Raw genomic sequence first — 144,179 nt, forward strand, 5'->3', positions numbered from 1 at the left:
ACACAGCTCACGCCCAGGAGCCTGGCTTTGGATTCCCACCATTACAGGAGCCAGGTTTCGTCAAGAGTTGAGACAGGTCCCTTAAGCTGCCAAAAAGCCAGGTCGTTCAGAATAAGGGGTGAAGGGCCAGGAGAGGCAGCAGAGCCATCCTCACCCTGCGCACCCTCAGCGACACACAGAGCCACTGACCCACGGACACACCATATACAACTCACACACGCTCTCTTTCTCTGGCTCAGCGGGAAGGCTCTGCCTCGGTTCCCTGCAGCCTCTCTGTTCCTAGGGATCCGTGCCAGTCAGACGTGAGAGACCAGGGAGCCGGGATGAGAGGAGCCGCCTTCAGCAGAAGGCTATTGCTGTGCAGCGGGAGCCCCTGGGAGTAGCTGAGTGCGTGTGGGGGTGACTGTCAGCCAGATGCTGATGGCCCTGCAGTCTCCCCAGGGTTGGCTCTGTGTCTCCTCAGCTCCCCTCCCATGTGCTTAAACCATAGAACAACAGGCTGTAGGAGAGCCAGAGGGATTCCCCTTCTGAGGCCCCTGGGAATCGAGCCGTGTCCAGTAAGAGGCTTTCTCTGTGTCATCTCTCTCCAACACCACTGACAGCGCCTGGGCGCATGTGATGGACGCCTGCGGCCCTCTCTGACCTTTGCGTGCTGGGTTATGAGGGGAGCCAGGCACACTGCCCAGCTTTCTCCCAGCCAGCCTGCTTCTGTGACTAGACACCCACAGGGCAGCTCTCCTGCACACTGTCACAGTCACTGCCTCCGCGTGGCTACTTCAGGACACTAGTGGGGGAACTGAAAGAGAAAGAAGAGAGAGGACGGTGGAGGGGAGGGTATAAGGGGCGGGGAAGAACTCTTGTGCCCATTGTCTGCCTTTTCCAGCTGGAACTTGGGGAGTTTGCTGCCCTGGAAGGAGACCCCATGTGTCACGTGGTAGGAAGCACAGATGGGTCATCTGAGAGCAGGCTCATTGCACCCAGCAGGTGCCTCTGGGAGGTGGTATGGTGCTGCGCTGCGAGGGTTTGGGAATCAGGTAGCCCGGGCTTTGAATGCCAGCTGCACTCACATCGCTCTACAACACCAGGCTGGTTAAGTTCCCCGGCCTCAGTTAGGTCCTCTGAGCCACGGAGATAATTGCACCACTTCACCAGCCTCATACGCTTGTTGAGGATGAAATAAGATCATGCAACATATTTTACACATGCTTAGGACATAGGTATTCAGGAAATAGTAACTGTCACTGTTAAGCCCAGAAAAGTCTGTCTGGGAGAGATGGGATGAAAGACACTACTAAGAGATAACAATTATGAAATGCTTGCAGTGTGCCAGGCATTCTTCTGAGAGTTACATATCTCAACTAATGTAACTCTAACAACCGTGTGAGGCTGCTACTATTCTTCGCTCCATTTTACAGCTGGAGAAGTTTAAAAAACTGCCCAACCACATACAAGGGAAGATTATCCCGCCTTGGAAAGGAAGAAGAGACCATACAAGCTGCAGCATGGATGAGCTTTGAAAGCATTGGGCACACTCACAGAGACAGAGAGCAGGATAGAGGCTCCCGGGGGCTGAGAGGACGGAAGGTACAGAGTTTGTTCTGTGGGGGGAAGGCCCGGGGGCGAGGGGGGCGGGTTGCACAGCGATGTGAGTGGACTTAATGCTCCTGAACATCACACTTTAAATGGTTCAGATGGTACGTCTTGTTACTGCATTTACCAACAGCATAAAAATAGACGTGTCATCCACGTTACAAGTGTGACTGCGTTCAGCTCTGGGCTGTGGGCCTTCATACGCACACGGAACACACAGCTACACACGAACACACAGAACACACAGCTACACACGAAACACAGAGCTGCACCCGCTCACTCCGGCGGTGGTGCGGCTGCCGGCGCTGGAATTGGGCGAGAGCTTTTTGTGTCCAAGTTGTCCACGTTTTCTACAGGAGCTCACAGTATTTTGACATAAAAAGTTATAGAAAATGAGAGGTTAAAAAAATAAAGTTAATAATACTTTAAAAAGGGAAAGTTTTATTGAAAAATAACCTCCCCCCCAAAAAAAGTCCTGTACAAGGACCCAGCCAATGACCAGGACTCCACCCCAAACTCCTAGGAAGAAACATAAATGGTAGTTTGCTCACATATACAAGGTGACCCCCAAAATGCATACACACACTTTGAATAATTAAAAAGGTGGTGTTTATTAAAGTGCATTTCATTTTCAGCATTGAGCTATCAGCTGTGAAAGTGTGCATATGTTTTGGGGACATCCTATAAGTCTTCTCGTTAAGTCCCCATCACTGTTCTGTGACCTCGTGTTGAGATTTTCTTTTGGGTGAGGAAACTGAGTGTGAGAGAGAACGACTTTTGACAATGCCGTGGGGTCCAGGACAGCTGGAGTCGCCCACTGGCCGGGAGCAGGAGAGGATGACTCTAGAAGAGAGGGCAGTGGGCCAGAGGAGGAAGTCGGGATTGAGAGGGAAGCCATCCGTCAGAAAGGGAGGGAGGGAGATTGACCAGCCCCCACAGGAGGGCAGGCCAGGTTCCCGGGGCAGCAGCAGGCAGGCTGAACCAGGAGGGTGGGGGGGATCCCTGGGGCAACTGACCCGCAGGCGGGGCTGGGAGCCAGAGCAGGCTCTCCAGGGCCAGGAGACTAGGGCCAGGGGGATGTGAGGAGCCGGGGTCGGTGTAGGAGTGGAGACCTGTGTCTGTACCACTGAGCACCGGCAGCTGGGCGCCTCCGTCTTAGAACGCAGACCCTCCAAGGTGATGGCTCAGCCTCATCCGTGCTTCCTCGCTCCCACCTGCTGTGCTACAAGCACCCAGATGCTGTGGGGGAGGGGGGGTATGCTGGCCTGGAGGGGTGCTGGCCCAGAGGCCTTGCAAGATCACAACTACCCCCAGTCACGCACCTGAACAGGCCGGTGCCAACAGCTGGGCGAGGCCTGCTCTGCGCCCACTCCAGGGGAAGGGCGGCCTTCACAGCATGGAAGCCTATGTGGGCAGGACGATGGACAGAGGGACCACACAGAACCATCGCCTCTCTCCTTCCCTGCCATGCGGGAGGCTCAGTTCACGCCCCTCTCCCCCTCTCCCCTGCCTTCTGAGGACTGGCACTGCCACTCCATCCTCCCTTTGCAGGAAACAAGGCAGGAGCAAGTGCAGGCGACACCCAGTGCAGCTCCCAGCGCCCCCAACGCCTGCTGCTGCCTGCTGGCAAGGATGGCCGGCCGGGCAGCCACATAGCAGCAGACAGCGCCCTGGGCAGGAGGTCCTGGTAGCCCAGATGAGCTAAGAGAGCCTCACAGAGGGAGCGGGGGAAGCGGACCCCGCCAGCAGCCAGAGCTGGGCTCACCGCCACCAGGGAGAAGCGCAGAGCCCTCGCGGGGGACAGGTGTGCCGCGTCCCAGTGAAGGTGGCCTTGCCTGCCTGCAGAGGTAAGAGGAGCGAGGCGGTGCCGGCGGCTGGGCTCGGTGTTGGAGGCACCAGGTTAAAGGAGCTGGCTTTGCCCCTTCATGGCCCACCCTGGGGCTGCCCATTGGGAAGAAGGGGAGATAAATGGAGTCCCCAAGCAGTGCTCGCCTGCCTACAGGAATGAATGGTGGCGCTCTTGATTACTTCCAGGTGGTGTTTACTTGCCTGGTGTTTCTGGCCTTATGCCCAGAAAAGCTTGATGAGGGGACGGTAGGGACAGTGATGGACAAAGGGAGGACAGAGGTGGCAAGAAGGAGAGAGCGCTGCGGGCAGGGGGCAGGAGAGGGAGCGGCGGGCAGCTCTGAGTGCAAACCACCCACAGACGCTTCTTCGCTGTCTGGTTGCCAGCTCTGTGCCGGGCACTGGGGCGTGTGGGGAGTAACAGTGCCTGCCTTCAGTCATTAAGCAGACATTACAGCGCCATGCGCGGTGCTGTCCGAGGCTTTGCTGGGTGTCCAGGGAGCAGAGGAAGGGAGGAGGGGGTGGGTGGAGGAGCCACAGAGAGCAGGGGACACACAGGGGACACTTTAAAGGCAGCTGGGGTGAGTTGGAGTGGAGGCATCGAGGCAATGTTGGAATGGGGGAGGTTAACGGAGGACGTTGCAGGAGAGGATGTTGCAAGAGGAGAAGACGATTCAAGGAGTAAAGGGGACCGTGCCCTCAGGGCTGAGCGGGCTCCCCAGGGGCCAGAGCAGGAAGACGTGGTCAACACCCTAGAGGCAGAGCCTTGGTTCAGGGGCCGCGGTTACTAAGCCGAGGTTTGGGATGAGCCCTGCTGAATGGCGTTGTCACCCCGGCCGGGCCACACGGCACCATGGGGAGCAGCAGCACTGGGCGTTTACAAGGGGCTGCTCACCTCGTAGCACCCCCTCTTCTCCACTCCTCAGCCTCACGCTGCCGCCAAGACACAGCACAGGGACCTCTGCTCGGCAGATGGAGGCACGACGCACACGGCGTCCAGGGACGCGGCCTCGGGGCTCGGGTCGGTGTGAGTGCCGCTTCCTGCCGGGCCCCTAACAGACTCAGCTGGGAAGACCTCTCCCCACGGCCCCAGCCGAGGCCGAAAGCATGGAGTGGGGATGACAGCCAACAACCACAGCTCGCCACGCCCGACATTTGACCAACGCTCACCACACACTGCAAAGTGGGTGTTAGTTTCCCGAGAGAAAACAGGCTCCGAGAGGTTAAGTAATCCGCCATCATCACCAGTGAGAGGCTGAGCTGGCCCAGAAGCCAGGTCTACTGACCCCACAGCCTGGGTTCTGTCTCCATCGCCTCTCAGAACAGCGAGGCTCTGGTGAGAGTCAGGGGAACGACTGGGCCTGGGAACCGGTGGAGACGGCGCCTCAGAATCCACCTGGTGCCAAGACTTGAATCCCAGTGACTTCCGCCCTGTGATTTATTAGTTGGAGCAAGGGGGTGAGGAGGGCAGCACTGTTGTCTTGGTTTTGTCTTGTGATTTTTTAATCTCTGAGATGTCCCAAAATGTTTACCTGGTGAATTTGTTCAGCCGAGAGGTGGGTAAACACATGCATCAGAACATGCACTGCGCGTCCAGCCAGGACGCCCGAGGCTCGCAGGGCAGATGCAAACCCTGCAAACAGCGTGGGAGCGGTGAGCCCGAGCAGGAAGCACAGCCTGGGCTTGCAGCTCCCGTCCCCACCAGCACACAGCAAACTGCGGGGGACGGGGCTCCCGGCAGGCCATCCGGAGGCCCCCGGGGCAAGGCCATGTGGTTCACAACTCACACCTTCTGGGCCTCACCGCCTTCTGTGAGATGCCATCTCCACCGGCCGGCCTTTTATGCCACACCAGCCCTGTGCCCCTGCAGAGCGGTCGCCGGGGTCCTGCCTCAACCGAGCGTGCCGAGGTCATCCTGGGTGGCCACGGGCAGAATGTGTGTCACGGACCTGGGAGGAGGTCTCGTGACGGTGCAGCGGGGACCCCAGGAGGTAGTGAGCACCTCACTCCGGAGCATCCCAGCAGACCCCAGATAGGCATGCGCCTGGAGAGGGGACTTGCCGCCGGGAGAACCGATTCTGGAGTCACACTGGTCTAAGTGGGAATTCTGGCTGGCTCCCCCACTTGTTGACTTCACTTCCTCTAGCCTTAGATTACCCCTGAGAAGTGGAGGGTCAGTGGTGTCCACCTCCCGGGGTGGCTGTGAAAAGATAATGCGTGAGAGGACCACGCACAGTGCCTGGCACTTAGCAAAGTGCGCAATAAAGATAATAATAATAATGATGAAGGGGAGGTTGATGGAAATGGCGGTGGTGAGAGGAGGAGGACCCTAAAGGGGAGCTGTGTCAGCAATCTGCACAAGAGCACACACTGCCCCCGCCCCCTTCATAGCCTTGGCCTGTGTGGGGCCCTGAATGGAAGGCTCTCAGGAAGCTCTCCCACCAGCCCGCAGGAAAGCCCACCCACCCCTCCTGCCTCCGTTGTGAGTCAGACACTAACCGCCTCTCAGAACTTGTGGGCGGCGGGATGCAATTCAGCCCATCGCAGCTCTGCCTAATTGTCAGCATTTTGCAAGCGGACTAATCGGCTGTAAGGACAGTGGCATCAGAAAGCCTCCTGGTGACTTCACAGCTGGGAAAAAGAAATACCCCTAAGTCATACCCTCAGCCCTGGGCTGGGTATCAAACCTGCTCTTCCCTTGGGAAATTCCTTCTTTCATTTGCTGCAAAGGGACTTCTGCTGAAGTGTGTGTGTTTGAAGTGGAAAATTGATGGTGCGTGATTCATTCCAAAAGAAATCCGTTCGTTCACAGCTGAGCAATCACTCGGCTATTGGTCCAAAAGGGTTACTGAGAAGGTTTGAGGGGGTAAATATGTAGCAGCTCTTTCTCCCGCTGAGTCCAGAACCACTTCAAAGATCCACCAAGAGCCAGAGAAAAGGAGATCCGACATCCTCTTCATCACTGATGATGTTACATGACAGGGCGTGGCTTGGACTGGTGGAAATAACTTGCCATCATACCCGTAAACTAATCTGACCCCCCCAAAATGTTAGGTTCTCCTGATGGGGTCCGAGCCTATCCCACTGATCTTGCCACATGGCTGACAGCAGGGACGATGTGCCCCCTGAAGGCAGACATGTCCCAAAGAGCCGTGAGAGGGAGAAAGAGGGTAGGCAGCCCAGTCTTGCCGGGTGAGGACGGGGCAGCGCGGAGCCAGGAGTGCGAATGCAGGCAGTCCCTCCACTGGAACCTAGAGAGGCGGGACTAAGGACTCCAGCTGTTTGTTTTCCTAACCAGTTGGACTGAACGTTAAGCCTCTGGTCAACCAGGTGTGTGGGCCGGCCAGCTCCCTGCAGCTGCTCGCCAGCACCGGCCTCGCTCCTTCTGGCACGTTCCTTGGCCATTTCAGACGGTGTTCATTCTGTTCGCAGGAGGCCCTGAAGTGGATCAGAACAGTCCATCCAGGAAGCCAGCTCCGAGTCTACGCTGCACCCAAGGCTGAACGTTCAGAGCTTACTCTCTTTTCCATCCAGATTCATGTCCAGCCCCACGGCCCAGTACACTCCTCAGAGGTTCTGCAATGAGATTTAACAGCAGCGTGAAGATACTTCAGTAATAAAATGCATAAAGATTCTTCAAAAATAAATGCCAAAGTAAGATGGCACAAATTTGGATAGATACCCTTCCCGTCATCAAAATCCTAAACAAAATGTACAGGTTAGAATCCCAAAGAGATTAATGTCCAAAATCAAAGTATTTAGCCCCTGTAAATTAAAACCCAAATTGCACATTAAATTCAGGTGCAGAGAAACGGGGGTCCTCCCCTTTTCTCGCTCAGCTCAGTCTCGGCCAGAGTGGGAGCTCCCAGGAGCTGGATTCTGAGTTGTCTTTCCCTGGAGCGTGCGTGTGCTTCCTCACTTCCTCAGAGATGAGATAGTTCAACCCCAAGTCTCTCGTGCATCCCCCTTGTTAAAGGCCCAAAGAACTAATAAGCACATTAAAGATCATCAAAGCTCTGGCTCCACACCAAGAACATTTAGAAGACATGACAACTTACCATCCTGAGTACAGTTGTCCCAGGCAGAATCACGTCCCCCGCACCAGAGCTCAGTTTGGCCCCAGCCCATAGCAGAGGATCCTGGTACCCAAGGGGAGAAGGACAGCTGGAGGTGGCCTTCGTTCAGCATCCACAGCATCCCCGTGTGCGCACCGGCAGCCTGGGGTCCACACCTCTGCCCTCCGATGCACAGGGTTCATTGTGGCCCTCGTCCAGTGACACTCTGCTTCTCTCTCCACGTGGAAGTCCCCACATCCCCATTTTTTGCATCCCTGAGTCTCCCCAGCCAGAGTTACCCTCCCCCTGCTCTAACTTCCCACACCAGGTCCAAACCCAGAGACGGCAGAGTCTGTGTGCTCAGCTGGGCCATGGCAGGACCATCAAGGAAGACTTGCCTGCTCCACTCACCTCTTTCCTCCCACTCCTACCCAATCCTAGGGGGTCATGGACAGAGGACTGAGAGTGGGGGAGGAGGGCAGCAGAGAAGCCCACCACTTTACCTCTTTGCAGACAACAGCAGGCAGGGGACACACGGTGGCAGGCCCTGGCCACAGAGAGGGGAAGTAGCTGCCGCTCTCAATGGAGTTGGAAGCTTTGAGCATTACATGGGATTGTGCAGGTCCAGTATCAGTTGAGTCTAAATGTCATTTAACATGTCATTGGACTCTTTACTACTGAAACGTGCCTTCATCCAAGTCATGGATCCGTCCAAGTATACACCCAGGGTGGAAGAATCACGCCCCTTGAGTAAATGTAAATGGCAGTGGGAAACAAAGCACATTGCCTGTGATTTCACAGCACACATCCAGCTTGTTCACCGTACAGGTTCCTGTTCCATGGCACTTGCTGTGTGTCTCCTACTGATTCTTCTCTGTCTAACTGGCATTTCATCTCTGGCCAGTAGGCTGTAGGCCTCTGCAGGCAGGTGTCTTCGTCATCTAGCTCTTTGTCCTATCTGAGTGTCTGGAACATGGCAGGTAGTCAGCAAATCTCTGAGGATAAGAAGAAGGAAGAAAGAGCAAGATAGAGTGAGGGAAGTGAGAGCATTCAGAGCATCCACGGACGCATGTGCAGCAAAGACCATCCATCTTCAGTGGGACAGGAGAGCAGGAGGCTGAAATGGAAAGGCAGCCTTCCACACTCTGAAATGTGTTTCTGGTCTTTGACTACTTTGCCACAGATTACCCTTTGGTCTAGACCTGCACACAGCTAACCTGTCTCCGGCCAATGAGACAAGCAGAAATGCTATTGGGCCAGAGGAGAGATGGTTGGCTAGGAGTCTGGAGTTCCTGGCACTAGGCCCGGGGATGCATGCCTGGAACACTCAGTTGTCTCATCTGGTAAGTGGGGATGGCCGTGTTCTCCCTGCCAAGCTCTCAGGGTTGTTATGAAGAGTATTTGGAAAGAACAGGTTTCAAAAGTGAAAGCCAGGTGCAGGCGCCTGTCCAAGGTTTCAGCTGCCCTTTGAAAGGCTGTCAGCCCAGAGAGGCCGGCTCTTTGTGTTGGCTCTGGACACTTCCCTAGCAGCCGCGATGAGGAGACCACATGTGGACAGCAGGAGATCCTGGCCTGCCCGCCCTTCCCTCATAACTGCAGCCTTCCCCCATCCCATCTACTCTCCTACGGAGAGCAAGGTAAATTAGTAGACACAGAAAAATGGGATTTCAGTGCCTCACCTTTCAGAATTCCACTCTTTGGCCTCCTGACCCTCTGCCTTCACACTCCTTTCTATCAGATGGGCTCAGGGTGTGCACTGAGAGGCACCCTGCTTTCATGTTATTCCAGCCATTCTGCAGTGCTATGAAGCGGTACCAAACCTCTCTTGATGCTACTTATCAAATCTAGTGTGCTTGCGCACCTATGTGTGTTTGTGTGTGTATGTGTGTGTGTGTGTGTGTGTGTGTGAGAGAGAGAGAGAGAGAGAGAGAGAGAGAGAGAGAGAGAGAGAGAGATGGAGGTGGAGGGAAGAGGTAGAAAGAGGGAGAGAACAAGAGGAAAATAAAAGAGGGAGACTTGTCTTCTATAGGGTGTCCCCAAAATCTGTATACACACACATTGAATAATTATAAAGGCAGTGTTTATTAAATACATTTCACTTTCAAAATTGAGCTATCAGCTGTTAAAGTGTGTATACATTTTTGGGACACCCTGTATATATGTATTTAATTATGTAGATAACTAGGGGCCCAGTGCATGAATTTGTGCACCTTGAAAGGAACTGTGGGCCGTGAGGCTGCAGTGGGCACAGGGGCGGGCCTTGGCCCATCCTCTATGCCCCTGCCCGGCCCCTCTCACCGCCACCCTCAGTCCCTGTCTGCCAGCAGCCCCACTCCCACCACTACCACTCCCATGCGCTGATGGCGCCAGCCCTGCTGGCACCCACTGATGGCGCAGAGCAATTGGGGCCAGCACCAGCAGTGGGTGTGAGCAGTGGCTGCTGCCCCAACCACCCCTCAGGAGCAGGATAGATGGAGAAGCCCTCAGAGGCGATCAGGGCCAGCAGCCACCACTCGCACCTGCTGATGCCCTTGAGTGATTGGGGCCAGCAACAGGTGCCAGCAGCAGGTGTGAGCGGTGGCTCTGGTGACAGCAGCAGGTGCAAGCAGGGCCAGCACTGGCAACAGGTATGAGTGCCAGGCGGGACCACAGCACACAGGAGCAAAGAATTCTCAGTAACCACCAGAGGCTCGCCCAGATGACAGCAACTGGTGCCCCACCTTGGTCTGGTGTCCCCGCTCACCTGCTCCACCATCCCACCACAGCCAATACCCACCATGTTCCGTGCATGCCCCCAGGTGGTCAGTGCACGTCATAGTGACCGGTTGTTCTGTTGTTCCACCGTTTGGTCTATTTGCATATTAGGGTTTTATATATATATACTAGAGGCTCAGTGCATGAAATTTGTGCACTGGGAGGGGGTGTTCCTCAGCCCAGCCTGCACCCTCTCCAATATGGGACCCCTCGGGGGATGTCCAACTGCTGGTCAGACATCCCTCTCACAATCTGGGACTGCTGGCTCCCAACTGCTCGCCTGCCTGCCAGCCTGATCACCCCCTAACCACTCCCCTGCCAGCCTGATCAATGCCTAACTGCTCCCCTGCTGGCCTGATTACCCCTAACTGCCCTCCCCTACTGGCTCTGTCACCCCCAACTGCCCTCCCCTGCTGGCCTGGTTGCTCCCAACTGCCCTCCCCTGCTAGCCTGGTCACCCCTAACTGCCCTCCCCTGTTGGTCTGATCACCTACAACTACCCTCCCCTGCCTGCCATCTGTGGTGGCCATCTTTGACCACATGGGGGCAGCCATCTTGTGCGAGGGCATGAGGGTCAATTTGCATATTACCTCTTTATTATATATGACTAGTGGCCCAGTGCATGAAATTCGTGCATTGGGGGGGGGGGGGGGCGGGTGTCCCTCAGCCCAGCCTGCACCCTCTCCAATCTGGGATCGGGCCTAAACCGGCAGTCGGACATCGCTCTGCAATCTGGGACCACTGGTTCCTAACCACTCACCTGCCTGCCTGCTAGGTTGCCCCTAACCACTCTGCCTGCCGGCCTTCTCACCCCCAGCTGCCCCCCCCCCACTGGCCTGATCACCCCCAACTGCCCCCCCTTGCCGGCCTGATCGCCCCCAATTGCCCCCCCTCACTGACCTGATTGCCCCCAACTGCACCCCCTACTGGCCTGCTTGCCCCCAACTGCCCCCCCTGCCCCCGCCAGCCTGATCACCCCCAACTGCTCTCCCTTCCTGGCCTGATCTCCTCTAACCGCCTCTGCCTCGGCCCCACCACCATGGCTTTGTCCAGAAGGACGTCCAGAAGGTCTCCCGGAAGGTCTCCTGGTCTAATTAGCATATTAGTATAGATAGATACATGCTCATTGTAACAAGTCAAATAATAATTTTTTTTAAATGTTTTTATTGATTTCAGAGAGGAAGGGAGAGGGAGAGAGAGATAGACACATCAATGAAGACAGAGAATCATTGATCAGCTACCTCCTGGAGGCCCCACACTGGGGATGGAGCCCGCAACCCGGGCATGTGCCCTGACTGGGAATCAAACCATGATCTTCTGGTTCATAGATTGATGCTCAACCACTGAGCCATGCCAGCCGGGCCAAATGCAGTTTTAGTCTCACCTTCCCTTTGGAATAGTCTCACCTTCCCTTTGGAACCCCAGGATATTTGACCTTCGGCCCTCACAAATCCTCTGCATCTCACCTAGCCCCTCATCCCTACCATGAACTCCAATCTACACACACACACACACACACACACACACACACACACACACACACACCATGTGCTCATCTCCCCATTTCTGCTGCCCCACTGATCTCTCCCGGACACATTTGTTCTACGCTCTCTGAAAGGCAAAGCCTAGCTCATCTCCACTGCTACTCCAGCCTAGAATCCACTGAACTGTTTACTGGGTCCTTCACTTTGGAGAATCCTGAAATAGCCATAGTAACATGCCCTTGGCAGCCACATCTCCTTTATATGACAGAGAATCCCATCCCCAAAAGGAGTTCCCTCCCACAGGCACTGTTAGGACGGTGGAGAGCTGACTGGGGAAGGTGCCACCATGAGACTAACATCGCTGAAATGCATCTGAGCATTTCCATGGATGCACGAACTATATGTCTTTATAATGTGATTGTGCCCTGGTCCCAGAGGCATCCCCAGCTCAATTGAACACTGATAGAGTTATTTAGGATCATAAATAATATTATCAGAGAGGGTCCACTGGGTAAACAGAGTCAGTGTGATTGTGGGAATGTGATATTGATTGTTCTTCACTGACTAATGAATTATTCTGTTTAAGAGCCCGCAGAAATGGTGTGCAGCATTTCAAAGCAATGCGGTCTTAGAAGGATTTCCTTGAAGAGCAGCATCTGCCTAACGGGCTGGCTGCCATCGCCCAAGGAGAGGGCTTCTTCGGGTGAGCCTACCCTGGGGACCCCAGAAGGAGCCATGGGGTCAAGCGAGGCTGATGAATAGAGGCAACTGATAAATCCTGCAAACCCAACCCTTTCTGCTTCAGGCTTCTTACACTATCTCCACAAAGGCCGGGGGCTGCCGGTTTGCTCCAGAAGGTGACCGCGATGCAGGTTCCTAAGTAGGGGCTTCCTGGCTAATAATTTGGGGTATTGTCTACAAGCTATTCTTTTTCAGCTTCTTAGGCGACCTTCCGGTGACAGCATGCTTTTCATGCAAGACCATTGGAAGGAGTTTCCAAAGGCAGCTGTTGTTGCAAATCTCTGCAGCTGCTCTGCCTCTTAGAAGTAGAGTCTCCAGACACATGTCCATGCCTCGGCCCCTGTCCCTCCCACGCCCCAACCTGTGTCCACCCAGTTCTCTTGCCTTTTCATATAATCGCCCCCTCCCGGCCATTTAACTGTTAGATTGTCCATCTTTTCCTTAACAATTTTCTGAAGGCTTTGAATTTTGGATGCTAATCCTTTACTGAATCTATTTGTTGCAAATATATTCCTCCCATCTGTGGTTTGTCTCTTTCACTTTCTTTATGCCATTGTTTTAGTGAACATACATTCTTAATTTTAATGTAGCTAAATTTATCAGTCCTTTAATTCATTATTAATGTTTTTTGTGTTTTGCTTAAAAAAATCTTCCACACCTCATAGTCACGGAGGTAGTCTCTTTTATTTATATCTAAAAACATTCAAGTTTGACCTTTCACATTTAAGTCTCTAGTTTATGAGGACATTATTTTTATGATTTGTGCATCTAATTCCACTTGTTTCTCATAAGCATGGACGATCGGCCCAGCCCAATGTTAAGTTGCCCTTCCTCTCCCCAGCCATCTGCAAGGCGGAACCTGGGTCCATTCTGAAGCCCAGGGAGCAAGGCTCGACGTCAGGAAACTGAAGTCCTTGACCTGGCTGCCCCACACCAGCTTACACACCGCCTCTGTCTTCCTCTTCAATCTCCTCTTTAGCCCTGGAAGGGGACAGCTGAGAAGGGACTCTGAGGAGTGGACTGGACGCAATCCAGTCTTGCAAAGCCCCGTCAGAGAAAGAAAGTTCTTGGACTAGCGAATGCCAAGGTGCTGTAATATAGGTTCCAACCAGGTGAGGGAAGCAGAGGTTTGGACTGATGTCAAATGTACAGGGAAAGGAAGGGAGAAGCAGACGGAATGGAGACCATACTTGGTGGTTGAGAAAGGACTTACTGCACCTCATCATTCACTCTACAAATATTTTTAAAGGACCTGCTAGGAGATTTGGGGCCTCTGCTAAGGGTTTGCGTCTTCAGGTGGAGCAGAGGTATCCCTGTTGGCATTCCTGCACAGAGCCACCACAGAGTGGCAGCGGGCATAGGGCTGTAGAATACACTCCTCAGCCCCTACGCATTCGTCTTTGTTTCCTGAGTTTAGTCTCTAAGTTAATTCAGAGCAGAAGACAGTTACTTAAATGCAGATATTTTATCTTAATGTGGGTAATTCCCATAATATCATACATTAAGATGTCTGATTTCAGCTGCCACCCGACAGGCGGCAGGGTGTCGTTGCAGATCTGTTTCATCGCCGCGTGTGCATATGTTTCTATTTTGTTTATGGCCATGAGAGGCTGTCATCAAATTGGTCTCACATTCAGTGTGGGAAGCAGAAGCAGTGAGATCCTCACCTTTATGTAAGAAAGGAGCTCTGTGTACGGAGTGTGTGGGCTTATGTATGTATGTGCTTCCATGTGCATGTGTGTGTGTGCTTGTGTACTTGCATGAGTGTGTTTATAGCCAAAAGGAGGACGGAGGCAGAGAAGAGGATAAAATTTCCGACTCCACCAAGGACCCATGCGGTTCATCTGTAACAACAGCACCTGGAAAAGCGGATCCTGAGGAACTGATGGCCCATCGCTTCTCAAAACGCCCAGAGAGGTTAGCCAGTGGCTCTCTGCAGGCCCAGTTAGTCATTAGTAAGAAGGTAAATGGCAAGGAGGGTGCTTTTCTGCGCTCAGCCCTCCTCGCCCCACCCCGTCATCTCAGCTGAATTAGCAAGGCTTCATGGGCCGTTGGTTTAGGGCTTACTCTGCTGCCTCCACTCTGTTGTTCTCCAAGATAGGCTGGGAAGCTGCCAGGCGATTAAGTGGCGGTGGTTAGCCTGTTACTTGAGCTGCTTTCTTCTGGAATATTAAAAGTTTTACAGCCTCAAGCAGTGCACTTTGGCTCCTAGTAATTAATACCAACTTTGCCATAATATCTTATTTTTATGGGCATTATCTTGTTTTTCATGGGCTGCAAAAAATCACTGAAGCTTATGAAACACGTTATTATATCTCGTTTTGCATGATCACATTTATGTCATTATGTGGCCCCTGGAGCAGCTAATTTAACCCACACAATGCAGAGCAATATTTATTTTCCTACTGATTAGTTGAGGGGCACTTTCCCTATGAAGATGCACATATGAGCAGGTCAAATACTGGTCACAAACGTGTCCTTCAAAAGAGGCCCCTCTTTGGACCTTGCCTGATAGCAAACTTGGGTCCTCCATCCCCCTGATTTAAAACTATTTCCACTAAAACTTTTAATACATAATATTATATTTGTGTGTTTGTCTCCCCACAATACCATGAGCCCCTTGAGGACAGAATCTATACCTTGTTCCCTCTGTGGTTTGGTTCCTATTTCAGAGCTTGATAAGTTGTATCTTCTTAATAAATAGTGATGGCATGATCGACAGAACCTTGTCTGACTATTAAATAAGTTTATATAGGCAAACAACTTAGCAGAGGACTTTACACAGAGCAGGCATCCAATATGTATTGGTTGTTATGATTACAGTAATTAATGTGAAGCTAAATCCTTCTCCCTGTAATTTCTACCTATTGGTCCTACTTGTGTCCCTTGGGTTATGAGCCAGCATTGGAAACCCTAAGAATTCTGCTCTCAGCTGTAACCTGGCTGAGCTCCTGGTCATCCTCCGCCAGTGGCTGGGGGAGGGTGGTAGTTGAGAACAACTCATTATTCCCTTCTGCCCCAGGAACAATACTCACGCCTGTGCCGCATCTGAGAGTATCTAAGTATTTACAAGGACTTTCCCGAATGCGCTTTTATCCTCTTTAAGAAGCAGCGATGTAGATGGGGTGCACCGTTTACCTGCATTGTACAGATACTTCCTGGTGTCCTGCCCAAGACCGCGAAGCTAAAAGTGGAGAAGTGGAACCGAAAGCCAGGATTTCTGACTCCACTGCAAAGCCTCCGGGCATGTGTCCCTAATGTCCTTGGAGGGCGCCCTTCAGAGCAGTGGCTTCAAAAGATAAATGGTACAAATAGACCAGGCTGTCCCGCAGGAACTCAGCCCGGCATGATGTAGAGCAGCAGAGCTGCAGGTGGCACCCAGGTAGCGAGGCGGAGAGCTCATCGCCAATCACATCCCCTCCTTCAATGCACATCTTGTCCTGGCTGTGGCCCAAGGTCCCCTGGGCTGTCTTCTCTTGATGCCTTTATCCATTCACCGAGTTGACAAGCAGAAGGATGGAGCCCCTCTCCTCCAGCTGTCAGCTGATTGGACTGTTGGGACCCAGTGGTCCATGCCACACTAGTGATCAGGATGAATGTCTAGGGCTGGCACTGAAGAGCCTCTTGGGGAATGGGGATGGCATTATTTTCTACCCCATCTTTGGGCAAAGGGAACTTTGCTGTGCAGAGAGAGGTCTCTTGGTTCTCCCTCAGAGTCATAGTGTCTAACGCGATAGGCTTCCTGGTGTAGAAGAATGAGCATGTTCCAGTTCTACCACAGATTAATCAGGGCGCCTGAAGCAAATGACATTCCCACTTAAGGACTCAGTGGTCTGTCTCTTCAATAAAATAGATGGAGAGAGAAAGAACCAATGAGATGATGTATGACAAAGCACTTTAGAAACAAAGGTCTATACAAATGGAAGGAGTCGTTCTGCCTGGAGGTATCTCCTATGAGTTGTGGAGTGTCACCTGTCACCCTCCCCAAGTTTAGCCTCACTATGAATTGTACACACCCTGCCCATGTTTTAGCGTTAGAACCACAATGACTTGGCAGAGGTAAGGTACATAGAGGGCAATGTGTCCTTCAGGACTACCCACGGGGGCCAAAGCCATCTGGATTGGGGCTGCCTGTAGGACCACTGTGTGTAGAAATAGGCTGAGTACAATTTAAATAGATTGTTCAGTTTTTAATATTAGCCATAGAACTGGTTAATATGTTAGTAATTTCATGAAGCATTTTCTATATTCTAATTTATTTTGAGAAATTTTGTGGGCTTTTTAGAAAGAAGTTATTGATGAGAGAGTGAGAGGGAGAGAGAGAGAGAGAGAGAGAGAGAGAGAGAGAGAGAGAGAGAGAGAGAGAGAGAGAGAGAGAGAGGAAAAACATTGATGGCTGCCCCCTGCACACTCCCCATTGGGGATCGAGCCCACACCCAGGCATGTTCCCTGATCAAGAATAGAAGCAGAGACTTTTGGTAACTGAGCCATACTGTCCAGGGCTTGTGTTGTTTTTTGTTTTGTTTTGTTTTTAAATTGTGTCTTACAGCTCAAGTTTTTAGAATTTAATAAGTAACCTTTTTTTAAGGATGCAGTAATCTTCCAACAAATATTTATTCACCTTTTCTGTCCCTACAAACTGTATCTTTAAATCTATAAATAAGTTTCCTTATGTGTCATACCTTTCCAGTCTTTCAAGCTTAATGATAAGAGGCAAGCACAAGAAAAGTTTCCACTGACCTCTTCACCTGTGAATGTGGCCATGGGTCTCCTAAAACCATCCTTTTCCCACATAGATAGCCACTTAATAGATGAAGGAGCTATTTCTGTTTCTTCCTAAAATAACTGCTTGTTTTAATATAGAAAAACTACCTAGAAATCAAGTATTAAACTCGCTATACATTGAAGAAGAAAAAATGCAGAAAGCAGCATCTGACCCAATGACCTGGAGGCTATTCAGCTCAACAAATTAGCTTCCAAATAGAAATCCACTTACTAGTAAAAGATAACCTTCATAAAGCCTTGCCTTGAAGGGTGTTTAATTTCAAATCTTCATAACTTCAGGTTGTATGTATCATAGGAACTATCTGAAATCAACACGTAAAACATTAAATCATAGAACCTCAGAATTAAGGAAACCTGAGAGATCATCTTTCTTTTTCTTTTTTTAAATATTTCTTTATTGATTTCAGAGAGAAAGGGAGAGGAAGAGAGATAGAAACATCAATGATGAGAGAGAATCATTGACCAGCTGCCTCCTGCATGCCCCCCACTGGGGATCGAGGACATAACCTTGGCATGTGCCCTGACATGGAATTGAACTGTGACCTCCTGGTTCATAGGTCAATGCTCAACCAGTGAGCCACATGGACTGGGCGAGATCATCTTTCTAATTCAACCCTTATCCAATTGCTATATTTGGTCTTGCATCTCTCCAGGACACAAACATAATTATAACTTCTCTAATGGTGGAAAATGTTTCTTGTCCATCTTTGTGTCTCCCATAATGTGACTTTGTGTCTCCCATCACAGTGACTTGAACATAGTCAATGAAAATAGTTGTTTTTTGAATGAACCCTATATAATAAAAGCCTAATATGCTAAGTGTCCAGTCCTCTGGTCAGCTGTTCAACCTATCAAAGCATAATATGCTAAATGATATGCTAAGGCCACTCAACCGCTCACTATGACGTGCACTGACCACCAGGGGGCAGACGCTCCGACCATTAGGTTAGCTTGCTGCTCCCTCCCTCTTGTAATCTGGGACCCCTCGGGGGATTTCAGAGAGCTGGTTTTGGCCCAACAGGGGAACAACCAGTTACTATGATGCTCACTGATCACCAGGGGGAGGACGCTCAATGCAGAATCTGTCCCCTCGTGGTCAGTGCACTCCCAGAGGGGGAGCACTGCTCAGCCAGAAGCCGGGCTCATGGCTGGTGAGCACAGCGGGGGTGGCAGGATCCTCTCCTGTCTCTGTGGGAGTTGGACATCCCCCGAGGGCTCCCAGACTGCGAGAGGGCGCAGGCCTAGTTGAGGAACCCTCCACCCCACCCTCCCGCCCCAAGTGCATGAATTTTGTGCACTGGGCCTCTAGTAAATAAATAAGTACATACATGAAGAATAAATGAATAAAGGAATAAACTTTCTTTGCATAGCTAATATGCATTTCAGTTCAACTAGTAAAAAGCTGCCTTACTTGTTAACAGCAACTTGAAGTCAATTTCTTTATTCAACCATTCACTGAATAAATATTCATTGATTGCATACTGTATGCCAAACGCTGTTCCAGGCACTCAGAATACATCACTGGATAAACCAGAAAACATCTACTTTCATGAACTAACCTTCTAATGAAAGAAAACAAATAGCCCATCCAATCTCTAATAATAAAAGCATAATATGCTAATTAGACCAGGCATCCTTCCGGGAAACCTTCCGGATGAAGCCAGGGCTGTGAGGGAAGCCTGGGTCCCGGGTGCCAGAGGGAAGCAGGTGCTGGCAGCCGGGGGAAGGAAGGCCTACTCTTGCATGAATTTTGTGCATTGGGTCTCTAGTTAATTGATATTTAACTAAACAAGAGGGCTGAATATTTCACTACTGATTTAGCTAGCTTTTAGCAATATTTAGGTACAATATTACAAAATTAATTTTGTATGCTTACTATTTTTAGATACTCTTCTAGGCATTTTGGGGAGTACAAGATTGAAAAAACACATAAAAGAATCAAATTTTTTTAAGGAATCAAAATTTTTGCAATGTGAATGAATGGTACAATTGCCACAAACTTTAGTCCATTTGTTTTAAAACACCACTTACAGACTTTTCCTACCATACCTGTGACCTGGGTTATTAAATTTTTATATTCCACAAGGACTTTATGAAGATAATATGTCTATGTGTGTGCTGCCCAGACGTATATTCATTTGTCGTTTATTCTAGAGAATGGTGTTACTGACAATAACTGCTATCTGTGTGTGCGGCCATGGCAGAAAGACTGTCCTGGGACCGGCTGTCCTTCCCGCACTGTGCACACACAGAGATTGCTCTTTGGTTTGGGAAGAATGCACTGTTTGCAAAGTCAATGATTGTTTACCGCTCAAGTTGGACTCTCAGCTCCAAGCGTTCATTTCCTCCACACAGGTCCTCATGGTGCCCCTGTTCCCTACCCTCCCTCACCACAGCCTTCTGTGGCTGTGTCAGGGGGTTCATCCACCACAGCACACCTCAGTCACAGTGGTTTTGTCACAGGGGTGGAGTTGGGTCTGGGGTGTCACTTGAGCTGTCCGCTGACCTCTTCACCTCTGAACGTGGCCGAGGGTCTCCTGGAACCATCCTTTCCCCACATGGATAGCCACTTGGTAAATGAAGGAGCTATTTCTGTTTCTTCCTAAAATAACTGCTTATTTTACTATAGAAAAATACCTACAAACCAAGTTGATTTGTTTTACAAGGTAAGGAATCAAAAATTGTTATGGGGAATTTGACTACCTAAGTACATGTTTGCAGAATTAATGCAAGTTGAATATAACGCATAATAATAATTGATAAAATCTATAATAATAAAAGCATAATATGCTAATTAGACTGGACGTACTTCTGGATGACCTTCTGGATGAGGCCAGGGCTGCGAGGGAAGTCAGAAAGAAGCTGGTGCTGGCAGCCGGAGGAAGGAAGGCCTACTCTCGCACGAATTTCATGCATCAGGCCTCTAGTATAACATAATATATCATATATACTGTCAGCCCTCCTTATCTGCGGGTTTCATATCTGCTAATTCAGCTAACAGCAAATCAAAAATATTTGAAAAAAATAACGCCAGAGAGTTCCAAAAAGCAAAACTTGAATTTGTCATGCTCCAAGCACCATGCTGAATCTACATGAATGAAGTGACATGCAACCTATATGCAAATACAGACAAATACTACAATATTTTATACCAGGGACTTGAGCATCGGTGGCACAGATACTGAGGGATAACTGTCCCTGTAATAAATAACATATATTATATATCTCATCCCTTACATAGAGAAGCGTTCATTTCTTCCGCTAGTTGCCTGCCAACCTTAACTCCCTCACTGATATAAAACCCTGGAGGGCACGAGCCATGGCTTAGATTTATCCTTTTATTCTTAACAGGTAGCACAATACTGTACATATGGTGGGTACTCACTGTATGTTTATTGAATAATGAATACATTTAAAAGTATAAATTATTATAAATATTGTAAAAACAAAACAAAACCTGAGGCCCAGAGAGGTGTCTAAAAATCTAACCTAAATCCCATGCGCTTATAAACAAAAATTGTAATTTGACCGGCAACCAAAGGCATTCATTTAAGCTTTTGACCTTTGCCACATCTATGTTACAAAATATCAAGGCTGGCTTCTCTAACCCTCCTGACAAGTAAAGAAACTGAGGCCATGAGGGTGAACTCATTGTTGGAAGTCACCTAGCCAGCAGGAAGCAGAAGGGCCAGCCTGTGGCCCGGGGGCGGGCGACCCCTACTTCCCATGCCATGTCTCACTGAGAATGCACTCCCTACATACTTGCTGAACACGAGCACCTGTTTTATATTCAACAACATACAAGGAGCTTGGGAGCAGTAGAAGTACAGGACACGGTCCCTGCTCTCACAAAGCCCACCGCCGGGCTGGGGAGCTCCGGGATCCACAGCAAACACTGAAGCCCTCACGAGAAAGGGCCCACTAAGCAGGAAAGACCTGAGTGTGCTGAAGTTCCGAGAAGAGACAGACCAGGCCTGGCGCGGTAACCAGGGAGGAGGCTGTTGCATTCTTACAGGAGTCGGGGCATTGATTCTAGCATTGACATCGGTTCTGTCTCCAGGACCACTGGCCCTTACATGATGCCTGGGCCAGTGGGCATCTTTGGTGCCACAGCTCTTCCTTTCCCCTCCTCCCTGCTGGGAGGAAAGAGCAGCAGAGCAGCAGGGGGAGCCGGCTCCCTGAGCAAGCCCAGTTTAGGCACAAATGCCTTCCTCCTGGGGCAGCAGGGGGGCCCCCTCTCTGAAAGGGGCCCCCCCGAGCACTCAGGGCATCACCCCCTGAAGGGTTCCAGGGTGAGAAGGTGTAAGGGGCAGACTCCCTCGTCTCCAGACCATTTAATTAGTGTCCCCAGCTGGCGACATCTGCACTGCTTCCCCCGGGGTTCTGCGGCCTCCCTGGCGCTGACTGTTATCTTTCAAGAGCCGGCGCAGCGCGCTTTTCAGTAACCTCATCAAAGGCAAGCCAGGCCTCCGATAAGCTTTTCAAGGAGGAAGTCAGGGTTATGCTTTCCAGAGACTTCTGAATGTCACCTCCAATTTTCAACTCTTCAGTTCAAATGCCAGTTTGGGGGAGCCTGGCAGCCTCAGATATTGAAATGGCCACCCCTGACCTCAGCCTTTCCACGTTCCTGGTCAGTGTATGAGCCCGGCAGATCCAGGAGTTGAAAGTGCCGGAGATGTCTGGCTTTGTAATAAGTCTGCTTCTCAGAAGTGCAAATTACGCAGGAATTGGTGCTAAGCTCTCCATTAACTACGGAGTCCAAGGAACCTTTCGCTTCCCAAATTACCTGTCAGTTTCCCTGCAACACCCTCTCATTCTGTTGTTTAAGGGGGAAATGATTGTAATTTGAACTTTCCGTGAAATTTCTAATTGAAGCTGCACCTAGCTCTGAAGACTTGATGCTTCTCATTGCAGCAATGGGTTGAGTGGCATTAGAAATCTGTTTCACCTTCTATGCTCCCTGGCTCTCCACTCCCATCACAGGCAGGGGTGCCCATCATGGCAGCACCAGACACTCATATTTCATCAGGTAACCTTCCTCCTGAAACAGGACCTTCTCATCCCATCCTGTCCGTTCCCGCCTCGGTGTTGGGAGGGAGAGGCAGGAGGGGAGAACTGTTTTCCTTTTTTAAAGTCCTATAAATATTCCACAACCATTCTGGTAGCTCATAGTCACCATAGTGATCGAGTTCTAGAATATGTTGGTGTTGTGGTTTTTAAACATTCTACCTAAGGAATATTGAAGCCTACAGTGTTTGGGGGTCTCTGATTTTCTACCCTCATGTCAACCAAAACAGCTCACTTAAATATAAGTAATTGCTATAATTAAAAATGAAGGTTTTCTGTGTGAAATTATCTGATTTCTGCTTAAGAATTCACTTAAAGGAAGAATTTCCTGGCTTGGGGAATGGGAGGAGAGTTTAAAATCTACTAAATATGTATTATATTATAGCTGGAACTAAGATCACAGAGACAACTTTAAGTCTACATCAATGCCACCTGCTCATTCATCCCACAAATATGTACTGGGGTAGCTGTATGTTCTGGAGTATATGAGTGAACTTAACAAAAGCCTTGTCCTTATGGTTTATAGTCAAGTGGGAGGAGACAGACAATGAACCAGAAATCAGTGCTTACTATGCAAGGTAGTGCGAACTGTTACCCAAAAAATAAAATAAAAAACAGAAACAGGAGGACAATGTGTAGGGTGGAGGGGACATGCTATTTTAAACAGGATGGTCAGAGAAGGGCTTCCTAATGTGACAAAGAAGGCCTGAGGGAGTGCGGGAGTGAGCATGCAGACAGCCAGGGAGGAAGCATTCCAGCAGGGAAAACACCAGGCAGAGAAGGTTCTTGCTGAGATGTTCTAGAAACAACCAAAGCTGTGGCTGGAGGATAATGAGAAAGGGAAGCAGCTGGAGAGGGACCCTGGGGATCAGAGGGGCCTGATCAGTTAGGAGGCTGTGGAGCATTGGAGATCATTTGGACTTTATTCTGCGTGACCTCGGAGCTACCAGAGGGTTTTACTAGTAAGCGGAGGAGTGACATGATCTGACTTGTTTGTTTTTAAGAATAGACTATAGTTGAGTAAGGGTGGAAATAGAATACAAGAGAAGATGCTATTGCAAGAATCCAGGCAAGGGATGATGGCAGCTTGGACAGGGTGGTGGCAGTTGGGGTGGTCAACAGTGATCAGGTCCTAGATACCTTCTCAGGATTGAGCCAAATGATTTGTTAATTATTTAAATTTGGGGGTGAGAGAAAAAAAAGTCAAATGTGACACCAAACTTTTATGGCCTGACCAACTGGAAGAATGGAATCATTATTTTCTGAGAAGGGGCAGACTAGGGGAAGAACTGATTTAACTGGGGAAATTAGGGTTTTGCCTTGAGTGCCTGAAGGTTGATATACTTATTACACATCTATTAGCCTTCAAATAAGAACAACAAATTTAACAATTTTTTTTTTTCACCAGAAAGCATTTTCCTGATATGTCCTTTCACTTTTTAGGAGAAATACGAAAAGTAAAATAAAATCATTTGAATTTTTCACATGTAACCTTGTCTGCAGGCAGTAGTTTATCCATAAGTTGGCTGGCCTACTAATTTTGTTCTCATTGAATATATCTGCAAAGGGATAGAAGCTCATGTTACCACAGTCTTTGCAGACCAGCAGGCTGCTGAAATCTGACCACCAGAAAGTCTGCCTGAATCATGGAGGAAGCTTGCTTATCAGAGTTGCAGATGGCACCCAGCTGGGAGGGACAGCTAGTTACCCTAGATAACAAAATCTAGATTCAAAAGGCAGGGCTGAAGGATGGGATAGAATGCAGAAGATGAAATTTATCAGACTACACTTAAAATCCCACCCTTAGATCTGAAATTATTTGTGCCAGTACAGAATGGGAGAAGCCTTAGTTGTCCAGAAATTCATGTAAAACAAAATCAGAGGGGATTAGTTGACTGTGAGCTCATTATGTAATAGTATGTGTGGATGCAAGGAGCCACATGCTGACCTGACAAGCTCGGGGGAGGCCTGCATGGCGGTCTTGCAAACTCAGAGACCTAAAGGAACCACAAAGGATTGTGTGAAATTAAACTTTAACTAAAAGCAGTGATGGTGGGCAGTTACATCCTAGGCCAGTATCTTCACTGACAAGGTCAACCTTTACCTTAACTGAGCCTATCTGTCTTTTTGCATCTATGGTAACACACCCTTGAAATGTCTGGGTAACTTGTAACTTCCCTTTTTCTGGAGCCCCTGGGGCACAACCAAATGTGGTGGGCACCAGGACAGATACCACAAATTCCTTTATTATCGTGTTAATTGTTCCTGTACCAACCTAAGTATGTGTCCATCATTTTACTTTTTATCCAATCCCAGGGGTTTCCCCCTCCCCCCTCCCCCCCTCCCCCTGCTTTGCTTTATCCCACCTCCTTAATCTATCACCAATGAATTCATGTAACCCACCTATGTCCCTCCTTTGATTGCAATGTATAAATACAAATGTAACCCGCCATTCTCCGGAGCATTATCTCAATTCGTTGAGGTTCTGCTTCCCGGCATAAGTCGACAGTTTGGCTCAAATAAACTCACAAAAATTCTTTACAGGTTTCAATGTTTTTTTTTGTGTGTGTGTTTTTTTACGTTAACATATGACACATGACTTTCAACAAAACTAATGTAACATTAATAGAAATGTAGCATCCTGAGTAAGAGGGTTAATAATCCCAACATACTGTGCACTGAGCTGTCCATACACATCAGGATGATGTGCTCCGTTCCAAGGCCCAGCTGAAGTGACAGTGAGCATCAACAGGAAGGTGGTCAATGTAAGGGGCTGGGAACCCACATGGCTTCAGATGCATCTCTAGTGATTGCTTTGGAGAGATAAGCGTTGAAGGAAATGGCTTCATATCCCAAGGCAGGTAATTATCTGCTGGTGGTTATTTTTCACTGTGACTATTTCAAACTGAAGGTGTAAGCTGATGCTTGTTATAAGACCAAAGAGTGGGGTTACGCTTGACCCATTCTGAATACCGACTCACCTACCTTTCTTAATCAAAAGACTCACTGGATCCCATTGACATTTTTAAGAGTTCTTTTGTAAAAGGTGTCCGTGATCTGCCCCAAAGCCATGGAGAAGAATGGGAAGCAGAGAGGGAAAGGGAACTAGAGGTTGGTTCCTGTCAGCATATTTGGGCCTAGCACCACGCAGAGGGGCAGGGCCTGGGCCTTTAGAAAACATCCCAGCAGGTGCTCTGACTTTCTGCATTGCTTCTTCACTTGTCTTCCTTCCCACAGTCCTTCCCCCTTACTTCCTCCCTGATCTGGTGTTTCTGTTCAGGTGCCTATCCCAGAGGCCAGGATACAAAGCCAGTCCAGTTCATTCTTGGCTCTCAGATTCTGTGGCCTCAGACGTTCTCCTCAGCTTCGTTTCTGCTGCCTCCACAATCGCTATGCAGCAAGTTTAGTGGAAGAGGACAGAGTATGAAACTGTTAGATGGGTGGGGAAAAATACACAAATTTCTATTGTGCTGAGCCAGATAGTCTTATTTGTTATCCTAACTATTATACTATTTCTTTGGAAACACTAACTCTGGAATCATATGCAAATGTCTTGCCTCTTTAATCTCCAGGGGAGGGAAGAAAGCAAAGGAGGGCACTTAGCTCACCCTGGCTCATGTGTCTCAGGAGAACAGTTGAAGAGAGCTGGAACAGAGACTCCCTGTTGTGTGTGTGTGCACACACGCCTGTTTGGGGGAAGGAGGTGGTATTGATGTGGATGCCAGCACTGATCAATGGTTGGAAGTTACAGGGAATCTAATTCACTCCAATGAATGAAGACTGTTCTAACACAGCACCATATGTATGCTTCATTAGGGCAGGCAGCACGTTTGTATGGTTCACTGCTAGGCCCCGGGAAAAATCACAGTGGCTAGCAAAAAAAAAATTGGATGTGAGGGTGATCTGGCTGCGACACCTGTCACCCCATTGGTTGCCAGGGTTGATTCCGCTGAACTGGCTGGCTAGGCGGGTGTCCCCTCCTCCCTCAGCAATCCATGTGCACGTGCGACCCTCCCGAAGCTGCGTGCTTGGTGAAAGAGGACGACTGTCCCCTCCTCTCCCCGCCCCGCCCCACCCCGGGAGAGGACAGGTCTTTGGTCAAGGGTATACATTGCTGTGCTCCTGCTGGAACCTCCAAACAAGTGCTCACGGTCCATCTGTAGGAGAACATGGGCTAGTCAAGCTTCCAAGGCCCCAGACACATCCAAATGAGGGCTCCACGTGGCAGCCTGCCTTTCTTTTTTTTCTTTTTTTTAAAAATTCGTATCCAATAATATTATCACATTCATTTTTAAAGTAATTTAAAAAACCCTTGCATTTACCTCATGATGAAACAGTGCCATTTCACAGAAAACCCGAGTGGGTTTGCCAAAGGTTCCATGTGGAGTCTGGATGGGCAGGGCAAGGTTGGCCTCCCTGACCTCTTGGTGAAGCCTTCCAGTCTTGATATCCTGCATCTGATTACCTTTCAAAGCTCTTCCCATCCACTGTGTCTTTTGTATAACCCTCATTCAAATCTGTGAAATTATCATCTCACTCTTTACGTGAAAAAAAAAAAAAAACACGCTAGAGATTGAAGTAAAATGACCACCTACTGTCTGCCAGAAGGCAATTCCAGCATGTCATAATTGCAAGAGTTTCATCGAAAGGTTGATGGAACTTGGGGACTCAACAAGGGCTGAGTCACATATGTTATTGCCTATTGGGAATGGCTCAAGGCATTTCCCCAAACCTGAAAAGGATGATTGTTTACTGCCAGACAGCTCAGGGCATCTTAATCTACATGTTATTGCCTCCTACTGGCCAAACACCTGAACAGCCAATCTGACAATGGACTCAATCTGACAATGGACTCTGTAGATGAAACCCTACCCTTTGAAGTGTATATCTCCACCTCGCCTTAGGACAATTTGTGTTAATAAAAAGCAAGGTGTCCTGAGGCAAGGTGAACTTAGTTTCTTTAGCTAGGCTCCTCTGACCCCCAATGCCTTTCAAAATTATGTTTCATCTCTGGACTCTTACTTCAGTTACACACAGCCTTTCTCCAGATTGCTGAACCCTTCCTAATGCCAGAACAAGAACCCTGGCAACGGGGCCAGAACTAAAACTGCTATGTGGTGACGGGGCCAGAACTAAAACTCCAGTCACTGGGCTCCTGAACTGTTCTCTGTAGCTTCCTGGTTCTGAAAGCAAAGAAGTGGAGAAAAACAGCATTCTTACTGTGTGCTCACACACCTGCTAAATGATCACACCCGCCTGTGAAGCACGCACTGTGACTAACCGTTTCACAGTGAGCGTCAGGGACCCAAAGGGGTGGGAAGGGCACACAGCTCAAAGGCTGCAGACCTCGGGCGGGAGCTCGTTGGCCTCACCCAGACCTACACTCCAGCTCTGTAACTATGACCGACTGCCCTGCCAAGTGCAGGGGAATGAGCGGCCTCCCTGGGAGATGGAGCTCCAGCTGGGCACCCACTGGGGTGTCCTACCTGGAGACTGGGGTGTCCTGTCTAGGGACTAGCCACAAAGTATTTCTGAGGAGCAAGGGTTCACATATATTTTCTTGTGCTTTTGACATCCCTGATGATCTCCAAGGAGCCTAGAAAGGGCACAGGTTGGGGGAAATGGGAAAATTTAGCTACCGGAATCTTTCCAGGATGCATGGGTGGTCCCCATGGGCAAAAGAACTCCATAAGGGAAAAGAAATCCTGCTTGGGTTTAACGCTCCACAGTTTTAGAAAAATCTCGGTGGAGATGGCAGGGTTGCCCGTGATCGCTTTTAGGGAAGGCTTGTCGAAATTTTGAAGACTGCCCAGGAGTAGACCCTTAAGGTGGCAGAACTCGACTAACTACATGGACCTCAGGCCTCAGAAACACGTCCCAACAATTATAGCTTTCACCAGCCCCATGGCCAGGGCCCCAGGGCCCCTCACCCCCGGTGCTCTTTCTCCTATATAATTCTCAAATCCACTTTTCCTCAAGTAAAGATTTACCATCGCATCGCATCCTTACCTGGGAGCTTTAATCTTAGACATTTACCTGAAATGGAAAACAATTGTATTGAGTCAGGAAGACCTGACTTCAATAGCAACCCCCACCCTGCCCCCTCCTTCCCCAGACCAGCCCACAAGGGCTGGAACTTGCTTTCCTCGGTCAGATTCAGGGCTCTCCTCTCAAACACTGGGTCCCATCCATTTTGGTTAAGCGACACTAACTACATTGTAAGTAACAGCCCGCCGGCAGCAATGTCGCTAACGGGTCTATAGTGCCTGGGTTATGAATGGGCCCGTCCACAGCGCAGTCCTACTGCTCTGGGCTGGGAGCTCATCCCATCCTGCAAGGTCAGACCTCATTGGTTTTCCGATGGTGGGGAATGTCCTAGAAAAACCTGGGATGCAGCCGAATGAGCTGCCCCAGGGACGGTTTTCTCCGCTTTTCTCTGCTGGAAGGCGGTGCCTTTTCCTTCTCTGGACCCAGGGTCACCAGTGCCTTAAAAGACTAAGCTTTTAGATACTTAAATGCAACACTCAGCACAAACCCCATGGTTCCCTCCCAGCCCTGGAGGGTATGTGTAGGCAACATAGTTGGAGGCACCTTTAGCCACCACACCCATGAGCGCAGCCTCAGTCTTCCTGTCCCGCTAACCTGGGAGAGCATGGGACACAGGGCCTGCAGCCGAGAGTGCCTGTTGGCTGTGGTTTTATTTTATCGGGTGCCGGAAACTACGCTGAGTCCTTTACACAGTGTATTTATTTAACGTTCCCAGTAAGCCGAGGCAGTAGAGGTTAGAGTGAAAGAGCGGACACTCCCATAGTTTCCCATTGGAAGGTTCCACCACTGCTGAGAGGCAGAGCCAGCATTGCAGACTGTCCGACTCCAAATCTGTCCTCTTCTGCACTCGGTCATACCGATCATGCCACTTCTTTCCAGAGAAATAATTGTCCTGAGCGTCCGCTGCATTTTAAAGTCTCTGGCATCTTCACACCTGATCCTAAAAGTCTGATCCAAGTGGTCCATACATAAGTGGGTGCAATCGTGTGTGTGTGTGTGTGTGTGTGTGTGTGTGTGTGTGTATGTGTGTGCGTGCGCGCGCACGCGCGTGCGCAAGTACACACATTCACATCTGTACAAAGTGAGACGGAAATGACTTTGAAATAGTGGTTTAGGGAGGAAGACACCATTGGCCCCCCTCAGCTCTGCGCTAGTGCACCCCTGGACCCTGCCCTGTGGCAAATGGCCCCACGACTTACAGACTCCCAGCCCCTGGGCCTCGCAATTTGCCTCACTCCTGACCTTGCTCCTACTCCCAACTTCATTCTAGGCCATTCACCTTAGGACCCTTTAGCCTGTCTTGTTTCAAATCAAACTTTCTCCTTGTAGATTGGACAACTAAACTGAACCCTTGGCATTCCCTAGGGATCCCCCATCGAGGTCTCACTCCTGTCAGGCTCAGCTGCACTCCTTGCTCAGCTTCCTACTGGCCCACAGGATCCCCTGAATCCTTTCATCCACACATCATTCATCCAATAGATACTTATGGAGCATCTACTAGGTGTCAGTCATTGGCCCTGAGAACACATTGGTGAACATGAGCACCTGGAAACAGCCCTCCCACACACACACAAGTTGCTCACTCTCTACTGGGGAGACAGATAAGTAAGCAGGCAAAAATGACAGGTAACGGAGCTGCACCCTGGTTCCAGTTCACCTGATGGGCCATGTGGGGCTGAGTCAGAGCCCAGGGCCTGGTGGGCCAAAGGAGTGACCCAGGGAATTGCTCTAAATTATTATAAAGAGGGATTTCAGTCTGCATCTGTAGCCCAAGTCAGAAGAGTAAAGAGGTAGGAATGGATATAAATTGGGAAAGCCAAGTGCATTTGAAAAAAGAACCCATTAACACAAAGAGGCAAAGGTCAGAGAAATTGATGGTGATGGAACCATGCAAAGGACTTTTCTGACCAAGCTCGACTCATTTCAGGTCTTTGCTATGTGCCACCTCTCTGCTTTGCTCTGCATCCCTTCTCTAAAATAGCTTATACAAAACAGCCTTTGTTTGTGGTTTTGTGTAAAGTATTGAATAGGGCAACAAAGAGAAACCTCATCTTTCCCCATCACTTCTCTGTTGAGACCAAAGTGGCAGAAGAACATGGCCTTAGGCAAGGAGAGTAACCCTGGAGGTCCAGGCCTGGGTGCTCACACAGGGAGCAGAGGCTCAGGGCAGAGCGGAGGGAATGAAGTACAGCTGCAGGTGTGGGCATCAGGGGCTTCCCGCACACACAGCTTTTCTCAGATACTCTAGATCTGCAGGGGCTTCAGGCCTGACGCACATTACTAGTAGAATCTCCTGGGTGCTTTGAAATGCGCGGTGGCTCAACCCATGAGTGAATGTCTGAATTAGGACCTAAGCTGCATCAATGTGTGAATCAGAGAACAGTCAGTGGTCCTTGAAGGCGGCGGGGGCAGCGGGGGCAGGCATTCAGATCTTAGCATAATGTTGCAAGTGTTGGAGAGGCAGACATAAAGAGAACCAAAGACAGAGGTACAGCAATGACAGACAGAAGTGGAAGCCAAGCTGAAGCCTGAGGGTTGAGTAGGAATTAGCCAAGCAAAGGGAAAGAAGGTGAGAACTGGGACAAGGTACCAGGAGGGGAAAGTAGAAGCCAAAGCAAGGGTTCAAACAGTACATGGAGCTCAACAAACAAGAGCTTCTATATGTATGGGGGAGGCAGGGAGGTGTGGAGGGGTATTAGTGGTGAGAAGTATGGCCAAAGAGAGAAAAGGAGTCCAAATTGTGGAGATTCCTGTGTGCAATCAAGAACCAGATTCACCCCATCTCCCTTAGAATCTGGAAGACAAACCTCGTCCCTCCACTCTTTCAATCCCTACGTCAGTTAAATCTTGCTGCATAGAAAACAACAGCCAAACCCAATGGCTTAAAATAGTCAACAGTTATTATTACTTACACATCTGCACATCCACAGTTGGTTCAGCTGACTTGGGGCAGGCTGATCTTGACTGGTTTCACTCCTGTGCTCGTGGTCAACTGGTGGGTAGCTGTGGCAACCACAGCCCATATGACAGGCCACGTAGTTATCATCCTCCAGCAGGTCATCTCAGGCCTTTCACAGCAATGCCTTCTCCAATAGAGGGAGGTATTGGTTAATACCTATCTTCAGAAGACCTTTGAACTTCTTCAACTTTGGTCATAAGTGTCTTAATGAGCACCCAGAGGGAGCAGAGCACACAAAAGCTCAGATTTCTAGGCTCAGAACTGGCACACTCATTTCTAGGCTCAGAACTGGCACACTCTGTGGCATTTTATTGGCAAACAAACAAACAAAAAAAATCAGTCCTGATTTAAGGGATGAGAAAATAGACTCCTTCTCATGCTGGGAGGAGGCAAAGTCACATTGCAAGAGGCCTGGGTACAGGAGGCAAAAACATTGCAGCCACCTTTGCAATGGGCCATCCACACTCCTGTCACCCTCACTGTCTCTGTTGTTCCTTCGTGGCCTGGAAATGGGGGAGGGGGGAATACAGGAACATGCCCTCTTTCAGGAGTCATGAGAGAACACAAGTCCAGCCACAGGCAAGAGCCCGCCTCCCGGGCCTAGTCGCTCGCCCAGTCTTCGCATGCGATCAATGTCCTAGTTTCCATCCTCTGACCCTCCAGTGTTGTTTTTCTTAACACCACAAACTGCCAGTTGCTTTGTGTGTCCCACAGGCCTCCGTGGGCATTTTCTTTTTCATTAGTGCACACAGAAGCTGCAGCAGTCCCCTGGGCAGCCACGGCGAGTTTCCGGGCCAGGCCAGCGATCACAGGCCCTGCTGGTGACAGGAGGGAGGGATGTCCAAAGAAAAGCTGGGTCCTGACATGCCAGTCCTTCTGAAAAACAACGCTGCTGCCCAGACCTCCCCAACCCCTCCCTCCTCCAGGGGACCAGGTGATAAAGCTTGTCGGCACCTGGCCAACCGGCCTTCCAGGCTCACTTTTGACAGCAGGTCCCATCTGGACTCTGCATTTGAAGACTGGAAAGGAAAGCTGGGTGATATGGAAGAGGAATGGTGCCTTAGAGGGCAGACCAGAAGGAAGAGCCTCATTAAGAAGGAAGAGTGGAAGGGCTGGGAGGGTTTCAGTTACTGACGGGCATGTGCTAGAAGGACTGGTGCTGGTGCAAAGCGAGTTCCTGCCTGTCTTTTCTGAGAAAAGGGTAAACATTCCCAGACTTAAAATGCAGCAGGAAGGGATGAGGTTAAATGAAAAAGAGAACTTCCGTCTGTAAGAGCTGCAGTAGCAGAATGCTGGACAGGAGTGGGTCACAGTCTCTGCCCAGAAGAAGTTTCCAGTAGCATTAGAGATCCCCAAGACAGATAAAGAAGATTGGGCAATGCGACTTCGTGTACACACACAAGAGACTTGGCCAGGACTCTAATTGCGATAAAATTTTAAAGAAGGAAAATAGCGAAGTACATCTTTGCAGAAGCGTTAGGACTTGAGCTGAGGAGGGTTTGTATAGACAGAGAACATTGCAGCCCAGATAGAAGGAGCTGTGTGGACGAAGGAAGTAGGTGACCAAGGTGCCCTCCTCTGCTGGGGCATCTCCTCAGTCCTGGGCAACTGGCATGTTTTCTCATCCCAAAGGGAGAGAAACATGAAGCCATGTAATTTGTGGGGACATTAAAGACACCATTTGACAAGACGGTAGGATTTAGGTCAAGGACTAACCTGAAGCAGAGGGAGAGACAGGATGTCCTAAAGGCTGCTTCCACCTTGCTAACCTCGATCTTCAGAAGGCCTTTGAGCGTCTTCACCTTTGGTCATAAGTATCTCACTGAGCACACAGAGGTGAAAAATAAAAGTCATATTTGGGCCCCGAGGTGAGTCAGCAGGCCGTGCCTTCCCTTGAGGAGTTTGTTCTTAGCAGAGTAATGTTCCTGAGAATGTCTATTTTCCAACATCGTGAGCAAGGTAGGACCCAGTAAGTGCTTCTTGGATGGATTTGGAGGGAGAGAGATAAGGGGGAGAGGGAGAGAGAAAAGATATGAAATTCAATAATAGCTTTGCGAGCGGAATGATAAATAGGTGAAGAAATAACTAGAGGAATTACAGATGAATTATGGTGGTTATTTTAATAATTCTATACAAAGAGAAGTGCTACAATGTGGTTAAAAATAAGTATACAACAAAGTTATAGTTTCAAAAATTTTTACCTTCAAACATGGCTTTCTTACAGGTACATTATATAATCACACCATATCCCCCACCCCACACCCACCCACCCACACACTACCTCCTAACTCTACTCCAAACTGCTCTATTCTCTCTTCTCTGGAAAAAACAATTAGATGGAACTTGAAGTCTATCACTCACACTAACAGGATGTGGCCTTGGGCACATCCCTCCAGCCTCCACTACCTCACTAACTCCGTCTGGGTAAATGAGAAGGCTGAATGAGATGAGGCCCCAAGTCCCTGTTAGTGCTGGGACCATAAACCATTGTCTTCATCGTTTTTAAGAAGTACAGAAGCACAAGGCATTTAGATAGCACGCCCAACATTTCCAGATGGCGAGCTAGTGAAATCGCTGCTCTCTTCTGCACTGGGATGGTTTGGCTCCTTTTCTTCTCACAGGAGAGCTAGGAGGTTAGACGGGAGTGTGGAGACGCCCTCCGGGTGCAGGCCGCAGGACCTCTGTCCTCACCGCCCCCCCTCACCCCCCCCCACACTCCCCTCAGAAGAAATGAGCTGCAGAGAGGGTGTATTTTCCTTGTCGCCTTCAATCTGGCTCCATGTGGCTGGTGGGGAGTTGTGCGTTTTGCAGCTGGAAGCGGCGGGCTCCCGGGATAATAGCAGCTGCTCAAGTGCACGTTAGCGCTGGAGATGCCTGAGAAGAGGACGCAGAGCAGCGCCCGCGTCCTTATTTCCCGTTTTTGCCTGGCCGAATCAATAATTAAGTGTGTTCTAATAGTGCAGTTTTGCTCCAGATTCTCATTTAGCTCAGGCATGAGGTCTAAATGAAATATTTAGTTGACAGGATACAGTTATGAAGTAAAACCACATTTCTGTCTGTATACTTTAATTATTCTAATGATGAGAAACCGCAGTCTGTCTACAGCCCTGGCTGCTGTGGCTTCCCTGTCACTCCTCTTCCAGCGAAAAGATAAAAACCTCTCTCCCTCCTGAAGGAAAAATGAGAATGTCACATCCTAGTGGCCACCGGCACAGGGGCCAGGAGCAGTGAGGGAAGCCTGCTCCCATGCATTTTGTCCTAATGCAAGTGGACTCATCAGAAAGGCATGCTGGGACCTTCACCCCAGAAACTGGGCAAAGAAGAGATGCCAGGACCATGTAAGAGCAGGATTGGGTCACTGAGTGACTTCAGTATCCTGACACAGGAGGCAGACCGAGCCTCGGGCAAGGTCAGGCTGTGCACCGAGCACCGTCAGGGGTCTGGGCCACACGGTCACTCCAAGTTAGAGAATGGGTAGCTCTGGCCAGAGGCCAGTCTGTCCAGGGCGTGACCAGCCTGTGCTGGGGCTCAGAGACAGCTGAGCCCAGAAGAAGTCACAGGAGATTAACGGGACAGGCAAGCCTGCAATCCCGGCCTCCCCACTCCCTTGCTGTGTGACATCAGGAAGCCCCTTCACCACTCTGGGCCTCAGTTCCTGAACTGCTGATAAAGCACCATGACCTCAGCACCCAAGAGGTGTCACCCAATGCTGGCTCCTTCGGATTTTGGCTCCAGCAAATGGGGACATCGAGAGGTCACGTCAAGTGCACTCCTGCCCCCAGACAGCCTTGCCTTCATTGTGGGCACCAATTCTGACAGGGATTCCCCTCACCCCTGACCTCGAGCTTGCCCCGGAGGAAGCCTGGGCAGCCCTGAGCCCTGTTTATTCACTGCATTGCGATCTAGTCAGTGCACCTAGAAAGTGTTTCCTCACACCCTGAACCCGCTCGCAAATACACAACTCTTTCTTTAAAAAAATGTTTTAATGAATTTATTGGGGTGACATCCTATCTAATAAAAGGGTAATATGAAAATTAACCATCACTCCGTCACAAAGATGGCGGTGCCCAGTCCTCGCAGCCCCGCCGGAGTCCCCCAGTCCTGAGGGGAGGTGGGGGATGGCCGCTGAGAGCGGGCAGCATGAGCGCCTGGCGGAATGTTTGCTTCATCACTGCGGCGATGAGGCTCGGCCGAGGAGGGCCTCTGGGCCACGGAGGGCCTCTGGGCAGCGGGTGTGGAGCGGCCAGGCCCCGCAGAGAGCTACTGGTGCACAGATTCGTGTGCAGGGCTACTAGTTGATTAATAAAATTACATAGGTGTCAGGTGAACAGTTCTATAACATATCATCTGTATTGTGTGCTCACTACTCAAGTCAAGCCTCCTCCCATCACCATTTATCCCCTTTGCCCTCTTCTCCCTCCCCCACTCCCCTGGCCGCGGACAAGCACCATGCTGTTGTGGTGTGTGTGTTGGTTGGTTTTTGTTGCTTAATCCCTAGCTCTTTCTTGAGAGAATGGGTGCCTCCGTGCTCTCTGGTGTCCTGGATGCACAGCTCCCACCCACCCCTCCCGCCCCATCACCGCCTGGAGAGGTCAAAGGGCTTCAGGTAACACCACTTCTCAGCTTGGCAGTGCCAGGAGCCTTCTGCTGGGCAAGCCCAGGTTGGAGCCCGCGGCCTGGGGTCCCCAGATCAGGCGCACAATGGCTGCAGATCACTAATTATTTGCACAGCTTGCTTTCCTGAGTGCCTCTCTTTTAGATAAATATTTTGTATACATTTGCTCTAGAAATTAGAAAAGGCGGAAAGAAAAGCAAGCGATGTTGATCTTGGATCCAGGCTGGCTGGTTCGCTCTCGTTAGTGTTTGAGAAGTCAATCCATTCATCTCCGGCAAAGTGGGCAATGCAGAAGAGAGGGACTTGTCTAATATTTGCTCAGCCTATTGTGTCTCGGCGTGTTCCCAGGTGCGCTGGCTTTCGGAGAAAGTTAATCACTATGCCTGAGACCTCTTCGGCCGTGCCATTTCTGAGCAAAAGGTGCAGTTTTTTTGTTGTGTTGTACTTTAAATCTATCTCCTTCTTTTCTTCCTCCCTCCCTCCTTCCCTCCCTCCCTCCCTTCCTTCCTTCCTTCCATCCTTCCTTCCTGGTTGCAGCGGGCAGGTTGCTGCCTGCTAGCACAGGTGCAGGGCACTGGGAGGCAGGGGCAGGGTGGAGAAGGAGGAGCCCGGCCTGTGGCCATGGGCGGGTGGGGTTCTCCTGAGCTTCTCTGGGGACCAGACCCGGGAAGCGTGTGCAGGAGAGGTGTTAGGGGACAGGCTGTGGAGCGAGGTTCTGGAGCCGTGAACTGCTGCCCTATCAGGCATGGCCGGCACCACGGGACAGGGCTCTGCGGCTTAGTGTTGCGATGCTTCTCGGCAGGCAGCAGCTCCCAGCAGCCGGGAAGGCCAGGAGGGCAGCTGGAGCCGTGCCCGCCCGCAGGCAGCCGAAGCCCGGCGGAGCGCATGGCGGGAGCACGGTGCGTCCCCAGCCCCTGGAGGGAAAGTAGAAACAACCACTTCAGAGTTGCCAAATGTTTATACAAAAGGAAAACTAAGTCCCCATTGCTGGTGCACACCCTCTCCATGCTAGGTCACCCCGGAGCACCCTTTATGCCAGTCTGTGCTGGGGGAGGGACGCAGTCCCCACTCCTGAGCCCCCCGCGTGCGGAGTTGCTGGTTAGCATAGCAAGCCCAGCGCTTCCCCCTTTCTCACCTTCCCGGGTGGACAACGTCCCTGCCCAGGGCGGCCAGTGCTGTCAGCCACCAGGTCTCCTGAGACCCGGGCCCGTCTCTCTATTCCAGTTCACTGTCTGGGAGCCCATGGTTGTCCCATATTTACGTCACCCCCTCACATAACCTGTGCCAATAATCAACATGACGGCGGACCCTGGCTCCGTCTCTGGAGGGAGAAAGGCAGGAAGGGCGGGGAGTGGGGGCCTCCGTCTGCAGGTGGTGAGACCTCACAGTGCCTGCTCCTCCGGAAGCCGCGGTCTCTCAGTCTTTCTCTTCTCTCCCAGGGGAGAGGAGGCAGGCCTGCTGGGGCCTCGTCTCCCTCCAGGGCCCGGGACCAGCAGCGGAGCCGAGGCCCATTCATCAGAGGCCCTGCCAGCCGCTGGTGTTGCTGATGTTCCGTCTGCCACCACATTCTCCCGACTTGAAACATATATCATCGCCTAATCCACCCGGATGAGCGGCCTGATGTATAACCGGCGCCTCGATCCGCTGCCACTTTATGAAAAGGCCCCGCTAAGTCTGATAAAAGGACAACTTTGTGTTCTGAATGCTCATAACTTTATCAGATAAAATCCCAGTACAAAGAACGGCTGGGATTCCAGGCGGCTGAGACTAGGGAAGCACCTGTGAGCGCGGGTGATGTCTCTCTCATATCAGCGCCGAAAGCCTGGGAAGATGGAAAGCCTGTGTCTTCCCGTTATCGCCCAGGTGACACAGGGTGCCCTCCGAGGAAGGCAGGCCCAGCCCTCCCCGCCATCTGCAGGCCGGCGGCTCCAGCAATCCGCTCCCAGGGCACGGCTGAGCAGCAACAACGCGGCCCTGTAGCCATGAGACGTGGGTGCCACCAGCTCCGCCATTTCACCACGCACAACGTGGGAAGCGTGCTCACGCTCCCCGCAGCTTTAACTTTCATAACGCTTCCATGTCACCTCATTGTTCCTTTAAAAAGAATAGTACCCCGTTCTTGTTTCTTGAGTGTAAATTTTCTCTTATCTCGCTACAGATTTTACAGGAGATTTTTTTAAATGTTTTTCTTCTCTCCCCTGGGTTGCTTTCTTTTTCTCTTTAATTGTCTTCCCTGACAGTTTGGCCTCTGCATCCACGCACGCCTGGGAGGCACCCCTTCAGCCGGCCCCAGGATGAAGACTCGCCGCGCAGCCCACCCCGGACCTGACATCCGGAGTCCAGGTGAGCCAGGTGAGCCCAGCCAAGACCCACACTCGCACCCATTAGCACAAAGAGGTTCATTAAAGAGCTGAGGGTTGGTCCAGAAAAATAAACTGAAGGGGCATTATCCCCAAAAGGTCAAAGCCTGGGCGCCTATGAGGAAAGGTGTGCCGGGCAGGAGACCGCCGGCTGGGGATGCTGAGCTCCCCATCACACTCAGAGGGGCCCTGCCCGCCCGCCAGCGCCTCAGCTACTTCCCGAATGCAGACAGGCCTCCTGATGGGCACCTGCCAGCATCTCCGGCCGAAGCCCCTCTGCCCATTCACACTGCCCACCCTCTGACGCACCTTCTGAGCTGTGCTTGCCCAGGGACCCCGCACTTGCCGTTCCTCTGATTGGAGTGCTCTTCACGCAGTCCTGTCCCGGGCACCGCGGGGAGAGGCCTCCCCCTCACGCTCTGTGCCTTCCGTCTGTTTGGGTTATGATGATAACGGAGGACTTATCTCCTTGAGTGACATTATTTATCAGTTTTCAAGTTCCTTTTTGGCCTTCCGCCACTAGAATCCAAAGCCCGTGAGGTCGAGGATCCGTCTGTCTCTGGCTGCTGAGGCCACAGCATCAGAACACAAGCAGGAACGGGCACTCGGGTGCTGACAGTCCGAGAACAGCACCAAGCGTGATCGGTGCAGACCATGCGGGAAAGACACGTCGGGCCTTACTGCGTGGCCTCGGGTGCCAACGCGAGCACTCGGGCTGTATTGGGTGAGCAGTGAGGAGTCAGGGGGCTTTGGAGGTGAGGAGGGAGGTCAAGGTCCTCCCGGCCCAACCTGCCTCTCCGCTCCCAGTCCCCGAACACGCCGGCACTCCCTAAGGGCCAGGTCTGGAGCCATCGCGGCAGCTTTGGTCCGGGCTTCTCTCTCCGGATGCCGCCTCTGCTTGATTTCTGGTCAAGGAATAGCCCACAGCTGTCCATTTAGTGGCCTCTTTCTTCTCTGGTTCATTTGAAACTTGGGGTTTGCAGGGCTGGCCACAGCCATCGTTTCAATTCCCCGAGGCAGACTTAGATGCAGACAGAGGGAGCTGCGATGAGTTTCCTGACGGCAGGAGGAAGTTCCCAGTCAGTCCTTTGTAGCCAATTCCTGATCGCCGTCCCCCGTTGTTAATATTGTTGTTAAACTCCTGAAGCCGCACTGAGTGAAAGCTAATTATAATAATTAACAGAGAACTCCTGAACTTGTCAAACTGGTAATTATAAACCACAGGGACTGCTATCATTAATAGATGCCGTGGAAAGGGAAGGCACAGGGGTGCGGCAGAGAGGGGCATGCAGGAAGCGCTCCGATCCAGAGACAAACCCGTGCCACCAGGGTGCCAGGAGAGGGCTGCCCTGGGCTCTGTGCCCCGCACGCAAGCTGCTCCCACTCACCTGCACACCAATCCCACTCCTCATGCGCACCCACCACTGCCACATCCACACCCATCTACACGCATGCATACAAACACTCTTACACATGCACACACTTAAACAGGGTAGGTTTCACTATAGTTCATTCAGTCATGCAACAAAATTTTATTGAGCATTTACTAAATACTAGAACTTACTTTAGGCACTGGAGTTAAAACTGATAAGACACAATGCCTGTCCTCAGAGGGTTTATACTCTAGTGAATGATGGGGAGATTTTCAAAAAGAGCCTTCAAAATAGAATAAAGTTTTTTTTTCTTTATTGATTAAGGTATTACATATGTGTCTTTACACCCCCCCCATGGCCCCCCCACCCCCCTACTTACGCCCTCACCCCCCTGGTGTCTGTGTCCATTGGTTAGGCTCACATGCATGCATACAAGTCCTTTGGTTGATCTCTCCCCCTTACCCCCGCCCTCCCCTACCTTCCCTCTGAGGTTTGACGGTCTGATCAATGCTTCTCTGTCTCTGGATCTGTTTTTGTTCATCAGTTTATGTTGTTCATTATATTCCACAAATGAGTGAGATCATGTGATATTTATCTTCCTCTGACTGGCTGATTTCGCTTAGCACAGTGCTCTCCAGGTCCATCCGTGCTGTTGCGAATGGTAAAGAATCAAGTTTTATAGTTGTTCCAGTGAAGTCATTTGCCAAGTGCAACGTGGGGATGAAAATAAGGTATCTAACCCTGTGGGAATGCGGAATGACCCTGGTATCCAAACAATACGGAACCGACCCCTCTTTGAAAGCAGAGGCTCTGAACATTTTATAGTTCCGAAATGCTGTTCAGAACTGCACAGAAGTCAAGGCCTTTCACTCCAGAAATAAGCTCAGTCAGACATAAACGCAACATTGTTCCTGGAATTTCAACATTTCACGGAGGCAGCTTTATTAATGCCATCCGCTCCTCAGTTCTCCTTGGAGGTGAGGATAAGGCATGTGGAAGCACGGGTGACCTGTCACTGTTATGAACAGACACCGGTTGGTTAGTCTGCTCCCTGACTGGTTGCTCCTGCAGATGCTGGGCCTGGACGCCCAGCTGCAGTCCCCTTCACCGCGCAGGGTCTCAGCTGCTCCTCTGGGAAGTGATGCTCCCTCCACCACGGAGGCCTAGGCCACCCCAGACCAGCTCATGCGGAGGAGCCCGGGCCTTCCCAAGGCCCAGTGGCTCAGTGGGTGAGCATCGACCTATTGACCCGGAGGTCATGGTTCAATTCTGGGTCAGGGCACATGCCCTGGTTGCAGGCTTATTCCCCAGTGTGGTGTGTGCAGGAAGCAGCCGATCGAAGATTCTTTCTCGTCATTGATGTTTATCTCTCTCTCTCCTTCTCCCTTCCTCTCTGAAGTCAATAAAAATAGATTTTAAAAATTGCTCAATGCATGAGATAGCCTGGCTTTTCTTCCCTCCCAGACAGTAGGTAGAATCAATTCTACCCTCCCCGGGTGAGGGTGGCCTGTGCCCCCTGCCACTGCTGTGGTCACTAATGGAACAAGTGCAGAGGGCGGCCTGCACAGCGCTGGCGGCCTCGAGCCCTCGCAGCCTCCATCCTTCTCCCCACAGACACCGAGTTCAGCCTGCATTACACAAACAACCCCTTCGTATGCCAATATGCTCTCTGGACAAGCTCCCCAAGACCCTTCTCACCAAATTGCCTCTCCCAGGACCCACCTAAATACACATTTGGGAACTATCATGACCATCTACCCTGCAAAGTCAGCTTAAATGGAACCCCAGGCCCAGGCCTCAGGGGGCAAGGAACGTGGGGCCCTCCGATGGGTCTTTTGTGGTTCTGGCAAGAACACCCCACATTAGCCAGCCTGCTACACCCAGCTGGGCTCTCCCTGAAATGTGGGGGCTTTTGCTGGCCGGGCGAGAGGGGCAGAACCAGGTCAAGTAAGGGCAGGGCGCGGGCCTGTTTCAAGTCCCAGCCAGTGTTTATTTTTAGCTTAAGCTCAAAAATGGTCAGAAAGGCTGGAGAGGCCTCCAGGCCCAATAGCAGCCTTGGGGTTTGGCTGGAACAAGAAAGGAACAGACCACCGGCCACAGACGGACACTGCCAGGGGCTGGCCGGTCACAGGCGTCCTGGGCCTCCCGGGAGGAGAGTGGAGGCCTCTGTGGAGGGTCCCAGGCACCAGAAGGTCGGAGAGAAGTTAGGGAGCCTCGTGGAACTGCCCCCACTTCCCACACGTCCTGTGTCTCCTTTGCTTGAAGGAAGATTGTCAGGCCAGGCTGGCTCATGTGGGGTGTTCTTGCCAGAACCACAAAAGACCCATTTCCTCAGTGAGAGCTGTTTCCAGGGGCTGTGCTTGCCCACAGCAGGAGCCGGAAGCATCGTCCTGCCCTGGAGGGCTGCAGACTAGCTGGGCTCAGCACCCTCCTCCTCCCAGGTCCCTCTCTCCTGCCTGCTTTCCTGGACATAAACAACAAATGGTCCTATTCACCCTGGAGATAAGATTGTGCTTCTCCCAAAGTCACCGCTGGCCTCTCACAGCTTCTGGACGTGTTTGAATAATGAGGCTCCCAGAGAATTGTGGTTTTATGAGCCGGAGATTCCCCAGGCAGGCCTGGTGGCAGCGCCGACAGGGTGACCTGGGGCCGCGCACCGGGCAGCCGCTCAAGGGAGCGTTCGGGTTGCTGCCCAGGTCTGGGCTCCACGGAGCTTTTTTATTTTATGTTTATATAGACTGGGTTCTCTTCCTTTCAAAGTTGTCATTATTTTTTCCTTGCCAAGGTAAACAACGCTCTTATGCACAGAATTCCTGGCCCTTTTAAATGGTGGAGACCCTCAGCCTGTGAGTCCTTCCAACTTCCCAGCAGCTGCTGGGGCCAGCAGACCACCGACAGAAGGGGGAGGGATGTCCGCCAGGCTGAGCAGCTCGCTGACTCTTTCAAAGTACCTCTTCCTCCCGAGTCCGTCCTCCTCGCCACCCCTGCTGGACTTGGCGCTAGATCTGGACTTGAGCTCCTGCTGAGCTGCTTGCAAGGCTATGACCTTGGGCCAGGCATGCTACTCCTCTCACTTTATCGTCTTCATTAGTTAAAGTCCACCAGCCTCCTATGTTTGTGATGAGACTCAAGTAACAGTAATGGATGAGGCAGACATGCAAAGTGCTATGACCACTTTATTAGTGCCTCGTCGTAATGACAACTGCCATGTCAGTACTGCAACCATCTGCAGGGTAAGAAGCGGGCTAGGTTCCAGACTTAGATTTCATTCCTGGCTTTGCCATTTATTAGCTGTAACCTCGAGCAACTTATTACACTTCTCAGTGCCTTAATTTCCTCATTCATAGAAATGGAAATGATCTTACCTAATCATCGGACTGTTGGGAAATTGAAGAGAGAACACAGGTAACGTGTCTGGTACATGGCAAGTTCTTACCAAATGCTGGTTCCCTTTCCTTTTACCTTTTATAACTTCTTTAGATAGTTCTCTAATGGTTATCGAGCACCTATCATATGCCAGACCTGATGCCAAATGCTCAGGATGCAAGAAATGAAGATTTGAGAAACACGCTGCGCAGCTAAGGTAAGACAGGAGTGATAGCTACTCAGTGGGCCGAGTGGTTTGTACCGCCAGCCAAGAGAGGGCAGATTAATCCTACCTGCACATCAGCAGGGCCCTTGACTGAGGCCTGGAAAACCTGCACAGGATTTCACCAAGGCTGAGGAGCCAGGCATTTCAAGCAGGAGGACTGAACCAAGGCTCTAGACACGGGCTCAGTGGCAGGAGTTGAGGCCCAAGGAAGCAGGCACCAGGTTAAAAAGGACCCCCACACACAATGCAAAGGTGCTGGGCCATATATCCAAGAGCACCAGAAGCCTCTTAGATGGATAAGCAGGGGAGTGCATGGGTTAGATTCGCGTTTTAGAAAGACTGCCTCTGGTATGAGGCATGGACTGAGGTGGGGTGCCGGGAGCCAGTTCCAACATGTCATAATTGCAAGAGTTTCATCGAAAGGTTGATGGAACTTGGGGACTCAACAAGGGCTGAGTCACATATGTTATCACCTGTTGGGAATGGCTAAAGGCATTTCCCCAAACCTGAAAAGGATGATTGTTTACTGCCAGACAGCTCAGGGAATCTTAATCTACATGTTATTGCCTCCTACTGGCCAAACACCTGAACAAACAGCTGTAGGCAAATTCTTCGAATCTGACAATGGATTCTGTACCTAACCCTACCCTTTAATGTGTATATCTCCACCTTGCCTTGGGACAAATTGTGTTAATAAAAAGCAAGGTGTCCTGAAACAAGGAGAACTTAGTTCCTTTAGCTAAGTCTTCTCTGATTCCCTATAATGACTTCCAAAATTATGTTTTGTCTCTGGACTCTTATTTAATTTATGCACAGTGCCTTCTCCAGATTGCTGAACCTTCTAGATGCCAGATCAAGACCATTGGCATTAGTGGGGTGGGAGGAAGGGAGTAGGATAAGAATAAGGCAAGAAAAATCAGTCAAAGGGGTTGGGAATAATTCTGAAGACAGATGAGGCTCTTATTACAGAATCAGCAGTGGGGAAGGAGGGTTTGGGCTTGGTGAAAATGTAGCTTGTGAAATAAAGGAAGAGGAGTTGACCTGGTATCTGGCTCAGAATCAGGGGGTGTGGCAGTGCCATTAACCTGGAGAAGGGACAAACTTCACACAAATGATCTCCCTACTGTGCCTTCTTCAATCCAAGAGAAGCTGGGGAACAACCTTCCCCTGGTGACCCTCTAGTGGGCCCCTCTGATTGGGTGTAAGATTAAGGGGCTATTGTCTTCAACAACCTTTAAGGCTAAAAAATCACTTCCCTTCACTTCCAATTTGTTTGTGTGTTTTGGAGGACCCTAGATAAAATAGAAGAAACCAAAATGTTTTGAATAGTATCAACATAACTACTATTTTATAATTATGTTATAACCATAACTACTACATTATATGATACTAGAGGCCCGATGCATGAAATTCATGCAAGGGGCTCAGCCCTCACAGCTGCAGTGGCTTGCCTCGGCCCTCGCAGTCCCAGCTTCATCTGGAAGGTTGTCCAGAAGGACGTCGAAAGGACGTCCGGAAGGTTGCTCCGCTGTCCAGTCTAATTAGCATATTATGCTTTTATTATTATAGATAGTATAGTAGAACTATAAATGTTTAGTTACTTAAATAGTAATTGAATCATATATGATTTTTATTTTGTTTTTATACTCTTAAGTGTTTTCTAAATCTTCCATCATGAACATACATTATATTATCCTATCTAATAAAGAGGGAATATGCTAATTGACTGTAAAGCCCTAACCAAGATGGCAATGCCACAGACAATAAGGAGGGAATATGCTAATTGACTGCCATACTCTCAAAGATGGTGGCATCCATAACCACCAGATGGCGGCACCCAGTCCTTTCAGCACCGCCGGGGTGGCAGGCACGAGGCACGGCTGGGCCCGCCCCCAGGTGGGTCTGGCTACTTCATGAGCCCACCTCCTCAGTTCCCCAGTCCCCTCAGCCTTCCAGCTGCCCAGGGCTGCCCGAGGCTCAGGTAACCAGGACTGGCCGAGGCTTGTGCTGCCAGCAGTGATAGCAGCAGAGGTGTGATGGGGCATCACCTTATCCTGATCATTGAGTCACCTCCCACCCCTGAGGGCTCCCGGACTGAGAGAGGGGGCAGGCCAGGCTGATGGATCCCCCTCTCCAGTGCATGAATTTTCATGCACCAGGCCTCTAGTTTATAATAATAATAAATAAATATTAACCCAATAGAAAAAATGAGAAAGGTACTTGAATAAACACAGAAGATATCCAAGTAGCCAATAAACACACAAAAAGATGCCTGACTTCATTTGGACCCCAGGAAAATTCCATTTAAAAATCACAATGCCCTTCACTGCACATGCAGCCAAATCCTATATAATAAAGAGCTAATATGCTAATTAGACCAAATAGCAGAACGACCGTCTGGACAACCTTCTGGACGAAGCCTGGGCTGTGAGGGCTGGCTGAGGCTGAAAGAAGCTGTGAGGGCCGGCCGAGGCTGCAGGGGCCGGCTGAGGCAGCTGGGGCTGTGAGGGCCGAGCCCCTTGCACAAATTTCATGCATTGGACCTCTAGTGGTAGAATAAAAAGGAAACTATCAAGTGTTGGCATGGATACAGAACAAATGTAACTCTCATACATTGCTGGTAAAGAGTAGAGTCATAGACTCACTTTTGAAAACTCGTTGGTGGTGTGTTATTTACATTGTTGTGGGGCATATGCAAACCATATGAACGTATATATTCAAGGGAAATGCATGCCCATGTTCACCAAAAGATATGTACGAGTGTTCATAAAACTATTTGTAATTGTACCAATCTGGAAAGTATCCCAATGCCTGTCAATAGTAGACCAGATAAATAAATTTTGTTATATTAACACAATGCTATATTGTACTGCAATGAGAATAAGTATTCTACTCCTATCTGCAATAATAGAAATAGTTCTCAAAGACATAATTTTGTATGAAAGAAGACAGGTATTTATGTTAAGGCAAAACCAATCAATGCTGTTTGAAGTCTGAATAGTGGCTATCCCTAGAGAAGGTAGAACAAGAAGGAAGCATGAGGAGGGTTCTGGGGTGCTATTAATGTTGTGGTTTTTTAAGTCATGTGCTGATTATATGTGTGTTTCTGAGAATTCATTAAATTATATGATACTAGAGGCCCAGTGCACGGAATTAGTACACGGGTAGGGTCGCTAGGCCTGGCAGGCAATCAGGGCCAATCGTGGCCTTCCAGCTGCTGCCCGGGCCTCCCTTCATTCCTTGCCACCCCCTGGTGGTCAGCACACGTCATAGCGAGCGATCAAACTCTCGGTCTCCCTGTTGAATTCCCAAGGGGGCACTTTGCATATTAGCCTTTTATGTATATAGATGTACATGTTTGTGTATATGTATCATACTTTAATAAAAGAGTAAAATATATAAATTTTTGTCTAAAATTAAATCAAGATGGAGCTGCAGGAATAAGGGGTTGGTGCTGATGGCTGTAGTAATTAGGAATAATCCCTCTGCCTGTCTTAAGCTGGAGAGTTGATATGGAAAGGTCATGTAGGAGGTCAGAGCTAGGCTCTAGGATTAGTAACAGAGGTGAGAGAAATCTGAGCTAGCATTTCCACTTCCATTGAGCTCCATGATCTGAAAGAATTCCATTTCTGATTAAGTAGAAGAGCAATTATCTGATATTAGGAATGAAATGGTAACATTACTACAGATTCTACAGAACTAAAGAGAACATGAAGCTATTATAAATAATTTTATACCAATACATTTGAAACTATAGCTGTAATGGACAAATTCCTTAAAAAACACAACTTACTAAAACTAACACAGGAAGAAAGAGAAAATATAAATTGTTCTATTTCTAATGGGAAATTAAATCTATAGTTAAAAGTGTTCACATGCACCACACCCAGGTGTCTTCCATAGTGATGTACCACCACATTTACGAAAGAGAGAGAGCAACACTTTTACAAAAACCCTTCCAGAGACTTTCAAGTAGAGAATTCTCCCAACTCATTTAAGAGGTTAGCAAACCTTGATATCAAAAGCTGATGATAATCCTATATAATAAAACAGTAATATGTAAATTGACCCTAATGGCAGAACAACTGGTTGCTATGACACACAGTGACCACCAGGGGGCAGATGCTCAATGCCCCCTGGTGGTCAGTGCACTTCCACAGGGGGAGTACCACTCAGCCAGAAACTGGCTTATGGCTGGCTAGCGAAGTGGTGGCGCCGGGAGCCTCTCACGCTGCTGCAGCAGTGCTAAGGATGTCTACCTAATGTCTTAGGCCCGCTCCCCAGGAAGCGAGTCTAAGCAGGCAAATGGACATCCCCCTGAGGGATCCTGGGCTGCCAGAGGGATGTCTGACTGCCAGCTTAGGCCCACTCCCTGAGGATTGGGTCTAAGCCGTCAGCCAGACATCCCCCGAGGGGTCCCAGACTGTGAGAGGGCACAGGCCAGGCTGAAGGACCCCCCCCACACCCAACTTAGTGCACAAATTTTTGTGTACCAGGCCTCTAGTGATATTATAAGAAGGAAAAGTCTAAATCAATCTCCCTCACAAAACTAGATACAAAAATTCTAAACATGGTATCATCAAGCAGAATTCAGAAATATATGAAAACAAGACCATAAGACAGAGGTACGTTTTCTAAAAAATGCAAAGTGGGTTCCATATTAGAAAATAACCTAGCTCACAATATTAACAGAATAAAGAAGACATTTAATATGATCTCAATAGAAGTGGGACAAATAATTAATAAAATCCAACACCTATCTCTCTCTCTCTCTCTCTCTCTCTCTCTATATATATATATATATATATATATATATATATACATATAAAGCAGCTACCATAACGGCCATAACAACCTAACAACTGGTCACTATGATGCCCACTGTGGCCAGCGAACTGCCCGATCAGGGGGTGGGGCCAGTGGCCAACCTCATGGCCCCTCCCCCCTGCTGGCCTGCCCCTGATAAGACTCTCCCACCCCAATCAAGAGCAGAGCCTGCCTGCCAAACACCCCCCCTTACCCCACCCCCAGTCAGCCACACCTCTGATCAACCCACCCCACCACGATAGGCCTGCAGCCCCTCCCCTGGCCATCCCAATAGGGGGCGGGGCTGGCAGCCAACCTCCTGCAGCCCCTCCCCCCAGCCAGCCATGCCCCAATGGGCCCCCACGACCCTAATCAGCCTGCAGCCCCACCCCCTGGCCAGCCCACCCCTGATCACCACCTCACCTATATAGGGGGTAGGGCTGGCTGGCCAACCTCTTGCAGTTCCTCTCCCCAGCTGGCCACACCCCTGTTGGGCCCCTACCATCCTGATTGGCCTGCAGCCCCTCCCTCCAGCCTGCCCCACCCCAGATCGGTCCCCCCACCCCGATTAGGGGCAGGGCTGGCTGGCCAACCACCCATGGCCCCTCCCCAGGCCACTGGCCCCTGATCAGCACCCCCACCCACCCAATTGGGGTTGGGGGGCCGATTGGGGGTGGGGTCAACCCACTGCCCACAGCCCCTCCCCATGGCCAGCCCCACCCCCAATCAGCCCCCCAACCCCAATAGCCCGTGGCCCCTTCCCCCAGATGGCCCAGCCCTGATTGGGGGTCCCGATCAGGCCCCGATCCAGGTGGGCTGGCTGGCCAACCTCCCACCATCTCCTCCTCCAGACAGGCCCAGCCCCAATCCGCCTTGATTGGGGCCAGCCGGACCCCACCCATGCACAAATTCATGCACTGGGCCTCTAGTTAATGATAAAATATCTAAGCAAAATAAAAATAGGATGAAATTATTTGATGAGAAACATAGCTATAAAAACAGCAAACATGATTTTTAATGGAAAAATATTGCTTTCCCTTTGAAACCTTTTAAGAGGGAAAGAAGACAAGGATAAACTTCTGTTCAAAACTGTACTAGAGATTCTAGCCGGTGCACCAAAACATAACAATTGTAAAGATATAACTAAAATTGTCACCATCTGCATAAAGTGCTATTTTGTACACAGAAAATGAAAAGAATATATAGATAAGTAACAGAATTTTATTTTAATACTTTTTAATTTTTAAATAACTTTGTTTTTCAATTACAGTTGACATACAATAAGAATTTTAACCCTTTGCACTCACTTGCTTTCTTCTCTATTCCTTTATTCTACTCGGGATTTAATTTTTTAAATACCCCAGATTATACAAAGCACGGCAGTAGAATAAAAAACTGGAGTTTCTTTTCATACAAACTTATTTATTTGAATTTTTTAATATTTCAAATTATTGATACATTCAAAGAGTAATTTTAATCTCGACATCTGAGTGCAAAAGTTTAAAGTTGGATAGCAAGGTTGCTGAATATAAGGTCAATAAATAAAAATCAAGCATAATAGCAATAAAAATAATATGAATTATTTTTTAGATAATTATAACACATTCATAATTGCATCAGCAAATATAAAATACCTAGGAATAAATCTAATAAAAGATATTAAAGACTTCTATACATACTCATAAAAGAAAATAACTTACAAAATATTACTGAAAAATATCTAAATTGATTGGAATACATATAATTTTCAAACCTTAAAAAGTAAATATTACAAAAATATTATCCCTAAGTTTAGCTATAATCAAAATGTCAATGAATTTTCTTTCTTCTTTTTTTCTTTTTTAAATTGAAAATCTTATTCTAAAATTGATATAGAAGTACAAAAGGTCAAAAAATTAAGTCATTGTTGACAAAGAACAAAAAGGTAGAAGCTACAGCAACTAAGTCAGTGTGATATTAGCACAAAACTAGTTAAATGGACCCGTGGAACTGAAGAGCCCAGAAAATACCATGCATAAATGGACATTGGTTTTTGACACAGAAGAATAGTGGAGATAGGATAATCTTTTCTATAAATGGTGTTGAAACTCTTGAATATTTATATGGAACAAATTAAAATGACCTTTATACCAAAGTATATACTAATATTAATTTCAGGTGGTTTGTATATCTAAAAGTGAAAGGCCATGTCATAAAGCTTCTACCTAATCATGTAGAGCATTATATCTATAAACTTTGAAGAAATACAATAACTATTAAAAAATAAATAAAACCCTGGCCAGTGTAGCTCAGTTGGTTGGGCATTATCCTATACACCAAAAGGTTTCTGGTTCCATTCCTGGTCAGTGCACATGCTAAGGTTTCGGACTTGATCCCCAGTGGAGTTGTGCAGGAGGCAGCCCATAGATGTCTCCCTCTCACATCTATGTTTCTCTCTCTCTCTCTCTCTCTCTCTCTCTCTCTCTCTCTCTCTCTCTCTCCCTCCCCCCCTCCCTCTCCCTCTCCCTCTCTAAAAATCAATAACAAATCTTTAAAAAATAAAAATGAAAAATAAAAGCACACACCATGAAAGAAAAAATTGGTAAACTGGGCTACATTAAGATTAGGAACTTCTATTCATCAAAAGATACTAAGAGGCAAAAGGCATGGAGCCAGAGAAGTTATTTGCAATCCACATAAGTTGACAAAGGACTCAATCCAAAATATATAAAAAAAAAACTCTTACAAGCCAATAAGAAAAATACAAATAATCCAATAGAAAAATGGATGAGAGGCACTTCATAAAAGAGGATATTGTAATGACCAGAAAACATATGAAAATGATCAACCTTTTTGGTAATCAAGAAAATGAAAACTAAAACTACAATGAACACCACTGCACATCCACCGGAGTCGCTGAAAATACAAGATTGGTAATAACACGTGCTGGGCGGACGTGGAGCAACCGGAACACTCACACGTTGTTGGTGTTGTTTTGTGTGTTTTTTTAAATATATTTTATTGATTTTTTACAGAGAGGAAAGGAGAGAGATAGAGTTAGAAACATCGATGAGAGAGAAACATCGATCAGCTGCCTCCTGCACACCCCCCACTGAGGGTGTGCCTGCAGCCAAGGTACATGCCCTTGACCGGAATCGAACCCGGGACCCTTCAGTCCGCAGGCGGGCTCACACGTTGTTGATGGAACTCTACTTTGCTACAATTACTTGGAAAACAGCTTGGTGCTATGTACTAAATTTAAACATGTTCTATGACCCAGCAGTTTCCATCCCAGGTATATATCAGAAGAAATATTCACATAAGCAACAAAAGACATGCACAAGGATGTTTAGAGCCATTACTCATAATAGCCTCAAACCGGAAGCAATCCTAATTCTACCAGCAGGAGAACAGATAAGTGAATATGATATATTTGTACAATGGTAAACTACACAGCAATGAAAATAAACAAACTACAGCTATATACAATAACGCAGGTGAACCTCACACGTATAACGCTGATCAAAGTAAGTCAAACATAAACTAATATATATTGTATGTTTCCATTCATATAAAGTCCAAAACTAGGCAATCCTAATCTCTAATCTTAGAAACCAGGATAGAGTAACCTTGCAGGGAGAGATGGCAGTGACGAGGTGAGGGCAAGGAGTGGGGGGCGGCTGGGAGCTGGGCCTTCCATTTCCCAGTCTGGGCGATAGCTTCCCGGGGTTTTATGACCATTGAGGCAGCAATGGTTGTATGTTTTGTACATAATTCTATATGAGTGTTGTACTTCAATATAAGTTTTTAAGAACAATAAGCATAAATATTCATACTAAACTGGAAATAGTTGGCGCCTGGACTCCCTGGGTCAATGGGAAGGGAAGGCCAGTGGAATTCTGAGAAGAGAGGATAAATGAACAAAAGTATGGGGTACTTCAAATATCAAATTCCCAGAAAAAAGAGAGCTCCTTTTTTACAAAGTCAACACTCAACCTCTTTTTTTTTTTTTAAAGCTTCATAAATCATGCAAAGCCCGCTGCTCGCCTTGGCAGCTCCACTAAATTACTCCACGCACAGGTGCATGCGCCCTCCCGCATCTGAAAGTAGTCAAGTCCCGGCCAAGGCGGAATTGTGGAAGTTTGTAGGGTATTTCTTTCGTTAACAGTTTCTTTCTGTAGCTTCGGTAAATTTTGAAGATCCCTGGGCTTGCAGTCAGAACCTCCAGGTTCAAGAGCAAATTGATCTATGGTTTAGCAGCCACTGGCCCTGGGTCACCTGAAAGGTCTCAGCCTCAGTCACCTTCTCACATATGATGGGGGAGAATACAAATGCCTGCCTCCCAGAATTGTGAGCAGGACACAAAATGTAGTCTCTCTCCTCTCCTCTCCTCTCCTCTCCTCTCCTCTCCTCTCCTCTCCTCTCCTCTCCTCTCCTCTCCTCTCCTCTCCTCTATTTGGCACCCCTCCCCCCCACACACACACACACACTTTAAGGTGTTATATACCCGGAAGAAATTGCCCCTCTCCTTCCCTCATCTATTTGGCAACCACCCCCCACCCCCATCTCAGCATCTCAGGTGTCTATGTCATCCTGCTCTTTGAACTCTCTTCTCTCTCTCATCCCAGGAAGGACTGGGCTATTAGTAATTTATAGTCTAAGAGCTGATTGATTATTCTCCGACTGGAGCTCAGCCAGGCGTTTGCATTTTCTGTCTTTTGTCCCCCATTGTGGCAGGGAAGGCTTTTCCCCTGTTAAAGGAATCTGAGACATCAGCCAGTAGGTGGAGAGCTCAGGGGGGCAGGAGAGGGGGCCTGAAGTCCCCGTAGTCTGATGCTGCTGGTCTGAGGGGGGTTGGATTTTTGCAAGCACCTTTCACGTTGCTGGAGCTGGAGCAGCAGTCAGAGGGCTGCCCAGGAATGGGTGCCTGCTCTCAGAGGTCGAGGTCGGGGTGGGGAGAAAGCAAACACCACCTGTGGCTGTTGACACCCCAAGCCATGTAGATGGTAAAGGAGGCGTAAGAGAGATCCGGCCACTATCTTTGGGACCTAAAGCTTTTCGGAGTCTGGGAGGGGTCGGCCGCAGCCACTGCCTCCTGCCACCCCACCTCCTTTCTGGTTTGAGCTCAGCTCTGCCTCCTTCCTCAGGGCTCCCAACTTGAACCCAATCCCTCCCCTCCCCCCCCCTCCGCCCCCTGCCTTTGTCCCCAGGCACCACGTGGACTTTTGCTTTTAAAGGCTGTTCATATCTTAATCCCCTTATCAGGCACCCTGCATGTATTCCTAGACCACATTTCTTATTTCTACATCTGGCTATAACATTTCAAAAGAGAACAATGTTTTCTGTAATGTTTCTTCCTCGTTAATAAAAATGCTCCTGTCTCGAATGTGTTAAAAGGAAAAGGAAGTTGAGAAAAAAATATAAGAAACCAGAGGAATCAGCAGAATAAACTGATGCAAATTAAGTACGCAAGGGGAGCAGAAAGGATCACACTGTCAGAAAACCCCAACTCTCGGAGAAAGGCCTTCTCCAGACCAACGCCCGGGCACGTGGCGCTGACAAATGGGCTCTGGCTGAAACCCAGGAGAGACGAGTCTCTGAGCTGGGGTTCTGGAGGCTGTAGGGGAGCCACTGAGGGGCAGGACCAGGTGGCCAGCAAGCAGTGACTGGAGTCCCCAGGCTGTGTGCTGGGTGTGGCCATGAACGAGCTGGGAGAGCGGGGCCTCCACAGGGGATGGGCTCCTGCCACCCGCACCTGTGCAGCCCGAGAGCACCGGGCAGCCTTCTCCAGGGAGGGAGCCCAGCACCCCAGCACCCCAGCACCGGGGAGACTAGCAGCTGGGGCAGCCACAAGGGGGGACACAGCCCAGAGCCTCGGCCCTGGAGGTGGAGGGAAAGGAGGGGCCGAAATATACCCGGCAGCTTGGTCTGGGAGGAGATGGAGGGAAGGCGCCACCGCTGTCCCCCTGGGCACTCCTGCAATTCCCATCCCCTCCGGCCCTCCGCCCTCCATCAGGTTAATATATCACAATCCGGTATTTGTAATTACAGAACGAAAATGGGGTTTGAATATTCTAGCCACATACTGGGTTATGCAAAAAGCACCGCTTCTCCCGTGTTATGTAACTCACATTACTGTGTATTTCACGACCCCGTTATGTTTGGGCACCATCTTGTCAGTTCTAGTGAACTCACTTCAGGTCTGCTCAGGCGCTTCGGATGTAAATTCGGTAAAGTCCGAATTTCTTACTTTTGAGCCGTTCTCCCCAGAGTGGCACCCACGTTCGGGACTCGCGTAGCACGTGGCCGCACGGAGCCTGTGTCGGGGGCCAGGCTTGGCAGTGCTTCCTCCTCTCCAGGCGGGACGTCCACCACCCCTCAGCGCTCAGCCTCACGCTCCCCAGCTGCTCTGAGCCCAGGAAATCGGGCCGGGGGAGGGAAGGGGGTTCTCGGCCTGGGTCACACGGCTGCCCTCTGACCCACCTGCTGGCTCAGGAAACTGTCCTCCGAACCTGGATGATGGTTCTGTATGATGTTCCACTCAAAGCGCCGTCTCCAGTGGCATGGAGGCTGTGCCCAGGCCCCGCTCTGAGATCCACACCACCAGCTCCCTCCCTAGCTCTCCCTGCTCCCTCCCTAACTCTCCCTGCTCTCCCTGCTCTCCCTCCCTAACTCTCCCTGCTCTCCCTGCTCCCTCCCTAGCTCTCCCTGCTCCCTCCCTAGCTCTCCCTGCTCCCTCCCTAACTCTCCCTGCTCCCTCCCTAACTCTCCCTGCTCCCTCCCTAGCTCTCCCTGCTCTCCTCCCTCTCATTGTCTGAGGCTGCCATAGGCCTTCTGGGAACTGTCCCATGAATTAATTGCCTTGGCAATTCTCCCTTCCCTGGCCACCACTGTGCTGTTAAATAATATGCTTATACATTTGCATTTTGATTTGCCGCATTTAAACCCATTTATTGACCACCCTCCGATATGAAAGAGGAATTTCTCACTCATGACTCCTTATCCTTTCCTCCACTTCATCTCCCAACTATCAATGGTCATGTATTTTGTTCTTTTTACTCACTGCCTCTCTGACTAAATAATGTAGTTAAATATTTCATTCTTGGCTTATTAAAGTAGACATCATTTATTGACTCCCTATAATGAAATTTGAGGCTAATAAATTTTTATCTTCTCCTTTTCTTCTCCCTCCAGATCACAAGTTTGTTAATTACATTATTATTTTTATGTTATCAAGGTAGTGATTACATTCTATTCTATGACTGCAGTGCATTCTCTTTTGTATTCTTTTATGAACAGTTGGTTCAGAATTGAAATCAGTGCGTCACACTCACAATATTATGAATATAGGAATGTGATTTTAGTGGAACCAAGTGGGGTGCTTGGGCCCATAGAACAGGAAACGTAATTAAGTGTCAAGGTCTAAGGGCTCCTGTCCCACTTTCTTTCGACTTGCTTCACTCCTCGGAGCTATCAAGGACACGTCTAAGAATAATCTCCTCCCACTCTCTTTAATCGAGTGATGTTCTCTATTCTGTTTTTGTTGTTGTTGTTTGTGTGTGTTTTTGTTTTGTTTTGTTTTGTTTTTTACTTGATCTTGTTGAGGTATTAATAAGCACACAAGATCTTGCCTGGGCGGAGGGCTTTATTTTGCCTGACCCTTCAGTGGGTTTGGCTGGTTAAAGAATTCTAAGCTCAACAATGTTCCCTTCAGCTCAGGTACTCAGGTATTTTCTTCTCAGATACTGCTCCAGTGATTTCTGACATCTAGTTGCTAATGAGGTCTGGTATCAGTCTTCTAGTTTCTTTTCAGATAACCTCATCATTTCTCCTTGTGGTTTGGGGATGTTTTCCTCAGCCGTGGCATGGTAAAATCTCATCAGGGGTCAAGCTGTGGTTGCTCCCATCCTCTGTCTTTTTTGAAATCGAAGTATGACTTGCATATGGTAAAATGCCCAAATCTTACATGTGCCTTGAACATGTGAGTCCAACCCATTTAACCACAACTTAAATCAGAACATAGTGCCACAGCCTGTTTGGCTCAGTGGGTAGAGTGTTGGCCTGCAGACTGAAGGATCCCAGGTTCAATTCCAGTCAAGAGCACATGCCCAGGTTGCAGGCTTGATCCCCAGTAGGGGTCGGGCAGGAGGCAGCTGATCAATGATTCTCTCTCATCATTAATGTTTCTCTCTCTCCCTTCCTCTCTGAAATCAATTAAAAATAAAATAAAAAGAACACAGAATATTTCTAGCATACTAGAAGGTGTCCTCAATTCTCCTTCCATTATCCCACCACCAGGCATAATCATTCTTTTGACCTCTATCCAAAATAGTATTATCTGGTTTAAAATGTCAGATAACTGGCATCAAAAGTACATAGTCCTTCATGCCTTACTCCTTGAACTCAAAATTATGTCTCCAAAATTGATCATGTTGTGTGTAACAGGACTATTGCTATGTGATATTCCATTGTATGAATTTACCACAATTTATTTACCCATTCACATGTTGATGGATATTTGGGTTATTTCCAGTTTGGGAGACATAAAACTGCTATGAACATTCTTGATCATGTGAGTTGGCAGACATAAGCACTCATTTTTGTTAAGTATAGACCCAGGAACGGAATTGCAGATTATAGAGCAAACATATGTTCAGTAGATGCCGCCAGATTTCCTCCAGCGCTGATAACCCCTCAATAATATGAAAGAATTTCACAGACTCCGTGTCCTTATTAATTTTTAATTTTAGCCTTTCTGATGTGTCTGTAGTGGTATCACATTGTGGTTTAATTTGTTTTTTTTTATAACTAATGATGTTGAAAACTTTATCATGTGTTTATTGATCATTTGTATATCTTCTGTTGTAAAGTACTTGAGTTTCATGTCTTCTGCCCATTTTTTAAAAATTGAGTTCTCAATTTTGTATTGATTTGTAGTTCTTGATGTGATTCAGGATCTCAACCTCCTGTGAGATGTGTTCCAAGCGTTTCCTTCCAGCCTGTGGCTTCTTTCTTCACTTTCTTGATGTTGCCTTTTGATGGAGGAAAGTTCTTAATTTTAATGAAGTCCAATATATCAATCCTTTCTTCTTATGTTTGATACACTTTGTGCCCTATTCAAGAAATCTTTGACCCAGAATCATGAAAATATTCTTCTTTTTTATTTTTTATTTTTGCCCAGAATTGATTGTTTTATTTCCCATATTTAGGTCTATATCCATCTCAAATTAATTTTTGTGTACATTTTGAGGTAGGGATCAAGTTTTCTTTTCTTTTTCCCATGTAGATATTCAATTGATCCTGCATCATTTATTAAAAAGAACATCCTCTTCCCCTGATGAATGGCTTTGTTAAAACTTAGATGACCATGATTTCATATATGCAAGACTGTTCCTGGACTCTGTATTCTATGCCATTGGTATATTTATCTATTCACATTTAAATACCACATTGGTTACTGTCTATTTATAATAAGTAATGTCTCGTGGTGCAAGTACTCTAACTTTGTTCTTTTACAAATACTAGGTCATTGATTGTCCATGCACATTTTAGAACTGGTTTGTTGATTTGTACTAAAAATAAAACTTTGCAGTTGCACTGCATCTATAAATTGCTTTGGAGAGATTTCATATCTTAATATTGAGTCTTCTAGTCCATGGATATGATATATTCTTTCATTTCTTTAGGTCCACTTATATTACTTTTGGTAATGTTTTGTAATTTTCATCATAGAGGTTTTATCCATTTTTTACTGAATTAATTACTAAATATTTGCTGTTTTGTGTTAGTATTATAAATGGTTTTTATTTTCCACTATTTTTGCTAATGTACAAAAATTCAGTTGAGTTTTTATATGTTTATTGTACCCAGCAAATTTGCTTAATTCACTCATTACATATACTAGATTTTTTTAAAAATATATTCTTTGGGATTTCTACTCACACATTATGTCATCAGTGAATAATGACAGTTATATTTCTTCTTTTCCATTATTGTTTTCAAAACTATTTAAATGAAAAGGAGCATCACTACAATGTTAAATAAAAGTGGTACTTTGTTCCCTAAATCAGAGAAAGGCACTCACTGTTTTATTATTTAAGTATGATGATAGTATAGTTTTTTCTGAATACTCTTTATTAATTTAATAAACTTTCCTTCTATTTCTACTTTGCTGGTAATTTTTAAAATCATAAATGATATTGAATTCTATCAAATATTTTTATATTATTAACTAGAGGGCCAGTGCATGAAATCTGTGCACTGGTGGAGGGGTGTCCTCAGCCCAGCCTGCACCCTCTCCAATCTGGGATGCCTCGGGGGATGTCCAACTGCCGGTTTAGGCCCGAGCCCACATCAGGCCTAAACTGGCAGTCGGACATCCCTCTCACAATCAGGGACTGCTGGCTCCTAACCACTCACCTGCCTGCCTGCCTGATTGCCCCTAACCACTTCTGCCTGCCAGCCTGATAGCCCCCTAACTACTTCCTTGCTGTCCTTATCACCCCCAACTGCCCTCCCCTGAAGGTCCAATTGCCCCCAATTGCCCTCCCCTGCCGGCCATCTTGTGACAGTGTGGGGGCAGCCATCTTGTGACGACTTAAGGGCGGCCATCTTGTGATGAGGCAAGGGTGTGAGGATCAATTTGCATATTACCTCCTTATTATATAGGATCATACTGGAGGCTCAGTGCATGAATTCGTGCACTAGTGGGGTCCCTTCACCTGGCCTGCGGGATCAGGCCAAAACTGGCTCTCTGACATCCCAAAAGAGGTCCTGGATTGCAAGAGGGTGCATGCCAGGCCAAGGGACCCCACTGGTGCATGACCAGGGCCAGGGAGGGAAGTGGGAGTTTGGCCAGCAGGGGAGGGACCACAGGAGGGCTCCAGGGCATGTCCAGCCCATCTCACTTAGTCCTGATCAGCCGGACCCCAGCAACAAGCTAACCTACAGTTGGAGTGTCTATCTACCAGTGGTCAGTACACGTCATAGTGATTCGTCGATTGGTCGATTGTCTGCCCCTGGTGGTTAGTGCACATCATAGTGAGCAGTTGAGTGGCCTTAGCATATCATTAGCATATTATGCTTTGATTGGTTGAACAGATGACCGGACTCTTAGCATATTAGGCTTTTATTATATAGGATGGAGTTTCTCTTTTTTTCTGGGGGAAAAAAAAAAAAAAAAACGTAACATATATCAACTAATTTTAAATGTTAACCAGCCTTTTATTCTTGGAATAATTTCCACTTAGTCAGGATATGTTATTATTTTTATATACCAGTGGATTTTATTTGTTATTTTTTGTATGTTTGCTTCTATGCTCTTAGGAAAGAATAGTATATAATTTTTTTTTATTTCAATGTCTTCACCAAATTTTCATACAAAGTCTACTCATAAAATATGTTGGGAACTGTTTCCTCTTTCTTTATTCTCTGGAAATATTTGTGTAGAACTGGCATACTTTTTTAAATTATATAATTATTTAATGTTATTATTCTTTATTTTATTTTATTTTATTTTTTTACTGTTTAAAGTATTATAAATAGTAGTACATATGTTTCCTTTTTTTCCCATTGACCTTCCCCCAGCCTCTCCTACCCCCCAGCACATGCCCAGCACCCCCAGTGTCTTGCATCCATTGTTTATGCTTATATGCATGCATACAAGTCCTTCAGTTGATCTCTTACCTCCCCCGCCCGACAACCCTCCCCAGCCTTCCCACTGTAGTTTGACAGTCTGTTCAATGCTCCTCTGCCTCTGTATCTATTTTTGTTCATCAGTTTAAAATGTTCTTTATTATCCATAAATGAGTGAGATCATGTGGTATTTTTCTTTCACTGACTAGCTTATTTCTAAGTTTATTTAGCATAATGCTCTCCAGTTCCATCCATGCTGTTGCAAATGGTAAGAATTCCTTCTTTTTTTACAGCAGTGTAGTATTTCATTGTGTAGATGTACCACAGTTTTCTAATTCATTCATCTGCTGATGGGCACTTAGGCTGTTTCCAAATCTTAGCTATTGTAAATTGTGTTGCTATGAACATAGGGGTGCATATATCCTTTCTGATTGGTGTTTCTGTTTTTCTTGGGATATATTCCTAGAAGTGGTATTACTGGTCAAATGGCAGTTGCATTTTTAGTTTTTTGAGAAAACACCATACTGTTTTCCACAGTGGCTGCACCAGTCTGCATTCCCACCAGCAGTGCAGGAGGGTTCCTTTTTCTCCACATCCTCGCCAGCACTTGTCGTTTGTTGATTTGTTGTTGATAGCCATTCTGACAGGTGTGAGATGGTACTGCATTGTTGTTTTGATTTGCATCTCTCAGGCGATTAGTGACTTTGAGCATGTTTTCATATGTCTCTTGGCTATCTGAATGTCCTCTTTCAAAAAGTGTCTATTTAGGTCCTTTGCCCATTTTTTGATTGGATTGTTTATCTTCCTTTTGTTAAGTTGTATGAGTTCCCTGTAAACGTTGGAGATTAAACCCTTATCGGAGAGAACATTGCCAAATACAGTATATTATCCCATGCAGTGGCCTTTCTTGTTGTTTTGTGAACGGTTTCTTTTGCTGTGCAAAAGCTTTTTATTTTGATGTAGTCCCATTTGTTTATTTTCTCTTTAGTTTCCATTGCCCTAGGAGCTGAATTGGTAAAGATATTGCTACGACAAATGTCTGCTATTTTGCTGCCTATGGCTTCTTCTAAGATTTTAATGGTTTCCCATCTTACATTTAAGTCATTTATCCATTTTGAGTTTATTTTTGTGTATGGTGTAAGTTGGTGGTCTAGTTTCATTTTTTTTGCAAGTATCTGTCCAATTTTCCCAACACTATTTATTGAAGAGACTGTATTGTCTCCATTGTATGCTCTTGCCTCCTTTGTCAAATATTAATTGAGCATACTGGCTTTTGTTGATTTCTGGGTTCTCTGTCCTGTTCCACTGGTCTATATGTTTATTCTTGTGCCAGTACCAGGCATTTTTGAGAACAGTGACTTTGTAGTATAGCTTGATATCTGGTATTGTGATCCCTCCAACATTGTTCTTCTTTCTCAAGATTGCTGCAGCTATTCGGGTTCTTTTTTTATTTCAGATGAATTTTTGGAGAATTTGTTCTAGGTCTTTGAAGAATGCCATTGGTATTTTAACCGGAATTGCATTGAATTTATAGATTGCTTTGGGTAGCATGGAAATTTTAATGATGTTAACGCTACCAATCCATGAACATGGTATATTATTCCATTTGTTCATGTCTTCCTCTATCTCTTTTTTTAGTGTCCTGAAATTTTCTGAGTATAAGTCCTTGGTTAAGTTTATTCCTAGGTATCTTAGTTATTTTTGTTGCAATGGTAAATGAGATTGCTTTTTTAATTTCTCTTTCTGTGAGCTCATTATTGGTGTATAGAAAAGCCATAGAATTCTGGGGGTTAATTTTGTATCCTGCTACATTGCTGAATTCATTTATTAAGTCTAGTAGTTTTTTGATGGAGTCTTTGGGGTATTGTATGTATAGTATCATGTCATCTGAGAATAATGACAGTTTTACTTCTTATTTTCCAATTTGGAAGGCTTTTTATTTCTTCTTCTTGTCTGATCACAATGGCTAGTACTTCCTGTACTATGTCGAACAGGAGTGGTGAGAGTGGGCATCCCTGTCTTGTTCCAGTTCTTAGGGGAAATGGTTTTAGTTTTTGCCCATTGAATATGATGTTGGCTGTGGGATTGTCATATATGGGTTTTCTTATGTTGAGGTATGATCCTTCTATTCCCACCTTGCTGAGTGTTTTTATCAAGAAAGGGTGTTGGATTTTGTCAAATGTTTTTTCTTCATCAATGGATATGATTATATGGTTTTTATCTCTCAGTTTGTTTATGTGGTATATCACATTTATTGATTTGAAGATATTGTACCATCCTTGCATCCCTGGAATAAATCCCACTTGGTCATGGTGTATGATCTTTCTGATGCAATGGTGGATTCAATTTGCTAGAATTTTGTTGAGGATTTTGGCGTCTATGTTCTTGAGGAATATTGGCCTGTAATTCTCTTTTTTTGTATTGACTTTATCTGGCTTTGGGATTAGGGTAATGCTGGCTTCCTAAAAAGAGCTTGGAAGTGCTCCTTCTCTTGAACTTTTTGGAATAGTCTGAGGAAGATAGTTTTTATTTATTCTTTGAATATTTGATAAAACTCCCCTGTGAAGCCGTCTGGTCCAGGGCTTTTGTTTGTGGAAGTTTTTTGATTGCTGCTTCAATTTCCTCCATAGTTGTCGGCCTATTCAGATTTTTTTATTCCTCCTAGTTGAGTTTTGGAAGGTTGTATTTTTCTAGGAATATGTCTATTTCTTCTAGGTTGACCAGTTTGTTGGAATAGAGTTGCTCATAGTATTTTTGTTTTGTTTTGTTTTTATGATTCTTTGTATTTCTGTGGGGTCTGTTGTTATGTCACCTCTTTCATTTCTGATTTTGTCTATTTGGGTCCTCTCTCTTTGCTTCTTGGTGAGCCTGGCTAGAAATTCATCAATCTTGTTTATCCTTTCAAAGAACTAGCTCTTGGTTTCATTGATCTTTTGTTTTTTGTTTTTTGTTTTGGTCTCTATGTCATTTATTTCCACTCTGATCTTAATTATTTCCTTCCTTCTGCTCACATTGGGCTTTTCTTATTGCTCTCTTTCTAATTCTTCAAGTTGCAGAGTTAGATGGTTTATTACCACTTTTTCTTGTTTTTTGAGGTAGGCCTGTAATGCTATGAACTTCCCATCTCAGGATTGCTTTCATTGTGTCCCAAAGATTTTGGATTGTTGTGTTTTCATTGTCATTTGTTTCCAGGGTGTTTTTTATTTCTTCTTTGATCTCTTTGCTAACCCACTCATGTTTAATAGTATGCTATTCAGCCACAAAGTGTTTGAATTTTTGTGATTGTTTTTACTGTAATTGATTTCTAATTTTATGACATTGTGATCTGAGAAGATGCTTGATATGATTTCAATCCTTTCGAATTTGGAGAGACTTTGCCTGTGTCCCAAAATGTGGTCTATATTTTAAAATGTCCCATGTGCACCTGAGAAGAATGTATATTCTGTAGTTTTAGGATGGAATGTTCTAAAGATGTCAATTAAGTCCATCTGATCTAGTGAGTCATTTAGGATTTATGTTTCTTTGCTAATTTTTTTGTCTAGATGATTTATCCAGTGATGTTAATGGGGTATTAAATTCTCCTACTATGATTTTGTTGCTGTCAATCTCTCCCCTGATATCTTCCAGAAGTTTTTTTTTTTTTTTGTTTTGTGTTGTGTTTTTTATGTTTTTGGGTGCTCCTGCATTGGGTGCATAAATCTTTACCAGAGTTATATCCTCTTGTTGTATTGATATCTTTAGAATTATGAAGTGGCCTTTCTTGTCTCTTATTATGGTATTCACTTTGAGGTCTATTTTGTCAGATATAAGTATTGCTACCTCAGCTTTTTTTTTCATTTCCATTTGCCTGGTAGATATTTTTCCATCCCTTCACTTTCAATCTGTGTGAGTCCCTTGTTCTGAGGTGGGTTTCTTATAGACAACACATATATAGGTCATGTTTTCTTATCCATTCAATCAATCGATTTCTTTTTATTGGAGCATTTAATCCATTTATGTTTAATGTTATTATTGATAGGTCCTTGTTTGTAGCTATTTCTGTACTTTATGACTATGTTCCTTCCTCCCTCTCTATTTCTTCTTTTTACAGCATTACCTTTAGCATTTCTTGCATTAATGACTTGGTAGTGATAAACTCCCTTAGCCTTTTTTTTTTTTTTGTCTGTGAAGCTCCTGATTTCCCCTTCAATTTTGACTGATAGTCTTGCTGGATAGAGTTTTCTTGGACTCAGTCCTTTGCTTTGCATCACTTTGTATACTTCCTTCCATTCCCTTCTAGTTTGATGTGTTTCTGTTGAGAAATCATTTGATAATCTAATGGGGGATCCTTTGTAGGTAACATTCTGTCTCTCTCTTGCAGCCTTTAAGAGTCTCTCTTTGTTTTTAACATTTGCCATTGTAATTATGACATGTCTTGGTGTGGGTCTTTTGGGATTCATCTTACTTGGGACTCTCTGTACTTGTGTAACTTTTTTCTTCCCCATATCAGGGAAGTTTTCTGTCATTTTTTCAAATAGATTTTCTAATCCTTGCTGCTCTTCTTGTCCTTCTGGCAGCCCTATTATATGTATGTTACTTTGTTTTGTGTTGTCCCAACGCTCCCTTAGGCTCTCCTGCTTTTTAATTTTTTTTCTCCAGTTGCTGTTCAGATTGGGCTTGTTTCTGTGCCTTATTTCTAATTCACTAATTCTGTCCTCTGCTTCTTCTAGTCTACTGTTGAAACCTTCCATGGTGTAGCTATATAACTTACGATTTCTTCCTGATTTTTGCATAGGTTGTTGATTTTCTCATCCATCTGGTGTATGAACAGTACAACCATTACTGTGAATTCTTTTTCTGTCATGTTTCATGCCTCCGTTTCATTTATTTCCTTTCTTGGCAATTTCTCTTTTTCTTTCCTCTGGGGATTGTTTCATTGTCTCCCCATTCTAACTATCACCAGAAGGTTCAAATGCCAAGTTGTGGGGGCCTGGGCTGTGTGCAGTGGGAGCTTCATGCCACCCAAGTGTCACTGAAGAGCTCTGACACCAAGAAGTGTGGCTGCCATGGGTTGGTGGGAGCCATGCTTGCCCAGGATCAGAGTCACCGGCGCTCAGTATAGCCTTGTGCACACACCTAGATCAGGGACCCTGCCTGCGCTGCACTGAGAAAGAGACCCCACTGACATGTGCTGAAAATCAGAGTCCCCTAGTGCATGCCAGGAGTCAGAGTCCCCCTGTGCCCATGCCAAGAATTGAGTATCAGAGTGTTTGTTGCATGGTGTGGCCTCACACTGAGAATCAGGGTCCCTGTGTGCACATGCACCAAGAAATGGAGTCACTGGCTCTTAGTGTGTGTGACTGGGAATCAGGGATTCCAGGCACGCGTGATGAGAAACAGAATCAAGTCACTGATGGTCAGTGCTGCCTCTCGCACAGAGAATCATGGTCCCTCGTCTGCTTGGGGGACTGGGTTGCACAGCCACCCTGTGTTGGCAGGAGGTCCACTCCTGCGCTGCAGAAAACAGACTTCCATATGCGCTTGCCCAGAATCAAAGTCAGGTGGCACTGCCACCCTGTGTGGGCTTGGGGTCTGGTCGCGTAAGTGCGCTTTGCAGGAAACATATTCCCAGTGTCCATGCCCCCAAGCTCAAATTCAGGCAGTGGAGTTTCCTTGTGTGAGCAGGAGGCCTGCTTGAGTGGGGGAGGGGAGGGGTGTGTGTCCAGAAGTTCCTATGGAACCGCAGCAAGACTGCGGGGAGAGGGATGGACTCTGTGACTCACAGAAATCTGCTGCTGGGATGTCTAGATTCTTGGTGTCTGTGGGTTTACAGCTGTGGTCACAGGTCTTTGTCCCTAGTGGCTGTAGGGTCCCGGTTTGCATCTGAGACCAGATTAGGTGGTGGTGAGGCTAGGATCCTAGTTTCAAGCAGTTCTGTTCTTCAAGATGGTGTGGTCTTTATGCCCGAGCTGGCCAACCCCAGAGTGTCCACAGTGGCTGCGAGGTTTCACCATCTAATACTATCCAGTTTGGCAGTCCCTTGGAAGACCTGCAGGATCTAACTGTCCCTAGCTCACAGACACACACACACACACACACACACACACACACACACACACCACGTCCACACACTCCTCTATCACTCCCTCACTCTCTCACACACTCTCCCTTCCTACCTTCTTGCTGATCGCCATCTTTTTCTCTGGCATACTTCTTTTTTAACTGTTAATAGAATTCACTAGTGATGTAATCTGAATCGGAAAGTTTCTTTGTGTAAATGTTTATAATTACTGATTTAATTATTTTTCCTCATTAGGGTTTGATAAGTTGTGTTTTTCAAGGAATTTATACGCTTCATGTAAATCATACAGGTTTTTGTCATAAAAATATTCCTAATATCTCCACCTTGTCTCTTTAATGTTTCTAGCAATGTAGTGATATTTATTTGCATTTATAATAATAGTAACTTGTGTTTTCTCTTATTTGTCTTATTATTTAGTATGGGTTTTATCAATTCTATTAATTTTTCAAATAACCAACCACTTGACTTGGTTGATTTTCTCTTTTTATGCCTGTATTCTTTTGTTGACTCTCTTCATAAATAAATTATTTCCTTTCTTTTGTTTTTCTTGGGTTTAATTTTATGTTCTTTTTCTGCTTATTGAATTGAAAAGTTATGTAATTAGTTTTTAAATATACTAATTCTCTAATAAATACATTTAAAGCTATGAATGTTATCTAAAGTACTGCTTTAGCTGCATTCTATAAATTTAATTTGTCATATTTATTATCATTCAGCTCAAATTTTTGTATAATTTCCATTGTGATATTTCTTTGAGTCCAAAGAGGCTTATTTAGGAATATTTTGTTTTCCCCTAAATTTCTAAAGCATTTAGATCTTTTATAATTAACCTTTTGTTGTTGATTTCTAATTGAATACCCAATGATCAGAGAAATACACTGTATTATCTCAATCTTCTGAAATTTATTGAGATTTGCATTTGGCCCAGGATATTGCCTATTTTACTAAATATCCATGTCCATGTGAAATAAAATGTATATTCCTCAATTGCTGGGCACAGTGCCTTATATTATAAAGTTGGTCATGTTGACTAATAATGTATATCAAATCTCTTACATCCTAACTGATTTTCTGTTTACATTTTCTATGAGTTACTTAGAAAGGTATGTTAAAATCCCCAAGCATTGTTGTATATTTATCTCCCTTTCCTTTTAGTTCTGTCAACTTTGGCTTTATATATTTTTAAAGTGTGTTATTGAGTGCACACAAATTAAGCAATATTTTTCTATTCTACTGAGTTGGCCTTTTTATCATTACAAAACGTATCTCTTTATATTTTATAATATCTCTTGCCTTAAAGTCTATTTTACTAAATATTAGTATATTCATACCAGCTTTCTTTGTGTTAGTGATTACACAGAATTTTCTTTTTTATCATTTTATTTTCAACTAGAGGCCTGGTGCACAACATTTGTGCACTGAAGGAGTGTCCCTCAGCCCAGTCTGCACCCTCTCGCAGTCCAGGACCCCTCAAGGAATGACCAACTGCTGGCGGCTTAGGCCTGCACCCCGGGATATTCTTAGCACTGCTGCAAAGGCTGGAGTGGCTCCTGCCACCGCCACTGCGCTTGCCAGCTGTGAGCCCAGCTTCTGGTCAAGCAGCACTCTACCTGTGGGAGCACACTGACCTGTGTTGAGTGTCTGCCCCCTGGTGGTCAGTGCTCATTATAGCGACCAGTCGTTCCACTGTTGGGTCAATTTGCATATTAGAATTTTTTATTATATAAGATTTTCAGTAGCTTTTAATGAATATTATCATTTATAAAAGGCATATAGTTGAGGTTTATTTGTTTATTGTGACAAACTTTTTCTTTTCATTATAGTTTTTAATGCATTGCATTATAATATAATCTCTAATGACTTATATTTAATATTACTAGTCTAGTCAACTTTAAGCCTTTTATTTTGTATGTTTGTGTTCTATCTGTTCCATATAGTCTTTGTTTTTATTCTTACTTTCTTACTCCCTTTTAAATCAATCAGGTTATTTGTATTTTTTCTCCTTTTTATGCTTACTTAATTGTAGCTCCTTCCATTGTTCTTTTATGTGTGGATTTTTAAATATTATGTTCTTTTTTTTTAAATATATTTTATTGATATTTTACAGAGAAGAAGAGAGAGGGATAGAGAGTTAGAAACATCGATGAGAGAGAAACATCGATCAGCTGCCTCCTGCACACCCCCTACTGGGGATGTGCCCGCAACCAAGGTACATGCTCTTGACCGGAATCGAACCCGGGACCTTTGAGTCCGCAGGCCGACGCTCTATCCACTGAGCCAAACCGGTTTTGGCAATATTATGTTCTTTTAGATACTGAAAATTTTAATATTTATACTAAATTTGTTACAGTGTATTTAAATTAATAATTATATATTTTTTCCAAGAATGCAATAAACTTAAAACAATTTAGCTCCATAAGTTTCTCTTTACTTTCTTTGTGTTATTGTCCCATATTTTACTTTTATATATGTTTTAAGTCTTATAAGACATTTTTATTACTGCTGTTCTAAAAAGTCAATATTAATTTACATTTGCCTACTTATTTATTCTCTTTAGTGCTCTTTATTGCTTCCTGATGTTTTGGGCTTTTTAACATTCAGACATGTTTTTAACCTTTTATTTTTCCTCAGTATTTAATAGAGTATAGGTCTGCTAAAAATGAATTCTTTCAGCATTTTATAATAAAACATCCATATTTTGCAATATTTTTAAAGGATATTTTTAATGGAGTATGTGATCCTAAATTAGCAGTTCTACTTATTTGTTTTAGCACCTTAAATATGCCATTTAAATATCTTCTAGCTTTTACATGTCATATTAAAAATCAACAATCTTGTTGTTGTTTTGTCTTGCTCTTATTGGTCATTTTTCTTTAAATATTTAAAATATTCTTATTTTATTTTTCAGCATTTTTACTATTATTTGCCTGAACATGAGTTTTTAAGTTTTGTGTTTTTTTTAATTCTGCCTGAGCTATATAAATCTGTAAGTTGAGATTTTTCATTAGCTTTGGAAAATTCTTAGTTGTTATTTTTTCAAATATTGCATCTGTTCCATTATGCATCCTCACTTGTGGCACACCAAGTTCACATATATTAAACCTGACGTTATGTTCTACATGTCTCTTATGCTCTATTTATCCTAACCTTTTGCCAGAAAAAGACTTCCAGGCTTTTGCACTAGGAAAAGAAACTCATGCAGATAAAGGTGGTTTTGCTGAGTTGGGAAGACATAATTAGGATCTCTGAGAGGCTAAGGTGGCTGGAATTTGCAGAACATAGTACTGGAGAGAAGAGAGCCATGCAGAAGGAGCTCTTCAGAAATATGCATGGGGGTATTATTGATTTATTAATTAAATATTAATTATACATGTCCAAAGTGAAATTCCATGAAGCTGAAAAATGGTTGTCAAAGCTAAAAGGATAAAAATAAAAATAAGCTAAAAATCTTCCAGAATTAACAAAGGACTTGGAGACATTCGAATTGTGACCAATGATAATGGAGAGACCTTGCTGTACACTGAGGATATTAAGTAGAGATCCCTAAAATGTTATGTCTTACTAGAAGGTAAATTAAAGACTTGCATGTGCAAAAGTCGTTTTGAAAGCCTCAAACAGATCAAGCTGATCCAGATGTCATTACCTGCCTCCTCCAAAAGAATAGACACTGTTTAGGATGCTAAGAAGTTTCAGACATCCAACACATTAAAATCACAATGCCTAGCAGCCAATCATAATTTAGCAGACATATCAAGAAGTAGGATAATGCAACCCACAGTCAGGAGAAAAATCAGTTAACAAAGGAGACTGAGAAACAAGAAAAATGATAAAACTAGCAGACCATTTAAAACACTTTCATAAAAAAGCTCAAGAATTAATGGAAACCACAATCATAGTAAGAAAATTAATTGAAACTATGAAATAAAACTAAATAGAACATTGAAAATTCACTGGAAAAAATACATATGTTCAAATGTTTTGCAACAAGGTAATTCAATGGGGGAATTATACTTATTTTTTTAAATGGTATTGAAACAACTGGATATATGTTTGGGAAGAAATGAAGCTCAGCCCTTACCTCACAACATAAACTAATATTTACTCAAAGTAGATCATGAACCTAAAAAAGCTAAAATGGTAAGACCTGTAGAAAAAAACAGAGGAGAAAATTTTTGTGACCTAAGTTTTTAAATGGAACACAAACAAATGATAAAAAAGAAAAAAACTATAAATATTACTCCATGAAAATTAAAATATTCTGCTCTCCAAAAGCTTCCATTAAGAAAATTAAAACATAAGCCCCACACTGTGAGAAGATATTTGCAGTCTATATATATATATATATATATATATCTATATATATATATATATATATATAAAACGTTAATATGCAAAGTGTCCCCTTGGGAGTTTGACTGGGAAACCAGGAGTTTGATGGCTCTCTGTGATATACGCTGACCACTAGAAGATGGTGCGTTCAGTCCCAGCAGGCAGCCAGGAGACCCTAATCAGCCCTGATCAGCCCTAATTGCCAGCCACAGGACTAGGGACTCTACCCTTGGATGAATTTTGTGCACCGGGGCTCTAGTATATAATATCTGACAAAGGACTTATATCTAGGGTGTGTAAAGAAGTCTTAAAACCCAATAATAAATACGCAAACAGTTCAATTTTAAAACATGGGCAAAGACCTTCACAAAGGAAGATATACAATGGCCAAAAACACTTAAAAGATACTCAATATCATTATTCATCAGGTAAATGCAAATTAAAAACCTAATGGGATAGTATTCCACACCCATTAAAGTGATTAAAATTTAAAGGTCTGCCAATACAAAGAGTTGACAAGAATGTCAAAAAACTGGAATTCTCACACATTGCTAGTGGGAGTATAAAATGGCATAACCATTTTGAAAAACAACCTGACAGTTTCTGGTTTAGTTAAAGCTACACCTGCCCTATGACCAAGAAATTCCACTACTAAATATTTATATTAAAAAAAATGAAAACCTTATGTCCACAAAAGCTTGTACATTAATGTTTATAGCTGCTTAATCACAATAGCAAAAAATAAAAGCAACCTAAAGCCTATAGATAAGCCAATAGATACATGCTTGTATTTACTTATAGAAAACCATTACTCAGCAATAAAAAGTAACATACTTCTGATATACACACCCAATGTATACGATCTCAAAACACTATGCTGAGCAAAAAGAAACCAGACACAAAAGGATATAAAAGAACAGGCAGTTGAGCCTCATCCCATGCACACAGAGGTTGCCGGTTCAATTCCCAGTCAGGGCACATGCCAGGGTTGTAGGCTCAATCTCCAGTAGGAGGCGTGCAGGAAGCAGTCAATTGATGTTTCTCTCTCTCTCTCTCTCTCTCTCTCTCTTTCTGTCTCATTTTCTCATTCTCTCAAATCAATAAAAAAATACATTTTTTAAAAAAGGCAAAACGTACCTATAGATGGAAATCAGATTAGTGGTTTCCTGAGTCCAGAAAAGAACAGTAGGGTTCATTGTCTGCAAAAGGTCACAAAGGACATATTGGGAGGTTGGTAAAAATGCCTTATTGTATGTACATTATATCTTAATAAAATTGGTTTACAAGTTAAAGGAAGTACTATTGGAGGAGTACTTCTATCCTGCAGAAGCTTAGTTTTAGGATTTGTTAGGCAGGTTAACCTCAGGCCTGCACTGCTCTTCAGGTGTAACTATGACTCCTAACATTTGGTATTTACTACTAGGACATTGCCCTTCTTAGATTTTTATTGAAACTCTATGGATTCACCAAGGTATTGCCATCCTGTCTGTGTCAGTATCCCAACCTTTACATCCCAACCTGCTGCCTTTCTTCTGGTGACGCCCTGTGCAGGAACAGTTCAGAAATTGTCCGAGGAACAAGGGATCTTTTATGTAGATTTCTGGACTCCTGTGCAGGTCTCTCCTTACATGAGACCCAATCCCTTAATTGCCATTTTCTTGGCAAATCTAAACTCTGTTCCTTCTGCCCTAATAGACTATCACTCTCTGCGCGGCTCTCTGTACCTCAGTTTGGGAAATGCCTTCAGGGAGAAAGTGAGTGTAAATGTTGGGCTCACCTCAAATGCATTCCTTCTCCCCTGAGTTTTATGTCTGCCCTGCTTGTTCTCCGATGCCTGCAAACAAAAGGTTTTTACATGCATTTGTCCAGGTTTTATAGCTCTTTTTTAAAATATATTTTTATTGATTGCAGAGAGGGATGGAGAAGGAGAAAGAGATAGAGACATCAATGATGAGAGAGGGTCGTTGACCAGCTGCCTCCTGCACACCCCCCACTAGGGACCAATCCCACAACCCGGGCATGGGCATGTGCTCCAACAGGGTATCAAACCCTGACCTCCTGACTCACCCACTGAGCCATGCTGGCCAGACAGGTTTTACAGTGCTTTATGGCAGGAGTGTAAGCCCAATACCAGCTACTTCATCATGATCGAACTACAAGTTATAGGTGGATCTTTAAAATCTATTTTTCTCACATTTAGGGAATATACAGAATTAGCCACAGACAAAACAGATAATTAAGGAAACACAAAATAAGAATAAGGTATATCAGCAATGAGAAGACAAAAAACTTGGAAATATAATCATTATTGCTAGTTTGTCGCTCCTATGGCTCTGGAAACTATGCTTCCATTATCCTTTGATTATATTTTTCCTTTTGTTTTTTCTGCTCTTTCCAGAAATTCTTTTATTTAGATGGCAGACCTCAATTCACTAAGCCTCAACTTTTCTATAATATTTTTTATAAAATTTCCCATCCTTTACTCTTTGTTCTTCTATATTATAGTTGATTTTCCCTGATTTTTACCTTTCAAGAATCCAACTTGGTCTTCAACCATGTCCATTTTATTATTAACTGGATTGTTAATTTTTAAGTTAGTAAAAAATATAGATTTCCTAGTTCCCTCTTTATTTTTTGACTGCATCTTTTTGGAGTTGCAATGCACTTTCAAATATATATAAAATTCTATTCTGCTCCCTTTATCATCTCCCTTTCATCACTGGTCAGCTCTGCCTGTTCCCCTTGCACCTCCATTTTCTATTACAGGTTTACTCACGTACCTAATGGCTGTTTATTGATATGTATGAACGCAGCATCTGTCCATTAGTTTAGAGAGCTGGTGTGAGTTTCAGGGGCCTGTCCTCACATCTGCAGTTGGGCGCCGGGAAGACTGATGCAGAAGTTGACAAGCAGAATGCTTTGTGGGTCTGCAGGTCACGAGTAGACAAGGAGGAAGCTTGGAAATGAAGCAACTGAAAAATAAGGAGGCGCCACGCTGGAGATGAAGTAATTGGGAAGTGTTTTTCTTTTAAGTGGAACTGCCTTTTCTTTCTCCCTACTCACTCAGGACCTCCTCTGATTTATATTCAAGTTCAAATACTCTCACCAGGAGGTTTCTAGTCCCTACGGTGTGGTAGTTATCTGTTGGCAATGTTTAATGGAAAAGTCAGCCCCCAGCCTGTGGGAGTCCCAGTGAATTTATAAGGTAAGAAGTGTTTGAGCCCTAGGGTAAAGAGACCAGGCATTGAAACACACAGTCAATAACTCCTTGCCCTACAAACAACTAATTAGTTCAGCACTTTGCCTATCTCTTAAAAAGAAAGGCAACTTTAGAAGGAGACAAAGATGGGAAGGGTGGGGAGGCAAAAGCCCAGAGTTTGAGCTCACACCAGTTTGTATCAGCTCTTCACAGGCACAGCTTTGTGCTCTCTTGATTTTACTCCTGAGAACGACTGGACCAAAGCTGTGAGTAGCCATACACATTGGGCAAGCGTTCTCTAAGGCAATGGTGGAAAGAAACAAAAGCCTTCTCAATTATTTTCTCTTATCTGCCTATAGCATCACCTGAGTCTACTGTCTTGATGTTATTTTTATACTGCTCCCAGGCTCATTGGGGTGGATAGAAAGAAAATGCAAGGAATCTAGGCAGTTGACCTAGTCTAACATCTTTAACAACCCAGAGCTTCTTAAGAGCTTGTTGCAGACCAGTGCATCAGATTTTGTCTGAAAGCCAGATGGGCTGAGTTAGATGGCTCGGGGCTTAGGCTGGGTAACCAATACCACAAAGAATGTAAGAAATAGCTTTAAGCTTAGAATAGTTAGGGTGTATTCTGGGTTTGCAAAGTCATTGGCAGGAACTAGCCTCATTAAATGGACTGAGCCTAGAATTTGCATCTAGCCTGCAGTGTTTCAGGGGTGGGGTGAGAGTTTACCTCTCTTTACTGAAGTCTATCCAACTATACAATGGAATTGGGAGAGATTTGGAGCGTGGGGAGGCTGCACAGTATCTATTCCCTGGTTCCTCGGATATTTAGGCACAAATAAGATTATAAGGTCACAATATCTTTTGATCTTTGCAAGTCCTAGTGAACAGTTAGCATTTTGGCCTCTTTACTATGTGTAAGGTTTCCTCATTGTATTTAGTCTCATTGTGAAGCTGGACCTCCCTTCTCTCCCACAAGAGAAGCCAGACGTGTCCAGCGCTCGGTCTCTCATCCCTGGGCAGCTACAGCACGGGCCGGGGAACAACCCCAGCAGCTCAGAGGCTTCTGCCCTGGGATTTGACCTTTGAATAAGTGGCAATATGACGATGGAGTGGTTAGAATTCCCTCAAGTTGGCCGCGGTGGCTGCAGTAGTGATGAGAGCGATGTCCGAGCTGGACCATCTCTCCTACAGAATGGTCAGTGCACGTCCTTGTCCCTGGACCTCAGTTCTTGCTTGTTATCCAAGAACAGTCTTCCAGCCTGCGTCTGTCGGTTCTGACGACCTCCTCACGAAACATCATTTTGTTAAGATACCAAAAATTAGTTTCTATTTCTTGTAAATGACAGCATACCAACTGATAAATATCCACTTCCAGATTGAGAGGCAGCAAAGCACAGTGGTTAAAAACAGACTCAGGAGCCAGTCTGCTTGGCTGTTACTGCCCAGCTTTGCCACTCACACAGTCTGTGAATGAGCCTCGGCGTGGTCACTTCCTCGTTTCTAAGTGTGGATAAACAGTGCCTTTCTCGTTACGTTGTTTGAATGCTTACAGAATTAATATAGGAAAACTGCTCACAGCAGTCCCTGGGACACAGTAAGCACACTGTAATTAACACATCGCTGGTGAATTATGGGAACGCTGGGATTGGCTTTCGAGCCCAGGTAGGGCAGAAAGCAATAAAAGTTCCATTAGTATTCCAGGATAGAATGCTAGTTTAAGGCACACAGAAGCCAAATAGTTAAGTACTACCTTTAGTCACCTGGAAAAAAGCGCTCATGGAGGGCAAAGAGCTTGGGAGACTCATTGCTGCTAAGTCAAGGACTACAAAGTAAGGGAGTTACTTACCTTGGCATATAATGATTTTTTAACAAGAAAACAATGCACTTAAATTTCTATTTTTACAGGCTTTCTATGTACACAATGAAAAAAATCTATTTTTAGTTGCATCTTTAGGATTTAGAGAGGTGAAAAACAAATGTATCAGAGGTATTTCCCCCCCTCAGATTGCTTAATTGTGACATCCGTTGGGTTAACCAACTTGCAATGTCTCTTTAGTTGAGCCTGTTTGGGAAAGAAGAGGACATTGGGTTAGATAGTTATGGCAGGATTAGGAGACATTGAAACCAGAAAAGTCTGCATCCAAGCTACTGTCACTACCAGAACCAGTAAGGAGAGACAAGGATTGAGTCTTTGTGGGCGCTTCATTCGATGCTGGCGTTCTGAGGAGACAGCAGGTTATGTTCCCTGAATGACCAAAAGACCGTCTTACATTGCATCTCAAGCCGGGTTTGAATTCAGGAGAAAGTGGGCAGGGGTTTGGAATTCAGGGAAAGGGTTAATCAGATAAAAGATTTTCTGAGCATCCCTTCACCTGCGGGGGGGGGGGGGGGGGGGTTGGGGGGTTGGGGGGGGGGGCTCAATTCTTCATCTGTGCCCTGGGCTGCTGCCACTCTCCCGGAGCACAGCGGCTCAGATCCCACCTGGTCGCTTGCAGTCCTCCCGGGTCGAAGGTCGCATTGCTTGTGGGTCTCCTGAAGTCAGGCAGGTCCAGCCATACACTCCAGTCCCTGGAGCAATAACTGTCTACATGTGTCTGTGACCAACCTATTAACTATATAACTAAAGCTGAAGATGTTTAACTTCTTGAGTTCTCCATCACTGTCTTATTATCCAGGATCCTTCCCCATCACTGAACTTCCGGTGCCTTAGGGACAACCTTCCTGGGCCAGCGACTGAGAGTTACCGACCACAAAAAGCCGGTTTCCCTTTGCTCGACTCTGCCTTTGCCCCAGCCCCTTCTGTACTCCACAGCTGAGATTCAGCTAGGTCACAGCAGACGCCAAGAAAACAATACATCAGACCAAGCAAGAGAGGCCTTAGCCCTAAAGAATTGCAGGCCTTTGTTCATTTATATCTGGAAAGTCTTTAGAATGTGTGTGGGAATGAATGTAAAAGATCCTCACCAAAATGGAAGAAACATAACTGTAGTTTGAACTGAATTTATCAATATGGATGAATTCACCAAAGATGCCTGTTTTTGTGTGTTTGCTGATATGGGCAATAATCGTTTGTATAACTGGTTAATGTACACGCATTCAGTGCTGACCCTCACTAAATGAAATAAAATACCCGAAATACGTTGGCCTACTGTTGATGAAGGAATTGGAATTGGGGGGGATATAGGAAGTCTGAGACGGATTAATCACAATGCAGCCACGGGCTCCCTAAGTCCTTGGGGGCAGGGGGAGAAGAGGAGCAGGAAAAAAACGCCCTTCACTCAAGCCTTGGTTAAAAAAACAAGTGAGAACACCTTTGAGAAACACTTCGGTGGCTGTTCTCTGTCTTCCACGGACGTGAAGGGAAGGTTGCTGTGGCTGACATGGGCTCCCTGGTGTCAGTGTGATGGGGAGCTCTGGGATGGGAAAAACAGCAGAGACACTTAACCGGCAGAGGCAGAGTGAGCTTGATTGCCAGACAGAACGACGTGTCGTCGTGGTAAATAGAGCGGCTTAATCTGTAAGATCATTAATAGTGGCTGATTGCTCCTGGGGTTCTTTGACTGTAAGGATTGGTTTCCCAGTGAATTAGAGATGCTGTGCTAATAAAACGACCCCCGTGCCAGTCGCTCAGCTCTTCAAAGTTTATTTCTAATTTACACAAAGTCTGCTACTGGGCTGAATGACTCTCCCGGGCTATTGACCATGCTGTGACTTAGAGACAGAGCCGGCTCATCTTGTCATCTTGTGATGGGGCCGCACGGTCTCCATGGTAAGGAAGAAACTACGTGGAGAACACATACCTGCTCTCCGAGGCGCCGGGCCAGAAGTCAGCGCGGTACTTCTGCACAGTCCACTGAGCAGAGCTGGCCATAGGGCACCGCCCAGCCACAGGGGCCGGGGCACGGACGGAGCAGGTGGAGCACTGGTGCGCACTGCTCTCTCTGCCACACCCAGTCAAGTCCCACTTCATGAACATAACTGAAGAAGCAGAGGCCTGACTTCAACTGCCGCCATCTTAGAGTGACCATAAGCCTTTACTCAGTTCCTAGACTCAAGTTCGAAGAGACAGAAATCACTGGATGAAAGGAAGACTGGGTACAGTTGAGGAAAGATCCTGCAAAAATATCCAGGTGCATACTTAGACTCTTCCTCCCATCCTCTCTGAAGGTGCCTGTGGACCTTTAACCCCTGAGAAAGGAAAATATCTAAATCTTCATGCACATGGAACCTCAGGTCTAAACGGACACGGCTGCCTGGGCCCTCGGCACCAAAGGGATCTAACAGTGAGAATGGAGGCTGATGCGAGCCTTTGACTGGTAGCAGACCAGTGGGAATCAAACTCCACGCAATTAATGAAATGAATGTACTCAGTCTCGTCCTCTCTTAGTCCCCTTTATCAGTGGGAGGAGGGATAGCATGGCGGGAAGGGACAAGAGGACATCTCTACATTTTCTGTTTCCTGCAGAAATAATAAATCAAAATAGAAATGGCATCCTCATGAGAATCATGGAAATCAGCGTCAACATCAAATACTTGGGAAAACCCAGGAGTGATTGTTCTAATTCACAGGCCTTTTCTTTGGTTTGTCCTGCCAAGGATAGCCGAACCTTGGAAAATGGCAGTGGATTATTGTGAGCTTAATAATGTATGACTCTAACTGCAAGTGCTTTTCCTCCCATGGTCTTCCTATTAGAACAAATCAGGGCAGCCCTTGATATTGAGTATGGAGTCATTAATCTGACAAATGCTTTTTTTCTCCTCAATTTCCAACAAATGGAGGACACAAGAAGCAATTTTCCTTCACTTGATGGGATAAGCATACACCTTTATGACTTTCTCAGAAATGTCTGAACTCTCCTTTCTCCAGCACATCTCTTATTCTGCTTTGCCTAGAAAGACTGATGAACTGAGCTAAGGACCTAGGTAGTTGCTGAATGGTTAGGGAATTGGACAGAACAAAATTTGAGGATTGGTGTGATGATATTTTGTCTCCTGAGAATGATCATCGAAGTTTCCCACTCAGAGAATCATATAGTATTAGTCAGCTTTCTTCTCCAGCCATTGCAGTGTTTGCTTGTGGTGTGGAAAATGGCCCTCTGGAGAGGTCTGTGCTTCAGTCCCAGGAACCCAGGAGTGTGCTGTCACCTAGCAAAAGGAACTCTGCAGGTGTGATTCAGACGTGATCTTGAGGTGGGGTGAGTGTCCTGCGTTATGCTGGTGGACCCAATCTCATCACATGAGACCCTAAAGTGAACTTTTTTTCTGGAAGAAGAGTCTGAGTCAGGTAACCAGAGAATAAGGAGCAATTCAAAGTGAAAGGGACTTAACCCACGATGGCTGGCTTGGAAGGAGGATAACCCGGGCCACAAGCTAAGAAATGCAGGGACTTCTAAATGCTGACAACGGCTTTCAGCTGACAACCAGCCAGCAAGGGGAAACCTCAGCCCTGCCCCTCAAGGAACTGAATTCTGTCAACACCTAGAAGCAGCAAGGCAGGAGATTATCCGGAGCCCCGAGAAAGAACGCAGCCCTGCTGGCAGTTTGACGTTAGCCACGCGAGACCCATGTCAGACTTCCGACCCACAGAACTCTGAGATTATAAATTTGTGTTGTTTTAAAGACACCAAATTCGTGGTAAGTATTTATGGCAGCAATAGAAAACTGGCACATTACTCAGTGTTCTCAGGAACAAAGTGAGGTTGGTGTTAGGACTCTGTTCTTTAGAGTGCAGTCATGCTCTGAATAAGTGAACAATATACAGTGCCATTTCACACACGGAGCACCAGGCCCATTAACCAAGAGGTGACAAGAAGGAAAACTAAGAATAAGGGCTTTCCTTCATCAATTTGTAGGAGCAACAACAGACAATCCTAGCCCCTCACGTGGTATCATATTTCAAAGTGACCAGCTGGCCTCCTGTTGGCAGGCTGATTGCAAAGAACCTTTCCATTATGAAGGGCCATGATTTACCCACCCCTTGGAGGAGAAAGTTACTTAGGACTTTCCTTCCTTCTCAAAATGATTTTATCACATGTCATCTCTGGTCTAAATCATGCCTTATATATCATTTTGACAATCCACACAACATTATTTTTATCAAATGATTCAAATAACAATATAATTATTAATATTTTTACACAAAAGAATTAAGACAATGGGTTAATACCCATAGGGTTCATTGGCCGTGCCAATGCCCATCACCCAGAAATAGATGGCCTTATAGAACAAGGATATGGGACTTTGTAAAAATCAGTGTAGTTGTAGGAAGATCTTAGGAGATTGGAGTACATTGTACCAATAAATCGTATGCTTTTTTGTTGTTAATCCTCACCCATGAATATTTTTCCAATTATTTTTTTAGAGTGGAAGGGAGGCGGGGGCAGGGGGAGAGAGAGAGAGAGAGAAATACTGATGTGAGAGAAACACATTGACTGGTTGCCTCCTGTCCGTACCCCAACTGGGGCTGCAAATAAAACCCACAACCCAGGTCCATGTCCTCGACTGGGAATCACAGTTATTTCTAGTAATCACCTTCATTGCTCTTTGTTTCCTGCCCTCATAGCTGTGCTCTGCTTATTTAGTGCTCAGGGGTAATAGCTAATATTTAACAAACACTCAGGTGCCTGGCACTGCTCTATATGATTTACCTGGAATCACTCATTTAGTCATCACAACAACTCTCAGAGTAAATAATATATTGTCCGCATTCTGCACATTAGAAAACTGAGTGCAAAAAAAGTGTTAAGAGATGGAGCTGGAATCTGAACAGGCGGTTTAGGTTCCGTGCCCATGGCCTCAAACCAATATGCTACATTACCTCTCCATGGAGGTGTGTTTCCACAAGGAAACAAAACGTATTCCACCAAACGGGAAGTTAGAACTGCCTCCTACATTGTGGGCTTTTCATGCTCCAAGTGCAGAAAAGAATGTTTTTATAGTGTTGGAAGGGATGGTTAACCTTCAATATGGAGATGAAATAAGATTGCTGCTGCAGAGGGAGGTAGGGAAGAGAAAGGAATAAATTCAGGGCTCTCCTGGGACACATATCAGTGGGTAAAAGTTCATGGAAGTCTCTACTGGCCAGATCATCAACAGCTTAGTTCCCTCAGAAATGAAGTCATGGGTCATATGTACCACCTGACCCAGGAATGAATTCCAGCTAGCTGAGCTGCTAGCTGGAGTCAAAGAAAACAGTAAATGGGTAATAGAGAGAGGAAGTGATAAAAATTAACTACAGTGTCATAACCAGCTATAGAAAAATGATATAGCCTTTATCGGTATTTCCTTGCTTGTGGTGTAATAAATTCCTCTTTCTTTTTCCTTCGTGATTTGGTATCATGTACACTGGTGGTGTTGCACTGCACAATATGGACTGCCTAACACTAAAACTTCACAGGAAATCTTGTACATGACTGTGGAGCAAGAACTGAAAGTGAAAGCACTTTGGCTGTCTCCCATTGGTGAGTTGTTTTCAGTTGTATGAAAGATAGTTGCATTTTATTATTATTAGTTTTCTTCTTCCTTCATGTTTTTGCTAAGTGTTAAGTTTTAAGAAAGAGCAACTGGATTTTCATCAACCGAATGGATGGTCTACCATAAAAACTTGTCTTCCACCCCCCTTTCCTCTTTTCAATATCTAAAGACTAGCCAAATCACCGGAACAATCCTAGACTTGGCTAATCCATTGCACCTAACCTTTCCCATCCCAAGACCTTAACTCATGATTGAGTGATGAGAAGATGAAAGATGGTTAGAATTCATTAACATCATTGATAACAATGGCCTTTGTCTGTAATAATGCCACCTGAAGTACCTACATTTTTTTTTTTTTTTTTTTTTTAGAGAGAACCAAAGTGGCCTCTGTGTCCCGCAGGAAAAAGGCAGTGGGCAAAGAGCGGCTGTGTTTGGCCCAACTAAGTGAACCGTTGGGTAGAATGAGAAACCAACAAAAAATGCCAACGTGAGGGTGCTGGCCGGTTGTCGGAGGCATCCCTGTAAGCCCACTATTTTCCATGACATCAGACTTCCCAAAGATTAAAAAAAAAAAAAAAAAAAAGACTGGGGTGAATTCAGAGTCATGGGTAATTTTCTATTCCTTTATTTGTTATTTTAAAAAAGAAGATTGTGACAGTAATGGGATAGTTTTTATTTTTCCTTAATTCCTTTATTGGAAAAAGTAGATATCAAAACCAAAGAATCATGTAAGTCATCTACAATTCAAACAGAAACCATGGAGTCCTGATGAACTCCAAATATGTAGGCACGAGCCACCCACACGTGTAATGTCCAGGTGACATCAGCATCTGTGCCAGAGGAAGAAGGGAGGGCAACTGGGCTCTGATGGCCCCGAGAATACGAGGATCCTACAATGCCAAGAGGTGTTCACTGGAATTGTGAGGCCCTAGAGCAGAAATGGGAAGGGATTCTGCAGGGTCCAACCTGGAAATGAATGCAGGGAGACAGTGCATATGTACAAACAACATTGACTGTGCAATGTTGGTGAGTGTGGTAATAGCAGATGGTACGGACCCAGCAGGGACCCTAAAACTTCATGGAACTAACCAACTAAAGCTTGATTTCAAGGCAAAGTATTAATTACACTGAGGAAAACTCTGAGAGTACAACCCAAATTGGGCAGGACAGGGACAATAAGAGAATAGGAAGGGATAAAAGTGAGGAAGGGCATCAGAGGACTCATATCTTGAAAAGTGTGATATCAGAAAGTCATGTCTGCGATCACTTTGTGAAGTAACAGAGGAGGGAACCCTAGTGTCCTAAAGCTAGAAAAGTCATTCCTCCATAAGAAGCCCTATTTTATATTTGCACTGTCCATGCCCTCTTTGCCAGCAGACAGGCTTATATGCCACACTACAGAGTTAGAGCTTCATGTTGTAGGCTGTTCCAGAACTCTGAATGGATTTAAACAGGTATATGACAGAAGTTGATTTGCAACTTTAAAATATAGCAACTTTAAAATATGGATATGACAGACATGGCAGATAGGTGCACACATTCATTCCACCCTCTTTCTGGAATGAATTATAGATGGTAGAAAGCTAAAACCTACATTTCCCAGGCTCTGTCACCTGGATTTTGAGATTGAGGTTCAGGCAGTCATGTCTACTCAGGCAGGATCTAGAGAGCAGAGGTGGGGCCTGCTTTTGGGTGTCTGTTGTCTTCTGCTGGCAACCATGACCAGGTGATGTGGTTTTTGTGCAGCATGATCCAGAATCCAGTCCCTAGAGTCTTGGAGATGTTGAGCATAGCACATCCTTTCCCCCAACAGTGCGCTCTTTTTTTTTTTTTTTCTTTTTTTTTTTAATGCTTTTACTGATTTTACAGAGAGTGGAAGGAAGAAGGATAGAAAGAAAGAAACATGGATGAGAGAGAAACATCATTGATCAGCTGCCTCCTGAACTCCTTCCCCCTCCCCCCACTGGGGATTGAGCCCACATCCCCTGGATGTGCCCTGACCAGGAATCAAACCAGTGACCTCTTGGTTCATGGGTCAATGTTAAACCACTGAGCCACACCGGCTGCTCCCTCATCTCCACCCCCCACCTCCCCAGTGTGCTCTTGGTCTAGATCTAGCAAGATTGATATGGCTCTTAAGATAAGAGTTGTGGTGATGGTAAAACCCTGATTCCTGGACTTTACCTAAAATATTATGTCCCTAAAACCAAATGTTCTAGTGTTTTTTCCCTGATTTCTCACCTTTTTGGTTGGGTCTAGGGAGCAGTTTCCAAGGTAGGTGATTTCTGTGGTGTCTGTGAGCCTTTCTGGAAGCTCAACCTGGAGTGTGCTCCTCAAGACTTTCTAACAGCACCCAATGATTATATTTCATCTCTTCTTTTTTAAGAAGTATAGCATGGTTCTGTCTCCCGCAGTTAACCTCAGATTTCTGAAAGCTAAGAATTGGAGTGTCAGGAGAGAGGAGTCAGGGTAATCACAAAAGATTCCATAGTTTATAAAGGGCTGGTACCACATCTTAGAAGACGGATAGAAACTGAACAGACAAGAGGAAGAGGACAAGCCTTCTGGGCTGGTACGGCCATTGTAAGCAAATGCTCAGAGACAAATTTTCAATGTTTCTGTGTGAGACAACAAGGAAGCCAGACTAACTGAAATGAAGGGTTTGCATAGAAGACTTATGGAATATAATATGCAAAGGAGGCGTGGAGACAGATCGTAAGGATCCTAAAGCCAGGTCAAGAATTTTATACACGATAGAACAGCATCTGGGTGAGCGGTGGGTCATGAGAACAACGCAAAGCAGAGAAAGATGAGCACGCTCAGAGTGAGAGCCAAGAGAGACATGTGCTTGGGAATTTTTGAATTTATCTTACTAGAGCTGATTCTCTTTGCTTCCATGAGAGGTTAGACAGTATGTGGCTCCAAAGCCCCCGCCCCCATCATGTGACCCCCTTTCTTGCTGCAACCAGACTGAGTCTTAAAATTCTTTTCACAGAGCTCCACACAGTCATTAACAGTCAATAGGACTTGGCATGAGAGATAAAATCTACTGCTTGTACCCAGTGAAATGAATGCTGTTCTAGCAAATCCTAACAGTTATAATAAAATATTAATGTACTTTGTTCATTTATTCCTATATTTTATTGTAAACACAATTAACAATCTCATTCTTCTCAGACACAACAATGATTTCAGTGATTGAACTCTTAAAAGAGCAGCATATAGTTGTTCATGACTACATGAAGATTTCAGAAGGCACAGCAGATTGTGTCAATAGTCTGTCCCGTGACAGACTCTGAAGTGCCTGTAATTCTTATAAACATTTCCATGCACTGTATTAAGTTCAAAATAAGTGACATGTGTTTAGCCTTACATGTTGTAGAAACTCTAAGATTAATTTCAAAAGATCAAATAAATAAATATTCAGAGATGCATATAATTCTTATAAACACTCATTTTATTCTTGTCACCTATCAAAGCCAACATTTATAACTGAGCCACCAGAGGCTTGCGAGTGCATTGGCTGTAGTGGTTCCATGAAAACCAGCCGAGCCACACCTGGGAAAGCATGCCTCGCTATTGCAAAATGACAGATTTGTCATCCTAGCCTGGGTTTTAGTTCTTGGGATAATACACATAAAACATCTATACTAATAAAAGGGTAATATGCTAATTAGACCAGGATGCCTTCCGGGAGACCTTCCGGACATGGCCAAGGTGGCAGGACCAAGGCAGAGGCTAGGTTAGGAGCAATCAGGCCAGGAGGAGAGGGCAGTTGGGGGCGATCAGGTCGGCAGGGGGGGAAGTTGGGGGCGAGCAGTCTGGCAGGGGGGGCAGTTGGGGGTGAGCAGGCCAGCGGGGGGTGGGCAGTTGGGGCCAATCAGGCCAGCAGGCAGAGTGGTTAGGGGAGATCAAGCAGGCAGGCATGTGAGCGGTTAGGAGCCAATGGTCCCAGATTGTGAGAGGAATGTCCGACTGCCTAAACTGGCAGTATGACATCCCCCGAGGAGTCCCAGATTGGAAAGGGTGTAGGCTGGGCTGAGGGTCAGCCCCCTCTCCCCCCCCCCCCCCCCGCACGAATTTTGTGCACTGGGCCACTAGTTTTATTCAAATGAGCTTTGGAGTCACAGCAGTCTGCTTCCTGGAGCAGGGGAATTGATGGGTCCTATGGGAATTGATGGGACAATGGAGTCCTGTCCATGGAAATGTTAAACTTCTTTGGAATATATTGGTATATGTATATTCTGCAGATACTGAAGTACGCTGACTAGTTTCTCTAAGTGAAACTATGGTCATATTTCCTTACAAAATATCCTGGAGTTGAATATAGGCAATAGCACTCTGCAAAGTGTGAGTATGTGAATCTGAGCATCTTCTCTGTGGCAGTTCCATGTGCAACCATGTCTTCAAGCTCTAAAGAAAATTCTTCACATGGAGAGAGGAGCCTTTGGCAGTGATTGTACCCTTTCCATCTCTACCGCTAGGACTGCAGACCAAGTCTTCTATGGATCACTGTCTTCTAGCTGGTCTCCCTGTGGTCTCCCTTGCTCCTCCCACAAAGAATTTTCAACACAGAAGCCAGAAGGTAAATCAGGTTGTGTCACTCCTCACTCAAAGCACGCAGATGGTCTTAATGTCATTTAGAGCAGAACATCAGTTGCACCTAGAGAGCTTTGAAAGCCTTGTTGACCAGGGCCACTCTCTGAGGCCAGTAATGATAATAAAAGGAAGGTCCTTACAATGGCCCACAAGGCTCTATCATGGGAATCTGGGCTCATTACCACCTCACGTCATCTCCTATCACTCTTTCCTTCTCTCTGCCCAAGACACATTGGCTCCCTTACCTGTCCTTGAGCAGGCAAAGCATACACCCCCCCCCCCCCTTGGCGTCTTTCTCTTGCTCATCCTTCTTTTCTGAGCACTGTTCCCCCAGATAGCCTCATTGCCCATTCTTCACCTCCTTCAATTCTTTGCTCAAAAGACTCCTCCAGAAGGGCCCTGCTATGCCTGTGCACTTTATCTCTCCCAACATCCTTGTACCCCCTTTTCTAAACTTATTTTTTCCACAATGCTATCACCAACTGACATACTTTACTTATTTACTTATACATTTTTTTGTCTTCTCACCCACCAACTCGTACTAAACTATAAGCCCTGTCAAGATAGGGAGCTTATCTACTTGGAAAATCTGTCTTGTTCATGCTGTATCCCACACCTAAAAGAGTTCCTGCCACATAATAGCCACTCGGTATTTGTTTAACAAGTAAATAAACAAGTCTGAGAGATAAAAGGAAATTTTAGATAAGTTTAAGTCCCATGGAAGCAAGCTAGAAAATAATTTCCAAATGAGATTTCAAGATAAATAATAAGTGGCACAAGGAGTCTGAGTAAAATTGAAAACTGAGGAAATGTCCTTTATATCTAGTATTTTTTGTACCTAATTTAAGAAAATGTTCTCTACCTTGATGTTATAAGGATATTCTATTTTATCATCTAAAAGCAATCTAGTTTGAAATTTGTGTTTTATTTTTAAATAATTATAGAGACACAAGAAGGTGCTAAAAAATGTATGAGGAAGCCCATACATACTTCCCCCAGCCTCCCCTGATGTTAATATATTGCATAACTAGAATAAAATATCACAAACAGGAAATTGATATGCTATAATCTATAAAGCATATTCAGATTTCATCAACTCTGCATGCACACACACATATATGCACTTATATATATGTGTGTGGGTGTGCATTTGTATCACTCTATGCAGTTTTATCACAATCAGTATACTTGGCTGTATCATCATCACAAAACTCCCTCATGCTACCCCTTTATAGCTACCTCCTCTCCCTCAGCCCTTATCTCTGGGCAACCACTAATCTTTTCTCCATCTCTATAATTATGCTATTTCATAAATGCTATACAAATAGATCTTGTGGCATCTATCCATTTGACAATGGCTTTTTTTCACTCAGCTGAGTTCCTGGAGATTCATCCAAGTTGCAATACCAAGTTCACTCCTCTTCATCGCTCATCGTAACTCATGATGTAAGTGTACCTCGGCCTCTTTAATCTCCCACCAATGAAGGACATGGGGCCGTTTATATTTTGGGCTTATTACAAATAAAACTGCTCTCAATGTTCTTGTATAGCTTCTGTGTGAAAAAGAGTTTTCAGTTCTTTGGAATAAATGCCTAAGTGTGTGATTTTGGGTCCTATGGTAAGTCCATTTTTAGTTATAAGGAAAATGCCAAATTATTTTCCAGGTTGGCTCTACCATTTCACATTCCCCCTAGCAATATATGTACATATGGACCAGTTACTTTCCATCCTTGCCAGTATTTGGTCTTATCACTATTTTTTTTTTAATTTGGCCACTCTAATAGGTGTGTAATGCTGCTTTGTGGCAGTTTTAATTTGCATTTCTCTGATGGATAATGATGTTGACCATCATGGGCTTGTGTATACTCTTTGATGAAATGAAATGTATGTGCATCTCTTTTGCACATTTTCTAAATGGATTATTTGAGTTTTTTTAATCTTAAGTTTTGATAGTTTATGCATGTTAGAAACAACTGCTTTGTTAGACATGTGGGTTACAAATATCTCTTCCAGTCTGTACTTGTCTTCTGTATACTTAATAGGGACTTTTGCAGAGCAAAGGTTTTAATTTTGATGCAGTTCAATTTCTGTTTTATTTATTCTATAGATTGTACTATTTAGTGCCAAATCTAAAAGTTCTTGCCTATCCTGGGAACCCAGAGATTTTCTCTTTTGCCTTTTGTTTCCTAGAATTTGGTCCATGATCCATTTGTACATGGGATATGTGGGTTAGATCAAGGTCTATTTCACCCCTATGATTAGCTCCTACTATCCTGCTGTCTGTTTCATGAGATTCAGAGTCACCATTTCTTTTCTTTTTTAAAAAATATATTTTATTGATTTTTTACAGAGAGGAAGAGAGAGGGATAGAGAGTTAGAAACATCGATGAGAGAGAAACATCGATCAGCTGCCTCTTGCACACCCCCAACTGGGGATGTGCCCACAACCAAGGTACATGCCCTTGACCGGAATCGAACCCAGGACCCTTTAGTCTGCAGGCCGACGCTCTATCCACTGAGCCAAACCGGTTTCGGCTCTTTTCTTCCAGAACTGAAAAATGCTATGCCATTTCCATCTGGCCTGGTGTTTGCAGATGTGGAATCCCCTCTCATTCAAATGGGTGATATTTTTTATAATGTATCATTTTGCTCTGGCTGTTTATAAGATTTTTTCCTTTGCCATTAGATTTAAAAGTTTAATTATGAGGTTCCTTGGTGTGTATTTTGCTTGTTTATCCTATTTTGGATTCACTCAGCTTTGTGGATCAGTAGGCTTCTGTCTTTCATCAATTCGGAAAGTGTCAACCATCATTTCTTCTGGGCCTCCAATGATATGTTAGCTATTTGTTATATAAATTCCTGAGAGTGTCTTCTTTTCTTTCAGCCTATTTTCTCTTTATTGTTCAGGTTAAGTAAATTTTATTGATTTGTCTTCAACTTTATGGATTCTGTGTTCTGTCATCTCTACAGTTCTACTTGTTGATTCCATCCAGCAAGTTTTAAAATGTAAGTTGTTATATTTTTTTTAGTTCTATAATTTGTTTGGTCCTTTTTTATAACTTCTATTTATTTGCTAAGATTTATTATCTTTTTCATTATTCAAGAGAATTTGTAATTGATTATTGGAATATTTTTATGAGAGTTGCTTTTCAGATAATTCCAGCATTTTAGAATTAGCACCTATGAATTGTCTTTTCTCTTTTATGTTGTTGTTCTCCTGATTCTTAGTATGGAAGATTATTTTTTATTGTAATCATGGTAATTTTGGTAATTATGTTAAGGGACTCTTGATTTTATCTAAATCTATTTTAGCAGGAAGTTACTCTTTGAAGTTTAGCATGTAGGTTTTGTCCTACATGTTTGGCTTTAGTTCTAACAACTGTTCAGTTTTCTGAGTCCTTGCAATGCTATTGTGGCCTGCTTTGTTCTTTCAGCACCTGCTAGCACTGCCTGCAGTTGCAGAAGACACTTCCTGGGGCCATTTGCTGTTGCTGAGAGACCTCCGATGAAGGACAGGAGAAAAACCGTTGGCCTGGGTCTCCCTAAACCACTAGGTGGAAGGCAGGGTGAAACAGGACTTCACTGCTTGCCACCGTTGCTGGATGGGATAACCCACCAGGGTCCCAGCTGTGCACTGGGGCTTGGGTAGCCTACACGCAACCCATGGATCAGACTATGGGAATGACCGTGGCCTATGAACAGGGGCTGAACGGCCTGGGGATTTTCTGCTGCTGCTGCTGCTGCCAGCAGATCAGGCCCCACAAGGTCCCGGTTGTGGACCAGGTTGAAGGAGTCTGTGTCTTCACTGCTGCCCCTGCTGAATTCCCAGGCATGGAGCAGGATGAGGATCCTCACTAGGTCTCTGCCGGACTCCTCTCTCTCTCTCTCTCTCTCTCTCTCTCTCTCTCTCTCTCTGCCTGTCAATGGTGGTTCTGGGTTGTAGTTCTCTCTCTCTCTCTCTCTCTCTCTCTCTCTCTCTCTCTCTCTCTCTGCCTCTCTCTCTCTGCTTCTCTCTCTCTCTCTGCCGGTCAATGGTGGTTTGGGTTGTAGGCTGCTCCAGTGCCCAGTTGAAGGGTATGTTGGAGAAAAAGAGAAAACCCATGGAGCTTGCCACATTGTCATTCCTCAAGTCCTGAGATCTCTAGCCCATCTGCCTTTTCATTTTCAGCTTCCAGAGTTCTTTTGTTATTCTGTTTAATAATTTCTGAGTATTTAGTTTTATTTGGAGAGGAGGAGCAGGAAAAGTCAATCCATAATCTATTGTTCTAGAACTAAAATTTCAGAAAGCAATATAATTTTGACTACAATCAGATCATTAATCCATCTGAAATGGATCTTAGTGTCTGATGTGAGACAGACATCTAACTTCTGTTTCTTCCATTTGCATACCTAGATATCCTGGAACCATTTTTCCAAAGTCTATATTTATCTAATTCTCTGCAGGACTCACCTCTGTGCTATGTCAAGAGTGTCTATTGTTTGGCTTGCTATTCTGTCATTCCTTTATTATCCTTGGACCAATACAATACCAACTTAATTATATTCTCATAGTAAATCTTGATATGTGGTGTTGCAAATATTCTGACAATTGTTTTTAATGTTTAAATATTAATAGGAGAGTTTTAATAAATATATGATAATATTTAAAAAAAAATAATTCTTACCCAAGGATATGCTTTTATTGATTTTTTTTAAAGAGAGAGAGAGACATCAATGTGAGAAAGAAACATCTATTGGTTGCCTTCCATAAGCTCCCAGACCAGAGAGTGAATTCACACCATAGTGCCCTGCCTGGAATTGAAACCAAAACTTTTGGTGTCCTGGACAACCCTCCAACTGAGCCACCGAGCCAGGGCTAATTTTAAAAATTTATCTGTAAAAAATTTTTGGATATTCTATGTGCACAGTTATATCATTTGTAAGTAGTGATGGCACTTTTTTCTTTTTAATCAGTTTTTGGGGTGGAGGGAGGAAAGATTTTTCTGTGTTAGTCAGAACCTCTAGTACAATGTTAAATTGATAAAAGTGGGAGTAATGGACTTCAAAAGGAAAACTTCATCAAATATGATGTTTGTTATAGGTTTTGGTAGATATATTTTATTAACATAAAGAGGTTTCCATTTATTCCTACTTTGTTAAATGTTTTCATGTACTGTTGGTGGTTTTAGCATGCTTGCATAGTAAATTTTATAAAAACTGAAAGAATGAAAAAAGACACACTATGCTAACACTAATTAAAAGAAAGCTGGAGTGCTTATATTAGTATCAGAAAAAGTAGATTTCACAACAAAGAATATCATCATGTATAAAGACTGCCATAACATAATCTTTACTAATAAAAGGGTAATATGCTAATTAGGATGGACATCTTCCAGACATCCATCCGGACGTCCATCCGGACAAAGCTACAGCGGCTGCGAGGCCCAGGGTTGAGGCCTCACAGCTGCTGGGGCCAGCAATAGCAGCAACAATGGGGTGGATGGGAGTGGCGCCTTCCCCTAATTAGCCTGGTCACCTCTGCAGAGGGAAAGCAGGCCTAAGCCATCAGTAGGACATCCCCTGAGGTCTCCTGGACTGTGAGAGGGGGCAGGCCAGGCTGAGGGACCTCCCTCCCCCAGTGCTCGAATTTTTGTGCACCGGGCCTCTGGTAAAATAACAATTTTAAATATTTATGAACCTAATAATAGAGCTTCAAAATACATGAAGCAAAGAGGAATAGAACTAAGAAAAGAAATAGGCAAATTCACAGTATTCTTGGAGATTTCCTTTGGAGATTCGCTCTCTTAATACTTGACAAAATGAGCAGCAGAAAACCAGCGATGACATAGAAAACCTGCACAACACTGTTCAACCACCTTCCTAACTGATCTTTTATCAGTTACAAAACAGTTCATTTCATCCAGCGAAGTAAAATACACATTTTCTCTAAATGCCGTGTAATATTTATCAAGGTAGACCATATTCAGGCCCATACAATGAATCTAAATATACAGAAAAGGATTCAAGTTGTGTAAATTATGTTCTGTGACCAAAAATAGAAGTTCATATAAATCAAAACCAGGAAAACATCTGTAAATTAGGCAACTAAATAACACACTTGTAAATAAAAAGTCAAAGAAGAAATTAAGAGAAAATAAAAAACATTTCAAACTGACGGAAAATAATAACACAACATATCAAAATCTGTGGGATACTGCTGAAGCAGTTCCTAGAGACAAATTTATACCACTAAATGCCCATTTTAGAAAAAAAGAAAGATCTCAAATCCATGATGTCGACTTCTGTCTTAATAAATGGAAGAACACTTGTTTGTGGATTGATTAATGATCACCATTCTGACAGGTATGAGGTGAAAGTTCATTGTGGCTTTAATTTGCATTTCTCTGGTGATTAGTGATGTTGAGCATCTTTTCATGTGTCTTTTAGCCATCTGTGTGTCCACTTTGGACAAGTGTCTATTTAGGTCTTTTGCCCATTTCTTAATTGGATTGTTTGTGGTTGTTTTTAGTGTTTTTATACGTTTTATAAGTTCCTTTTAAATTTTGGATATGAGCCCTTATCAGATGTATTGGTGAATATGTTCTCCTATTCAGTGGATTGTCTTTTCATTTTGTTGATGGTTTCCTTTGCTGTGCAAAAACATTTTAGTTTGATGTAGTCCTATTTGTTTATTTTTTCTTTTATTTCCCTTGCCCGAGGAGATATATCAAAAAATATTGCTAAAAGTAATGTCTGAGATTTTACTGCCTTCACCTTCTAGGATTTTTATGATTTCAAATGTAACATTTAAGTCTTTAATTTATTTTGAGTTTCTTGTCTATTGTGTAAGAAAGTGGTCTAGTTTCATTTTTTTTTTCATGTATCTGTCCAATTTCCCCAACACCATCTATTGAATAAACTATTTTACCCAACTCCTTGTTTTTGCCTCCTTTGTCAAATATTGAATATACAGACAGAGGTTTAATAGTATTTCTAGGCTCTCTATTCAATTCTATTGATCTATATGTCTGTTGTTATGGCAGTATCATGCTGTTTTGATTACTATGGCCTTATAGTATAGTTTGATATCATGTGGTGTGATTCCTCCAACTTTGTTTCTCTTTCTCAAGAATGTTGTGGCTATTTGGGATCTTTTGTGGTTCCATATTTACTTTTGGAATATTTATTCTAGTTCAGTGAAATACACCATTGGCATCTTGGTAGGAATTGTGTTGAGTCTATAGATTGCTTTTGGTAGTATGGACATTTTAATGGCGAGGATGTGGAGAAAAGTACTGTTGGTGGGAATGCAGATTGGTGCAGCCATTGTGGAAAGCAACTTGGAGTTAACCCAAAAAATTAAAACTGGAACTACATTATGACCTAGCAATCCCACTTCTGGGAATATATCCAAAGAAACCTGAAACATTAATTTGAAAGAATATATGACTTTAAACAATAAAGAATTTAAAAATTTTTAAAAGAATATATGCACCCCTATGTTTATTGCAGTGTTATTTACTAGTATAATACCCAAGGTTTAGAAACAGCCCAAGTGTCCATCAGTAGATGTACGTAGATAAAAAGGCTGTGGTACATTTACACCATGGAATGTAATTCAGCGGCAAGAAAGAAGCAAATCTTACCTTTGTGACAGCATGGATGGACCTGGCGAACATTATACTACGTGAAATGAGCCAGTCAGAGAAACACAAGTATCACATGATCTCACTTCTATGTGGAATCTAATGAACAGAATAAACCAACCAAGTGGAGACAAACTCATGGCTACAGAGAACAGACTGGCAGTCGCCAGAGAGGAGCGGGTTGGTGAGTGAGATTGGTGAAGGGATTAAGCAAAGAAAAAAAAAGAAAGACTCATGGACACAGACAACAGTGTGGTGATTGCCAGAGGGAGGGGAAAGTGGGGGAGGTAGAGAAGGCAAACTGGAAATAATGGAGGTGAAAGGACACTTGACTTGGGGTGGTGACCACACAATACAATATACAGAGGATGTATTGAAGAATTGCATACCTAAAGAGTTCCCAGGTTAAAGAAACTGAAAAAGAAATCAAATGAAACCCAAAGTAAACAGAATAAAAGACATAAAGATGAGAAGATCACAGTGGAAAATCAATGAAATACAAACATTTTAAAAATCAATGAAACCAGCATCTTTTAAAAATAAATATAATGTATATATTTTATATGTAGTAATAAATCAATAAATATTATTTAATAATGATAAAATTGTTAAACTTCTACACGAGCTGTTGAAGGGAAAAAAGACACAAGTTACCAATATCAGATATGTAAAGGCAACATCATCAGAGATCCTACAGATATTAAAAGAATAACAGGAGAGCCTGGCTGGTTTGGCTCAGTGGATAGAGCATCAGCCTGCGGACCAAAGGGTCCCAGGTTCGATTCTGGTCAACGGCATGTACTTCAGTTACAGGCTCCTCCCCAGCCTGGGCCCTGGACAGGGCTCCTGCAGGAGGCAAGCAATCAATGTGTTTCTCTCACATTGATGTTTCTTTCTGTCTTTCCCTCTCTCATCCACTCTCTCTAGAAAAAGCAATGGAAAAATATCCTCAAGTGAGGATTTAAAAGAAAATAATAGGAAAGTATTATGAGCAATTTTATGCTAATAAATTTAATGAAAAATTAGTTTAAAAATCATAAACTTCATCTGTGTATTTTGCCCAATACTACAGGAAGACATAAGATTAATTCTATTCAAACTCTTCCAGAAAATTAAAAATTAAAAATAAAGAAATAATCCCCAACTCAGCAGTGCCATAATGACAAATCCAGAGAAAAGCATTACATTAAAAGAAAACTACAGAACAATATCCCTCATAAACATAAATGCCAAAATTATAAACTACATAGTGGAAAATCAAATAAACAATAATATATTCTGACCAAGTAGGGTTTATTTAATGAATGCCATGCTGATTTAACATTTTTAAATAAATCAATATAATTTGCTATAGTTACAAACTAAAAGAGAAAAACCATATGATTATCTCAATAAATGCAGAAGAGGCACTTGACAAAATCCAAAATCCACTTCTTACTAAATAAAAAAAACTTTCAGCAAACTGGTAATTAGAAGGTAACTTCCTCAAGCACATGAAGTGCATCTACAACATACTTCAGTCAACATCATAATCATGAAAGACTGAATTCTTTCCCTCCTAAAATCAGGACAAGACAAGGATATTTACTCTCACTGCTTCTATTCAATATAATGGAGTTTCTAGCCAGTGCCATAAAACATGAAAAAGAAATAAAAGTAATCTGAGATTGCTAAGGGAGAACTAGAACTGCTTTACATACACATATAATTCACATACAATATATAGAAAGTGGGATACAACCTACAAAATATTTACTGAAATTCATAAGTAAGTTTATTAAGGCTGCAGTTTGCAAGATCAAAATATAAAATTCACTTATATTTCTATATACTAGTAATGAACAATTAGAAATTAAAACATTTGTTAAGATAATAGCACCAGTATAAAATATGTAGGCATAAAGCTGATAAATATATGTAAAACCTGCCAGGAGAAATTAAAGAAGACTTCCAGGGAAGACATAACTTGTTCTTAGGTTGAAAGGCTAGGGATTGTTAAAATGTCAATTATCCTCAATTAGATTTGACACAATTTCTATTTAAAATGCCAGAGGCTTTTTTTTTTTTGTAGATATAGACAAGCTGATTCTAAAAGTCACATAGAAATGTAAAGAATGTAGATAATAGCCAAAATGAATTTTCTAAAGAGAAGCAAAGTTGGAGAGCTAATACTACCTGTTTCAAGGCTCAATATGAAGATACAGTAATAAAGCAATGTGATATTGGCATCAGGATAGACAAACAGATGAATGGAACAGAATGGATACTCTAAACATTACACATACACACAAAACTAAAGGTACAAGGACAGTTCAATGGAGGAAGGATAGTCTTTTCAACAAATGGTCTAGGAATAAGTGGACATCCATAAGCAAAAAAAATAAAAATTCAAAATAGATATATACTTAGATGTAAAACTGAAAACTATGAAGTTTTTAGAAGAAAACAGTAGACAATCCACGTCTTTGAATACTATACCCTGTTCTTACTATTTTTTATTTTTTGGTACTGCATAATGTGTAGTGGTAATCATCTTTAATTTCCATCTTCTCTGTGCCTGTCTGGACATCCCAGGAGCTGGAAACTACATTTGTCAGTTTCCTTGACGCCAGATTTTGAAATGCAATTTGTGTTCTGCCGATGAATACACTCATGTGTAATTTTGAGAGCAGGAAGGAGGAAAAGCTCTTTTGTTGACATGTCTGACATGCGTGTTGGGGAAGACATGTATTTTTGTAGCAGCTGGACTCCAGTGTTCCCAATGATTTAGTAAAATCCTAATTCCTTTTTTTAAATCATTTTCTTCTTGAAATACTTTGTTTCTTTATTCCTGTGCTGAACCGTGAGCAATATATTCTAAATAATTCAAGTAGTGTGCTTATATTACCAAGCCAAATGATAATATTTTAACCTTCGTATTAGATAATACGAAGATCTTAGAACTCTTTAACTCCATTAATTTATAGTTTTAAATTTAAGCTGCAAGAGTTTATTGTTATAGTTTTGCATATTCAATGTTCATGTGGATTTACTCACCTATTTATAACCTCTCTTACTCGTGATTCCTTTTTGCATTTCACACCTTCCACCTGGAATCATTTGGTTTCTGCCTGAAATATATAATTTAGAATTTCTTTTACTGAAGGTCCACTAATGACATCTCCATTTTGGTTGCCTAGAACTACCTCTATTTTATTCTCATTATTGAAAGTTATTTTCAATGGATATAGAATTATTCATTACTGATAAACTTTGGTCAGCATAGTGAAGACATTCTTTTGCCATCTAACTTACTTAATTATTGTTCCATCAGCAATTAGCCTAATTCTCATTCATTTGAAAACATACTGCCGTTCTCTTATGACTACTATTAAGATTTTATCTTTATTTCTGGTGTTTTATAATGTGCCTAAGTGTTTTCTTTGTCTGAATTGATATTTATAAAGCTCCTTAAATTTGTGGATTCATGACATTCGTTGGTCTTGAAAATTCTTATCCACTATCTCATCAAATATTGTTTCTGCCCTATTTTTTTTTCTCTCCTCTTTTGGGACTCAGATTAAATGTATGTCAGACCTTCTTTATCTGCTCTGTATGTCATCACTTAACTGCTCTTCTGCGTTTTCTACCTTTTGTCTCTTGATTACATGCACAGGCTTATTTCTTCGGACATATCTGCCAGTTTATTAATTCTTCCTTTAGCTATGTTTAACCTGCAGTTACACTCATACTTTGGGTTTTTATTTTTAGTTGTTGGATGTTTCATTTTCAGAAGTTTTTCTTTAAAAAATCTGTGTCAATCTTCATAGTTTCCTATTGATATGAATAATTCACACTTCTTTCTTATTTCCTTACATAGTATCATCAGTGTTGTGCTGTACTGCCCATTATCCTCTAAGAAATTGGGGATTTGTTTACTCAGCTAACAGGAATGTTATTGTCTGCAAGTCTTTCTGGTACTTGCCTTAGTGGTCTGCTGCAAGCCAGAGTAAACATAGTTGTTTTAGAGTGTGTGTATGATCATTTAATACTAAAGTCCTTGTAAACATGTTTCTATTCGTTTTTGTTTCTGCTCCTTCACTCCTTATGCTTTTTTCTTTGTGACTTGGTTATCTTTGATTTGATGATACCCACTATACTTACAATCACTGTCTGTCATTTTTGAGGCCAAGGATGAAAGTATTTTCCTTTGAAGACAATTTGTGTTGCTTCTTCCAAGTGCCATGAATCTACCCATGTAGGACCACCTTCCACCGCCCATGTCCTCAGGCTTCGGGCACCACCTGGGAGATGTGAAGCAGATCTGCAGGTCTGCAGGCGGGCTGCATTCCTTCTGGCTCACATTTATGTCAGTGTGTTTTGAACATGACACCTATTTGATGTAAAACTTTGTACAGATCTTGGATTTTGATTTCTGTCACCCTTTGTAAGACTTTAAAACAAAAGCTCGAAATTCCCCCAACTGGCCAATGCTCTTAAGGCAAAATACCTCTGTGTTGCCTTTACCGCTCCCCTTTTCTCTTCATTGATTTTCCTAGTAAATGTGTACGACATTGTTAACTATTTGGTACTTTTAAGAAAACGTGCAGTTTTTTCTGGAAAGGTAATTAGATACAAATAACCACCCCATTGTATGGAAAGCTAGAAGTGCCTGTCTCACCCACCTCATGCAAATATTTTTGAGGTCTACAATATCCAAGGGTGCCAGGAAAAGAATGCAGATGGCCAGAATCTAGCAGTGGCTACTGGTCTGCTTTGTCCAAAAAGACTTTAAGCCACCTTCTGGGCTCAGAAGAAAAACATGCCAAGATGGATGAGTAAAAACTGCCTTGTTCATGGCAGGTGGAGAGCCATAGGAAGGGCAATCCTTGGACTAGATAATCTGGAAATCTCTCCCAATTCCCTGGGCCTTTCAATTTATGAATACAAAGAACTATTTATCCCCTTAACATCAGCTAACCCCTTCATTTTACAAACTGCTCAGCCTGAGTTTAATGTCTCTTGTCCCAGACTATATTTCTAGATTTTTCCATGGCTACACCATATGTACCACAAACTATAGCCAGTCAGGCTCTTTGTCTTCCTCTAAACATCCTTCAAGCTTTCCAGCTTTAGCAACTTGAGTTGGAGTTTCACTGTTTGAAATGCTTGCTCCTCATTTCCACACATAGAAATTTTAGAGCTTCTTCTAACCTAGCTCCAATGCCACCTCCTCCATGAAGCTTTATTTGGTCTCCCTATTGGATTGCTCCTTTCTTTGCTCTCTCAGAGCATCTGAAACTTTTCTAACAACCTTTGTTTTTCTGTCTCTTGTGTCCGTGTCATTTGGGTCTTGTTTCACCTCTCTTTCTACATTGTTAGGTGCAAGGGGCTCAGGCTAGGATTGCCTTATCACTGTACCTAGCATAGCTTCATACTCAGTAAGTGTCTCCTCCCAGGGATGAAACCTCTGATGAAGGGGAAAAGTCTGATTCCTTGGTGTTATGGGTCTTACAGACTTGGGCAGTAGGCGCTGCAGACCTCCTAAAGGGGGTAGCGTAGGGCCTCTGAGCTTCGGCCATCGCTCCCGGGCCTGGGACACCTGCTTGAAGGGCTCCATACTGGAGCCCACAAGGCAGAACCAGGAGCCTGAACTGGCGTTTGGAGGCAGGACATGAAGGCAGGAGCAGGCGAGCCCGGATCGCTGTCGCCCACCAGCCTCAGAGTGGCCAGGCCAAGTGTAGTCAAAGCATTTAAAATACATTAAAGGCCTGCTCCCTTTGAAGTTGGAAACTATCTCTATTTAATCAGAGAGAAACAACTTTTCAAAAGATTTTTTCCTTCTCTTTTTTACCTTCAGCTTGCTGGCTTCTCCTGTGGTTAGTAGCATGAATAAAACATGCATAGCCCAATTAAATCTTGATTTAATTTCACTTCTTTGCAAAGCTGATGAACCGGAGTGCTTTCATAAAGACACTGAGCATTAGCATTCTTTTGTTATGCACAATCCATTCCTAGGAACAAGGGACTAAAAATAATCAGCTGCCTCTCTCCTGGCCTTGCCAAGCTCTCAGTGACTTAGGAAGAAAGGAAAACACACACATGCATGTGCACACACATACACACAAATGCCCACGTACACATCTCCAGCCAGGCTAATGCTCCCCATGGAAAACCCCTGGTAATTGTAAAGAATTCTGGCATGTTGGACCACGAGGGACATCTTAGGGTCAGAAGGCAAACATAGTCTGCAGAAATGACAGCTTCCTGAGTGACTCTTGGGCACCTGGTAGCCAGCAGCACCCGGTGATTTGAGAGCCCTCCCTCCCTCCCTCTGCTTCGGAGGAGGCACCAATAGCAGAAAGTTCTGGACCAAGCTGCACCTTCCCAGTAATCTTACTGGGTATCCTGGTTACCAATTGCTTTCGAGTTGGAAATAAACAAAGTTCCCGTACAAGTCTGTTCTCTTTATTTCAAAAAGTAAATATGTATTCAAGACTGGAAAGAAATACTTCTCCATAATGGGACGATGGATTATGTTTTATTATTCCTGGTACTTCGTAGTTTCTGAACTCTTCTTAAGCATACATATGTTTTATAATCAGAAAAAGTTATCATTTTAAAGAGATGCATTTATTAAGCCCTTCTGCTATATTCAGGAGGGGCAATTATCCAAGAAATGGCCCCAACTTCAATGAGTTTTCAATCTACATTGGGTAACTTAGAGTAGACAAGGTAATTAATAATGAGAATCAAGTATAGTGGTCTTGGTTCTAAGTTGTCCAGAGAAATAATCTCTCTGAATCTAGCAGTGGATAAAGAACCTTCCAGAGATGATACCAGAAGGTTTGGGTCGTAGGGTTTGAGGGACCTGAGGAGGCATGTAGAGTGACCTACATATGGAGCTTAAATTTTATTTCTATCGGCTCTAGTGAAAGATCCCCTGGTTAACACAGTCACTATCTGACCAGCACCTGGTACCGCCCAAGTCCGTCTGTCCCATAGTTGGGTTTCTCTTACTGCCTGAAGGTCCTTTCTGATTCTGAGCTTAGCCAATTCTTCTCATAGGGTCATAGACACTAGATCGGCTGCCTCTTGCACAGCCATCCTCCCCATATTTCACATCAGCTTTGGTGCCTTTTTGCTTTTTTATCTTTCTTTTCTGACTAAACAACTATAGTTTCTTCAGTCACAGCTCCAATGGCATGACTGTCAATGGACACAGGCTTTGAAAGATAAGAAAAACTCACACAAAACAAGAGCAATGGGATGGATGTTCTCAACCAGGAAAAATGGTACAAGAAGACATCGATTTTGGGAGCCATCAGATGTGTGGCCTGGTCCATGAAGGAGCCAGTCTAGCTGGGGCTGATGCATCTAGGGAGTGTGGGGGGTGCAGGAAGAGAGGGAGACAGAAGTGCCCCAGGGAAAGCCCGGACGGAGGCTGTGTCACTGCCACTGCACGCTCTAGACAATATTTTTCCTGCTCTGGGGTTAAGGCAGCCTCCTAGTAGCCAGATGCTACGGCTTTGTGAGGGCCCCAGGGATTGCAGACCCTGTGGGGGGTGGCCAGAAAGAAGAGACCAATAAGAAGATGCCATTGTTTCCCTGTGACCAGCGGCAAATAGTAGGCAATCTGCACCAGCCCTTGGAGGAAGACTTTCGAGGTCTCCTATAGACAGAAGGCCCTGTGTGCACGTGGCTGAGTACCCCAGGCCGCACCTGAGCTCTGTCTTCTTGCCCTACTTTCAGTGCCAGCCCTTGGCTAGTCCTCAGGCCAGAGGTGGTCAATAGACCCTGGGAAGAGGACTGTGCAGACCCCGGGAGTGTGCTCAGGGCCATATAAGGAGGAAGTCTGGGCACCCTGAGGACCCAGTATCCACTGAGCCAAACCAGCTAGGGCCAGAACTTGGTCTTGAAAGAGGTATGTGAGGTCCAGATTGTCACGTTCCACAGGTGCCAAAGATGTGGGGACAGCAGGACAGGAGATAACTTGGGACTCTAAGTATGGAGCCCGGAGCCAGGGCCCTGGTTGAATAAGCTAAAGACAAATCTGGTGACCCTGAAGCCGTGAAGGAGGAGCAAAGATTTTGGAACCACACAGGCCTGGATTCAAATCTTCCCTTTACCATCCCTTGCTTACATAACCTCTCTGAGCTGCAGGCTCTTGCTGGCCGAATCAGAGATTGCGCTGGGCCTTGTGAGTGGTTAATGAGGTGACAGTAGAAAATCTCTGCCATATGCGAGGTTCTCAATAAACAGCGATCATTGTTGTCTTTCAGATGAGGTCACTCATGAAGGGAGAATATACTCAACGCGGTGACGGGGCTGAAAGTCCCCTTGGGAGACGGCGTGGCCAAGGAGAGCGGAGAGAGGCAGGTTGTTCCCCTTGGGGTTGACGACCCTTTGGATGCCTTTAGTAGGTCCACAAAAGTCCAACCCTGACCCGGGGACCACAGCTCCCAGGCCTTTGCAACTGTTTTGCGCTATTTCATTTGAGCCATCTCCTGGCCACTTCAGAAAAAATGTCTGCTGATATTTCAGGTCTCCCAGACTGTCTCCACCCTCCACCTGGCACAAGTCTAGACCTCACTGGGAGCTTTCTCCCACGCTGGCTGCCCAACCTGAGCCTCAGAGCAGCTTACACCAATAAACGTGTTAACGTAAAAAATCATTGAAACCTGTAAAGAATTTTGTGAGTTTATTTGAGCCAAAGTGTCGACATATGCCGGGAAGCAGGACGTCAACAAATTGAGATAATGCTCTGAAGAATGGCGGGTTACATTTGTATTTATACATTGCAATCAAAGGAGGGACATAGGTGGGTTACATGAAATTCATTGGTGATAGATTGATAGATTAAGGAGGTGAGAAAAAGCAAAGCGGGGAGGTGGGGGGTGGTGAACCCCTGGGACTGGATAAAAAGTAAAATGATGGACACATACTTAAGTGGGTGCAGGAACAATTAACATGATAATGAAGGAATTTGTGGTGTCTGTCCTGGTACCCACCACATTTGGTTGTACCCCAGGGGCTCCAGATAAAGGGAAGTTACAAGTTACCCAGACATTTCAAGGGTATGTTATCATAGATGCAAAAAGACAGACAGGTTCAGTTCAGGTAAAGGTTGACCTTGGCAGTGCAGATACCGGCCTAGGACGTAACTGCCCACCATAAATTTCAGACCATCCTTTGTGGTGACTTTAGGTCTCTGAGTTTGCAAGACTGCCATGCAGGCCTCCCCTGAGCTTGTCAGGTCAGCATGTGGCCCCTTTCATCCACAAACGGGTCCCCAAGACCAGGAGCATGCAGGGCGGAGAAATTTACACACTCAGAGGAGACGGGCTTTAATATGCTTACAGGTCGGGGGTCTTTCTGCTGAATGCAGACGAGATATTGCTGCAGTAAACGGGGAAATTGCTCAGGCCTATCTTGCAAGCACGGACAAGGAGGAATCCCCAAGACTTGGCGACACAGCTCATAAATCTCCCTCATCTCAGTTTGTCCCAACTCCCGCCATTTCCAGCAACATGTGGGACTGTCACATTTGAAGAAAATAAATAAAATGCAATTACAGATTTGCCTTTGTGGTCCTGATGTGCAGATTACATGTTATTATGGTGTGGATCTCACACCCCTCAGCGCATTTGCACTGGGGTATGATTATTGGATTTTGATGTATTGCCAACATCAAACACAAATAAATATTCTCTGCTAAGTGACACTGGGAGGAAGGCACTTTTTCAGCATCAAGCTAGTTAGGTGGTTCAGTAGAAAATGAAAAGAAACCCACGGGAAGGAGAGAAGCACGCCAGCTCTGGTCTCCACGGCACGTCTTGCACATCGTGTCCCTAAAACGCTGGGAAAAATAGAGACAGAGACAGAAATGAACCTGGAGGCTGCTCTGGTTCTGGGAGTGATCCGGGCGTGTCCTCGGCTGATGTTTATGCAACATCTACTATGGGCAGGGCACTGTCTGGCACCAGGGGTAGGGCAGTGAGGGAAACAGAAAACATCGCTGCCCTCACGAAGCCTGCATCCCGGTGGAGAGAAGGAAAAATAAAGTACCCAGCATGTCAGTGGATATGTGCCCTAGAGAAAAATTAACCTAGTGAGCGACGTAGGAAGTATTTGGTACCAATTTTAAATGGGCGGCAGAAATGGCCTTATAGAGGGTGCCCTGTCACAAAATCCCAGTAAGACGTGAACGAACCCTAGAGATAGCTGAGGGAGTGCGTGTAAGCAGATGGAACAGCAAGCGCCGAGACCCTGCGGGCGGCACCAATGGGCCTGGGACATTCAGAAAACAGCGGAAGCCTGGACCAGAGTGTGGTGAGCAGGGCGCAGCAGAGTAGGAGTGAGGTCAGAGAGGTAATGGGGGATGGGCTAGCCAAACCGGGAGGGCCTTCTGGGTCTGTTGTATGTAACAGACAAAACACACATGGTCCCTGCTTTCTCAGAGATTATGCTGTAACTGAGACTACGACAGCCAGCGGTGCGAGTGAGCTGCTCTCCTGAGGCGTGTTTGAGAGCAGTGATGTGTCCATCAGCTAGAGGCCTCCTCCAGCCACTGTGGCCACCATCGTTCTGGAAAGCTCTCTCGAGGGTCTGGTTCTCTGCAGGCAGCACTCAGAAGGGGTCGTGAGAGCCATCCCAGAAGACAAACGGTCCTTCCGGAGGTGGGCAGAGTCACAGGGGAGAGGGAGATCGGTTCTGACCCTAAGGCTTCCCAGTAGAGGGCCTGCTGATTGTGTCTGCCCCAGTTTCTACTGGAAATGCCAACTCTGGCAGGAAGCAGAATGGGAAATGGGGTCAAGACGAAAGAAAGCGATACTGTAATGTCATGCCCTGGGGTGAAGGGTGGCCTTGATTGGAGAGACTGACAAGTGGGCAACAGCAAAAGAAAGCCCGTGGGTCTGGTTTGGGTCAAGGCCCGGGGATCAGACCATGTGGTTATGCTGCAGGGAAGGATCCTACTCCCGTTCAAGCGGACAGCCTGGGAGCGAGCTGACCAGGCGAGGCCCGGGGCCAGGCAGTCCAGGTAAACCCCACTGTGGGGGACTTACCCAGGAGCCCTGCGAGCACCTGGATGCAGGCTGCTGGGAGGAGGGCGCTGCAGGCCCCCCCCGCCCCCCCGGGAAGGTGAGGGGGAGCCCGGCTCCTCTGTGAGCGGGAAGGAGCTCTCACCGTGATGTCCATCACCAGGCCATCGGGGCTTCCCACTGGTCCCTGGACGCCCACTTGTCTCTCCTGTCGGGGTAAGACAGAGCCTGAGCAATCTTGGACCCACCGTAGTATAAACAGGACCGGAGAGTCCGCAGGGTCCTTAAAGGCACAGACAACCTCGTGAGGAAGTTACTGCAGGAAGCCCTTGTTCGGGGAGAAAGATGCAGTGGCTTGAGTGTCACTGGCTTTTGCACCAATATCGGTTCTTAGCTTTGAGGAAACCACTTCACTCTCTGGCCAGCAATCCCCTTGCCTTAAAGGAAGGACTGGTTTTCAAGCTCTGCGCCTGGAAATCCCAGGGTCTGTCCGAAGTGCCCCGAGGCTGCCCGTCTCAGCCGGGGCTGCAGAGGATCCTGGGAAGGGCTCTGGGAGCAGCACTTCCCCCAGAGCCGCCCGCGAGCTCGCATTGGAAGAGAGCATGTGACTGGGTTTAAAAAGTGGTTTGAAAACCACTGCGGTGACTTCTGCTCCAACCTCTGTCTACTTCGGCGGTCCCACCACACCGTCTGTGCCTCGTCCACCCAGCCCTGCGGAGTGTCCCGAGAAAGCGCGTGGCGAGAAGGAAGCCGTTTACAGCTCAGGCAGAAAGTAAAGGGGCTGCAGAGAGCTGGGGCATGGGGCAAGCCCAGTGAAGGGTCGCTGTCCGGGCAGGACAAAGTCAACAGCGGAGACAGGAGCAGAGCGCGATGCCGGGCACCGCCGGGCAGGGGTGAGGCTGGAGCAGCAGCGCAGGGCCCCGTGGGGCGGGAAGGGGTAGGCGTGGAGAAAGGAGGAGGAGGTTGAGGGCAGACTGGAAGGCCCTGGGTGCCAGGCCGAGGAGGCTGGCTTCACTGCAGCGCAGGGTCCCCCTAAGGGTTTGAGGAGGGGACCTGACGTGGGAGTCTTAGTGCTCACGGGAGACCTCTCTAGGTGCAGGGGCAGGACACAGGAGCCTGGGCAGGGAACTGGCCGGTCAGCTACCACACAGAACACAGAGAGGTGATTGCCGGGGGTGAGCAACGGCGCATGGACGTGGCAGAAGTGGAACTGCGGTCAAATCAATGGGACCTGACGACTGACCGGTGGGCAGAGCAGGAGAAGGGTGCAGAGAACTACGCGCTGGAGGTTCAGTCTGCCCACAATTGGGAGAACCATGCTGGACACAAAGGTAAGGAAAAGGCAAGTCTGAACAGACTGAGGTGAAATATGGCTGCTTTTAGGCGCATGGACTTCGAGCTGCTAGTAGGCCATCTTGACTTGATCACTTACTGGCTTTGTTACTCCAGGCCTCAGTCTCCTCATCTGCGGGCTGGGGATAATACAGGGCTTACGTGGTAAGAGTGTGGTGGGGACATTATATTGTGCACACATGTATGCACACGTACACACATGTGGGGTTGTGGTGGGGACATTATATAGTGCATACATGCACACACACATACACACACGTGCCTGGCACACAGTCCACTGCGCATGGACGGTGTGTCCACATTTCCAGGGGGAAGCGTCTGGCGGAAGGAGAAGCCGCAGCTCGGTTGCTCGGCACCAGAGCACTTCTTTGCAAAAGGATTCGTGATAGGATCACTTTAAATAGAAACTCTCTCCATGCTTTTAAAAGAGGATTTCTCTTTTCTTTCACTTGCAACCTTTCAGAAACATATTTAGTGTGTTAAGTGAGGCTCCCCGGAGTTAAAATGGAGCCACTCCAGTTTCTCAATGAAGACAATCTCAGAGACAAATTCCCTCTTGAAATAGCCTGAGCGCAGAGGACTGGGAGGAGGTGGGGAGGGCGTGTCCCCCCAGGGCTGGGGCTCAGAGAAGGTGGAGCAGGTGGGGAGAAGCAGGTAAAAGCCCTTTCTGGCAGCTGGGAGCTCGGGAGGTGGGTGCCAGGAGGGAGCCATGGAGCCCACCCCGGGAAACGCCAGCATCCCAGGCCCGGCCTCGCTCCACCTGGGCTGAGACGCCTCATCCCGGGAGCACAGAGTGGCCCCTGGAAACCCGAGCCTCCCTTTAGTGCTCTGTCCTCTGGTCCTGTCTGCGTCACTGCCGCTGCTGCTGTGAGTCCCAGCGTGCTCAGCAATAGCGGTTTTGGTTAAGGAAGACTTCTTGGAGGAGGTGACTTCCTCAGTGAGCAGGGGCAGGAAGGGAGGGACTGGAAGGGCTGTGTAGCCTCTGCAGGCCCCAGGGCCGCCTCCGCCTTGGGAAGCAGCTCGCCCTGGGCCAGGACCCCAGCAGCAGCCGGGGACCTGAGGGGCGTGAGGTGCCTGTGCCCTGCGCGGAGACACCCCAAGGGTTAATGTGGGATGAGCCCCCCCAGGAGCGGAGTGTGGAAGTCTGAGGTCCCTATGCTCCCGGGGAGCGATGCAGGAAATTGCCAATAAAGCGGTTCCATTACCCATCTCCTGTTGCATATTTTATTGACTTGAAACTTTTTTTTAATCAGTGAACTTCCAGAGCCAGATAGGCTATAAAATATATAAATAAAGGGAGTCCAAAGCGAAATGAGGACCAAATTATTCCCGCACTCCTTACCCCTCCACCCCACCCCTGCCTGACCTCCAGGGCTCCCACACTGGGGTCAGGGCCCACCCTCTCACTCCCAGCTCTCCCGCCCTAAGAGTGTGAGCTCTGATTGATCAGGAAGGAGTGTAAATGCGAGATTTATAGGAAGAGGGAGACAATTTATACCAGAAAAATTTTCTGTCTGAGATATGTGTGATGGATAAGTTTGATTTTTAAAAACCAAACATGGAGACCCTTATAAAGAACAGTTTATATTAACTTACGAATGAGTGAACTGCATGAATGAGTGAATGGCACGAAGCCCCACTGGGTGGAGGTACTGATTTATGGAGCACAGCCTGCCCGTCATCAGTCCGGCTCCCGAGCCCACGCCGTGTGGCATGCACACTGTCCTGCAGGCGCCTGTTTGGGGGTTGTCACTTGCCTTCATCTTTATTTGTTTCCCAAAGCAATAAATAAATCAGTTATTGCAACTGATGGAACTGACTTATTGCTGTGCCAGTGCTGAGACACGAGGCCGGCCCGGCTGCCACTTCCCCGGCTCTACCCTCTATCCGGGGTAGGCTGGGCCTCTCACCGAAGATTTGCACCTGCTCTGCCCACTCACCCTCTAAGCTGCTATATCCCTGGCCCGGTCCTCTCCTCCGCTGAGTCTTTCCCCAGAGGATAGCCCAGACTGGCCCTCCAAAGCCTTTCCCCCAATGAGTCCTGTAAGTGATGGCTGTGAGAGGCCAGAGGCCTAGAGCCCCAGAAAGTCAGGTCTTAAAGGGCCCGAGGGAACTCATCATTTCACCGGTAAGGACTGCCGCCCAGAGAGGCGGAGAGGCTGCTCGAGGTCACACAGGAGTCAGGAGCCAAGATTACTGATTGTCCTCTCCCCGACGCGGCACTGCCCAGGGACCAGGAGGGGAGCTGCGCTCCACAGAACTTCCTCCAGAGGAGAGAGCGGCAGGAGCAGAAGCCGAGCCCTGGGGACGGCCACTGGTCACAGCGATGTCCTCCTTCACCTCCACTCTGACCTCTGGCGACCAAGGCTGGGGATGGTCGGGATCATCATCCCAGGAGGGCTCCCCTCTGTTCATGATTCTACCCGTCTTTCTGGGTCTTGGCCTCTTCCGGGCCCTTCCACAACATTGTTTAGCCCTTTGTCCTTCCTCTCTGCCCTTCTCTGCTTTGCTCAGCCCTTGTCTAGACCCTCACCAGGCCCTGAATCATGGACTATCCACAAAGTGTCTGCCCTGCTACAAAGCACTCGGCCCTGTGTCACCTTGGGGCATTCTCTGGATAGTCAGTGCTCACCAAACAAACCACCGTGCGCCCGCCCGCCTGCACTCCCAGCCGCTCTTGGGTGGGGGTGGAACTAGTTTAACCAATGGGCTTGCCGGGCCAGTAGGGGCTGGCACACCTCCTCTGCCTCTGTCTGCCCCTCCCGGTGGCCTGGGGGCTAGGCTCCAGATGTTGCAGTTACAGAACAAGGCAGAGTCCCCTGGCCTGGGTCTGACTTTGCACAATCGGTCAATAACATGCACCTTGCCGTGGCATTGGGATTTGGAGATCCATCTGTTATTGCACATGCACCTTCCCCGAGCCTGACAAAGTTAGTTACTGCTGCAAACCCAGCTCGGCTGCTGATTGGTAAGTTTTCACCAATTCTGGGCCTCAGTGTATTCATCTTTAAAAGGGGCCAGTAGGCTAACTGATAAAAATAGTAACTCTTAGGATTTTTACACTTGCTGTATCCCAGGCGTTGTGCGAAGTGCTTTGCAAACGTTGATACACTGACGCTGATAGCTGCTCTATGAGATGAATTTCATCATGCCCTCAGGATGAGGAGTCTGAGCCCAGCTGGGGCAGGTGGGAGGGGTTAGGCGACTCCTCCGAGGTCAGGTAGCTTCGAGGTGGTCTGGAATTTGGACGCCCCGATCTGACCCCAGGGCAGCCTGTGTTACACTGTTATGTGACCACACACAATCACTCAAGCACAAGCCTTCAAAGTCTACATATTGATCTCTTACTTTCTGCTTACGTGCAAGCTTCCAAATCACACGGTAAGCGATTTGAGAACAGAAGTGATGGGCTATTGCCACGCACAGACCTCCCGTTCTCCTGGGCTAGAACAGGGCAAGCGTGGAGTGGAGGCTTCCTAAGTGCTGCTTGAATGGGATGGTGCGGCTCTGAGGCCAGCTGAGAGAAACACGTCTGCTGTCTGGCAAATCTGACTCGAACAGTGGCCTTGCACTAGGACCAGCGCGGGGAGAGCCTGGAGCCATCAGCCTGCTGGTTTGATGCGTGTCCTTCCTCCGGCGCACAGTGGGCGTGCAGCTGCTGTGTAAGAAGTGCCGTGCGGTGGGGGTGCACTCACAGCCTCTGCTCTGGGAAATTAGTGTCCTGTCAGGAAGCGAGCTTCACCCGAAGGCACTGAAGGGCTAACCGAGGGCGCTGAAGGGACGTGTGCGGAAAATAATTGCTACCCAAGCTCCGAGAAGGAGGGCTGCTCTCCATGGCCAGTGAGTGCTGCTAAATGTACAGCTGGTTCTTGGAGGGGCTGATTTGCAGGGAGCCGATTTCCATGGTGTAAATACTCACCCTGGCTGATTGCCAGCTACCGATGGGATGTCACTGAACCCTGAGTTGGAAGAGACATGCACAGGAGCCCGCTCCAGACCCCACTGCACTCATCTGGTGGGTTCCAGCTCCACTAGACACAAACCAAAGAGCCACCCGGAGCAAGAGGAACACGGAGGAGCCCTCAGGAAGCCCTGGGTCGGGTTGAGGAATGTGAGATACTGAAGGTGTGCACCGGGTCCTGCTCTGAGCCGAGTTTGCGAAGGCGGAGAAGGAGAACAGAGGCTCGTCTGTCTCGGCTGGTTTGTGTCCAGGCTTGCCTGCAGGCAAGTGGGCAGCGCAGGTGACCTCTCAATGTCACACTCCGCCTCAGGACTCTGTGATGTGGGTGGAATTTGCTCCTAGCTTTCCTCTGCCACTAGGGACATGCCAGGTTTTCTGTGGACCAGAGTCAACAGTACCAGTACACCCAGTAGAATGCCATCGGCAAACATTCTTTCCGAGCCGCTGACCTAGTGTTGAGCAGGTTAATTGTGGCCAGTGGAATGCTCAGCGGCCAGGAGATTTCTAAGACCCTGGAGCCCAGGGCGCTGGAGAATGCACACACACGTGGCAGCTCCTTGCTCCTAAGGATGGAGCTTGCCTGGGCTGCTCTAGGGTGCACAGACCCTGAGAGAACCCCCTCCCCGGACCGGCCCTGGCTCACCCAGCCTGCCAATCACACCAGCTCCACAGCTCCCTGCCTGGCACACTCTCCCTTCCTTCATATTCATCATTCTCAGGGCTTAGCCACGGTCCAGAGCCTCTGCTGGGAGTTAGAAATTGATGTCAGAGCAAGAGCCGGAAGCAGCCTGCCAGGAGGAAGGATGGTGTGGATGGAGGAAGCCTGGAGAGAAGCAGGCTTCTCTCTGAGCCCAGCTCCTACTCCCAGGAGCCACTTCCCCGCCCCCAGGACAGCCAGCTGCCAAGGCGGAGCTCCAGGCCTGCACCCAACAGGCGGACTTCCAGAAACTGTGGAGAGGAGCCGGCCTCCTGGCTCCAAGGGGTACAACATCTACATGCAGGGCTAATCCTCTGAGGGGCACAAGGACACGCGAGCTGTTCCCGGGCCAGGCCTCAGGCGCAGGGCAGAGGACAGAGCCCTGCCCCGGGCTGTGGCAGGCATCACACTGCGCGGGCCGATGGAGAATCGGATGCTCGAGCTCACCAGCAAGTTGTGTGAAGGCAGGTTTGGGAACCGGCGTCGGATCTTTGGGTCACGGCTCACACTCCCCCGGCGAGTAACGGCGGTCCACTGGACGCAGCTCCTCCTCGGGGAAGAGCCTGTGGATTAGAGGAAGCCGGGCGCGGCCGGCCGGTGTCTGGCTTCACTCTGATTCTCTCTCTCCCCAACCACAGGTCAGCACACCAGTCAGCTTCGCTTCCAGAAGCGCCGCTCACATTCGCCCCGACCCTCTCCCTCGCCCGAGCTCTCATTTCTCCCAGACACCTTAGTTCTACCATCTATCCATCTGCCCGCCCTTTGTCCACTCATCCATCCATTTGTCCATCACTCACTCATGAATCATCCATTTGTTTACTTACCGTTTATTGAAAGCCTACTGTGCGGCAGGCACTCTGTAGGGAACTCGGGACCCTTTAGATGGCGTCCTGGTTAGAGCAGAAACTTCCCAGTCAGACTAACAGGTTCAGGCACACGCTGTCACTTTCTAACTGTGTGGCCTGGAGCCTCCCAGGACATCCCAGATTGCCCTTGGCCCCCTTCCCATCTTGCTCTGCATTTTCTTATTGGTCTCAGCTACTCTCCTGCCTCACAAATATCTACCTCTAGATGCAGATTCCTGCTGGAGTTGCAGGCTTTTCATCCCTGGAACGTCTCCTGAACTTGCCACTCACCCTGCACCACCACCTCCACCCCGAGCCAGCTCCCCTTTATTCCAGTCTGATGGCTGGTCCAGGCTCAGCCCCTGGTCCCAGTCACTGGAGCTAACCACACCAGCTCCAGCTTTGACCCTCAGTCTCATAGCGACCCCCAGAGCCCACGGTCACATCCCGTCAGACGCCTGTGCTCCTGCGCGGTCCTCTTGCTCCTAGCTCCTCTCAGAGGCGCTTTCCCTCTCCCGTTCCGCTGCTCGAACCCTGGCTCAGATCCTCCTCTCTCCTCTTTTCCTTCACTAGCTCCCCAACTGTCTCCTCAGTTTCTGGGGGGCCCATTCTGGTCCTTGGTGTACCTGCTGCCAAATGTGTTCTCTTGAAATGTAACTCTTACCTTATTCTTCCTCTGCTTGAAAGCTTTGAATTATCTCTTCATTTCCTACTGAGTAGTACAAAACTCCTCACCTTAGCATTCAAGGCCTTACACAGTTTGATCTCTCCCACCTTCCAGCCTTGTTTTCCATGCTGCCCTACATCCACCCGGCACCCCCACCCATGGGATTGTCTGCGTACCTGGAGATGCCCCTCGTCTCCCCATCTCCTCGCTTTTGCTCATGCTTTTCCTCCCACGACTGCCTTGCCCATCCCTGCCTCTGAAATCTGACCCATTTTTCAAAATTCGTCTCAGTTGCCACCTCTCCACAGAAAGGGGGCTCCCCGCGTGCCCCCTGGTAGTTCTTCCTTCTGCAGTGGCCACTCAACTTCTGAGTGTCCCCTGTGTCCCTGCCCACCTGCGTGGCCGTGTCTAGGAACCCCTTGAAAGTCAGGGCCGCGGCCTTTTCCTTCTGTATCCCCACAATGCCTGGCACCGTCACTTGCACATAAATATTTGTTAATTCAGCCACGCTGCTGCCCCCACCAGCCCCGTTCCCACTCAATCTCACTTCATCTGTCAAGGCTGTTGGTTTTATTACCGGGAAATCATCTGCATATTTCTACCTGCTTTTCTCAGTGTGCTTTCTATGTCAGATTTAGGGTAGGTTAGACTTCAGACTGGCTTTTAAATATCCCCAGCTGATTCTGCCGCTGCCGCCGATGCCTGTAACATTTATTTATAACTTCGCAAAATTGGCCGGTGGTTAAGATATATAAACCCGAAGGGGGCTCGTGCGTTTCCCACACATTAAGGTATATTTAAAACATGCTGTGTCTCATCGGGGCCTTTAAACACACACCGCACGGGGCTGGAGGGACGGGAGCAGGGTGATAGGCTAATGAGAATTCTGACCAGTGACTGAAAACATGGCAGCTCTGCCCTTTGGGAACTGTGCCCCTGTGAGTGAACTTCATCCCCGGCTCTGCCGCCCAGGCCTGCGTCTCAGACACCGCCCAGGAGGCTCTGCCGCACCGACGCTGGTCTGTTCGGAAGCTGCTGGAAGCCCTGGGTAATTACTGAGGCTGGGTTTCTTGCATGCAGTGCCAGGTGTTAACACGGAAGGACATGTTTTTCTTACTTAAAGCGTGCGTGTGTGTTAGGGTGAGGAAGGAGATGCCTGTGTTTGCATGTTCTCAACCATGTGACAGACGTACCCTGCCATTAAGGAAGACCATGGCACTGTAGAAAGAGGAATGATGTGGGAAATCCAATGACCTTCAGGCCTGCACACGAGTCTTGATCCCAGGTACTTTCCCAGGGCGCACGGCCCGCAGTGAACATGGATTAAGAACAGTCCAAGTCTAAGGCAGTGAAGATGGCTGATTGGTGGACAGGTGACCTTGTGTCCCAAAGAACAACCATTCTCTTCGTAATAAGCCAGGAAGGCAGCCTCCCACCCAGCCCGATTGCGGTGTTTGTTCGGAATAGGAACATCAAGCTACGTCGCCACGCCGCAGTGCCTCTTTCAATGCCTCCTGCCGCCTGGGTGGGTGGGCTCCAGCGGCCGAGGTTGTACTTCTGCCCCGAACTTTGGTCACAGGTATTGGGATGGGAGGACACTTGGGCTTATTCGCACAACTGATTCCTATTGTTGCAACTCCCACTGCTCTGCTGATGATTTCACAATCAGGATCCCCAGCCCGTTTCTCTCCCTACGAGTTCAGACTAGCATGATCAATGGACACACAGGTCTACCTTGATGCTCCATAGATAGCTCATGCAACAAGTCCAAACATCACATCCTTTTCCTCAGCTCCCAAATCCCGATGCCTAATTCTGCTCAATTTACCTCCAAAATAGGTTCACCCCACCCCCTTATTCTCCAAGGCTGGGTGAGGCTCTTGGCCTGGATTCCTGCAAACACCTCCCCACTGATCCCCCTGCTTCCAGCATTGTGTCCCTCGAGTGTGTCTTCCGCAGGCTGTAAGCACAGTCTAAACTACCATACAAGGTGGCTTCTCCCGGGGGTTGTAATCTGAAAATTAAAACTCATTCTCCTCCTCCTCGGTGTCTCCCTGGCATTTATGAACCCCCTTTCAGGCTTCGGCCCTTGTCCATCTTCATCCCCCTGCTTTGTGCCTCTCGCTCCAGTGACCGGACTGCTTACACTGTCAGCAAATGCACTCCCACGAGCTCTAGGCCTCAGAGACTGTGTTCATGTTGCCCCCTCTCCCCTTCTCATTCATCTAATTCCACCTCAGGCTTTAGGACTCCGCCCGGTTAGCATCTCCACAGACCTTCAGCTCTCCCCCCACAGGACTCCCCGCCACAGGACTCCCAGCCACAGGACTCCCAGCCCCCAGGGGCTGGTTAGGAGCTGATGGCTTGGCCGCATCTCTACTACTGCACTAAGCACATTACAATCTAAGGAGTTTTAGGCTCCTCTGACCCAATAGACTGTCAATAACTTGGGAATAGAGGCTGTATATATCTCTTTCCACTTTATATCTTCAACCCTTGGTAGCTATTTTGAGTGAGTGAATGAATAAGTGGGTAGATGATGTGTATGCCTGTCAGAAATTGTGCCATAGGTATAGAGGGAAGAAGGAGCACGTGTCAATACATAGAAATTGTTGAGGCTGTTGGGCTCCCTGATTCTTGAGTTTGTAGCCTGGAAAGAACAAAGAAGAGACAATGTAATTTTTTCCTAGTTTTATCAAGATATAATTGACATATTACATAGTATTAGTCCAAGGTGTACAACATAATGATTTGATATATGTATATAATGCAAAATAGTTTCCACGATAAGTTCAGTGAACATTCATCATCCCATATGGGTACAATTCTTCATGCACTCACCCATCGATGGCACGGGTTTTTTCCATGTTTTGGCGATCGTAAATAGTGCTGCAGTGAACATGGGTGCAGATATTTCCTTGAGATAATGATTTTATTTCTTTCAGATATACACCCAGAAGTGGAATTGCCAGATCAGAAACCTCCATACCATTTTTCATAGTGACTGAAAATTTACATTCCCACCAAGATGCATAAGGTCCCCTGTTCTCCACATCCATGTTAACACATGTTATCTCTTGAAAATCGTGTTCTGTGGTGATCCTGGGACCTGAGGCTTCTGGCCATCTGAACATTAACAGCTGCTCGCCTGTGCTCGGTGCTGGCCGGGCCAGGCGGACAGGCCCCTGTCTGCGGTGCTGCAGGAGCCCAGCCCAGGGGCAGGCAGGGGGTCCCGAGGGGGCCACGCAGGTTCTAGGACTAATTCTGTCGCGTGCCCGCTGGCAACTCCCTGACCTCTCTGAGCCTCATTTACCTCATGTCAAAGTAGAGTAATAAAACAATTCCAATAACTCAGAGCGGTTTTGCGGACTGAGCTGATGAGTGTGAAGTAGGTAGAATAGTACTCAGCAAATATTCAACAAATGACAAATGTTATCGTGAATAGTAGTGTGACATCAATTTTTAAAATCACCAGCTCTCCGCCAGGCAGCTGTCTGCCCTGATTAGACCAGGGTTTCTCAATCTCCACGCTATCGCCATTTTAGGCCACATAATTCTCTGTCTTGTGGGGGTGGGGGCTGTCTTGTGCATGATAAGATGTTTAGTAGCCTTTACCCCCTAGATATCAGCAGCATGCCCTGCCCCCGTTCAGATATGGCCACAAAATATCTCCAGACATTTCCAATATCCTGGGGGGAGGCGGGGAGAGACAGCACAACCACCTGCACTGGGGAAGCAGTGCCTTAAAGAGGGAGGGCACTTCTGAAGCTGTGGCTTTCTCATCTGTAAAATGGGGAGAATTTTCCTGACTGACAGTGGCAAGTGTTACTTGAATGGGGTGTGATAATGAATATGATATTGTTTTGAAAACTTCAAAGTGCTTTTCAAGTATAAAGTAATTGTTTTGACAGATTTCACCAACTTGACTACTTAACAGAAAAGCTAGCCTCAGACTCTTGCCCCTCCCTCAGATGGCCCAAGGACCTGGGACACTCAGCCTGGGCCAGTCCTTCCCCTGCACAGTGAGAGACCTGGACTGTGAGGTCACTCCGCCAGTCTGGCTATGGTGTTGGCTGCCATGGGGGTCACCGTTAATGGCTATTAACTGTGCAGGTGCCAGGTGTTAACACGGAAGGACATGTTAACACAAGACCTGTGTGTCCATTGATAATGCTAGTCTGAACTCCTAGGGAGAGAAACGGGCTGGGGATCCAGATTGCGAAATCATCAGCACAGAAGTGGGAGTTGCAACAATAGGAATCAGGTGTGCGAATAAGCCCACGTGTCCTCCCATCCCAATACCTGTGACCAGTCCCGTGGGCCCGGGATCCCAGTGGTGCCTGCACGGGCTGCAAGTAGCTTTCTGGAATTCTCCCCCCAGCTCAGGCGGCGGTGGCCCTGGTATAGTTCGAGGCCCCAGCGCTTCTCGCTGCTGCTGCAGGCAGCTTGTCCAGCCGACACTACCGTTGCTGCTGCTAGCGTTTGCTTTGGCAGTGAGAGAAAGTAATTATTTTAACCTCAACTTAATTAACATCACATTCCAGGGACCACAGCAACCAAAATGTCATGGGGCAGCAGCGACCTTCTAAGGTCCTGCCAGGTCCTGCTGCCGCAATGGCTCTGGTGAGCTCCGTACCAGCCAGGGTCTGGTGGGGAGAGAAGGCACCAAGTGTTTGGAGAAAATACGCAATGAACTTTGCCTTTCCCTCCCCTTTTCTCGAAGCTTATCTACAAGAGGATATTGTAGGACAGAGACACTTAGACAAGGACCCTGAGTGATGAGGGTCACATCCTAAACCATCTGCAGGGCTCCTGCCCTATTGTGGTCTCTCCTGGTTTATTCTCCGATGCGATCTTCATTCCCAGTGCGTCACCAGCAGGAGTAACTACCGGCTGCTCCAGGCGCCCGGGAGGTCGAGGCCAAGCCCAGAGCACCCACCGTCAGGCGGCCCCTCTCCCTCCCTCCGCTCAGTGTCTTTTCCTTCAGGCGGACTTGCCCAAGGCCGTTCTGTGCACGTGAGACTGTCCCAGCTTCCAGTCGGAGAGAGCATGGGGTCTCTCTCCCGCCCTTCTCAGAAGACCCTCTGGAGAGTCTGCACATGCTGTCTGGGGGAGGGGGAGGGGGCAGCCGGCTTCTTTCAAGCCACAGAAAAACTATTTTTTGTTTCATATTTGGAAAATGAAGAGGAACCGTGCAAATAATTCCACCTGCAATAAAATTCTGCTTCCTGTGACTTTATTGATTAGTAGAGTGGAAGGGGCTCACACAGCTTTTAGACTCCCCTCGTGTGAGGCCGTATGGCGATCAGCTTGGTGATGTCTCTCTTCGTTTCCAGAGATGGCGTGGCTGGCGCTGAAGGCAGGGCTTCGGGCCGGGCAGGCGACCTCTTTGGGCCTCAGTTCCCCTCCCTGTGAAGTAAGGAGTACAACCCCAAGGCTGCTGCTAAGAGGCAACAGAAGGAAGGTGGCCTAATTAGACAAAAACCAGCGAAATATCTGCCATAACACCTGGCCAGCTGGTCTGTACAAGCACCCGCGGGGTCTCTGGGCGCAGATGCAAAGACAGAAAAACGCAGGACAGGGAATTGGTAACAGCTCCAGGTAACTCCGCGTGTTCATCACATAAGCCTTCAGCCAGCGCAGAAGCGCGTCCACCGCCCATCACCAGCGGGACCCTGGGCTGCGGGGAGCAGCTCCCGCGGTCCCACCGGGTAGCGGCGGTGCAGTGGGGCCCTGCTCCGTGCAGCATCATCCATTAGAAAACAAAAAGGTACAGCGAGTGCCACTGAGCCCCTCCGTTAATTGCTAAGTAAGGGGAAAAAAGGAGGAGAATAAAGTGCTTTTACCTGCTCGGCTGGATAATTAAAAGCTGCCTGAAGCACTGCTAACCTTTTTCATTACGGCAGTGTTCATTATAAAGCCAGAAAGAATTAACTACACTGCATTATCAGATATCGAAAAATATTAATAGCAGAAGTGAGAAAGGGAAAGGAGGAATTTTGGGCGAGTTAATTAAACCGCACGTCCTCCATGACTTATTAAGTGACTGGCCGAGCTTCCTGGAGCTCGGTGAGGCCCAGCGATGGCGCGACGCGCCCTGGCCCTCAGGAAATGAGTTTCCAGGCTGCGGAACAGTCGTTCCTCTTCCCCTATTGAGGAGTTTTTCTTTCGTTCATTCTTTCTTTCCAAATATTGCCAAGCGAGTAAAGGCCTGGCTAGGGACCACCCTGGAGCCAGTGTAAGCGAGAGCTGATTGAGAGCTCTAAAGGTCACTTCTGCAGGGCTGCTGCGGGAGCCAAATCCTCTACCCAAAGCCTATGAATGAGTTCAAGTTGGGCCACCTCGCCCGTCCAATTCCCTCTGGCCAGGCCTGGGGCCGCAGCCTGGCATAGAGCACGGCGTTGGGGTGTGCCTCCGGGGCCCCGAGAGCTGTTTGGAATAAGCGTGCTATTGACACCTCATCTACAAAAATTAGAGCAGCCACTAGCTGGCCGGAGCTTACCGCGCTCAGGGCCCTGCTGCAGCGGGAAGGCTGCCGAGCAGGGACCGTTGTACTTGCAAATCTTTGGGGTTGAGATGACATCCTCTGCGGTGCTTCTACGTGCTTCGTACAGAGGCACACTCGGAGCACGGGCCTGCGTGGCGCTCCTTGCATGAGCTCAACTGACATGACAGGATGAGGGTAAAGACAGTAGCACGGGGGAAGCATCGTCCAGGGCAGAGGGAACAGGGAGGGAGGGGATGAAGGCATTTTCATTTAGCAAAAAGCAAAACTGATGATGAAGAGGATGTGGTATTGATTTCTTTTCCTCCCTGCTGGCACCGGAACGTTAAGTGGAGTCAGGAGCAACCGAGACTCCAGCTGGACAGGCTGAGCTGCAGCCTCCGCGCGTTATCCGAGTCAGGTTTGCATGATGGCTGGTGACACGCAGAGGCCTCTCCGAAGGCAGAGTGAGGGTATCGTCTTTCCCACACGCCACAAGACAACCAGACCACGTTCTGGAGTGCTCCTACCCGCCCTTGCCGCGGGTGACTTCCCTGAGCCATGCCTCGGCCCCAGTGACAGCGACTCGGGAACTCAGTCAGTGGTGCCACTTGCCCAGGAAGGAAATGGGTATGAGTGATGGGCGGTTTACCAAGCTACAGCCTACCTGGAGTTAATGGGGACAGGATGGCTTTGGCTCGTATGTAAAAAATGTCAAAATGGTTAAAGGGCAGGGATGTGAGTTGGGCAAAATGAATGACATCATTGAAACGGGCCCAAAGGTTGTGTCTCCCCCTCACCATTATCAAGAGCTGTGGTTCCCAGATAGCTTCTTGCATTTTGCGCCCCCCCTTCCCGCCCCCCGCACTGTTCTATGCTGCAGTCAGTGGGAACTCACAGCATCACCGCCTTCTCTCTGCTAAGTGAGCTGTGCATGTAAAGCACTGGGAAGACAATGCACCAAGCCACGGAAAAACCATTTTTTGTTTCATATTTGCAAAATGAAGAGGAATCATGCAAATAATTCCACTTGCAATAAAATTCTGCTTCCTGTGACTTGATTGATTAGCAGACATGGAAGGGGCTCACACAGTTGCCTATTTACCTTTATATAGTATCATGCCTAGAGTAAGCACACTCACCACGTGTTTGTGGGGTCAAGTTGCTTGGCACTTGGTGAGCACTCGGTACATGCCATTGATTCTTCAGCATCCTGTACCTTTATCTGGAACTTTTCATGAGCTTTCAATATCTTGAGATGCCCTGAAAGGAGTAATCTACAGATAACACAGAGGAGCAGATGAACATTGAATTTAAATAATTCTTATAGATGGATTGCCATATTGAATAACACCAGCATTTCCCCCATATTTAGCAAAGTTACTAAGTCCCTGCTTTTTAATCCATTCTTTAGGGGGGAAGGGTAGTGAGAATCGTCCTGTAAGTGCTTTCCAGATTGGAAACCAGGGTTGAAATGGGCCACCAACCACCTCCAGCATTTGAGCCTCCCTGTGGGGGCTCTGACCGCTCTACCTCCCTCAGGAACATAAAGGACGGGCTCCTTTGCTCAACTGTCAAGAGGAATACCTGGGCTCATGACCCTGTAAGAAACCTCTTGGGAGCTTGGTGTTTGGGATCTTGAAGAGAAGTAGAAAAGAGGTTGCCCGTGGGCCTTTTGTATAATAAGAAGACTTCCAAATGTATCATGCGTGTCTTCACCACTTAGCCTGGCTCCGTTCTCACACTTATCCCGCTCTGTGTTCTTCTTTCAAGGACAGTCTTCCAGGTTCCAGCACACGGTTCACAGCCTCAAGAAGTCTTCTTCGAGTGGGCCAGTCCTGGTTGACTTTCTCCTTTTACCTTCCTCAGTGTTGTCTGAACTTCCTGTTTTAACAGCCCTGGATTTCTGAGGTCTGTTGGTCTCTTCATGCTAGAGTATTTGAGAGCATCATGATCGAAACCTCTCTGCTGTTCCATTGGGCTCCAGAATGGTCGATTGAAAGTGCCCCTTTGGTTGGGCCCACCAAACCTCATTGTCCTTTGTTTATGTCTCTATTCCAGTAAGCACGTTATAATGTTTGACTGAGCTGTTCATACTGTTGGCCATTCTATTTGTGAGCACTCAGAGGGAAGCCATCATTTATTTATCTTTATATAGTTATCATGTCTGGAGCAAGCATACTCAATACGTGTTTGTTGGGTCAAGTTGAATTGAATTGAATTGCACAGGACCTAGCTTGGGGCACACCGAACATTGGCTGCTAGATCTTAATTAACCTCCACAGCCTCGCAGGCCACTCAGCCCCTTCACATCATGTCCATGTTCTGACTGTTTACTAAAGAAGGGCCTGGTTTTCTGGGCTCGGTAAGCTTGCTCATGCTGGCCCTTCTTGGCCACCTGCCAAACAGCCAGCCCCTAAGTGGCCAACACCCTCCACTCCCCCTTCTACCTCTGTAACTTACCTCTGTGCCCTAGAAAACCGCGTAACTATTTAGGAAGAAACTACAGATGGGATTCCAGGTGTCCCGTGTAAGGGAGTTTTCTTCAAATGCCCTCCAGTCCATGTGAAACATGGAAATAATCTAGTTATGCCTCCTCTGAGCACAGTAGGTACTGCACACTTCGCGCACAGTAGGTACTGCACACTTCGCGTGTGGTTTTGGACAAGCATAAGCATTTGGCCTCACATCTCTTTCCATGAGGTCAAACCAGGTCATCTTCAACATCCCCTCTAGCTCTGAAAGTATGTGCCTCCCACGCCGGCGGAAGACCCACTGATAAGCTAACGTAGCCATCTCTAACGCCCTTCTCTCTTGCCCTCTTTGCTACTGATAATGAAAAATAAAATCAAAAGACATAGTTACTTTCTCAGGTCCCCAAACAATGCAAATAGCCATATGAACAATTCTGGACAGGGGCTTCTGGGAAATTGTCTTTTTTCTTTCCAAGATGAAATGGAAAGATACTTCTTACGAGGTCCCTTCTTTTTTCTTCCTATTTGAGTTGTTAGCCATTGTATGAAATAAGGGGATGAGCATGCAGACAAAAAGCCAACATACCACGGATCCTGCGGCCCACCTCCTTGGTGACAATGCAGTGCTGTCGGGCCATCCCAGTAAAAGAATTAGCAATGCCTTCATGAGTTTAAACTGCTGCTGGGCAGAAATTCTGTTAAAACCTTCCTGAAAAGCATTTTGCTGAAAGCATCCCTGGCACACACCTTTCTAATTGCTAGTCAAGTGAGTTCATCAGATAAATCGCTCCGTTCCCCTGGGTCCCCTCCATGAGCATAACCCCAACTTGATCAAACTCACAGCGGCACATGCACAATTTGTAGAGTGCTTTATATTGCACAGGTTTCCGTGCACACGATCACATTTGATCCTTCTATCAATCCTCCGAGGTATGTTCTACACGCCCACCCCATTTTATACATGAAGAAACTTAAAGCAAGTTGCCCTGTCTCACTGACTCCACATGCAACGCATGCACACAGCTCGGCAAAGAGAGCAGCGGGCCTTCCCTGCAGCATCCTGGGGCGCAGGAGAGAGAGAGTCTTCAGACCCTCGGAGGAAACTCCCGGACCATAGGCCTCGGGAAGGAGGACCATGTCAGAAAAGGGGCGTCTCCTGCCCCTTGGAGCTCCGCACCCCGTGGTGGGGAGGGTGCAAAGACCACCCCAGCCAGGGCCCAGAGCACAGGTTGCTAATAGGTGACCCGGTGCTGGACGAATGCGAGCTGCCCGCCGGCTTACCTCCCACCACCTGCGCCTTGGCTGCCATGACTTCCAGCTAACCCGGGCCTTGTGAACACGTTTCTTTTCATTCATAAATAACCGCCCGAAACAATTACACTTCAGGAAACTTCCTTATTTTTCTCTTTCCCTCAGAAAGGTACCGCACAGTTAGAAGCCAAGATGCGTAAATCAACTGGAGGGCGTCTGGGCAGATGTTCCTAAGTGCGATCTGCCTGATGGGAAGGGTGTGGAGGGGAAGGGCAGGCTCGTAGCTCTACCCCAGGCCCGCCTGCGAAGCCAGAGACACACAGTTCTCAGGGTGCCTGCCCCGCAGACCTATTCCACCTCTATCTCCCGGCTTCTTCTGAGTTGCGTGCACATGCCCATCACTTTTTAAAACCAATATAGTACATGAAAAGGTCACGGTGATTTCAAAGCAGTCCCAAGTTTGAGTCTGAACTCTGCCATTTATTAACTGGCTGCTATTTGGCCATTCTGTGTTATTCATCTATTGTAGAACAAAAATACTACAACCCTTAGTGGATTAAAGCCATACACACTTATTATCTTACAGTTTCTGTGGGTCTGAAATCTAGAGGCAGCTTAGCTGGGCCCTGCTCGGGGCCTCCCAGGCTGCTCTCAGGTGTCAGCTGGGGCTGCGGACCTCAAAGCTCCACCGCGGGACTTACTGGTACTGTTGACGGCCTGCGGGTCCCCCGGGCTGTTGACTGGAGGCCTCCCTCAGTTCCTGGCCACGGGGACCTTACCACCGGCAGCTCCCCGCATGGCAGCCGGCTTCCAACAGAGTGAGCACCAGAGAGCGCCATGGAAGCCATGGTCTTTTTACAACCGCATCTCAGAGGTGACACACACCTTTCTAACAGGCTCGCCACATTCTGTTTGTGGGAAGAGAGTCACCTGGTCCAGCCCACACTCCAAGGGCAGGATCACACAGGAGCATGAGGACCAGGGAGCAGGGACCAGGGAGACGTTACAGCAGCTACCTACCCCCCTTCTGTCTTCTGAGCCTCGGATCCTCACCTGTAGGTGGGCATCATTATAACTCCGACCTCCAGGGCTGGAGACAGAGGCACGCGGGACAGTGTGCCGGTTCCTGCCTCGGAGGATGCTGGGCGCACACTCGGGGAGTGGGGAGCGTATAAGGTAATCGCTCCCCCTCCCTCTTCTGCCTGCTGTGTCCCACCAGGAGCTTAGAGGTTTATATGCAAAAAGGGCTACAAAGCTAGTCTCCGCTTCCCAGAATGAGGTAAGGGGGATAGGCAAGCAATTGGAACAGTCTCAGAGAACAAAAACGATTGCCTGGGCAGCATTTGGGTTCTCTGGACTGAGTCGGAGGTGGCCTTCCCCACGCGGAAGGTTGGAGGGGCTGAGACCTCGAAGCCTGGTGATCAAGGACCAGGCCACGAACAAGCAGCCTCATGACCAGGACCCCCGATTCCCTAGCACAGCCTCCCCCCGCCCACCCCACAGTGGCTCCCTCAGCCCGAGAGCAGTCCCCAAGGGCTCCACACAGAGGAGGTCTCTTCCCCGAGGTCAGTGGACTGTGAAGCAGCTCTGAGCATTGATCACGTTCCCTTCCCTGCGCTAATTCTCACCAGTTCATTAAAGCTTGACCCTCTGGGCTTCTCCGGCTACTGTGGATGTCCAGCCAGAGAGACTGTTATATTTTAAAGGCTGTTAAACTGTCCAGTGATATTTTAGCTTCTTTTTTTATATTTGATAGCAAATCATCAATCACTTGTATAAACTTCCAAGTAAAAACTAGGGGGTGAGGAACAGAGAATTATATAAAGTTATAGTGGAACGAAGCAGTTAAGTTTCTATTGGCCGAGGTGAGGCAGGGCGAGGTGAGATGATGGTCAGTTATCTCTTCCCACTCACTGATGATCGCCAGCACCATTGAGACTGTCAGTGCCTGACTCGGGACAAGCAGAATGGGCGTCACCATGGCCAGAGAACTGGGAATAGGGCTGCCTTGGGGCTCCTCCAGTCCACACCTGGGTTCACTGGCAGGCGCACCAGCTCAGCCCGACCTTGTCCTGAGAGACCCCTTGTCTTCCGAGCACGGCGCTGCTAGCCCTTCCCCTCATTATGCTCAGCCACAGCAGCTGCCCCAGCACCAACGTATCCAAAGGCGGCCTCATTATTCTCTCTCCTTAGCTGAGCTAATGGCACCATCATTCACCCAAATTATTAACTAGAAACTTCATGGTTGTCCCAACACCTCCCTCTTCCTCGCCTCCCGGGACCAGTGAATTCATCTCTGAGTCTGTTCCACTGGCTAACAAGTATTTGTCAAACCCACCCACTCCTCAACATCCTCTCTGCTGCCACCGCCGTCCAGGCCCTCATTACTGTTTCTCTAATATGTAGGAAAGGCCTCTTCACTCGTCTGCATGGCTTGAGTGCTTCCTCACGCACATACACACTACCTCACACACTCACACACACTCTCAAGCACATACACACTACCTCACACACACACACTCTCACACACATACACACTACCTCACACACACTCACACACACACTCACACACATACACACTACCTCACACACACTCTCAAACACATACACACTACCTCACACACACTCACACACACACTCACACACATACACACTACCTCACACACACTCTCAAACACATACACACTACCTCACACACACACACACACACACTCTCACACACATACACACACTCACACACACTCTCAAGCACATACACACTACCTCACACACACTCACACACACACTCTCAAACACATACACACTACCTCACACACACTCACACACAGACTCTCACACTCACGCACAGACTCACACACCCACACTCTCTCATATACACTATTTTACACATAATCTCACACTCACACACACATACATTCACATACACTCATTCACACACTCTCATACACACTATCTCACACACCCACACTCTCGCATATATACTATCTTACACACAATCTCACACACACATACATTCACATACACTCATTCACACACTCTCATACACACTATCTCACACACTCACACTCTCACACTTACACACATACACATATTCTCATTAACACTATCTCACACACACTCACACACTCACACTCTCTCATACACACTATCTTATAGATACTCATACTCCCACACATAATCACACTCTCATACATACTATCTCTCACACACTTGTACTCTCTCACACACACACTCACACACACACTCTCTCACACATTCACACACATTCACACTCTCTCATACATATTATCTCTCACACATTTGTATTCACACACACACACTCTCTCACACACACACTCACACTCTCACACACACTCTCACACATTCACACTCTCTCATACATACTATCGCTCACACACTTGCACTCTCATACACACACTCTCACACACACACACTCACACTCTCACACACACTCACACATCACACTCTCTCATACATACTATCTCCCACACACTTGCACTCACACACACACTCACACTCACTCACACTCTCACACACACAGTTCTCTGTGCTCCTGCAGTTGTTTTTTGAGGCACGGTTATGATTACACCTCTCCTGTTTCTACTTGAGGAGCTCCCTCCGGCTTTGGGAAGAAGCTGGGACCCCACAGCTGGTCTTTCCCACAGTCCCACCACTGCCTGCCATCACCAGCAGGACCTGGCTGCTTTCTTCACAAGCTCTTTCTTGTGTCCATGTATTTGTCCGTGTTTGTTCCTCTAACAGAGTTACCTTTCCCTTCTAGTATGACTGGCCAACTTCTCCCAACCTTTGAGACTCAGGTGAAAAGTCACCTTTTCCACAAAGATTTCCCTGACGCCCTCAGCAGTTAGCCAACCTCTCCTCTGTGCTGTCCCAGAACCACTGTGATTCTTTACAAGCCCCCCCCCACCCCGCACCCCTCTCAACTGGACGACAGGGTCCTTGAGTAAAGAGCATGGCTTGCTCTCTAGCAGATAGCACCATCCTGGGCTCAAGGGCACATGGAACGTTTATTGACCAATAAATTGTCATGGGCTGGGGGCTAAGACAAACCCAGATTAAAACCTTGCTCTTTTGTTTATCTGCTCTGTGACCTCAACAAGAGTTTTTGTCTCTGAGCTTCATTCTTCATCTGTAAAATAAAAATTATTACTACAACCCTATGATAATATGATGAAGATGACAAATGAGACTTAGAAAATGATTAATTATTGGGAGAGTAAAGAAAGAGAAGAGGTTTAGGATGAAGCTGAAGATTCCAGTAATGACGGGTGAATGAAGCTACCATAACTGAGAGGGAATGGTAGAAAAGGAACAGTGTAGCACACACTCAACACAGAGTAGGCATTCAACTTCTCCCTTCCTGTGGAAGTCTAACCACTGGCGACAGGAGGAAATAGCGAGTGTGTCCCTTAAATGCTCACCATCTCATTTCCTTCAGTTACTACCTATTTTCTTTGAATGGCCTGGATGGATGCTAAGGCATGAGGTTGGGGGCAAAACCACTCTCTTGGATATCAGTGTCCCTGACAGACTCTAAAGCAAACACACTGAGAGCTCAGAATTTGCTTGTTTGGTGCCACATCATGGGCAAACACAGCTGGACAGGCAGGCAGGGAGTGCGAGCCCTTGCATGCCAACCTGGGCCAACATGGCACCAGGGGGCCCTGCCCATGATGGCAGGACTGGGAGGCAGGCTGCTGAGTGACAGTGGAGCCCCTGTTTCTGACCCTGATGCAGTTGGCCTTCCCCCTGGGCTGGGAGTGCTGCCTGAGGAATAGCATGGAGGAGAGCAGGAAGGATCGGCTAGGAAAGCAGGGATCTGAGTGGAATGGCCCCAGGAGCCTGCAATGGTGTTCAGAGTTCTAGAGAGTTGGAAAAAGAGGAAAAGGGACATAGCCCAGCTACCCCGGACATAGGAAGGAAGCAGGAAAACCAGATAAACCCAAGAGCAGAGAGACTCACTAGTAACATAAAATGTATGGCAAAGACACAATCCAAATGCAGAAATGGATGGGCTGGAATGGGGAAGGGGATCTCACCCGTGGTTGGTGCTAGCACCAAGGTGCCAAGTCTTCACAGCAGCCTTTCTCCGCACCTCAGTCCACCTGCCCGAACAGTAATGATTCCGTCAGTGGCTGCACAGGACAATGGTGTCACCTCCTACCGCGGGGCAGGCCCCACCCCACACAAACATCACAGTAAGTGGGGTAAGGGGGGCATGTCAGTCCCCACACAGACCTATTGCCCACACACAATGGGCATGAGAGGCTGCTGATCCTGCTGCATCACAGCATGGCATAGCAGCTGGGTGACCTTGTACCTGGCGTCGCTGCCCAGTCACATCCTGGTTTACTCCCAGGTAAGCAGGAAAACCCCCGGGTTACAAGATAGCATATAGTTCATCTCTTTTTACAAATAAAACAACGTTTCTGGAAAGGTTAAATGGCTGCTCAAGCTAATCCGACCAGTCTGTGGTGGAGAAAGAATTGTAATTCATTCCTCTAACAGCCAATAGGAGGTTCTCTCCACTCTACCAAATAGCCAACCTCATGTTACTGGACACTGGAATTTAACTTTTGGGGGGAAACTACCTTTTTGTTTGGAAAAATCAGTAGAAGAAACAGTTACCAATGCAACCCTAGAGCAAGCACACACAAAACTCCCGAGGAAGATGTGGAGTGAGTAGGCCCCCCATGTTGCTGCTTCAAATACAGCCCTTCAAGTGTTCTATTTACATTGCACACTTAGAGTTATTTACCTGAACCATTTCCCTATGTATTTGATTGGAAATTTCTTCTTTTTCTAAGTCTAAATTTCAGGAGAGATATGCCTAAAAACATGCTGTGTGGAAGAAGAGAAGCAACTGGACAGGAATCTGCCCAGTAAAGGGCCCTAGAGGTGGGTTCATGCCCGTGGAGCCTAAGGAGAGCCAAATGCTGGGAGCAAAGGCTTATTAACAGTCATAGTCTAACCTCAGCTGAGCTGGCAAGAATTAGGAAGACTAACCCCCATGTTTAAGAAGGAGGAGCCAAAGGAAGAACGGGTATCCCTCTCCCTGGAGCCAGCTTCGGGGTCATCTTTGGCAGCAGCTTCCAGCTAAAAACATCAGGACCAGACAGGCAACAATCTCTGTGAAATCATCAGCAGCAGGGACAGCAGGAGGGCAGGAAGATTAGTGGACCAAAGAGACCAGAGAAGAACCTAAAGTTCTTATTCCAGAAGAGAAATCCTGGGGATGGGCACTTTGATGGGGCCAATCTGAAGCAATTAGGCTAGTGGGAAGTTTTACCAGGTATTAAAATTCTCTTGGTTAGCAATGCACTCTAGCTAGGTTAAGAGAAATTTATTTAAAAAGCAGGAGCAAGGATTTTTTGGAAGGATAGTTGAAACATCTCATTGAACAGAAGGAAGAAATTAGAAAATTAAAAGCTGAGGGAAAAGGATTCTCAATATGAGAGTTGATGGAACCTCTATATAAGTTGCAGACACTAATGTGGCTTGTCTCTGATTTCCAATCGGCTTCTCTTTTTTCAAAAAATGCAATTCAAAAAAGAAATAGTCAGAATGCCTTGAGGGACAATAGAGACTCCTTTGCGTCATTATAGGAAGGACATTTTCTTACTCTTCCCATACTGTTCAGGTCCATAAAGTAAGAACTACTTCCTGCACAGAAATTACCTCTGCTGTCGTCACCATTACTCTTGCCCTCTCTCATTTCTCTGCTAGAGGACAGTATTAATTTTCTATTGTTGCATAACAAATCATCAGAAACTTAGTGACCTAAAACAATGGGCATTTGTTATTTCACAAATTTCTGTTTGTCAGGAGACACAGCTTAAATAATCCTCTGCTCGTGGTCTCATAGGGCAGTAATCAAGGTGTTGGCTGGGCTGAGTTCTCATCTGGGAGCTCACCTGGGGATCAATCTGCCTCCTAGCTTATTCAGGTTGAACTCAAGTCCTTGGCTGTAGGACTGAGGACCTGACTTTTTGCTGATGTCACCTGGAGGCTTTCCACATTCCAGGGACGCCACCCTCCTTTCTTGCCATGTGGGCTTCTTTCAACATGGTGGCTTACTCCAGCCAGCCAGCAAGGGAAATCTCTCAGAGGACAGCCCCATCCCTTCTTTAAGAGCCTTTATCTGATGAAGTCAGGTCCACCTTGGGTAATCTCCCTTTTGAATCACTTCAAATCCACTGATTCCTAACTTTAATTACATCTACAAAATCCCTTCACCTTTGTCATATTCTATTGTCTGGAATAGAACAGGTGCTACTCACTTTTTGAAAAATATATATTTTTATTGATTTCAGAGAGGAAAGGAGAGGAAGAGAGAGATAGAAACATCAATGATGGGAGTGATTCATTGATCGGCTGCCTCCTCATGCCCCCTACTGGGGATCGAGCCTACAACCCAGGCATGTGCCCTTGACAGGAATCAAACCTGGGACCCTTCAGTCTGCAGGCCGACGCTCTTTCCACTGAGCCAAACCAGCCAGGCCCTACTCACTCTTCAGGGGAGGCGATTACACAGAGCATGAACCTGAAGGGGTAGAAGCATGTGTATATCTGCCACAGGGCCTTAGCAGCAATGCACTGTGGAGCTGGTATGGCTTTGATCCACTCCGTGACATGTACACGCTCACTCACTCGCACGACTTCTCACTCTTTCTCATGGCTGCATACAGACCACAAGGATGTTTTTCTTCTCTGTGCAGTAAGCTCAGCAGGGCAGGCCAGCATTCGCTCAACTTCTCTGCTATGACCGAGTAAGAAATTTCAATTCGGGAGGGAAGGAAGGAAAGCCCATGTCCCAAACCTCATGAGGCCACAGGCAAAGCTTATTTCCTATACAACTTTACTACCCACAAGATCGATATATGATCCCTGTCTGATTCCTGTTTATTTGCTAATGGATTCAGAACTCAGACTGGAGAATTCTGATCAATTACAGCCTCAGTCACTTGGTGTTCTGAGGACTAGTTTCAAAGGAGTAAGATCCATCCCAGGCAGGCCCCTGGGAGGCACCTCCGAGCCCTCACCATCTGGGTGAGCGGGACTGAGAAGGGCTTTGGTGCTGCGGGCTCCTGAGGCCGGGACACTTTAATGTTCAGGAAAAGAAACTACAAAGGACGTCACTTGCCTTGGAGGCTGGGAGGGTGCTTCAGAGCCACTTCCCCTACACCTCGGTGTGGAAAGGTGTAGCTTTTACGGCAAACCAGAGTGTTTGTTCATTACAAAGCCTGTCAACTGCAAGCTCCCTCCACCGTGACCAAAGCGAGGACCAGGACGTGTGTGGCCGTAAACATGCCTTGCACCCACCAGCATACCTGCTTTTATTCGCCCCTGTCTTCATCCGCTTCAGTCTTTCCTGGGGCAGAAATCTCAGCGTCTCACACACATCCCACGGGTGAAAAGCAGGTCGATTCCGAGTGGGGCGGTCCAGCCTCGAGCTGGCATGTGCTCCACCATTGCCCCGACCACATGGGGGAAGAGGTGGGCCCCCAGGAGTCCTTACTTACAGTGTCCAGAAGAAGACCCAAGGCAGGAGAGGGTCAGTCACTGCCTCAGAACCACACAGGAGTCAGCAGCCAAACAGAGTTCTAACTTCTCCACACCACACTGCTCCCTAACACAGAGTTGAAGAGAATTAACCCCTCGCAGGGCCAGAGTCTCCTGGGAAATGGGCTGCTGATGTAAACAAGGAACCCAGGGGCTCTCAGGGGTTGGTTCTGGGGCACCTCAGTTAAGATGGTTAATGACCACAGCAACATGATTTATTACTGACCACTCAAAAGGCACATGGACCCCCCCCAAAACCATCTCCCTTCATTTGCATAGGTAATGTCTGTCACTAACAGCTCACACCCTCAGGTCCCATGACCAGGAAGGCAGACTCAGAGGACTGGAGGGGGAAAGTCTCTTATATTTCAAAGAAAACCCATCAGGACTCTTATTCCAGGACCAGGAAGGGGCCACTGTGACCCAGACACAGGGGAGGGTTCTAAAATGGGGGCAGGGGTCCACAGCCTTTCTTAGTGGCAAAGTGCAACCCTAAAATAACATCACTACATGTCATGAAAGGCTTGGATGTGCTATACCCTTGATGTGCCACAAGAAAAATGGCCGTCGCTTCCCCACACCCAGACCCCAGTCTGATCCTGAGCAATGCATCAGGCAAATCACATTTGAAGGTCATTTGACAAAATGTCTGAGCAGCCCTCCTCATAACTGTCAAAGTCATAATAAATAAAGTAAGTTTGAGGGAGCCACAGCCAAGCGGAGCCTGAAGAGACATCACAGCTACCTGTAGTGTAACCCGGAGGGACCCTGGCACAGAAGGACATTAGGTGAAAGAAGGAAATCAAAATAAGCCATGGACTTAATAATAATCATTCATCAACACTGGTCCATTAGTTATAACAAATGTACCATACTAATGTAAGATCCTAATGACAGAACAACTAGGTGTGGGTTATATGGGAACTCTCTGGACCATATTTTTCTGTAAATTTAGAATTGTCCTAAAATAGATTACCTTTTTAAAGCTCATATATGGATGTGCCACATTTCAATTTATGCCCTGTTATTATTCAAACTATCAGTGTTGGTCCTCAATGCCCCTGTAAAGTGTGGTGACTCAGTACCTTGACCCTTGCTTCACACATGAGATTGAAAGACATTAAGTGACTTGCCCAAGATCACGTAGAGATCAAGTCTAAGAGGTAAGTTTCAATCTCAGGTGTTTTGACTCAGAGGCTCATGTCTTCATTAAAGTGAATGTTATCATCACAGAGAGAACAAGGATAAAGAAAAAAGAGTCTCTGGCTAATAGCCAGACCATTGGCAGCAGGGGGCTGTGGAAGGCACAGATAAGAGGTCAAGGTCAAGGTCAGCCATGGGTAACGATCATCCTTATGAGTCTTCTTGGTCTCATATTACCTCAAGTCTTAGAGTAAGAAAGCAATAAAGATTCCCCTTTCTCGTTCTCATTCATTCCCAAATCTCCTCACTTCTTAGATGTGGAAACACAACCCAGAATTGTTGTGAAGTATTTCTGCCCACCTATAAAAGCAAAGGGACGAAGGTCTTTCTTCTTCCTCTCTTTACACCCTCATAGAATGTCAGCACCAGCCCGGCCTAGACAAAGTGCCTAGAACTATACAAACTGAGTCAATGGGCAACAAGGACTCTACATCCAGCTCCGTTTCTGCCTCTTATGCTGTCTTCCAGCTCCTGATGCTGTCAAGCTCACCTGGAAGCAAACAGCAGAGAGGAGGAAGAGCTTTCTGTAACTCAGTGGGCAAGTTCAGGGCTGGGGAGAGACATATGTGATCAGGACCTGCTATTGCCCGTCGAAGAAAAGAAAGAGGGAAAAGAGACACATTTTGCACGGGGAGAGTGCACTGATGTGCTCTTGATTATTTTTTTTTAATATATTTTATTGATTTTTTACAGAGAGGAAGAGAGAGGGACAGAGAGTTAGAAACATCGATGAGAGAGAAACATCGATCAGCTGCCTCCTGCACACTCCCCACTGGGGATGTGCCCACAACCAAGGTACATGCCCTTGACCGGAATCGAACCCGGGACCCTTTAGTCCGCAGGCCGACGCTCTAGCCACTGAGCCAAACCAGTTTCGGCGTGCTCTTGATTTTAATCCAAACCAGTTGCTGGCCTTGACACGGGTGATTTTAGTCTCCCTGGGACCCGGCTTCCTCTTCTGGAAAATGAGAGATTTGGACCAGGCAGGCTGTAAGCCCCCTCTGCACGTGGTGTTCTGGACCTAGTTACGATCAATGAAAGCAGAGTCTGGCTTTCTCATCAACTGGAAGAGAGGCCAATGGAAGTTCAGTCAAAGGACAATTTAGAAATTGAATCAGAAACTCACCCTGCGCCTGTGTTGGTGACTAGAGAAGTCCCTGGACGCTTCACAAGGAGAGAATATTCAGACGATCATTTAACTCACCGACAATTATTCTGCATTGGTTTTCTCACGCTACACCACACAGTGGGCTAGACAAAAGGGAGATTAGGGACACCAAAAACATATAATTGGTTTTTTAAGATTTTACAAGCTTCTACTAGCTCAGTCCACATGGTCCAATCCAACAATTAAAAACATATTTCCGCTTACCTGCTGCATCCTTATGTACACACCCTACACTGTGATGCTCACGTGAGTGCATGTACGTGCATAGTTGTGTGCACATTCCACCTGCCCTCACCCACTGTTATCTCTACCTGCCTTATCAGAAATGACCTCCTGGGGGAGGGGGAACGATGAGAAGATAACCTCTGGGAAGCACTAAGACCCAGTAGGGCTGCAGGACATCTGCATCTCAGATGGAGTCTTCATTAGATCTCAGCATCAGGGAGCACAGGGCCAATGGGGTGTCCTCCCCAAGCTCCCCCTGCTTTGCTCTGTGCCCTCCCTATCATGCCTTCCTGCCTCATTTCTACCTCACCCCTGCCTGCAATTTCCTTCCCTCTAGCCACGCACTGCCTTGTCCTCGCCTCTCCTAAGGGCAGCAAATTACTCCTATCATTTTTAAAAATGTAATCAACTGCATTTGATCCAGCAGTGCCATTGTGAGGATGAGTTTTTAAAAAAAAACAGGTTAAAAAAGGTGGATAAAATATAAATTAAAAAAGAAGAATGGGTCTGGTTACAATCAATAACCCCAGAATTATTGACTCCTCTTCCCATTACACTGTGATGCCTCTGTAATCTTGCTGGCAGATTCTATGAAGGACGCATCTGTGCAAGATGAGATGTCCATTGTCAAAAGTTATAATTCTTTCCAACACGACTCCCAGAGCAGCGGCCAGGCAGTTTCTGCAGAGTGGCCTGGTGTCTGCGAGCCGCATGACATCACTCTCCAAACCCATTTGGTGTCTGCCCGAGGCCATCTCTGTCCTTAGCAAGTTGGCAGGAGGAAAGGGAGCTGAACTTGGCCCTGCCTGGTGTCCTGGGTTCAGGCATTTCGGGCCTTCTTTTGCCCTTTCACACGCCTCCTGGAGAGGCGCACCGCTCCGCCCTCGTGGAGCGAAGGCCCATGAGCAACAAACAGAGGGTTCACTTGGAAGGAAAGCAGAAGCTGGCCTCCATTTTCTTGTACGCATTCTCCCTCCGGGATGGCTGCTCACAGGAATGTTTTGGAGGAGTTGGTTTCCAGAGGTTTCCCCAAGAAAGGCCTGGCAGGTCATAAGCTCACATCAGCTGGATTAGCAACCTGTCTGGACAAGGCCCCCAGAAGCCAGGCCTCTGGGAAGCTGGGCCCCAGACCTGCAAGGAGTGGAGCAGTCTCCAGCTGGAGCCGCTGGCCTCAGCCTGCAGCCAGCTCAGGGCTCCTCGGAAGCCACTGTGTAATCCCAGGTCAGGGTGCGGCCAAATGTGAAGGCCACTGGCCTGAAATCTCGTGACCTTGACAAACCCGCTTCTCCCTGAGCCTCACCTCCCTCATCTGCAGAGTGAGGTCTGATGGGACAGCCTCGCAGGGCCCTTCCAGATCTCTCACCCTGGGTCGGCGACCTGTGACCTCCATCACTTCTCAGCCTGCCCTGCCCTTGCTGGCCAAGGCCCCATCCCCAGTCCCAGGAGGAGCCCCTGTCTCGCCAAAGGGTGTTTGGGAGTCTCTCTGCCAAAGAAGGAAAACCAGAGACTCTGTGCGCCCTGCCACTGGGAACACTGTCCAAACCACAAACAAAGCTCACTGGTTTGATTGTGAAGATTTACAGCCAGGAGAGCATTTCCCGGGCAGTGCTGTCTGCCGCCTTTACCAGCAGCCATTACATAGCGGTGGTACCGGGGCTGGCAGCAGGTGAGAGCCGGACGGTGAGCTGCTGCATCACCTGGCCGGCACACACCGTCTTTGGTGATAAACATTGACGCTCATTAAGACGGAGGCAGAACCCAATCTGTCCTGGGATTCTCGGCTTCTGGCCTCGAGGGCGGCCCTTATTTATCAGCTGTCCCCTAAGGGAACCCGGCTGCTCCCCTCACTCCCTTAACCAGTGGGCCCTAAGCAACCTTGCACCTGACAAGCCAATTTGAAAATGAATTTGGTACATTTTTTGAGTTGATTATTTTTTCTGAAAATGAATGCCCACTCTGGACCGGCTGACAGCTCTCAGGGTGAGAGAACTCTGTCCCAGCGCCCCTCACTCCCCAGGCCCAGCCCAGGGTATTTCATCCTGATGACGGAAAGCCAGTGTGCAGAGCCTGAGCCTGGAGAAGTGGGCGTTGTGAAGGGCATGGACCAGCATCTGACACCTGCCGCCAGTCATCAGGAGGAGGTGCTGGGAATGCTGGGAGTTTAGGGAGAGAGCCCGGGCCGGGAGGGCCGGGAGGGGCTTTCTACCCCCATTTGCCTCTCAGTCTCCCTGAACCGGCTTTCACTGTTTCCTCTTGACTCCATCAGATCAAGATGGCGCCATGGCAGGTTTCATGGGAAGGTGCCTATTGGAGAGATGTGATGGGAGGGGCACCCTCTCCCCAGCCCCCCGCCACCCACTCCAGCTGTGCTTCAGGGACCCTGGCTTTCAGGTATATCCTGGAGGGCTGCAGGCAGGAAGAGGACTCTGGGGGGAGGATGTGGGAAATAAGCTTTGGAGATACTGAGCTGCCTGTGGCCAAAACCCCATTGAGAGGAACCGGTTAAAAAGGCCGGAACGCTAGACTGAGAAGCCCAGCCTGTGAACGCGCCCCGTGCTTAGATCGCTGTTGTCTGGTGGGTTCCACATTGCCGGAGATCACGAGCCTCTTTGTTCTCATGTGCTCGTGTCTAGAACCTCAGCACACAAAGCAGATTCGAGGTAACTCTTCCCAGGAACCGCCCGGAGTCCTGCCCAATCTCCTAGCACAGACTGGGCCCTGCACAGAGTCAGGCCTCACCGTTGTCAGAATCCACTGAGCTGCGTGCTGAACTGCAGGCTCCACCACCCCTCCCTGGGCCTGCGGACCCAGGCTTCGGACCCATCTTCCTGCCACTCTGGGGGCTGGCAAACACATTCCATGCTCAGGGCTTGCCGGGCGAGTGTGCAGACAGCTGCGTGCCCCTTTGACCGAGGGAGCCTCCCTGGGCCTGGCTGTGGCCCTGCCTGTTTTTCCTGTGTTGGCCACTAGCAGTCTGGCTGTTCTGGGCTGCAGGAGCACTCCCCTCCGAGAGAGAGAGAGAGAGAGAGAGAGAGAGAGAGAGAGAGAGAGGCCAGGAGCTCTGAAAACCCACCAACCCCCAAACCCCGGGCCTCACTCGGGCCCTTGTGTCTGGAAACCCCCCTCAGAAAGTGAATGTTTTAAGCACCTTGAACCACACCCACTCTCAGCTGTTAGTGTGAAAGGCGCCGCCATTTCCTGGCTCAGCTGCAGAGCAATCTGGTTGAGGTTAAAGTCGGAAAGCCTAAGGCAGGGGTCTTCAGAGACTGCTTTCTGCCTGGCAGGTGGGGTGCATCAGGGATTGGGGGCCATGTCCCAGAGCACAGGCTCCAAGTCAGCACCCCTTGCACAGGCGCAGCTCCGCTAGTCCGTCCTGTGGTCTTCCTGCTCGCCAGGCCGGAGGGCTAGGGAGGGGAGGCAGCCCTGAGAGATGACGTGTCTAGCCTGGGGTCACAGAGCAAGTCAGCGCAGGCCCTGAGAAAGCGCCACATCTGCCTGCAGATTCAGCAGCAAGTGGGCACCCAGCCTCGGGCTCCTGCTCACAGCGCCTTCATGCTGCCTGGCTCGGCAGCCCCGGCTGGCTCTGCCTCCGCTCCCACACACCTCAGCTCTGATCTGAGCCTCCCTTGCCACCCAGCCTGGGGCCTCTAGAACTCAGGAGGCACCTGCCCAGGTAGGTGATGGCTGTCATATAGTAAGCCCAGAGGGGAGGGTTGACAGGTGGGATGGGGGGAGAATGGGTATTCAACTTCCTCTTTAGTTCCCAGCCCACTAATTGGGGCAGCGAGGGAAGGTGAGAGATGTAGGATGGCAGAGAAGCTGCAAACCAGGTAGATGGCGAGTAATTGGATCCGTTGTTTTGAACTGACCACCCCCTCCACCCCCATCACCTAGCACCTTTCCTCCTTCCTTTGGGAAACTGCTTCTGCCATGTCAATCACGTGATGCTAATGGGCTGCTCATCACCCCTAGGAGCAGAGATGTCCAGGTCCAGCCAATCATTGCTCCTCATGCCCTTGGGCTCAGCTGTGGTTCAGGATGGACATGGGACCATGTCCGGCCAATCAGAGTTCTTCCCTGGGATTTCTTCCCATCGGAGTGTTGTGAGGGAAGCTGGAGGTGTAACCTTCCCCAACACCTAGAGAAGGCCTCTCTGCAGGAGGAAATAACGAAGCCAAGCAGAGACTGTGGGCAAGCCAAGAGACAGCATCCTGATGACATCACCTGAGTCCTCTAATCCAGTAGTAGCTGCATTTCCCAGACACGTATGCCGGTAACTTCCCTTTGTTACAAAAAGATAATTCGAATTGGGTTTCTAATACTTGCAACCAAAGAGTCCTGATAGAGAGAGAACTACAAAGCCAACTGTCAAATATAAAACAAGCTGTTTAAGTTGGCATTGAGCTCAGTGCGTGGGTATAAAGGAAATCTGGCCAGAAGGACAGTAGGCAGCAGGCCTAGAAGAAAGTGATTCTGGGCTGCACCTGCTTCCATTACTTGGGGATGGAATGTCATGGTCATTGAGGTTTTGCCAAAAGCCAGTTGCCTCTAAAGGCATGTGGGATAGGGGAAGGAGCAGGTAGGTTTAGCCTGGAGCTAGCAATAAACGGGAACAGGTGGAGTTAGTATAAGAAAAGAAGAGAAAATTCTAGAACCACACATGTGGATTGATGACTCCTGATCTAATCTGGAGCCTGATAGATGGAACTAAAACAACATCCCAGTTGCCCAATGAAGTGATTCTCTCCGAGATCAACAGAGACCATCTGATCGCTAAACCCCATGGTGGGCTCTGAGCTCCGGTGCCCCCCCTTGTCTGCAGCCTGGATCACTGCTCTCCGGGCGTCCTTCCTTAAAGGCTCCTCTCCCTTGAATCCCAGTGTCTGCCCTGACTGAGTCCCCATGCTGCTGCCATCTTGCTGTGTCCCCCAGGATGGCTTTTTGTTCTCCCACGTGTGGGCCCTGCTCAAGATTCCACCTTCCAGCCTGCACACCTGCAGAGCCCTGGTCCTGGAGCGCAGCTGCCAGCCGATGCTTCCTGTTCCAGTAAAGTCCAATCCCGCCTCCTTTTACTGCACCCAGGGCCCCGCTGACTTCCTTGGGGCTGGGAGTCCTCAGGTTCCAGACGTTACTTTCCACCACCCTGCACAGCAGGTCACCGTGACCTGTAATTTCCTCTTTGTGAATGTCACAGCACTCTCCCCTTGCTCTTTAGTTCTTGTTGTTAGTCCCTTAAGGCCTTTATCAACTTGCACCTAGACTTTTGCAACAGCTTCTTCTTCACTTGAGTCAAACATTTCTTTCAATGAGCATTTATAGGGTGCCTTTATGTCCCAAACCCTGTGCCGTCTTCCCACTCTCTAATCTATTCCGTATGTTACAACCATATTAATCTTCCTCAAGTACTACTTGTCACATCATTCTGGGGCTCTAAAGCCTTCAATGGCTCCCCACTGTCTACTGAGTAAAGCTCACACTCATCAGTCTGGCATTCAAAGCCCTCCATGATTTGTCCCCAACCTCCCTTTCTGGCCTTATCCCTACTCTTTCCTCTACATAGACCTTATACCACAGCCCATCTGATCTATTTGCTTTCCCGTAAATAAGCATGCACTTTTCCACTTCTGAGTCTTGTCTACTTTATTGCCTCTGCATGAAAGTGCTCCCTGCTTATTCTGTGTGCTCTTACTCATGCCTCAGAGCTCAGCCCAAAAGCTACCACCACCTCCTTCTCTTACCAGGCCTGCCAGGAGTGCCTGCTCCGCCACATGAATTCCTGTAAGGCTTTTTCTTAGCATTTGTGGGCTACCTAGCACCCTGGCCTTGCACTGTGGCTCCATGACCCATGCTCTGGTTCCCCATTCCCCACATCATAGTTCTTACCTGAAGCACTTGTATCAGAATCATAAAGTGCTTACTGACAATGCAGGGAGCCTGCCCCTGCAGTGCCAGCTTGCATCCTGGTGATTGCCTTGTCCACTCAGACCTGAGTGCCGCTGCGCTAGGGAGAGGAAGTCCCCTGAGGGCAGGGACCACATCTAGTCTGGCTTCATAGCCACCAGCACACCTAGAAACTTATGTGGAAAGGATGCTCCAAGATCACCGAGTTTAAACCCAGTCCGGTGCTTGAATATCCTCTCAACGTTCCTACTGATGTAAGGTTTGCTGAACTTTTCTAACAAGAGCAAGTTTGCACATTCGTCAGCACTTCGTCTGAGATGGCTGCATAAAACCTACTTTGTTAGGCGAGACTAGCCCAGGGCTCAGAGCAAAAATTATTCTCTAGTCTTGGTACCTTAAACATTTGTAGTTTGCATGAGAAATGTAATTTTTTTTATCTCCTGGACACTGAATTTTGTAGCTGATCTCATTCTCTGCTTGTGTGGACCGTGGGAGAGCCGATGGTGAACCCCACAGGCACCAGGAGCAGGTAGGTCGGCCTTCAGCACCCACAGTGCATTCTAATCCCACTCACGTTTCTACTGCCTTCTCCTCGCCTTGTTTTCCTCCCCTCTTCTTTTCCAAAGCTTATTTTTAGTTTACTTTAACTTGCCATATTGTTTGCATCTTTGCAAAGTGTTTTAAATCCTTTTTGTAAGAAGGAAGGTTATAAATAAAACAAATCCATGAACCAAGGGATGTACAAGTCTTTTATGATTACTCTTTTTCTTTCATTCTGAGGAGAGAAATTCGCCTGGAAGAGGAGAGAAATTTGCCTGGAAGATGAGCCCTTGGACGGGAAATGCTGATGGGAAGCAGGGACAGAGAGAACAGATGGAGCAAGATGCTCTGAGGTCAGAGTTGTAAAGAATTAGGACTCGTAGAGACAACATGGATTCAGAGGATGGTGACGTTAGAACAGGAAGAGATGAGAGTGGTTTTAGAGTGTGGTCATAAAAGGCAGAAAGCAAGAAAAAGCTTTTAGAGCAGGAAGAAGTAGTTAAAACAGGAGCAGTTTTGGGGAGCTAATCATGGGGTCTTTATGCTCAGAGAAGAGGAGGTCTAATTCATGCAGTTCTGACACACACACACACACACACACACACACACACACACACACACACCCGTGCAGAAGGACCCCCGCTGGGCTCAGATGCCTCCATGGATGAATGAACTTGAGGTCCAGAGAGAAAGGATCTTACCGTCCCAAAGATCAGGGAAACTAAAGAGTATCTCGGGTAGAATAAGAGGTTGAGATGAGAGTGTACAATAGGGGGCCGACGTTTCTAGAAGCAGCCCCTTAGGGAAGGCATGCCAAAGGACCTGAGTAACATGGGTCTGCACACCTGCAGCTCACCCAGGTGCATGGCTTTGGTGCACTGAGGCCCTTCTCAGTGTAGAATAAGTGTGGAAGTGGAAGTACTAGAGTGGAGATGGAGCCATAGGGAGCAGAGCAGCTAGAGGAGAACCTTGATTTCCGCGGGCAGGCAGTGCAGGAGGCCGTGTAGGCAGCGGGAAAAATGGCCAGGCCACGAGCTGCATTCCCAGGGGCGCTGAGAACTGCTAGACACCCCAGGGTGGCCACAGCTCAGGACCACAATGCTTCAGGGGGCACCCCACCAAGCAGGAACTTCAGGGGCCTCCACAAGAGTATCTGATGCCAGCTCACGACCCCAGGTCCCAAAATATCATTCAACATTAAAAAATCGCAAAGTATTTATTGAATAACCATTCTTTCATTCAACATTTAATGAATATTTAATGATTACTGAGCACTCTACTAGGGAACAGAGATATAAAGGATACTAACACATCCTTCTTACTCTTAATAAGCTCAAGGCCCGAGGAGAAAACCAATATATAAATAAAGCATTACAGTATGTGCTATGATTATCGCTATAGCTGAGGCATGTGCAAAATGCTACCGTTGAGATAGGATCACAGAGGAGGAACAACTAACGCTGCCCAGGGCACGTGGAGAAAGGGGCCACCTTTGACCAGGGCTGAAAGGAAGGGCAGAGTTCTGTAGACAGAGCAGAGAAAACAGCATATGTCCAGGTGCCAAGGCCTTAAGCAGCAGGGTATGTTTTTGGAATCCTGAGAGGTTTGGGGTGATCCTAACAGAGTGTAGACTAGGAGTGGCAGGCGATGAGGCCAAGGGGTTGGGGCTGGACTGAGAAGATTCCTAATATGACATCCTAGAGAGTTTGCATTGTGTTTTTCAGGCAGAGCAGTAACCTCCGACATGTAAAAAAATTAACCCTGGAGTCATCAACACCAAGGGCTGGGAAACTGTCAGGGTCCTGATGACTCCCAAAGGCCCATCCTCAAACTACCCCCAGGGTGGCAGCACTGGCTGCTTCCAGGGAAGCTAGCGGGGTGTAGAGGGCACAGGCTAGCAGAAAGGTCAAACTGCGGGCACAGGGAAAGCTCTGGGGTGACCTTCCAAGCCCTGTTTTACCAGGCTGGGGGTCAGGGCTGGGCTGCACTATTCCCTGTTCCTGAAGCCCAGTGTAGGCCTTTAATCCCAGGTCCCCGTCACTTCCCACGGCATCGAGAGTGAACTCATAGGCCAGAAAAGAATGAGAGGCTGTCCCTCCTTCGAATCAAGTTGTTGTTGTTCAAATGCATTATTAATGCTCAGGGCTGCAATCATTCATAACACGGCCATCACGAGCAGCTGTTACCGTTTGCATCAGCTCTCAGTGAGTCCCTTATTAAGGTAATATTTTACCAGGCGTGCGACTCGCTCAGGGGCTGCACGCCTAAATGCTTGACGTGAACAGACCCCCCACTCCTTCTGAGAAGTAATCACTCCTTCCCTCTCTTTACACACATGCCAAATGCCAGGAAAGGGAAGTGGGGAAAGGCGATGAAAACAGGGAGTCTGAAATATGAAGCAGAGATACAGGCGGTAATTCCCCCCACCCTGTTTTCTACCTTGATTTTTTGAATGAAAAATAAAAATGCATAAAACCTCAGGAGACTCATAACTTTCCAATTTTTAAACCTGTCGGCGTGCCTTTCGCCGCTCCTGCGCATGCAGGGCAAGTTCCCACCCACTGCCTAATATTTACAGGAGAAAGTAAATGTTCTAAAGAGAAGAAATACATCAGGTTAGGTTCTACCAAAGGAGTAGAGAATTTGCCAATATTCAGAATTGGGTCGTGAGTGAGTGTAGTCCCTTAAGGACCTCCTCCCACTAGCAGACCCATGGTGACAGGTACAGAAGGGCGGAGCCTATTGTCTCTGTGATCCCCTCCCCAGGCCAGGCCAGGCTCCTGACCCTTTCCTCCACCAGTAGGATAATCCTGGACACCTGCATGGCATAGACCGCATCTGATCTGATAGGTTGAGGAAAGCTGATGCAAAGAAGCTATGCATGTTGATTGGTAGAGGTTGAGTGGAAGGTTAACCTGGCAAAGGGGAAAGGAAGAACAGCATTGCAGACTCAGCAGCATGTGCAAAAGGGAGGCAGAAGGAAGCCTGGGCTAAGAAGCCAGAGGAGAACATGCTGGGAGAATAGTGTAAAATGAGATCAAAGAAAGAGTAGGGCCAGGGAGTGTAGGGCCTTGGAGAGGATTTGGGCCTACAGTTTAGGAGCAGTGGGAAACCAATGCATGGTTTCAACCAGGAAGGGCAGCCTGGCCACATTTTGCAGAGCTCCCAGACCACAATGTGGAGGGCAAACTAGAGGGACCGACTTGTGTGAGGTGAGTTTGGAGGCTAAAACTGGCAGAAGAAGATGGCACTGTGGCCCAGGGTGGTGGCAGAGAATGAAGGAAATGAAAGAGAGTTGAGAGATAATGAGGTAGTCAAATCAGCAGGGACTTGGTGATCAGTTGGATAGGGATTGCAGAGAGATGGCCAGTGCAAATGGAATTGCAGCCTTTCTGTGCATGAGAAAAAGAACACTGGAAGAGGCCAGGCTGAGTGAAGATGTTGCATTGGAGGCAGCGTTGAGGCAGCGGAGTGGTGATGGCAAGTGCACCTTTAGAAATACTGATCTGGAGAGGACAGGAGAGGCTGGATTGGAGGCACGGGAGAGAGCCGTTGGCATATGATGATCATTAAGGCCACTCCCATGGGAAGGTCACTTTTGGAGAGAATATAGAATGAGAAGAAATGAGGGCCAACTCTTGAGGAACTTCAGTGAATAGATGGCAGCTGGCAGAGGAGAATGAGTCTGCAAAGGACACTGGGAGAAGCCCCCAGACAGGAGAGAAGAATCCAGATGCGCACAGTATCACAGAGAACAGGAGCGGAGGGCATTTCAACCAGAGAGAGTGGCCAAGAAGGATGAATATCACTGAGATTACAAAGGAACAAAACGTGAAGAATAGCCAACAGACAGATACACCAACATCAGGGTCACCGGTGGCCCAGGCCGTGTGGGCATCTGTGTGTGTTAAAGAGCTAATGCATGGAGGCATCCACCGAGGTGACTGGCACAGAGCCAGTCCTCCAGAAAAGTTGGCTCTTGTTAAATTCTCTCTTTAAAGTCTGCAAATCTAATATTCTTCTATCCTATTGAGAAAAAAAGGAGACACGCGCTAACATTTTAACAGGAGAGCTTTCAGATTAAACCCAAAGAATTTCCCAACAGGAAGGCCTATAAAACGCCCACAAAGGCTATTAAAGAAGATGATAGAATCCCGGATGAAATGAAGATCAGGATGGGTGCCTGTGTGTCTGGGACACGTTTGATGCAGCCCTTCCTTGAAGCAGGAGACCAACCCCAGTCATCAGGAAGGGTCATTTCTGCCCTGGGTGGCCTTAGCCCTTCCTTCCCTGCCCCCATGGAGATGAGAGAAAACCTCCTCATTTCAATAGCCAAGGTTAACACGAACACAGCCATCCAGCAAAAAGCATACAGAGGACAAGCACTGAAAAATATGCTCGAAGGGCCAGGCGAGTGGCCGGGATTACAATGTAATGCCCAGCCTTGGGTCAGTAATGGGGACGAATTAGTCATCTCTTCAGACCTCGGCTCCATTATTTTTGCCAGAAATGTGAGAACAGCTCTCACTAATAATGTGTGGAATCACTTCCAACTATTTGCCTTTCAAGTCAGCCTTCTCAGGTCGGGTGACATATCTCGTTTAACAGGGGTGCCATTAGAGGGAAGATTTAACGTGCGGCTGAAAGCATTTGTAGCGGGAGCTGTGGGTGGGTTCCTTTTTAAGCTTCTGTGGCTGGTAACTTGCATCTCTTCCCTCCGTGCTGTTGGGTTCTGTTATTGAAGCCTTTTTCTTTTCTGAAGGAGGTTGGTCATTAACTCTCCCCTGCCCAAAGCACCCCCTGGCATCGGCAGGGCAGGTTGAGAGA

The sequence above is a fragment of the Eptesicus fuscus genome, chromosome 13, assembly GCF_027574615.1.
Source record: "Eptesicus fuscus isolate TK198812 chromosome 13, DD_ASM_mEF_20220401, whole genome shotgun sequence".
NCBI lineage: Eukaryota > Metazoa > Chordata > Mammalia > Chiroptera > Vespertilionidae > Eptesicus > Eptesicus fuscus.